This window comes from Castanea sativa, chromosome 6 (assembly GCF_040712315.1).
Source record: "Castanea sativa cultivar Marrone di Chiusa Pesio chromosome 6, ASM4071231v1".
Lineage (NCBI taxonomy): Eukaryota > Viridiplantae > Streptophyta > Magnoliopsida > Fagales > Fagaceae > Castanea > Castanea sativa.
In genome coordinates, this window is record NC_134018.1 from 10,628,037 (window position 1) to 10,767,233 (window position 139,197).

Consider the following 139,197-nt stretch of genomic DNA (forward strand, 5'->3'; position numbering starts at 1 on the left):
CCAATGAAGCCTGTAACCAGGGAGTACCTCTGCAACCACCAGTTGTGTCCCGATCAGTGCGCCCCAAACGTTTTTATAGTTTTGGGAAGCGTCGACGCTCTAAACGAGCAAATGGGTCTGAACCTCACCTGGCATGATGTTTTCTTTATGTACGAATGCCACAAACTCACTAGAGTAGGTTACTACATCAAATCCCGCTCCAGTGTAGTTAGGTTGATCTCCTGTTTGCCCAAATCCAATAAAGGCATGAAGGATGACTACCTCATCATCTTAAGCAACTGGCACGACGACCCCCACTGCCCAGTTGAGTGGGGAGATCCAGGTGCGACACCTTAGGATTTAACTTCCTATCCCATAACTCTCTAAATCATCTAGGAATGTGCATTTGCATTTACTTGAACGTTTACCTTTAATTTATTATATGTTTTGTGCCTCTGACCATGTTTGTTTATTTGGATGTTTTTCTTTGCAGATAAGCAAAACGTGCGCCCCCGCTTAAGCCACTGCAACGTTGCAGATTTGAATAGAGTGCTACGCTCTGAGGTGTTCGTTAGCGGAGACTTACAACTTAGGGCGGCCCACTTGATTTTTGGGTACGATCCCGCCTCCTCGGACTTCCAGGAGATCGAAAACGCAATAATCGCGGGTGACCGAAGGCGTAGGAGAATTAATGTAGCCAGACCCCACTTCTTGGCCGACCACGACATCCTTGACACCCCACACATAGTGTTGTACACACAGCCCATAACGGCAGTTCCCCTCGCTGTGCACCCTCAGGCAATTGATGTCCCAGAGGAGCGAGTGTCTTCTTCGAACACGTTGGACGAGGAGATAGAACAATTTCAGTTCGAGGACTCCCCACGACCTCGCGGAAACCCGTTCGTCGTTCTTTCCGACGAGGAAGAAGAAGCAGCCGAAGCCTCTGGGATAGAAGGTCTAGTGATAGCGCGTCCAGACGACAGCTCCATTGAAGAAGAGATGGACGAGCTGAAGGGCCTTAGGACCGCAAGAGGCGCACAAGTGGCGAAGAAGGGGACAAGGGGGTCCCAGGTTCCCTCGGCTTTACCACTACCTCCTCCTCCTCCAGCCAACCCTAAGCCTCCCGTAGAAGATCCCAAGAAGAAAAGGAAAGTGGAGGCCGAGGGGGCTGGAGGTGAAAAACAAAAGAAGATGAAACAGCCCGCGCTGGCCCAGCAGCAGAAATTGGACAAGGGCAAAGGGCGCGCCCGCTCAGTCGAAAGCGGGGAGATCAGAGACGTGGCCGAGGTGCGCCGAGCACCAGCTACCTGGTCTCCTGACTTGAGATTGGACGGCGCACCCATTCCCTGCCACTCCAGCATTAGGGCGGTCCAACAAGGCCACGCCCATCATTTGGCCGAGGTGTTGGAGCGCCCTCTTCTGCTGCCCAAGGACATGGAAACCTTGGAGAAGATGGGCCAGCTGTAGTTGTTCCTTTCCTTAAAAAGGGGTTTAGCTCTAGTAAGTTCCACCTCACACTCGTACTTTATATTTATTTGTAAATACTTTACCGTATTTAACCTCCTGGCATTTTTGCAGTCCATCCAAGAAGTTTTCGCGGCCGAGAAGTTCGTGGAGGATTCTCGGAAGCGTGCTGGGATGGAGCAAGAGCTGAGGCAAGAGGTAGAAACGTCTCTAGGCCAGGCCCTAGCAGAGAACGGGAAGATCACGTCACAGCTGGCCGACCTGAAAAGAGAGAGAGATGGTGACAAGGCCAGCTTGAAGACGATGGAGGGCCAAGTGGAGGGGCAGCATAAGCTTCTCCGCCAAAAGGATGACGAGCTTGCCCAAGTCCAACGGGCACGCTCTGACTTGAAAAGGGAGCTTACGCGGGCGAAGAAGGAGTCTCGCACCCACAAGCACACACTGGAGGCCGCGAAGAAGGCCAGCTATCAGGAGGGGGTGACCAGAACGCAAGAACAGCTGACAGAGGCTTTTGCGGCCTTGTGCCGAGAGTACTGTCAGCAGGTCTGGGGAGAGGCTATGAATGCAGCAGGGGTTCCTCAAGCTTCCGAGATGAGGAAGCTCGAGAACATTTGGCTTCCCTTAGACATACAGGAAATTGAAGACCCTCTTGTTGCTGCCTCTCCTGCCCTTCCTCCTGTGGTGCAAGAACTTGTTCCTGATCCTACAGAACCTGAAGGTTCCTATAAAGAGAAGGACAAGTGTGATGGCGTCGAGAAGGAGCAAGTTCAAGACATGGAGCCCCTCGTCCCTTCAACAGACAAAGGGAAGCAAGTTTTGTCCACCTTTGAACTGGAGTTGAAGAGTACTGAGGCTGGCAGCAGCTCCCTCCAAGACCCCCCTGCACAAGCTTAAGGCCTAAGATAGAACCTTTTGTACTCCTCCCCCTTTTTTGTATATAATTAATGAAGAAAATTTTTATTCAACTTTCGTTCATGTTGTCTTTGTTTTACCTTATTCTTTTTGTGCTTGCCATGAAAGTTTTCAATAACAAATAGTTAAAGGGAAAACAAAATAAATAAATCTAACTCCACCATGCAAGCAACTATGACTTCAAGACAGCCACATAACTTAATTTAGATATTAAATAATGTCACAGTTAGACAACTCACATGATGGTTAAACCTTTGTAATCTGATGTATTACTTTCAGTAAGATGTAAGGTCCGAAGGCCATTCCTTACAAAAATTTGTTTAACACTTAAAAATGTGGAACTTGAGATCCAAATTAATGAATGGTGAGATACTAATTTCCATAAAACGTGTGGTAAGAATAAGAACAGTGACAAGATATTAAGAACAGTGACAAGGTTTGTGGTCCGAGGACTACACTTAACCAAGTTTCTGTTTGATTTTTAAGAACGGTAACTCCACATGTTAATTTCCCCAAAGTAGGAGGTCCGAGGACCCGGCATAACTAAGGTTCTGTTTAACAAATGATAAGATATTAATTTCCACAAGGTTTGTGGTCCGAGGACTACACTTAACCAAGTTTCTGTTTGATTCTTAAGAACGGTAACTTCAAATGTTAATTTTCCCAAAGTAGGAGGGCCGAGGACCCGACATAACTAAGGTTCTGTTTAACAAATGACAAGATATCAATTTCCACAAGGTTTGTGGTCCGAGGACTACACTTAACCAAGTTTCTGTTTGATTCTTAAGAACGGTAACTTCAAATGTTAATTTTCCCAAAGTAGGAGGTCCGAGGACCCGGCATAACTAAGGTTCTGTTTAACAAATGACAAGATATCAATTTTCACAAGGTTTGTGGTCCGAGGACTACACTTAACCAAGTTTCTGTTTGATTCTTAAGAACGGTAACTTCAAATGTTAATTTTCCCAAAGTCGGAGGTCCGAGGACCCGGCATAACTAAGGTTCTATTTAACAAATGACAAGATATCAATTTCCACAAGGTTTGTGGTCCGAGGACTACACTTAACCAAGTTTCTGTTTGATTCTTAAGAACGGTAACTTCAAATGTTAATTTTCCCAAAGTAGGAGGTCCGAGGACCCGGCATAACTAAGGTTCTGTTTAACAAATGACAAGATATCAATTTCCACAAGGTTTGTGGTCCGAGGACTACACTTAACCAAGTTTCTGTTTGATTCTTAAGAACGGTAACTTCAAATGTTAATTTTCCCAAAGTAGGAGGTCCGAGGACCCGACATAACTAAGGTTCTGTTTAACAAATGACAAGATATCAATTTCCACAAGGTTTGTGGTCCGAGGACTACACTTAACCAAGTTTCTGTTTGATTCTTAAGAACGGTAACTTCAAATGTTAATTTTCCCAAAGTCGGAGGTCCGAGGACCCGGCATAACTAAGGTTCTATTTAACAAATGACAAGATATCAATTTCCACAAGGTTTGTGGTCCGAGGACTACACTTAACTAAGTTTCTGTTTGATTCTTAAGAACGGTAACTTCAAATGTTAATTTTCCCAAAGTAGGAGGTCCGAGGACTCGGCATAACTAAGGTTCTGTTTAACAAATGACAAGATATCAATTTCCACAAGGTTTGTGGTCCGAGGACTACACTTAACCAAGTTTCTGTTTGATTCTTAAGAACGGTAACTTCAAATGTTAATTTTCCCAAAGTAGGAGGTCCGAGGACCCGACATAACTAAGGTTCTATTTAACAAATGACAAGATATCAATTTCCACAAGGTTTGTGGTCCGAGGACTACACTTAACCAATTTTCTGTTTGATTCTTAAGAACGGTAACTTCAAATGTTAATTTTTCCAAAGTAGGAGGTCCGAGGACCCGGCATAACTAAGGTTCTGTTTAACAAATGACAAGATATCAATTTCCACAAGGTTTGTGGTCCGAGGACTACACTTAACCAAGTTTCTGTTTGATTCTTAAGAACGGTAACTTCAAATGTTAATTTTCCCAAAGTAGGAGGTCCGAGGACCCGGCATAACTAAGGTTCTGTTTAACAAATGACAAGATATCAATTTTCACAAGGTTTGTGGTCCGAGGACGACACTTAACCAAGTTTCTGTTTGATTCTTAAGAACGGTAACTTCAAATGTTAATTTTCCCAAAGTAGGAGGTCCGAGGACCCGGCATAACTAAGGTTCTGTTTAACAAATGACAAGATATCAATTTTCACAAGGTTTGTGGTCCGAGGACTACACTTAACCAAGTTTCTGTTTGATTCTTAAGAACGGTAACTTCAAATGTTAATTTTCCCAAAGTAGGAGGTCCGAGGACCCGGCATAACTAAGGTTCTGTTTAACAAATGACAAGATATCAATTTCCACAAGGTTTGTGGTCCGAGGACTACACTTAACCAAGTTTCTGTTTGATTCTTAAGGATGGTAGCTGTAAACGCCAGAGGTACTTATAACTTTGAAATGTTAACCAACAAAAGCACGTTTTATTAATAATAATACATTCTAAGGTTATTTACATTCCATGGGCGTGGTACAATTCTTTCATCTAGGTCTGCTAGCCGATACGACCCTATGCCTGCTACTGAAACAATGCAATAGGGGCCTTCCCAGTTTGGTCCTAGCTTACCCCAAGCTGGGTTCTTAGAAGTGTCCATAACTTTTCTTAGTACAAGATCACCAGGCGCGAGCGGCCTTAGCTTCACGTGAGCATCATATCCCCGTTTTAGCTTCTGTTGGTAATATGCCATTTGGACCATAGCTGCCTCGCGTCGTTCCTCAATTAAATCAGGACCTTTCTCTAGGAGTCCATCGTTATTCTTCGGGCTAAAAGAACTCGTCTGGAGAGTGGGAAAACTAGATTCTAGAGGTATCACTGCCTCGGCTCCATAAGTCATAGAGAATGGCGTTTCTCCCGTGGACCTGCGCGGTGTAGTCCGATACGTCCACAGAACATGTGGGAGCTCTTCTACCCATCTGCCTTTCGCATCGTCCAACCTTTTCTTGAGCCCACTGACTATGACCTTGTTAACGGCCTCGGCTTGCCCATTTCCCTGAGGATAAGCTGGGGTGGAGTATCTATTTATGATGCCCATATCACCACAATATTTCCTAAAAGCTTTGCTGTCGAACTGAACGCCATTGTCTGAGATGAGTGTGTGTGGTATACCGAATCTAGTGACGATGTTTTTCCAGACAAACTTCTTGGAGTCAACGTCTCTGATATTTGCTAAGGGCTCGGCCTTAACCCATTTAGTGAAATAGTCTGTCCCCACGAGAAGCCATCTTTTGTTTCCTGCTGCTCTCGGAAATGGCCCCACTATGTCCAATCCCCACTGCGCAAAGGGCCAAGGACTGGAGAGAGGGTTAAGAACCCCTCCAGGTTGATGAATATTAGGGGCGAACCTTTGGCATTGATCACACTTTCTGGCATAATCCTGGGCCTCTCTCTGCATATTGGGCCACCAATAACCCTGAGTCAGGGCTCTATGGGCTAAGGACCTTCCCCCAGTGTGGCTTCCACAAATCCCTTCATGCAGTTCCTCCAGAAGTGCTTCCGTTGATTCAGGATGCACACACAACAAGTACGGTCCTAAGAAGGATCGTTTGTACAGTTTCTGGTCCTCGGACAACCAAAAACGTGGCGCCTTTCGACGTATCTTATTTGCTTCAGACTTGTCTTCAGGAAGGATATCATTCCTACGAAAAGATATGATCGGGTCAATCCAACTAGGTCCAGGCCTTACTAGATGGATGCGAGCCGCATTGACGGGGGTAAGAGTTGGCTCTAGCAAATCCTCCACAAGGATAATCCTGGGTAAACCCTGAGCCGAGGACGTTGCTAACGTAGCCAAAGAATCGGCATGGGTGTTTCCACTTCTAGAGATGTGAGCTAAGACGAAAGAGTCAAATTCTGCTTGCTGACGCTTGACCTGGGCGAAGTATTCTTGCATTCTTGGGTCCTTAGCCTCCATGGTCTCCGTGACCTGGCTGACCACTAACTGAGAGTCCGAGAACGCATGGACTTCCTTTCCACCCATCTTATGTAACATGTTCATGCCCACCAAGACTGCTTCATACTCGGTTTCATTATTAGTAGCCGAGAATGACAGCCTTAGAGATTTTTCGAAGATAATTCCCTCAGGGGATATCAAAACAAGTCCGACACCAGACCTTCTCTGATTAGCTGCCCCATCCACATACATTTTTTAAAGTCGAAGGCACTGCGGCTGTGATCACACCAACTGATTTTCCATCCATGTGTGCTTCTTTTAGAGTTTCTTCTAGCAATGGTTCAGTAAACTCTGCCACCAAGTCAGCGAGGACCTGGCCCTTCACTGAGGTGTGGGGCTTGTACTTAACGTCAAAGGCTCCTAGAATGGTTCCCCACTTTGCCACCCTGCCAGAGTAATCAGCACTGCGTAACACCGCCTTAAGAGGCAATTGGGTCAGAACCACCACAGTGTGAGATTGAAAATAGTGAGGAAGCTTGCGCATGGCATGAACTATGGCCAGAAGCGCTTTCTCCAAGAGCAGATAGCGCACCTCGGCCTCATTCAAAGACTTACTAACGTAGTCGACCGGTCTTTGCACCCCGCTTTCATTCCTTATAAGGACCAGGCTGACCGCGTGGACGGCCACTGCCAGATAAGCAAACAAGACCTCGTCTGCCTCGGGGCGAGACAAAATGGGTGGCCAAGAAAGATATTGCTTAAGCTTTTGGAAAGCTAACACGCAGTCCTTGGTCCATTGAAACCCTTTCCACTTATTCAACAATTGGAAGAAAGGACGACACCGGTCGGCTGACCGAGATATAAATCTGTTCAATGCGGCAATCATCCCAGTCAATTTCTAGATTTCTTTTGGGTTCCGAGGTGGTTGCAAACCCTGAATAGCCTTAACCTGCGCTGGGTTTACCTCTATGCCTCTATGAGTAATCATATATCCCAAGAACTTTTCAGACCCTATGCCAAAAGAGCACTTTGAGGCGTTAAGGCGCAGCTTGTACTTTCTTAGCATCTGGAAGGTATCGGCCAGATCTTTCACGTGTGAAGGTATTGTTTTACTCTTCACCACCATATCATCCACATATACTTCAATAGTCTTCCCCAGTTACTGTTCGAACATCCTGGTCATCATTCTTTGGTAAGTAGCCCCAGCATTTTTCAACCCAAATGGCATGACCTTATAGTGGTAGTTCCCCGTTGGAGTAATGAAAGCAGTCTTCTCTTGATCCTCCAACGCCAAGGGAATCTGATGGTAACCCTGGAAGGCATCCAAAAAACTCATCCGAGGATGTCCAACAGCGGCATCCACCAGTTGATCAATATGCGGCATTGGGAACAAATCCTTGGGGCAAGCCTTGTTCAAATCTGTGAAGTCCACACATACTCTCCACGTTCCATTCTTCTTTTTAACTACAACCGTATGCGCCAACCATTCGGGGTAGAAAACTTCTTTAATAACCCCTGCCCTCTTGAGCTTGAGCACCTCTTCCTTCACAGCCTGGGAATGTTCTTTAGAAGAACGCCGAGGTGGCTGTCTTCTCGAAACAAAGGCAAGGTTGACGTTTAAACGATGACAAATGAAGCTCGGATCTACACCTGGAGCCTCATAAGGATCCCATGCAAAAACATCGATATTGTCCTTCAGAAATTCCAACAACTCTATCTTCTCCTGGTGCGGCAAGCGTATACCAACTTGGAAGAACCTCTCTGGATCATCGGCTATCAAAAACTTCTCTAACTCCTCAAAATGAGCCTCCTCTCCTGTCACCATTCCAGGGGCATCAAGAGCTGTTAACTGCTATAAGTCTTTGGTGATCAGAGCCGAAGACTCGGCTTCCGTCTGGTGCAGCACTGCAGCCGATATGCATTGTTTGGCCACCGATTGGCTGCCGAGGACCTCTTCAACACATTCCCCCGAGGGGAACTTAACCTTAACATGCAAGGTAGAGGAGACAGCTCCAAGAGCGTACAGCCACGACCTGGCGAGGATGGTTGTATATGGGGAGTACGCGTCGATCACAATGAAATCCACCTCAACTGTTTCTGCACCAGATTGAACGGGCAAGTGAATCTGTCCCTTCGGCACAACGACCCTTCCTTCGAAGCTTATGAGTGGCGAGTCATAAGGAGTAAGATCTTCCAGCTTCAACCTTAGCCCCTTAAATAAATCAGGGTACATGATATCTGCACCGCTATCCTGATCTATCATCACCCTTCTCACATCATAATTCCCTATCCTAAGTGTAACTACAAGAGCATCATCATGGGGTTGGATAGTCCCTACCTTATCCTCCTCGAAAAATCCCAAGACGGGCAAATTTAGCTTCAACCTCTTCGGCCTGCATCCCGACTCCTCGGCCTGAGGATGTGAAACTGCCATCACCCTGGTGGGACCCGAGCCGGTCCTGCCAGGTGCAGCAAAAATAACATTAATTGTTCCTAACGCCGGCTGAGATGATTTATTCCTCTGATTGTTTAAGCCAGATTGACTGCCCTGCCCGCTAGGTTGGCACATGTGTTGCTTCAGTTTTCCTTCACTGACAAGCTACTCCAAGTGGTTCTAAAGGGTCCGACAATTCTCGGTAGTGTGGCCCACATCCTGATGGTATTGGCAGAAGAGGTTCTGATTCCTCTTTGTGGGGTCTCCTGCCATCTTGCTAGGCCACCTGAAGAAGGGCTCCTTACGAACTTTCTCCAGCAACTGATGTACTAGTTCTCGGAACACAGTGTTCACGGCCTGAGGTGCTGCTGAGCCGGACTGCCCAACGTAATCTCTCCTCGGCTTGTTGTTGTGGTACCTGTCCGACCTGAAATCCCTTCTCTCCTGCGGGATAACCTTCTCCTTACCCTTTCCTTACTGCTGGTCTTCCTCCACTCTCTTGTATTCGTCAATACGGTCCATGAGGCGACGTACGCTGCGGACGGGCTTTTTAGTCAAAGACTTTCTCAGGTCGTGATCAGTAGGAAGACCTACCTTAAAGATATTGAGCGCCACCTCATCAAAGTCACCATCCATTTCATTAAACATCTCCCAGTAACGGTCGAAGTATGCTTTCAACGTCTCCCCTTCCCTCATGGTCATGGATAACATCGAGTCCAATGGCCGAGGTACTCTGCTACACGTAATGAACCGCGAAGCGAATGCTCTAGTAAGCTCCCCAAACAAACCTATAGACCCCGATTTAAGGCCGTTGAACCATCTCATAGCAACAGGTCCCAAGCTAGAGGGGAAAACTTTACACATCAGGGTCTCGTTGTGAGAGTGCACCGCCATCCTCTGGTTAAAGTGACTCACGTGCTCCACCGGATCAGTCCGGCCATTGTAGATGGTAAAGGTGGGTTGAGTGAATCTCCTGGGAAGCCTCCCCTTCTCAATCCTCCGTGAAAACGGAGATTTGGAGAGTTGGTGCAACGCCCGACTCATAGCATCGTTCCCTAAGCCCCTAGAAGGAAGCTTTTTGCGTCTGCGAGCTGGCTGGTCGTCCTCCTCACCAGAGGACATTGCACTGGGGGGTGAGCATGACCTTGAGCTGTAGCTACCTCCCCGTACCTCCTCTGAGGAAGGATTAGATGAGGACGGTGAAGACCTGCGTCTGGCGCGGCGTAACTTTCTCTTCAAACGATTAATCTCCTTCTGCATGGCTTTAGCACCATCCTCATGGGTGGTACTACCCCCACCATGAGTATGGCTAGCCCCGGGGTATTCTGTATGGACACTTCCCTCACGATCCCTTCGACGCTCAAGACGCTCGAAAAGATCCTCCGGTTGTGATCCCTGTGACTCTGCATGGTGAGAACCCAGGCCTGCCATAGTATCCCAACTCCTTCTAGACTAGACTTCCCACAGACGGCGCCAATTGTAAGTGCCCAATCGCACCTGGACCCAAAGACAACTACGGGCTCAGGCCCAATGAGCCTTAGACAATAAAATTTGTAGAGCGTGGGCTTGAAACCTAGGTTAGAAGTACTGAGAACTTGACAACGGGCTAAGAGTTACAAACACATGTAAATAACAAAAGATAATTGTAAATAGGCCTCCTCAGACGTAATCTAAGGACTACTTATGTATTATTTCTATTTCTTACTTAAAAGTTACAATTCTTAGTTTCTTTCTTTGTTGCCGATCCCCTCTCTCTTTGGCCTTCACCCCCCTTAAATACTTCCTTCCCTGATACCTTTTAGACAGTGACTAGAAGTTTCAGCCCTACTGTTCAGGGGTCACTTCCCCATCAATGCGGCCAGGGAGGTAGGTGCAGAGCCTTTAATGTGGAGGTGGCAGCCTTTGCTCTTGATATTTTCTTTAACACTGGTGCATCTAGAAGGTTCAGGGTGTCCCTCTTTAACCATTAGTCTTTCCAGAGTTGTGCCTTGACCTTCATAATGAAGTTTTGAATTCTCTTGGATCTGTCCGAGGAGAAGCCCGCCCTCGGCTGTATCCTCGGATCCTGGGCGTATGGGCCAATTCGTAGAGTTTAATTCTGGAGCAGGTCGGCCCTCCATGCTACAGTCCAAAGGCCCATATGCCCATTTGAGTCCTTTTACTCCCCACAATAATTTTATTTAAAAAAATGATAATGATTTATTTTTTATTTTTAAAATATTGTGGTGATATGGAAAATTGTGAGAGTTTAAGAGGTTTCGGTTATATATATAATTATTAAAAAAAAAAACTTGTCTCTTTAAGTGATGAGTTTCACTTCATATTGCTGACGTGGTTAACTTGATGAGGGAAAAAAAAATGTAGTCCATCTAGATCTTTTTTTTTTTTAATGAACGCAGTCCATCTGGATCTTGTTTCTTGAATAGACAAGTTCCACATGAAACAAAAATACGAAACTATGGAAGTTGTTTATAGAAAATATGAGTTCCGGCCATAAAATATCGTTTCAATTACATCAAATCCACTCTCAAGTATATTCCCCTCCAAAAAAATTTAAAAAAAAAAAAAAAAAAGCAAATGGAGGCAAGGTCGTGCAATTTTGAGAGTGAGTTTGGCGAGGATATGGGCAGAGGAAGGAGACCTTCATGGCCTAAGAGGTGTGCAGAGGATATAATGTTGGTGTTGTTAGTAGGGTATGGGAGTACAATATGAGATGAGAGTTTCAAGAAAGTGAGGGAGCAAGGCGACTCCATATGTTGTTCGAGAGTTTAAATGTACTTCTGACTTGACTTGAAAGGGAAAAAAAAAAAAAATATATATATATATATATATATATATATATATATATATATATATATATATATATATTTAACAATAGGAACATCGAGAACACGAGAGTTACATGGTTCAGCTTTGCCGACCTACATCTATGGAGGAATCCCTTAAGGGCTACATTTTTTTTTTGGGTGAAAACTGAGATTCATATTAACTAAACATCAACAATAGGTCTCGAACATAACCTATTAAATTACATACCATTGAAATCATTCTCAAAAATAGAAAAAATGTCCAAAATAAGTTAAATCTAAGTTGTTGCTAATCCCCATCCTTGCAAGGCTGTCTGCGCATCGGTTGGCCTCCCTATAGCAGTGATTGACTTGAATCTGGCTGAAACGAGTCATCAAAAGTCTACAATCATCCAAGATCGGAGAAATGACATTGTTTATATAGTCAGCATTAAGTAAGATGTCCACAATTGCTTTAGCGTCTAGTTCTACTACTAAAGATGAGATGTTCAAATTACTGCATAAAATCAAGCCATCTCTAAGCCCCCACAGTTCCGCCTCAAAGCTGGTTGTGGCCCCAATCTTCCTTGTGAACCCTGCTATCCAATTGCCTTCTTCGTCTCTTACAACACCCCCACAGCCTGCCATACCTGAGCTATCAATGACTGATCCATTTGTGTTCAGTTTTTTCCAACCACCCGGTGGTCTTCCCCACCTAATCCTATGAATTGATTTTTGAACAAGAGCTCTAGGAGAGGCAGCACAGTGAACATACTCCGTGATATGCTTAAGGACTTCTGTAGCAAAATTTGGGCTCATATTCTTCCCCTTAATCACTGAATGATTCCTACTCTTCCAAATAAGCCAAGCCGCAAAAGGAAACACAACCCACCATGGCATTTTAGCCAAAATGATCTCCTTGCTCTGACAACCATTAAAGTTAATCCAGGACTGAAAATTACTCTCCCAGAAAACTCGATCCATTGCCTTAATTCCCAACTTCCTCCAAACAAGTCTGACCCAAGAACAATCCCGAAGCGCATGCAACACAGTTTCCGCTTCCTCATGGCAAATGGGGCAATTTTCCTCCTCTACAACTCCTCTCCTTACGAGGCAAGCCTTCACTCCAATACTGTTATGAGCACACTGCCATAAAAAGGATTTTATTCGTGGCAGCGTATCAGCTTTCCATATCCACTTCCCTTTGAATTTGGACTCAGCTTCAAAGCCCTCAGCTAGCTTATAAGCACTCTTCAACTCGAATTTGCCTTGAGGAGAATCAGACGAGGCCAAAACATTTTTACCTCTCCCTGTGAGAGAGATCGGGGTAGCTTGAATGACTTGTTTTTATGTCTAAAGGGAGCTCAAAGGGAATATTACTCCAATCCCAGCCCGTGTCCACTAAGAAGTCTCTAATTTCTAACTGGTTGGCTTCCCAAGTCAGAGGGCCTTGAATCATATTCCTAAGAGGCCCTGTGCTAGTCCAATTACAATGCCACACCTTTTGATTGCTCTCCCTACCCACCATCCATCTACTTCCTTTGCTAAACGTCTCCATTCCTTTTTTAATTGCTTTCCATGTTGCTGAGCAAGGGAGTTTATTGGCATTAATGTTATTCAGTCTTCTTGGAGAGCAATATTTCTTCCATAACACTTGAGCCCAAGGCGCCTTCTTCTCCGTATGCAACCTCCAGTTTAACTTAGCTAATATAGTTGTATTTCTTCCTCTTGCTGACTGAAGTCCTAGCCCCCCATCTTCTTTAGGCTTGGTGACTTTCTACCAGCCAACCCAGTAGATTTTTTTCCCTGCTTCAGAAGACCCCCATAAGAAGTTACGATTAACCCTATCAATGCCATCCAACACTTTGCAAGGCAATTGTGAGCATTGCATCACATAGGCTGGAATTGCTGTAGAAGAGGCTTGAATGAGCACAATGCGACCAGCCAAGGACAGCAAATTTGCCTTCCCCCCCGCTAGTTTTTGTTTTACTCTATCCAAAATAAAGTTATAATCCCGAGAAGAAGACCCTGGCTACTTTAGGGGAATTCCTAAATACTTTCCTAGGTACGTAGTGGTTGCAAACCCTAGAATATCACTCAAGGACTCCTTAGTGTCCCTATCCACATTAGGAGAAAAATACACCCTAGACTTAGCATCACTTACTATCTTCCCGGAAACCCTGCAAAACTGATCAAGAACCTCCCTAATAGCCAAACAGTTCATGTAATCCGCTTTGGCAAAGAAAACGAGGTCATTCGCAAATAGGAGATGTGAGAAGGCTGGCCCACTTTGAGATGCCTTCACTAGCTTCCATAGCTTCGCACTGCACTTTTCTTCTATGAGTTGACCAAGGTAATCTATACACAAAATAAACAAGTACGGAGACAATGGATCACCTTATCTAATTCCTCTAAAAGGAAAAATTGGATCAAAGGCCTCCCCATTAAACAATATGGAAGTGGACAACGAGGAAATACAACTCATTATTATATCAATCAGCTCCTCAGGCAGGTTCACTCTAATGAGCATCTCCCTTATAAAGCTCCATTCAAGCTTGTCATAAGCCTTCTTCAAATCTATCTTCAAGGCCATGTACCCCAATCTTCCTTTTTTCCTCCCAAGAGTATGGATGATCTCCTGTACTATAATGGCATTGTCTATCCCTTTCCTCCCTAGGACAAACGTCGTTTGAAGAGGTGAGATTAATTCTTCATAAGATGATGGTATAGCATGAAACATAGTGGGGCCCACATGTAGTGATATTTTTTTTTTTTGAACAAGAATTTTCCCTCTAATAAGCTGTCCAAAATAAAAAATTTCCCCCAAATTCAAAACTGCTCTTCTTCCTGTTTCTTTGATGGCGGGATACGAACCTCCCTCGTTCTCCCTGGGACTCGATCTGGGTCTCGATTCGGAGCCCCAAATAGCTCCGGACAAACACCCGACCCAAACACCGGCTCCCCATGACGAAGATTTCGGACCTGAGGTCATGGATTCGGATCCTGAATCCCGGCCTGAACCGCCCCGGATCCTCAAGCGCCTCAGGCGAGGTCCTACCGCCACCCCGACCACCAAAACGCCGTCGTCTCATGCCGTTGACGATGACATTGAAGATTTCTCCTCAGAAGACGATTTTCTTAAAGGTAAAAATCAAGTGCCATTTTTCTTTGTGTGTTCTTTTGTTAGGGTTTATTTTGATTTTGATTTTGATTACCCAGTAAAGTAATTTTTTTTAGCTTAATTGTTCTGTTATATTATATAAATATGATTTGTGATTTGTTGGTTCACATTTCAGTGCTATGAAATGTGGAGACCGATTTAGTTAAAGAAAAAAAGACTTTCAATTTGGCTTAGAACTAAAATCAACTTCTCTTGGGAGTGATACTTGAGAATTTGTGATGGTGAGACTGTAAAATATACTATTGGGTCCCTAAAATTTGAGTCGGATTATATTTTATTCAATGAGATTTGGAAAGTTCATTTTTAGTCCTCAAAAAATTGTGAGATTTATAGAGTTTTAATAATGGAGCTCATGTGGGTTTGCTGAATTTTTTCTACGTAAGCAAGAAAGACTAACTTGATATGTTTGCAATCTTTAGAGGACTAGAATGTTTTGAATTTTGGGGACTACAATAGAACCTAACCTAAATTTTAGGGTCCAAACATTATACATTCGCCAAAAAAATGTCATACCTTGGACCTTTAATTGTTGCTTAGGTACTTCCTTTGACGACGTTTTATGCACTTTGAATGCTGTCGTCTGTTCACAAGATTATCAATGTGTTCACCAGTCATTGCTAAGACATCTTTTCTGATCGGCTTTCTATGATGGGATATTCTTTCCTAGAAAGTAGCAGCTTCCTTATATCCCAAACTAAGTCATTGATTTATAATAGGAGGTTTGCGTTTAACAGATAGCTGATTAACAATGCTGGATTTACTCTAGGACTGGTTTTCTAATTCTATTCAGGCTTTTCTTTCAAGATGGTCAAATGAAGCCAGACCATCTGCTTTTGGAGCTCCTGAGTCTCTTCTCAATCCTAATCTGTATTTTTATAGGAATAATCATTGCATAGTCACTGAAGTTAATCTGAAGTTATAATTATTGAAAAACAGAAATGAATCTTAAAGTTATATTTTTCACTCTCCATTTTTGGTTGACCTTTTTTATTATCAAGAAATGATAACTTGAGTTTGAATGTTTTTTTAGTTCTGCTGCTAGTCTAATCTTACTAAATTTGTGGCAGATGCACATCCACCGTCACAGTACCAATCTATGTATAGCAGTTCAAAGATCCCATTGCATGGAAGTGGGGTCTTAACCACTAAATCATCTAGCCAGTTAAACACAAGGAAAAGGAAACAGGTTTCTGATACCTCAGCTTCTACAAGTTTGGAGACGAGCCGCAGTGAGTTAATATTCCCAAGATTAACTCAAAGTCCTCTTCAAATGTTCCAGTTAATTGATTCTGACTCTGATGATCCGCCTAGTTGTGACAATGTAAGCGGAGAAGTTCGTAAAATTGGTCCGTTCTCAACAGGACGACAATCTAACTCTGACCATTCTGCAACTTTGAGTGAACAAAAGAGAAAAGAGTCAGCTAACATAAATCAAACTGAGGATTTATGGAAAGATTTCTGTCCAACAAAGAGTTTTGGCATTCCAACACCTGCTTTTGACGAGGTTTTTGAAGAATACTTCCAATCTCTGAAGGATCAGAATGTACCCCAGAGACCGAGTTATGCAGGCACTAGTAACAATGGCAGCCATCATGGAAATACAACTAACAGCCAAAATGATGAACAAATATGGGATTCAGATGACCCCCTTCCTCCTGCTCATCACTATTTTTTCCATCATGATCCAAGGATTCAGAACTTAGTCCGCAATCGCTTGCCCAACTTTTCTCCACTTGGTGTCGTTAACAACAGAAAATATCAGCAGCCTAATGCATCAGCTATTGATTACATGTATATTGCTTTCCATTGCTTCTATTTCTATTGCTCTTGTATTTTATCAACTTTATTGTGTGTTATATCATAGTATGTCCTTATTGGTGCTTCAGGAGACAATTTAACAATGAAGAAGCTTCTAAACGGCAGGCAACTCAGAAACTAAATGTTGATAAAAGCCGCACAAGGGGAAGAAATAAATTGAAAAAATCAAATACTGAAGATGTCATGCTTGCTTCTGGAGGTTGGATGGACCCCAAGCAGAATGCAACTCAGAAAATCAATGTCAACAGGTCAACAAAGGGAAGAAGTAAATCAAGAAAATCACATACCAAAGAAGTTTCACAAGCTCCTGGAAGTTGGGTGGAACCAAAAAGCCATGCTAGCACACCAAAGGACGCTGGCAAAAGACGGGTTCAAGCAAATGGCGAGTCTGCAGGTCATTGGTTTACAAACTCAGATGGAAGGAAGGTGTGTTAAATTACTATTGGCTTGTTGATTTGAATGAATTTTATTAAGGTTATGGTTAGTTGCAGACTGGTTTCATATATTTGCTCAGTCACTTGATGTTTGTCCACATAACCAATATGAAAGTTCTGCGAGTTGATTGAGTATAGGCGGGTTGTTAATGATGCTGTTATTATAATTGAAATCTTGTAGGTAACGATGTTTGCCTGTCAACAATAGAGATTCTGCACTTTCTTATTATTACATCTAACAAAGAACACAATATTAGTTTTTTGTGCAATTGTTATGGCTGACTTCATTTTACTTGGTGGTTGTATATTTTTTTTTTCCTTTTACATTTGTATAGGAAATAATTGCACATATTGCTGCAGGAAACCAATTTCTTGGCTGTGAACTTGTGAAAATCCATTCTAGTTGGGTAAATATCAAACCACACTTGGACCTGTTAAACTGTGTTACTATGGTTCACATACCCCACAGAAACGTGTTCTTAAACAATTAGTAATTGCTTGGCTACCCCTGTATGATCTAATATTCAAACATGTTCTTAAACATCTGTCTCCCGGACTTTGATAATTTACAGGCTTATGCTAACCTTTAAATTCCACTGCAGGTTTATGTCACTAGAGGTGGGCAGGAATTGACAGGTCAAAGTGCTTATAGGCAATACCGGAAGGTACATCTAAATACCCCTACATTCATGGTTTTGGTTTTCACCTAATGTCAGTTAAATATACATTGAATATACTTGGTTACAGGAGAGTGGAGCGGGGGCGTTTAGGAAGTCAAGAAAGAGAGCTAGTACCAAGAAGAGAAAAGGCTGAAGCACAATGCAAGGATTTTATCCATTTATTACTTGTAACTTGTAGAATGTACTTGGAGGACTTGTATTGTAAGTGGTTCTATTCATGAAATTCCTACTTCACCGTAGAAAATCTTTAAATGTAATACTGCCTTTTACTGGAAAATTGCTTCACAATGTAAATATGTTTGAGATGTGTGCCAAAAAACCACATTTTTAGAGCATTCTCATCAAGAATGTTATATAATACAGCATTTAGTATTTCAAAAAGTTACTTTATTCATTTTAACAACTTACTTTACAATAAAGGCGAAAATACACTTTTGGTCCCTACATTTTGGGTCAATTCTCATTTTGGTCCCAAAATTGATTTTGTTACTAAAGTCATCCCTAAAAAAAGAAAATCGTTTTTAAAATGGTCCTTGCCGTCAGTCAACCAACGGAAAAATCCTACGTGGCTAACGGAATGCCCATTGCTGACCTGGCGCTGACGTGGCCATTAAAATATTATTAAAAAAATTTATTTGGCATTTTTTAAATGCCACGTCAGCATTTTAATTTTTTTTTAAATCCATGTCAGAAAATTTAAACTAAAATAATTTTTTTTTTAAAAAGCCTTAAATCTAATTTAATTTAATTTAATTTAATTTTTTTAACTTTAAATTATCATTTCATAAGATTTAAAAAATGGGTCTTTTATTTCCGACGAGGATGATTTCCCTTAGGCTTTTCATGGCAATCTTTCTTAAAGTCTTCGTCGTCTTCTTCATCATCATCATCTTGATCATCATCATCATCATCATCATCATCAGATGGAGGAGAAGGGTCGAGACGAGCTGCATCCTTGGCCCACCGAATCAACTTCTCCACTTCGTCATCTTCATCTTCTTCTTCTTCTTCATATAATATATTACTGCTGGGACCCACACCAATACCAACAGCTGCGGAAGAAGAAGATGATGATGATGAAGATGAAGAAGAGCCCTTAGTTTTAAGAGCGGCGAATCTGGCAGAGAGATCTGAGTTGTTGCTGTTGTCGTCGGTCGATTTGTGCGATTGAGATTGAGATTGAGATTGAGGAACAACGGATGAGGATGAGGAGGAAGGTCGAGATTTTTTGAGTGCTTGGAAGCGACGGTCGAGATCGGAGTCGATGTAGTTGGGAGAGACGCGGGACATGGTTTGTTGGATTTATTTCTTGTTTTCCTAGATTGGATTTGGTTGCTGGAGATGGGATTTGGTAGCTGGGCTTGTTTCTTGGATTTGGGAAGAACCTGAAGAACAAATTGTTAGGTTCTTATGAAATGATAATTTAAAGTAAAAAAAAATTAAATTAAATTAGATTTAAGGCTTTTTTTTTTTTAATTTATTTTAGTTTAAATTTTCTGACATGGATTTAAAAAAAAATTAAAATGCTGATGTGGCATTTAAAAAATGCCAAATAATTTTTTTTAATAATATTTTAATGGTCACGTCAGCCCCAGGTCAGCAAGCTGGGCATTCCGTTAGCCACGTAAGATTTTTCCGTTGGTTGACTGACGGCAAGGACCATTTTAAAAACGATTTTCTTTTTTTAGGGATGACTTTAGTAACAAAATCAATTTTGGAACCAAAATGGGAATTGACCCAAAATGTAGGGACCAAAAGTGTATTTTCACCTACAATAAACTCAATATTAATTATTCTATTATTTTACTACTCTATTTAAATATTCTTTTTTTATTACACGTAGACTGACTTGCAGTGAAATGGCTGCCCACAAAACTTGCATGACTGAAGAATATTGACTAGACTCACCTTATCTGCCTCATGTGTTTTATTAAACAAATATATATATATATATATATATATATATATATTTATATATATTTTAACATCTTGTTACAGTGGGCTGGATAGCAGCCCACTATAGCTAGCTGTCAAAATTTATAGCATCTATCACTTTGATGTAGTTTGCTTTTTTAAAATTAGACCTTAAAAAATAGCATTTATAGCATTAAACACTTTTAATGAGAATGCTTAGATTCTTACTGAATTACATTCAATTTACTCTACACCAAACCATAGAGTGAGAAATCCATCTTATGACAATTAGGGTTGTTCAACTCTACAAACAAATAAATATAAATATATATATATATATATATATATATATATATATATATATATTTTAACATCTTGTTACAGTGGGCTGGATAGCAGCCCACTATAGCTAGCTGTCAAAATTTATAGCATCTATCACTTTGATGTAGTGTGCTTTTTTTTAAATTAGACGTTAAAAAATAGCATTTATAGCATTAAACACTTTTAATGAGAATGCTTAGATTCTTACTGAATAACATTCATTTACTCTACACCAAACCATAGAGTGAGAAATCCATCTTATGACAATTAGGGTTGTTCAACTCTACAAACAAACTGTTTGGCACTAGTGAAACCACACCGAGTTGATCGGAAACGGCAGATTATTATGTTAGTTGTGGTGATCAGCCATTGATTATTACACTGACTACCTTCCCCTGCCCTCTATCCTTTCTCAAAAAAAAAAATAAAAAAAAATAAAATAGTGCCATTTTTGCAAAATTCATGTACATCATCACGCATTTTAAAAATGCCATGTTACAACCAAAATACGTTGCCAAAATCAAACCCACAGGCAAAAAAAATCAAACACCAAACCAACACCACAGCTACCAAACCACCACCAACACAGCCACCAAACCATCATTTCAACCATAACCCATAGTCACAACCAAACTCACAAACAAAATCAAAAACCAAACCACTACCATAGCGACCAAACCCATAGAAAAAAAAAAACACCACTACAACCACCATAGCCATATCAAGAGGAGAGGGAAGAGATGGAGATTGACGGAAGGGATGGAGAAAGCGAGGGTGGTGAGGTGGGTTTGTGGTGGCTGGGCAGGTGAGATCAGCGAGATGGGTCGGTGCCGAGGGTGGGTTGGAGCTGGGCTGGCGGTTGGGCAGCGAGTGAGTCGGAGCTGGCAGCTAGGTTGGTAGTGGAGGAAGAAGAGAGAAAATGAGGAAGAGATGCCGAGTGAGTTTGAGGAGAGAGAGGGCAACAAGATAAATGAGAAAGAAGAGAAAAAAAAAACATAAAAAAAGAAAATAAATTATTTAAATATCACTCAAGTGTGAACACACAAAAAAATATATATATATATATATATATATATATATATTTTGCATTTGAGCTACAGTACACAGCCAAAAGTACAATTAGCTGCGTACTGTAAAGCCAAATTTTTTTTGCTCGTCTCCACCAATGCTATTACTATTAGAGGGCTTACGCTTAGAGGCATAGCTTTTATTTGGAAATGTAATTGGCATGTAGCATTTATTCTGATTGTTTTGGATCAAAAAAATAAAATAACAAAATCAACAGCTTGTTCGATTGCTACGACATCACCATTTATTCCAAGAAATTACTATTATTTTGTTTTTCATTTATTGTAGTTATTTCATGCCACTGATAATTTCACACTTCTAAGTAATTGGCTAAATGTTAGAACATTAATCTCTCAAATTCTCAATAAACCGCACAAGAAGAAATTCACTTTTTAATGGGATCGATCAATATTTGGTACAAATAATTTCAATAGTTCTATAATAAAAAAAACAAATTCAGAAGAAAATTAAGCATCATATTTTAAGTAATAGGTAACTCTTCAACATTCAGCTAAAAATATAGAAAGCAACTCTTGAACATTACCATGAACAATAGTTTACGTTAAATTTTTTTTTTTTTTTTAATTTGTAAAATATTTATAGAAAGAAAAACCAGCAACTATGAACTAGCTACAATCAAAGCAAAAACTAGGTCTTGCTGCATAGAAGCTACAAAAGAAGCCAGACCCATTGACTCAATGCAACATCATAAACGTGTACTTAACTATAGAACAAAACATTTCAATTTCACGCCAAAATAATCTCTTTAGAATTCTCTAGCACCACCTAGGTTCGATCCAGCCACATCGCAACTTTTCCCTTGAGCTATAAAAGTCAACATCCTTACCCTCAAAGGAATGAAACTTCTTTGTCTCTAGTGAGAAGAAGACCATGCTTTGTCCACAGAATATAGGAAAGTAAATTTTGTTTTCCATTCCAGGAGTTTTTGCCTTTACAGAAAAGGATGATGAACAACTCAAATAAAACATATGATTTCCCAAATTTTCAACTCTAATCCAGGTCATTTTAGATTCATTCAATTTGAAAACTTGAACCCATTTTCTCATATTACCCACAAATACCGAAAAGAGCTCGCCATCACATTCCACTAAATAATTCTGGTCATAACCACTCATGCATGGTGGTTTAGGTTTAGTAAGAACTTCCCAAGTATTCCCACCATCGTCGTTTAACTTCAAAATTCCTAGGTTTCCTTTTTGACCCAAACAATAAAATGCTCCTCTGTAGAAAATCGGGCTATTGTTATTAAAGGACAAGTCTGCATCACTAAACTCATCTTTATGCCAATGGTCTAGGTCCAGGTCCAGGTCCTGCCCCAAGCTAGAAGAGTACTCTACAGCAAACTTCGCATCAAATTCACACTTACTCAACTTAACAACCACGCATTCTGAAGAGGGTGGGGAGGAAGAGAAGCCAATGCAAGAGAAATCCAGAGTTCTATCTATATTCTTTGCTAATGGTAGAATGGCTTGTGTAAATGGATTGAAAAAGAAAGTTAACTTTTCACCTAAAAAGAAAGCTGATTTTTCAGCTACAGCTACTAGCAACCAACCATCCTTTGAGCCGCAAATTATACCTCCTTTTAGTACTTGTGGCAAGTTGATGATATACTTGTCACCATGTTTTGGGTCAATGAAAGCACAAACACTTTCGTTCTCAAAAAATACCAGCCATGGAGATGATAAAGAAGGGTTTTCCACCTTTTCCATGGCAGTCCTCCATTGGATCGGAGGTGCTGCAGAATGAAAGATTTTACAAGTAGCACGAAAATGCAAATAATCAACTAAGATGAGACGCTCGGCAATCCCTTTAACCATGTCGAAATGAAGGGCAGATATATCATTTGTGGACTCCATGTCCTTTAAATCATTCTCTCTTCCATAAACCTTCCCACTCTCTTGTTCTTCTGTATTACTTTTGTGCTCGTCTTCTTTTAGTGTATTTGTTAACCTAAATAAGCACAACTTATATCAGCAGGGAATAGAAGAGAAATAAATAGATAAAATCAACAAAATCTATATAGCAAATAAATCATTCAAAGTGTTCAAACATTCAATAGATATAAATACCTTACAAAATTGCTATTAGTAATAAAAGCATGTGCAGTTTTTTTTTATTATAGTACTACTTATCTGTTCCCTTTTGGATGTTTGTTAACTTTATGTAGTAAATTTTAAGTTCTTCAATTATAAAACTAGTTTGTACGGTACTTCCCATATATGAATTTCCATTAGTAACCAAAGATTATTGACAAACAAGTATAAATTTTGATATATATAATTTTTTTTCCAATTATGATTATCAATGTGCAAAAATATAGATGTTGACAAACAATTAGAAGTTTCGCAGGTGAACAATTACCTAAGATGAGGCATAATCCAAACCAGACAAGATCGCTGTAGTCTTGGTAGATTTAGAAAAGTTGAGGAAATCGAAATTGTTCCATCTTCTATGTTGTACGAGTACAAGTTTTTGTAAGTGTCATCACCATGTAAAGTAAAATATACACGATTTGCCACATCTGGGTCAATTACAGGAATGGAAAACGCTTGCTGATCAAGCCTGTCCAAAGGCAAAAAAAATGCCCGGTCCTTAGCAGTTTCTACCTGTACCCACTCTTTGTTAGAAAAATTTAATCTATGGATCCCAATTGCTAAAACGCCTGTCAAACTTTCATCCTTATACTGTATTTCAACTGTGAGTAGATCGCCACAAGATTCCATCAAGTGTACTTGTTTGGTAATCGGAAGAGCAGACCGTAGAAAGACATTTAAGGGCTCGATTTTAAGGCCGTCCCGATGAATGTCATGGATTTTTACAAGCTTCCTGCAGCAATCATGATCACTTCCTCCTGGTGTCCATACTGCATACAAATCACCATCGCAGCAAACAGGGCTAATCAATAGATGACGCATTGGCAGCTTTAATTCTTCCGTCAATCCTACCTCCTTTATAGTTCGTTTCAGCTCATCATAATAACATAACTCGGTCCATTCTTCATCGCCAAGTTCACAGTATAAGATATTGTTCATGTAGTGATAAAATAAGATGACCTTGCAACTTGGTTCGCTCGGAGGAGACGTCAAGATGCAATCTTTGATATCTAGCCCCCAAGGCAAACACGGAAGTGTTATTTCCTCCCTAGTTACAGGATTCCACAGTATCATTTGGCCGAGATTTCTACAGAAATATAAACACCAACCGTGACAATTAGCCCATAAATACCTATTCCGCAACGCTGGGATTCTACGTATGCATGTTTCATTGGGATTTGATATGCTGCAAAATATTTGTCTTCTGTTGTGTTTATCAGTGGAATAAACAAGCCAAGGATAGGGTTCAGGCGGAGGCGGACGATGCTGTTCTTCCTTCTTTGCTGCCGATTTCTTCTTCATGATGAAAAGTAGACTTGCAAATTAAGGGTCAAGAATTTAAAGAGTTCAAACTGAGTGGTGTTTGAGTTTGAAAGACTCGAAGCCCTCGTTTATATAATATAGGCCGGGTCTAGGGTTCTAGAACTTGAAGGATTCGGATTCCCTTCTGTTCTAGGAAAACCAGGATCTCTCATGAACTAGGGCGTGTTACCCAAGTTGTTTTGTCCTTACTAGTTATTACATGAGATTACATAATCAAACTCCATGGGGGCGGCTTTTCTATAAATAAATTAAAAAAAAAAAAAAACTCTATAGTGGGCGGCTCAACCATGACTAGTATACTAAAATATATTAGGGTTTGTTTGGGAACTTTTATTTTTTGCCTAGTTTTTGTTTTTAAAAATGATTTTTTATTTTTTAGATTAAAACACTTATTTGATGATTTAAAATAGACAGAAAATAAAAACTGATTTCAAAACTCAATTTGCGAAGGAAACTGAAAACATGCAAAATGCTGTTTTCAGTTTCTAATTTTCAAAAGTCAATGAAAATATGCATTTTATTTAATGACTCTGTATCATTTAATAAGATAGTCTTAAAGTTCAAATCCTAGTAATAACAAATTTCAGTATTTTTTTTTTTCAAAAAACATTTTTTTTTTTGAATTTCAACTAATGAAACAAGTTTTTTATTTCAAAAATACAAGAAAATTATTTTTTATTTATAATATTGCAAAAAATGTTTTAGAAAAAGTATTGCAAAAAAAAAAAAAAAAGTAAGACCTCTCACCTAGCTAAAAGAAAAATATTTTTTCTATTGGCCAATAAAATATTTTGTTTATTTTGATACTAATTGTTTAGATGTACTTTTAAAAATAAAATTTTTGAAATACATTTTATATAAGTAGATGAAAATAGCCAAATTAACGTACTAAATTATATAAAAATGTTAGATTCTTTTTCTATTGCATGTATTACTTATAAAATATTAACTAACAATACATTTTTGTGAAAGTAAAAAAAAATGTTATCCAAAAAAATTAATTAAATCCTATTTAAGATTGATTATGTCCCAAGAAAGATTAAGTAAATTAGCAATGGTACCATTTGAAGGGTTTGGCTTACCTCCAATACTTTTTATATAAAATCTCATTTTGTTTTAATACGAAATTATCATATCACCCACTAATTACTAAGTAAAAAATAAAGATTAAAATTCACTACCACTTCCCATTTTATAATTAAAATAAAAAGAGATGTCCAGTTGAAAAAAAGTACTAGAAATATAAGCCAAACCCCCAATTGAAAATAAAATTTTAGTGAAATTATGTGGAAAGAAAATAATATTTTATTTTGACCGTTATCTACGTTAGCTTTTTCCATCCATTATTTAAAATTAGGGATTATTTGATACAATACTAAAAGGTTAGGACTAAACTAACACATGTGGCTGGTTGGGGACCAAATTGACATATATTCTAAAAATTATGGACCACATATGTAATTTAACCCAAAAAAAATATCATATAAAGAGTTAGTTATTAAGACTATTAAATGATTTGCTTCTATAACCCATATAAAATATTATGTTACTTTTCATGAATATCTAGATAAATTAAATATATGTAAATTAAAAGGAGGACAAGAAGAAAAAAAAAGGGGGAAAGTAGAGCTCTCATTCTCACCCCAAAACATCTCGATCTCATTTTCACATCTCATTCATCTATATATATATATATATATATATATATATAAAAGCTGAAGTATAACATTTATTGTTGCTATATTTCTATTAAGACACATTAGCAGTCACATCATCCACTTACTCCCAACTCTCTCTCTCTCTCTCTCTCTCTCTCTCTCTCTCTTTTAACTCTTTTTCTTTTTATTAATTTTCTTAGCTTATTATTACACACTCTCAAACATTTTCCCCTCCCTTTTACCCTTTCATCTTCCCACTACTATCTTAATATCTCTCTTCTTCTATCCCTTTATCTTCCTTTATTTTTGGCTCCTCTTATTCTCATCTACTTATTATAAATTTTCAATCCGGCATAGTTTTCTTACACACAAAATGTTGTTTCTCTCTCTCTTTCTCTCAATTATTTTTTTTCATTTTTTTGTGGTCTTGATTTTGTATTATGTGACTCCTATGGATTTGTTATGCAAGAGAAATCATGATCCACTCCCAATCCTTTGTGATCATAATTTAGTGTATAAGAAGTTTTTTTTTTTTTTTTTTTTTTTGTATTTATCATTAATATTTGTTTGCAGCTTATTTGCATCAAGTCATATCATAGAATTCATGTTTGTGATTTCAGCCAATTCGATGTAGATATGGGAGTAAGGAATAAGTATACCACTAATGCTTGGGAAGCCTGAGTATACTACTGTTAATTGTCAATTACAATTGTTGTATATGTTATAATTGTTATGTGTTGAACTGAAGTAATGAACCTATATAGTTGGCCTAAATTGAATATGACTGTGCCAAATTTTGAGATGCATATCCTTTTGAGTTATCAAATATGCCTAGACCATATGAATTTCTAAGTTTTCATTTTTTTTTTCTTTGGTTGAGATTATGAGTTCCTTTCCAAAGTATTATTGATAATTGTGAATTGAAAAGTTTCATAATTGTTTTCCTTCATTTTTATATATATATTTAATTTTTTACATCCTATAATGTGGTTGATGTGGTATGGCTAGCCTCATATTACACTATAAAAAAGTGCAAGTATATTTTCAATTATTGAATAATTAACTTTCTATTGTAGGTTATTGAATTATTTTAGTCAAATATTATCAACGTAAGCTATTTTCAAAACTTTCTTTAAGTTGATGAATTTTTATGTTTTTTAGAACTTTACTTTAGATTGATGTGATTTAGTTTTGTATTTTTATGATGATATTTTTTTTTCTTTGATTTAATAGATGTCATCTTATTACATTATATAGATAGTATATAAAAATATATCATTATTATATTATATAGCATGACTTGAATAATTTGATGTTTATTACTATATATTATATTTTCTCTCTTTGTTCTTATCTTTTTTTTTTTTCTTTTTTTTTTATTTTATAAATTTGTTTCTCTTTCACTCTCTTGATTTTTTATTCTTTCTTGCAACTCTACTTTAGGTTGACGAATCATTGTATTTTTTATATTGGGTTAATACGTTTTAGTGTTATATTTTCAAGTTTTCCATCACAATTAATCTCTCTCCCTGTTATAGTTTTGGTTTAATTTTTGTTTGAGTTACTTAGTTATTTTGTAAATGAGAATTTGAATTTATATAAAAATAAATAAAAAGTCTTGGCTATGCATTTGAATGTGTCTATCAAATTTTTTTTTTTTGAGAAAGTCTATTAATTATTTAAGTAACATTAAGTGCAATTCTGTTATGATTTTTTATTATCATAATAATCTTCTTTAAGAGAATGAGAAATTTGAATGATTTATTCAAAACTTAAAAAGTTTAATTACAGGAGAAAAAAAAAAAAACATAGTGCACTATAACATTATTTCGAATAATATGGACCACCTCATAAATGAATAATGTCAATTAAACACAACCCAAAATAATAGAATGATATATCGGTAAAGTTAGAAAGATGGTATGATTTTAGAAATTGTTTAATTTTTAGGGAGAACAAAATTATCTTCAACAAAATTTAGAAAAAAAATTATAATTTATACTATGATTATAAAATAATTATCTATTCTCACGCATCGCGTGGGTCTACGACTAGTTCTTATAATTAAGGCACCTATAATTGACATGCCTCCCTTCATATAGCTTTATAAAAAATTTTTAAAAAATCGTCTACTATTTTGCATACATAAACATACAAATAGTAATGGCCTTCTTTGAACTAAAACCAATTTTAGATTAATCTTGGTTTGTTAATTACCATTTTAGGTTACTCAAAATGATATTGAAGCTACCTTAATATGGTACTCAAGATATTTCTACTAGCTCAAAGTATTATCTACAGGGGCGGCCCAACAAATTTGGAGGCCTAAGAAAATATATTTAAATAAAGCATTTTTGTTATCACTTAAATAATATTTAACTAGTATTTAATATCATAATTTTTTTATAACAAAAATCTATTCCTTTTATTTTGTAATATGCTTTTTTTTTGGGAAATAACAAATTTTACTATAAAAAAAACTTTCAAATGATGTAGAAATAAATGTAATTAGTAACACTTCAAGAAAATAATAAACAAGTATTTGAATGAGGCTTACAAAGATGTATCATTAATCACAAAAATAATTTAAAAATGCATTTAATAGTTTATTGATGTCCACATATCATATTAATTGTCACATCAATTTGTAAAATTTTCAAGTAAAATTAATTATATTTCTAGCATTTTTCTATCTGAGTTATTTCTTGCTATTAGTGATACATATATTTGTAAGGGAAAATGCTAGACATACAAATTCTTTTATAAAAACTTTTACAAACTGATAATGTGGTGAATGATTATAGATAAATAAAAAAATGATGTTATCGGTGGACCCTAACGAGAACCAATAAGAATTTGGCCACAACAACAGTTTGTAAACATATTGTAAAATAATTTGTAAAACTATAGCGTTACTATGTTTGTAAGACCCATGCATTTACAGTTGTATTATCTATAGTATTACTCAATATTTTGGGACTTCTTAAAAGTAGAAGAAAATTATAAAACTAATTTTTTTTCCTATATCTCCAATTTTTTTTTTTTTTAAATATATCAATTTTTACCCCAAAATTTAGAACCTTCCTCTAGTAGGGGCCCCTAAGCGGTGGCCTAAGTGGCTTAGGCCTAGGGCCGGTCCTGATTATCTAACCTCGAAGACTAGGGTCTAAGGTTTAGAAATGCCTAACTTAATAGGACTTTTGAATTATACACAAGTTAACAACTAAAGTGAATGAGAATATTAAATGACTAAGTTGTTGCTTGATTGACTAAAGTAGTTTGCATCATCTTTTTTCTTTTTCTTTTTCTTTTTTCTTCTTATTATTATTATTTTCTTTTTCTTTTTTTGGGGGGGGGGGGGGGTGTTGGGGGGGGGAGAAGTTTGCTTCATCTTGGAATCATAGAGCTCCAAGTAAAGCATCTCGAGTGACTTTAAACTAAGCAGATCTTCTTAAATAAAGTCATATCACAAGAATTCAATTGATTCATTAATCCTAATAACACTATATTGGATCAAAATGGAAGTTCATATAGACCAAATTGTCACAAACATGTACAAATCACATTAAACTTAAAAATATTCGCAATACAAGTATTTGAGACGTACATAAACTTACAAGCATATGATGAAGATCTCCTTAGATGCCTAAAAGTCTAAGTCTAATTCCTATTCTATGGTCACTATTATGTACTCTCTGCTCTAAATAAGTTCTCTAGTTTATTCGTCCGGTTTGTGGTGTCCCTAATTGTTGATTAAGGCCTCTATTTATACTTCATGACTTGACAATTATTCCCAGCCTCTACCACCACGTGTTCTTTTTTTTTTCTTTTTTCTTTTTTTTCTTTTTTTGTCTTCGTCATCTTGTATTGTGTCCAACGTTCAAGATTGTGTTGTAACCTCTTATGACTTTTGAGGCAACTCTACTATCATGTTACTTTGTTGACTTGCATTGCGAGTGGTGCTAGCCATGAATCCCTAAATTTTTTTTTGTAGAAAGTCCTAAAGTGTAGTATTTCTATTTCCCTTCACAAATTAAATCCTTCACTCGCATGTAAGCTAGATTGACCTAATAAACACTAAATGGAACTCAGAACATGCTCTTGTAACACCTTTAAATCCAAGGTTGGCTTTGATAAAGCAATAGCTACATTTGTCTTATATCTTAAAAGAATTAGTCAAGTTATAATTAAAATTACTTGTAATCTTTTATAGATGTCAAATCAACATAGTAAATACCTGATATGGGACTCAGTACACCCTTATGCAGCACACCTTCAAATCCAAATCCACCCATAATCTTTTTTTTTTTCCTTTTAAAAATAAAGGATTTTACAGTACAACAATACTTAATTAAGAGTTAAAGACCTTTTAATAAGATCATGTTTCTTTGTCTTCATGGGCTAAGACGTAATGTAGATATTTGATTATGCCTTATCGGGCAAAAATGAGGATATACTCCTTTCGGCAAAAAGTTCCAGCAAAATGCCTAATTTCTAAAACTATATAGGGATATGCCCCTGTTTTGAAACTCAATTTTCTTAAAATCAAGTTCCAATGTAAAACTCGATTTTTAGAAAATCAAGTTATAGCCAAATCAAACTTAAAAGAAATATTTATATATATATATATATATATATTGTGGAACTCGAGTTCCTCTTAAAAATTTTCAAGGAACTCGAGTCTATGGAACTTGAGTTTCAAAACAGGGGTATATCCCTAAATAATTTCAAAAATGGGGTATTTTGCTGGAATTTTTGGCCGAAAGGGATATATCCCCATTTTGGCCTACCTAAACGTATGCTTTAAAAAACATCCATCTTGTGACAATAAATTTAAAATTTATATTGTAGACATCTTATTTTGCAACCGAAAGCCGCACTTTTGCCCAAAAAAGTGTTCAAATTGTCTACCAGCGAAATTACTTAAGTCTCAGAGCCTAAAATGAAGAGTTCTTTTTTCTTTTCTTTTTTAGAAGGATGTTACATGAAGAGTTACAAAAATACTTAATTAAGGGTCCGTTTGGATATAGCTTATTGCTGAAAACTGAAAACTGAAAACACTGTACCAAAATAATTTTTAAATGTGTGAATAGTGCCGTGGGTCCCATTTTTAATTTTAAAAAATCTGAAAAGTGAAGTTTGTGGGTCCCGTGAACAGTACACGGGATCCACAAATGTGCTGAAAGTCAACAAAATCGGCTACTGTTCATGCACAGTAGCATGAACAGTAGCCTTGTCCCCTGTGAAAAGCGTGCAGCAGAAGGAAGAAGGAAGAAATAAATAAATAAAAAACGCTGAAATTTCTCAGCAAAACGCAAACGCAGGTTATCCAAACACACGCTAAGAGTTAAAGACCTTTTAATAAGATCATGTTTGTTTGTCTTCATGGGCTAAGACGTAATGTAGATATTTGATTATGCCTTATCGAGCAAATAATGGGGATATACTCCTTTCGGCAAAAAGTTCCAGCAAAATGCCCCATTTCTAAAATTATATAAGGATATGCCCCTGTTTTGAAACTCAATTTTCTCAAAATCGAGTTTCAATGTAAAACTCGATTTTTAGAAAATCAAGTTATAGCCAAATCAAACTTAAAATATATATATATATATATTTTTTTTTTTTTTTGTTGTTGTAGAACTCGAGTTCCACTTAAAAATTTTCAAGGAACTCGAGTTCATGGAACTCAAGTTCTACATTGAAGTTTATGGAACTCGAGTTTCAAAACAGAAGTATACCCCTAAATAATTTCAAAAATTGGGCATTTTGCTGGAATTTTTGGCCGAAAGGGATATATTTCCATTTTGGCCTGCCTAATCGTATGGTTTAAAAAAACATCCATCTTATGACAATAAATTTAAAATTTATATTGTAGACATCTTATTTTGCAACTGAAAGCCACACTTCTGCCCAAAAAAGTGTTCAAACTGTCTACCAGCGATGTTACTTAGGTCTCAAAGCCTAACATGAAGACTTCTTTTTTCTTTTCTTTTTTAGAAGGATGTTACATGAAGATCAATCTTCCTTTAATCGTAAAATCTACTACCCCGAGTGGGAAGATCAATCTTCCTTTGAAGTGAAAAAATATTTGCACTTGGCTTGGAATTCCAATGGTAATTTCTCAACCAAATCAGCATTTAGAGCACTGGCGGAGTTAGAGGGGGGCGAGGGGGGGCACCTGCCCCCCCTGACTCCTTTTTTTTTTTTTTTTTTGTATTAGTAGTCACATGGAGGGAAAAAAAAAAAGACTTCTACTTGTTGAAACTTGAAAGTAACCAAACCACCTATTTCACTATTTTTTATTTTTATTTTATATAATTATTTACACCATTTTTACTATTTATGATACTTTTCACATCATTTTATCTTTGAATGATGCTAGAGATATTACAAATTTTATTACTTATGTCTTATAAATTGGCATGTCACCAATCACAAAAAATAATTTCAAACATTTATTCATTATATTTTTTAAGTAACACTAATCATATTTTTACTCCATTATGAATTGGTTGTTTTTGTTTATTTATTTTAATAATATGAAATATATTCATATTTGCTTACAATTGTTTATTTATTTTGTTATTATTGTTGATTAATGTTTTTTAGATAAATTTCACTTTTAATATCGTCTTTTAATTTTGCATCCTCAAGACTAAAATCCTAACTCTGCCACTTATTTAGAGCAGATAAATTTCTCTTAAAATTACGTTAGCCCGCTTGAGAGAGTAGAACGAATCGAAATTGGTTGTGAAACTTAATTATCAAAAAAAATTCTGGAAAATTACATTGAATTCACAACCTAAATATCAAAAAAATTTGTGGAAAATTACATTGAATGCTATTCCAACTCGTCAGAATATAAAGAGTAGGTCTGAGATTGAAGATGATATGTGCTTGCTACGTAATGGGGTATGGAGTCTAAAGACTAATGTGCATTTGATTATCTAATGTCCGGTGGCTCAAATTGTGTAGTCTGTCTGGGTCGCCAATCAAAATCCATGAGCTAGGTGTTCAATCTATCAATGATTGGGTTAGTTTAATTCTAAATACTAGAAAAAATCTAAAGATACCTAGGGAAAAAAAAAAAATTTCTACTTCGTGGGGTTGTTTTGTGCGATTGGTGAGCACTAGCATAAAGTGTACCAAATGCCAAAATTTTGGCATTTGACATACCAAACACCAAAAAACCTTTCACATTAGATGTTCTAAATGCTAAAAAAAAACCTTTCACATCAGATGTTCTAAATGCTAAATATCAATGGTACAATGTCATGTTTGTTTGAAATTGTACGGGCAGAAAATGTTATATGTGCTAAACATATTTTGGTGTTTTTTATTAGGGTTTAGCAAACTTTTCAAATAGACATCTGTCTGGCCAATGGCCACCAAAGTTTTAACCCGATAGGTCAGAAATTTGGACAAAGACACATTGGTTTGATTAGAGCTGAATATTGGGCATGATTTAAGAGCAAAAGGAAACAACATTTTAGATGCAGCAGGTGTACGGCATGTTTCATTTTTCAGCTCTAAATTCTTTTTAAAACAAGTAAACGACTAAATTAAACTTTAAAACAAAATTTGTAAGTATTGTACTAAGAATTATTGTCCACAATGACAGGTCCAATTTAACAGGAATTGCAAATAATTGAAAACTATTTTCATTATTGTTGTTCAAAGCCTAGGCAAACAAGCCAAAACTGGAGCCTATATTAACTACAATTCTCTTGGATTTCTCCCTCGTATCAAAATTCACAAAAGAGAAAAGGAGTTGAAAAAGAAAGAAAAAAAAAAAGGATAATCTACTAGAAAGTAGACGAGATTCAAATCTCAAACCTATGGAGTATGGAGGCATCACCACAGCGTAGTATTCATGTGTGATTGTCAGTATTGTGCTAGTCTGGCCCCTGGTCCTCTGGATTTGGAGGAGAAGCCTTTGATCTCAGTATATGCTTACATGACCTGAAAGGACATTTATAAATGTTAAACTCTTGAAAGAAATTAAAGATTAACAGTGATAAGAATATTAATATAGCAAATAATGTAAATTAAGCAAATTTTTTAGGGCAAAACTTAAGGAATAGTTGCTTCCAAAAAAACAAAACTAAGGAATAGTTCCTGAGGTGCTATGCCTTAGGTTCCATAATTGTATTCAATCACGTGGTTGCAACAATCAATACAACAGAAAAGGGATCATGTTCCCCTAATGACAATTGAATTCAACTATGTGGCTCTTTGGCCAATACAGCCACACAGTTGAGTTGAATTGGAGAACCTAAGGTACAACATCTAAAGAATTGCATTTTAACTTTTGTTCCATTTTCAGTATAAAATATAAGATAGCCAATTGAATGATCATTGCATTCCCTATATTACATTATTTTCCTATCTACTCCATATATATAAGTATAACACATGATGAGATTGCCAATTTGGAAATTCATATTTTGGTAAAAGATATAGGATTGGATAGTGATAAAATTGATCCTCTATTCCTACATTCAACAGGTTCTGTGTCTTCTGACCTACACAAGTGGAACAATATAAGGTAAAAATTCGCAACATGCAAATAAAGAAGGCATAAGAGTAATACATGTCCAAATCCTCTTTCCTGCTCTTGATATCGGCTGACCATAATACTGGGTCAGTGTTCTTGGGCATGGAATCTTGTAGTTGGGATTTCTCTCTTAGCCACTGCTCTGCTTTATTGCACTCATTAATGATCTGAAAACATGGAAAGTCAAAGACATTGAAATGATTATAAAAACAGCATCAGAAATATGGGTAAATCTTAGGTACACTTCCTTAAGTGTTGTATCTGTTGAGGTTCCCTGAATTTAATTCAACCATGGGGCTAAATTAAACAATGTAACACATCTTTTCATAAAGCAACGAAATTCATGTATGTAATTTACTGGTCAATGCAATCACATGATTGGATTTAATTGAGGAATCTAAGGTACAACACCCAAGGAATTGTATTTGTACCTAAGTTTTGTCCCAGATTTATAACAAAACAGCATCAGAAATATGGGTAAATCTTAGTTACACTTCATTAAGTGTTGTATAGGTTCCCCTAATTTAATTCAACCATGTGGCTAAATTAAACAATGTAACACATCTTTTCATAAAGCAACTAAATTCATGCATGTAATTTACTGAGCAATGCAACCACATGAGTGGATTTAATTGAGGAACCTAAGGTACAACACCCAAGGAATTGTATTTGTACCTAATTTTTGTCCCAAATTTATAATAGTCATCATTGCCAATTCCATAGCATACCATTTCTCGATCTTCAGGTGGGATCGAATTTACAGACATCCTATAATCCACAACGGACTTCAGCAGATCTCTTGTAGCTTGTGCTCTTGCTTCTTCATCTTTATAACGATTATCAATTGGATCCACCAACTATTAGGGGGGGGGGGGGGAGAGAAAGAGAGGAAGGGAGGGGGGGTTGGGGAGAGAGAGAGTCAAGCAAGGAGTAGAAAAATATGAAGGTAAACCAATATATTTATAGTAGTAAAAGTAACCTTCTTTAGACCCTCTAATTTTGAAGTATAAGCATTTTCAGTTTCGTCATCCCCATCATCATAAAGCCACTCCTCTGTCTGCTGTAGGCTTCTAGATATGCCCTCTCTCTCCTGATCACTTGCAAAGCTCCGATATGTGTTGAACAGCTAGTCACATACAAGTGATAATTTAAAAATCCAGCGTATTGAAAAAGATGGAAGTATGAACCGAAACACCCATCTTAATTGTTGTTGTTAGTGATGCCATGAGATTGATAATGCATGAACAGAGATATTAAGGTAATTTATTAATCTTCACTACCTGGGATCTAGAATGGGGTATTATTATAACACAACATATTAGGAAAACTTAAGTTATTGGTTTTGCTGCTTTAGATAATAACAAGTATTACTCTGGATGACAATGCTGGTCTTACAAGACAAAATCTTGAAATAAAACAAAAGCAAGAAGATTCTTCAACAAATGCAGTTAGATAGTTCATGTAAACATAATGAATGTTAAAATTGATGGGTTAATGGGATAATCTGCATTACATAAAATTACCGTCTAACAATGTAATTATACCAGTCACCAGTTATAAAAATCTGTTCACCGTAGCAGAGAATTTGCATTAAGTCATAACACTTCCTCAGCAAACCTAGATGGTACTGTAGCCAAGACAGGTACACAAGAACCAAACTTATGTTGACTAATTGTTTGACCAGGTTGAGTCATAAAACAAAGGCATATATTTAAGTCTAAGGAAAATTACACAGGTTATACCTTATTCCGCATCTCATACACATAAGATTCTAAGGCATTCTTCCTTTCTTTTGTTAGTTCCACAGCTCTGTCCTGTTGGGTCAGCTGAATTTCTTTTTGTTGGGCTTCATAGAGCTCAGCCTCAGTCATTCCACCATATATATTTACACTTACTGGTATCTCAAGCCTCCTGATCACTTTATCTTCTCTCAATCCATCAGCCTGCAGTAGGAGGCTTCTATGTGTTAGCTTCGCATTTCCTCCATGGCTTTTAACATTTAAAATGGTCAGGAAAAGATATTAATTTTTCTGGAGTAGAAAAACCTATTCTGCAGGTACCTCCTCCATGCCAAAACCAATTTTTACATTGAAAGGGTAATGTTCTAAGAAAGTGCATTAAAGCATCCACAACTATATTTTATAATTTAATACTCTATATTGATTCTTAACTTCTATTCTCATTAAAATAGTATAATTTCTCTAATCTGTATTAGTACTATGGTCAAGGGTGTTATAGGAAGATTTCAACTACAAACTTACAGAAGCATGTGAAGATTTTAGCTGTGTAATGCTACTATCTTCAACACCATTTGCAACCGTATCAGAAGAACCAGAAATATTTGAATGAGTATTGCCCCTTGTGATTGAATCATCTACATGATCTTCTATCAACTGAAATAAAAAGATTTACACCATGTGGTAAAAATTTTATGAAAATAACAAGCTCAAAAGAGGTGACAAGAAAATGAGACTTCTTACTAACCATAGCTGACTCAACACTGACAATTCCATGCAGGTTTAATATAACTTTAACTTTAACCCTTGCCTTTTCACCATGGGAGATGTTGAAAGGGCCAATCTGTTACCAAAAAGAAGAAGGTTCATAAGACAGAAATATATCTGGTGCAAACTTAAACGTTTACTTAAAATTTCAAAATACTTGTTTGAAAAAGATACAATTTAAGGGTACATTATAAATTAACGCAAACGTTTGAAAAATACAGAGTTCCATTGTCTCAGTTGAAACTGAAGTGCTCTTCTCACATATAAATAGTCATGAACTCAAAGATATTTACATATTTGTGATGGTGCAAGCTGTCCATGAGCCTAAGCAAAGCTCAAGCATGTCCAGGCTTGGCTTGTTTGTAGGACCAGCTTGAAATGTGTGCTTGAGCTAGCTTAGTTCTTAAATAAATGAACACAAACAAGTTAGGTTGAGCTTGAGCTGTTCATAAATGGCTTTGTTAATTGCAGCCTACTAAAAGGTGGTATATAGATAATTGAATCAATCAACAGCTTATCTTCAAGACATCACTTTAAGAAAGTTTATGTGGAAAACACAAAATCCCATGTCACTATCCAGTAACAAAGACACTATCATCCTTTGGCAATCAATTTATCATCCATCACAAAGGAACCATGAGAATAAAGCCTATTCATAGCAATCATTATGCACCCAAAGTCAAATGAAGCCTCAAATAAAATAATGCAAAACGCTTCAAACAGCTCTATAATGCTTTTACTTAAGGAGAGGAAAAAAAGGGGGAATAGAACTCAAAAAGCCGTGTATGTAAGCAAAACACTTCAAAGTACGCATACCGTGAAACAACTGATTTTTGATGACACCCCAGGGGGAAATTCTTGTTGATTCGCATAGAATGCTTCCAAATGGAATGTACTACTTCGTTGAAATGTCAGAACTTTAATACTTGGAATGGGCTGGCCTCTCTGGAAAAGTATGCCATTTGATCCTGTGCCAATTGGGCCTTCTTCTGATGAGAATCCTATGGAGAAAGGAATCATATCTTGAACCTACAGAATAACATACAGTAAAAATCACTTGCAAGATATGCAAGAATAGACCAAACAATATATGTATATACACACACACACACACACACAAACACTTCTGCCTTAGTTAAATCATACAGCAGGTGATATAAAATTTTTGGACTTTGGGAATGATGCCCTAAGAGAATGAAGAGAAGAAAAAGAAAGTATTTGTAGATGATACAAACAAGATTAGTTGTTTACAATTAGTCCAAGAGGAAAGTTGCATAAATACATTGGACAACATAGTACATCAGTGGTTAAAGACACAAATAAATATCAAACATCAGAAGACTCCTATTAACATAACTTTCTAGGAGGCCTAATGATTGAAAGTTTTTGTTTCATGAACTTTTCACTGAGTCCAAGTCAACATTACTATGTTAAATGACAATCTAAACTTGCTTGTAAGTGTCCCTTCCACAACCCCCCCCCCCCCCCCCAAGCCCCCACACGAAACATGCAGGGCAACCAAGTGTCTAATGTCCACCAAAACTAGATATGTATGCGGAGTAACACACATTATTTCCATTGCTATCTTTGTAAATATATAGTGAATTTAGATGTTATCATATTAAAGAACTGAGCCAAAGACTATAAAAAGCATCTTTGATGGACTATTTTGCTGCTGCTTTTTTTCCTGCTGGGAAGTTACTTGGTTAGGAAATTGGACTAGACATATATTTTCAGTTTTTCAATGATCTCTGAGCTTTATGAGAGGCACTCATGCATTCCATTAATTTTATTTGCCAAAAGGGACATATGGGGGAAGTTTTTTGGGGTGAAGAGGAGAGGGGGGAGGATTGTTCTAACTCTTTTTTTTTTTCAGTATTATTCTAACTCATTTAAATATAATGTTAAGCATTATCACTAAACATGTTCATTGATGTGCTCAAAAAACATATCTATTATATGTATACCACAGATAACACCAAAATATGTCTTGCATATTATTTAAATACAAACTTCAGCCTAATTGATAAATTAATCTTTTTTTTCTTTCAAACTAAAATTAAAAAATAAACTTGAGTCATTTAGAGACTAAATAGTCACTTCAAATAGCCAAAGGCATATTGCATTCTAATAGATATATAATGACGATACACAACACATATCAGTAGCCAAGAACTGATAAGTCATTTATACAAACCTCATATTCTCTGACCCGAAAAACTGGACTAAGCATTGCACACTGAAGAGCACATCCACGTGCCACACATTCACTTGTATTCAGTGTCCGTCTGGGTTCTCTCCTGAATAGAGAAGCTATCAGTCTAGTAATTGCTGGAATCCTAGATCCTGAGCCAACAAGCTCAACAGAATGGATCTTTTCAGGCAACCCTACATCAGCCAAGGCTTTTTTACAAGGAATGCTAAGCCTCTCCAACAATCCTGAAGATAGCTTCTCAAATTCTTCTCTCTTAATAAAGCCCTTAACATCTTTCTCCTCCATCAAACACTCAATGGTCAGAGGTGCCTCTGGATTTGCACTCAAAACTTTCTTCAGCTTCTCGCATGCTGCCCGCAGCCTGATGCATGCTTTGACATTAGAGTACACATCAATATGGTACTGCTCCTTGAATTGTGCAGCAAAATGACTAAACAAAACCTCATCAAAATCTCTCCCTCCCAAGCTTCCATCAAAAGTATGTGATAAAATCCTCATATGCCCAGCCTCAAATGATGCAATAGAGACCTGGGTATCACAATGACCAATGTCAATAAACGCAACACAGTTTGGGCCCGAAGTAGGAAAATCCGTTTTGTAAATCCCATAACTAAGAGCAGTTGCAGTGCAGTCATGCATCAATCTCAAAGGCTTCAACCCAGCAATTGTTGCAGCATTCAAATATGCATGTCTCTGCAAATCTGTGAAGTATGATGGGACCCCAATTACACAATCCGAAATGGGAATTTCTAAACTTTTCTCTGTTATCTCTTTCAAATGAGAAAAGAGCATTGCCATAATCTGAACTGGGGTAAATTTATGGGTTGCACCCAAGTACTTCATATGAACCAAAATCCCACCATCTGGGCCTTCTGAAGTTTCAACTGGGAACATTTTTAGCTCATTTTGAACACCTGGCTCCTTAAATTTTCTACCAATCAATCTCTTCACCTGAGATACTGTGGACTTCAGGTTCATCATAGCAGAAGCAGCACCAGCAGACCCCAGAAACCTTTGCTTCTCCCCGAAAGATACCACTGCCGGGGTTTCACGATTCGATTCATCATTCAATAAAACATCAATACCCCGCTGCTTCACCACAGCTATAACACAGTTCTCATTTCCGACGTCAAACCCCACCACACTCATTTCAACTGACTCAGAATCAGACTAAACCTCAAATTTAGCAAGAACAAAAAGTAGCAACTAAATTAACAAGTCCAAATTCCCACTTTCCTCAACCAACCAAAAACTCATTCCTCCTCACACTTGTTCCACACCCTAAATTTCAACAGCGACAGCAATTCAAGAAAAAAAAAAACCATAAATTGTAAAAATTAAAGCTCAAGCTCATAAAAACAATAACCAAAGAAATTTAAACTCTCTCTACTCATATCAGAGCTATGTTTCATTTCTCATTAAAATTAAAGGCAGGTTTAAAAAGAAAAATATTCATATGAATTAAATACTATCAATGACCCACTAAATCAAAATACTCCACAATCCATACTTATACCTTAACAAATCAATTAGCATATATGTATTGACCTTTTCAACATTAGGAAACCAAAATAACAAGACCCCAAAAGACTCAAACTTTTAATTCTGGGTGTTCTTTTCTTTTGCACCATTTTCTCAGCAACCAATTACAAGGCAAATGTTCTACTATATCACAAGCTAATCCACAAAATTTTCCCAACAAAACAGGAAAAAACAAAAATTTCACAGGCTAAGAAGATTGGAAGTACCTTATTGCATGTTGAGGAACAGGTTTCCTTTTGGACGAGAAAGACGTAGAAACCAAAATGGAAAGCACCACAGAATTTGAAGAAAGATTTTAAGAAGTGGTGGCAGAGAGAGAAAGCATGCGAAATGTTCGCCAAAACAAAAGTGCACTCTAGAGTATGAGACATGTGACACGACCATATCTTCTCGTACATTGTAATGGTCCTTTTTGGTAATTTCATGTTCCACGTGTCGTAATTAATGATCATAATGAGCCACTTCAATTTTTTTTTTTTTTTTTTTACATAACATTTAAGAGCCACTGGGCTTTTGTTTCCCATCACCCGGATCAAATGGGATCTTTGCAAGAATAGGATTCAGATTAGGCTTATAAAACTCAGCCCACCTCTTTTTTTTGTTCGAGATAATATAACTCAACCCCTCTACAACAACACACATAGCTCAATTAATGTCTAGGCCTTTTTTTAGGCATCAAATCCTCAACCCTCCATAAATTTATGAGTTTATAGAGGGGTTGGCGATTGTAATAAGTATTTGACATACTAAATATCAAAAATACTTTTTTTTTTCACTTGTCATATGTCAAATCATTTTAATACATCATTTTAATACATATTACAGTGTACTTCTACTGGTAGAAGTGCACTATAGCTATATGCCAAAAATTTTAAATAATTTTTCTCCCAGCTATACTAACTTTCTTTTTTCTTTCTCATATTTCTCTCTCCTCTCTCTCTCCTTATTACTTTTTTGTGTTATATAAATGGTGGGTCTTATTTTAAGTTATTTTAATGGATAACGTATTAAAATAAAATATGAGATATATAGTATAATGTTAAATGTTATGATAGATTAAATAAAATAATTTTTTGATGTGTTAAAATAAATTTTCTTTAGAACATTTGATGTTAATGCTCTAAAATCACAACCAAATTAGGTTGCACACTTGCATAATTGCTCCTCTTGGTTTTTTGTAATTTTTGGTTTTTGAAGGGTCCTATTGGCTTGTTAATGAGTGGGGGAAAAAAGCTCTAAGATCACAACTAAATAAGGTTGCACACTTGCACAATTAGTCTTGTTGGTTGTTTGTATTTTTTTTTTTTTATGGGTCCTATTGGTTCTTTTTTTTTTTTTTTTTTTTTTGAGAACCAAGTTTGAACGATCTTATTAAGCAAATGGAAAATCAAAAATTACAAATGGACTAATGTTTGGTGGAACATGCTCCATCCAGACTAATAAATGAAAAGAAACAATTGCTCTCTTGGCCAAAGCATGGGCTGCACAATTGCCCTATCACCTAGTGTGAGAGAAAGAGAAGGTTTTAAGCGAACATATTGGCTTGTTAATGAGTGGCAATCCTTTTTTTATTTATTTATAAAGTTTCAACCTATGACATCTACTTTAGATAATTGTATTATTTATCATCAAATTAATATACCAATCAAAATTTTTTTTTTGTAGGCGGAGATCGAACCCTATATTTCTTATTTAACTATCAGAAACTTTGTCAATTGAGTTAATTGGAACCCACAACATTCACAACCCCTTTAATTTGTCACTTTATCTATTCATGGGAATTAGGATTTCGGGAGGTTTAATTTGTTATAGAATAAACAATTAAAAACGTATTCTTGTTGAGAGCCACTAAACCATTACGAGGGAAATGATCATACGGTAAGTGCTCTCTCATTTCACAAAGAAAAAAGTATTATGTCTACAATATTTTCACAACAAATTATAATCAATAAATTATTATTGGTTATAATTTTAATTCACAATTTAGATTATTTTTTTACTCATTCATAACCATCTATAAATTAAAATTTATTATAAAAATATTATATACATAATATTTTTCCTTCACAAAAGGTGTGAACGCTTTCACGTGTCCCACATTCTTTACGCGAGCGAATGGAGCAATCCTATAATAAAAGTGAGTAATTTCTCGATAGAGACTTCTAAAATCTTTGAATTGCATGGTATGTGGACCGCTTTGCATTAGAGGACGGCCGAAGATGTGTTACAAACAATGATTTTGTTTGTCATACGTATGTACCAGAGACCGTTTCATTGCTGATTGATGCTTGATAGGTATATCATATATGTAACCTAGAATATTCTTTATGATATCGCATTTAATTATATGAGACACCAATAGTAGAAAAAAGATCGGCACGTATAAATATGCATTGCATCTAATATCATCAATGGCCTCGAAATCTGACCACTACTGGCTCACTACATCATTGGCAGAAATATTTGAGAATTATAATAAATAACACTAAAATTTATTATCACAAAAAAAAAAAAAGATAAAAAAATTTTATTATCAATCAATAGACAAATGGGTCACTGAGATGGAAAGGCTGCTTTCTTTCAGATGCGAATAAATTAACAGCAGATTCGTTTCTTTTACAAAAGGCAGCCAAGAATCGGAGACTCTTTGAAGAGATAGCGTTGGACCACTTTTGTAATCGCCACGTGCGTGGATCCTATCTCTCAAAGTCTCTATCCATAGCCATTGGCAGCAATTAGTGGAATTTTCATTTATTATGATAATCGTATCCACCATAAAATTTAGGTAGAATAATAACTGAATTCTAGTTAAAACAATTTAAAGTATGTGTTGTGTATTTAAAAGATGGACCATTTTAGATATGAAAAATATTATGTTTATAATATTTTTACAACAAATCACATGTGATTAGTTGTTATTAGTTCAAATTTAAATTTAGGACTAAGATTACTTTTTTAATCCAACAATAATCAGTAACAATTTGCCACTTAGAATTTGTTGTAAAAATGTTATTGACATATTATTTCTCTTTAGATATACACCAATATAAATTTCTTTAAAAAAAATTTCTTCTCTTTCCATGTGTGTGTTACAAGTACTTAATATTCTAAAAAAAAAAAAGTTGTATTAATCAATGCAGGGCATGATTAAATTTAATTATAATAAGAGAGACTATTTTTTTTTGGGTGCTGTATACGTTAATACTATTACATATTTTAATTTAATAAGAAACCTAAGATAACTAAATTTAAAATTGGTGTTGTATTTATTTAAGTAGTCAGGAAGAGCGTGTGTCTAATGCGATCGACAAACTCTCTTGTCCAGACGACCTCATCAAGAACATTTGTCCACCTTGCCACAACATGGACGAAGGCAGGCGAATCATTAATAAGAAGTTGCAATGCCTTGGACAATTACCAATTAGTTGTCAAGCCATTGGAAGTTCATCAACACCCGCATTAATAAACCCTGAAGCGTTACAGAAAGAGTAATAAAGCCACAATTAAAGCCCCAATGGCTAGAAACTGTGAAGCTATATATACAAGTCCATCAGAACCAAACTAGGTACATACACACAACTGAAAATACACTCTAGCTCATGTAATTCCGATATTCTGAGCTCTCTTACTTCTTGAAAAGCTTTAATTTACTGACTTTATCATCAGAGGTTCTGTGGCAGACACCACACCGGTGGCCACTTGAGGAGAGTTTTATATCACATTTGCAGGTACAGTGATGAGGATTCAACTCTGTCCGGACGAAACTACATTGCTAACGATTTTCGCATCATTAGACACGTTAAGATGCGGACACAAATCTAGTTTTAGACAGAGGCTCGTATTCTAATGTGTTTAGTACATATTGGACACAAGCTCTATTAGTAGTGCTAGCAAACACCTCCCCCGACCCAAGGTGTTCAGCGTGGACAATGCAGGAATATACAAGCAAGGTTTTTGGACCAACCTGAGCAAAGTACAGACTGCTTTCAGAGTTATATTTTTGAATCGTCCTAAAAGAGTTATTGAAGAAATACGTGAAAAAGAAAGAAGGAAAAAAAAAAATAATGGGGAGGGAAATCGTATTAAGTGGTCCATCGGATCCTTGAAGGATTCCTCAATTTGAAAGAAGTATCACTCATCAGTCACTTTGTGGCTAGGTGATCCATATATTGATCTCTTACAAATAATTCTTTTTTAGCTACTATCTCTTACAAGTAATTCTTGTGTAAATTTAGAAGTAAATTTGTATTATGCTAGTAATTCTAAATTTATTTGGTACCCATATTTAATTCAGCAGTTATAATCTTATATTGCGCGTAACATATTCATGTAAGTTGTCAATATTCTTCCCTTGAAAAATAAAAAATAAAAAAATTATTCAGTATTCAGCAAAAAAAAGAGAGGGAAAAAAGTAAGTTGTCAATATAGTAAGTTGTCAATAATTACTAATTTACTTCGGCTTTGATTTTCATCAACAAACAAAAATAAATAAATGAAATAAAACCTTCAACTTTGAGACTTTAAATCTGAACGTATCAATGAGATATATTTAACCTGAACGCCCTTTCACAACAGGAAGGTCACACTTACATTCCTTGAGATGTAACTTATAAAGAAGTGATGGTTATTCTCAAAAGTTTACAAAAGTGATGATCCCCCTCCCTAAGGTTTGTGATAAAAAAAATAAATAAATAAATAAATAAAAAGAAAAAGAAAAAGAAAAAAGAAGTATTCATTTTATTCTTGAGTTACTCTATAAGCATTCCTAGTTTTTGTCTTTTTAATTAATCGGTTGAAACTTGAAACCGATAGCACAAAGGCTGAGTTTGGATACAGCGTTTGCATCTGCGGGAGCGTCTGCGTCTGAGTTTTCTGTTTTTTTTTTTTTTTTTCCTTCTTCTTCTGTTGCTGCAGCACGGGTCAGGGGGGACAAGGCTACTGTTCATGTTCCTGTGCATGAACAGTAGCCGCATTTTGCTGACTTTCAGCACATTTGTGGGTCTCGTGTACTGTTTATGGGACCCACAAACTTCACTTTACAAAAATTTTTTTATTAAAAATGGGTCTCACAGTACTATTCACACATTTAAAAATTATTTTGCTACAGTGTTTTCAGTTTTCAGTTTTCAGCAATAAGCTCTATCCAAACGGACCCAAAGGATAAAAAGGATTTCATTGATAAGCTAAGGACAAATTATGAACATTATTGCTTCTTCTTTTTTATTTGAAAAGGAACATTATTGCTTAGCGAAGGACAAGTTAGTCCATAAAAATAAGATAATTCAAGGACAAAATAGGAACTTCATTAAATTTCTTATATTTATCCCAAAAAAGGGAGGTTGGTGTAATTTTCTCTGCTCTCTAATTTCAATTCCTATGATGGAGCAAAAGATAAAAACTAAGGAAAATTATTAAGGTATTACAAATGTAAGGTCACAATTTGCACCAAAACCCACAGTGAGAAGGGGATAGGCCCAAAAAGCCCAATACAATGAAATTTATAGAGAGTGGGCTTGAAATCTAGGTTTTAGTGATGTTGGATAACTAAGATGATAGGCTCGATCACAACATTACACACAAGGAACTGTTTATATAAAAGAATTTTATCCTCAAACACAAGCTAAGAATGATTTGTATTAACTCTTTCAAAGATAGATTACAACTAAGGATGGTGATGTATACAATGTTTTCTCTCTGTTTTTCTCCCTTCCCCTTTCTGAGCATCTTCCTCTTCCTTTTATATCATTTCTCATACATGGATCAGGTTGCTGATTTAGATATTTATCCCATCAACCTCTCCTGAAGTCTTTGGAGGCAACTGTAAGGCTCAACTCTGATGCTCAGGCATCACTTCCCCATTAATACAATCAGAGAAGCAGTTGCAGAGCATTCAATATGGGGGCAGTGGTAACAACTTTATCTTAAATACTCCACCGCCCCTCTTCTTATCTTCCACATATACCATGCTTACCCTTACCTATAGGATCTTCTAGAATATTGTGTGTGGACTTTAACTAGCCCTTCTCCTACCTCGGCTTTACATAGCCGAGGACATAACCTTCCTCGGACCACCTTCTTAGATATCCTTGATCGGATATCACTTCTTCACCTATTAGTATTGCTTCGTGGGTTGAAATTCTCATATCATCGGACCATTCAGTGTCCTCGGATTGGGTTTTTAGCCCAACAAATACTCTTGAGCCAACCCAATATGTGTTCCTGAGCCCATTAACCCTACAATAGCCCATCGAGATTCTTATTTCTGCTACCTCGGGAGAAAAAGGGATCTCGACATCTGTCCCTGTTAATCTATTCTCGTCACACCTCTTCCCTGACAATGATGACGTCCTTTGAACAGCCCACTGCATGATCCTGATGTTTCAGTATGCGGAGCATCCCCTAATTAAATTCTGGCGGCTTCTTGTCTCCCACGTTCAACCACACGATGCCCATCCAATGGTTGAGGATTACATAGGAACATAGGCGGGAAGTTTCCCACTTTGTAATTCTTGCTGATATAAATATCAACAACTCAAACCATCCTCCTCACTTCAACAACCATACAACGAACCTGCGAATTTTTTCGGTCAACACGTTCCCTCACATTTCCCAAGATTTAGTCCGAGGTGATCGTTTCTTCTTAAAGTAAGTCTTCCCAAACTTCCTCACTCATTACCTTTTTATATATTCTTCTCTTTTCTGTATGTCTTTCACCTTAGCTCACCTTCCTTTTATCTATTCGTCACTTTTAACCATCTTCTAAAAATGGGTAGATTAGCCTCTTTAGTAGATTCTAATGAGGAGATAGAACAATTTAAGGCTAAGTATAGGATTCCACCGGGGGTATCTATAACATACTATAAAGAAGGGGAGTGGCATGAAAAAAGGCGAACGAGAGAGGTAGTAATCCCGATGATTGCTTTCATAGAAGAAGCGATGAAAATCCCAATGGGGACGGTTACTAAGGACTATCTTAGGGCCTTTAGATTATTTCCTACCCAATGTGCCCCAAATATGTTTAGGATTTTAGGTTCCATAGATGCATTAAACGAAAAGATGGGTGTAGGGCTTACCTATCACGACGTGAACTGGGTTTACAACCTCCACCACTTAAAAGGGCAGAGCTATTACTTAAAATCTAGGCACCCCGGGATTAGGTTAATCCAATGTCTCCTTAAATATAACAAGGGAATGAAAAAAGACTTCCTGATTATATTGGGATATTGGCACGATGGCGTCCCCTGTCTGACCAGGGAAGGGGAACCAGGTGAGGCCCTAGTTTTAGATGAACTATGCACAATCACCCTTTCTCCTTCTTTCCTAATTAGAGTTTATATAAGAATATTGACTTGATTTAATTTTGTTTTTCTTAACAATTTTGCAGACCCACACGCAGCTACTCGCCACTCCCATCTTGCCAACTTTGAAATATTGGATCAAATATTGAAGGCCGAGGTGTTCGTGCACACAGATAACCAACTCCGAGCAGCACATTTGATCATCGGTTACGATCCCATCTCCAAAGCTTTCCAAGCGCCGAAGTGCGTGATTAGAGCGACAGACCTACGCCTACACCGGATAAGTGTTACTGCCGAGGGTTTTCTTTTACCTGAGGGTGCCCCCATTCCTCAAGACACCCTCGTTACACAACCTATACAACTCATACCAGATGATATTCCCCTTATCCCAATTCCAACTCAACACATAGCCAGTGAAGCAACCTCCTCTCAACCCAACATAAAGGAAGAAGAAGAGATTGTTGAAGTTTCAAATTCCAAGGACGAATTTGAAGTCTACAACCAACCTCCTTCTCCTGAGGGTCAAACTGGTGACCTCGGCACATCCTTCTCAGCCCATCCACAGGGAGAAACTCATAACCCTGACACAATGGGAATCCAACGCAAGCCCAAATAGAGCCTAAAAGCCATAATGGAATCTCAAGTGGGAGGCCAAGAGATCCAGAAGACGGCTCAGACCAAACGGCCTCAGACGAAGGATAAAGGCCCAGAGAAGTCTTCTTAGCCCAAAATCCCTCCTCCCCCACCTACCCAGTCCTAACGCATTGATCAAGTTGATCTCAAGCAAAAAAGGGATCAGCACAAGGGGAAGGATATGATTAAGGGAGGAAAAGACCTCCTTCCTAAAGTTGTGGAGCTCGAAAAGGGAGTCAAACATGCTTGCACGATGTAGACGAGGTCAGAAAAATGGGCCAAGACTCGCACACCTGTACTTGCCCCAATTTGGGCCCCTTCAATGACCATGGATGATCACGCGGTAACCACCAATGCATCCATTAGGAACTCTGATGCAGGAATAGCTACCTGCGTAGCAGATGTGCTGAAGCAAGCTCTCCTATTGCCCGAGGACATGTTTGAGCTCAGGTAGATGAGGGATCAAAATGTCTATGACATTAAAGAAGGAGCTTGCTATGGTAAAAATTCCCTTTAACTGTTGTTTATTTCTTTTTCTGTTACACTAAAAAAAAATTTGTTTTAACCATACTTTTTTGCATTGTTGTACTACTGTGTATAGGCTGTTCAATCTGCCCATTAGGGTGAAGAGATAGTCATTAACACTTACAAAGCCTTCAAGGATGAGGAAACAAAGCGTAGCAACACCCAGAAGATCCTTAATATAAGAAAGGAAAAACTACAAGAGGTCACTGCCCAATTGAACAAGGCAGAAACTGAGTGGAAGAGTGTTGATGCGACATTAAAGACGACCGAGAAACAGGCCAAGACCCAACGTTTGCAACTTCGCCAGGCCGACGAGGAAAACACAGCGGCAAAGAAACAAATAGAGGCGTTAAAGAAAAGCCTGAAGGAATCTGAGCATGCTAGGAAAGAGGCCAACAAAGCTAAAGAATAAGCTATAAGGGCCAAAGAAGAGGCTAAGAAGGCAGTGGACAAAGCTGAGCAAGATGGATACGAGGTCGGTGTGGCTGAGACAACGGAAGACCTCAAATCACAGTTCTCGAAGGTATGTAGGCATTACTGCCTCCAAGTGTGGAATGAGGCACTTACCTGAGCTGGGGTTGATGCCCTTTTTTCCCACTGGAGGACAAAAAACGTCTACCATCCCCCAGCCATCCAAGTCTCTACTCCACCTAGTGTCAAGGATGACATTATTACTCAAGGGCCAGATGTCGAACAAGTTAACCTAGCCAAAGACCTTATCTCCACTGAAGGTCAGTCCAAGGAAGTTAAGCAATCTGCGGCCACCAAAGAACATACTGAACCAGAAGAAGGAGTGGCATATGATGATACCCAGCCTCCTGACGCTCCTAAGGAATCTTCCAAGGAAAAGGGGTCTGACAAGGCATTGGAACTTGTCTTGGCAACAATTCCAATAACCATAAAGGAAGATCCGAAAGGAAAAGGAATTGCTTCTGACTCCTCGGCTCCAATCCAGCTTCCAAAAGACACTAAGGGCAACCTGAAGTTAAAATTGAAGCCATGATTGATCCTCTTCCCTTCAGCTCTTTCTTTTCTCTTTATTTTGTGCATCTGCAAGCAAGTTGTACTTAAGAACTTTAAATCAATGAAGAGATCAACTTGTTCCTTTCATGCGTTTAAGACATATTTATTTTTATTTTATATTTGTTTTTATTACCTCTGATGCTTATTGAATAAGACAATGACATACGTCTAGATTTATCCTCTGCATAAATGATAATTCTTTTTTGATGAATTCCAGTCAACCAAATCTAGAAAAAACATCTTGTTATAGAAAAGTCTATACGTCACAATAGAGCAATAACCTATTTCATTTTCCATATCAGTTAATAATTCTAATGAATTAATCAAGTGTGATCCAGACAACGAATATGTTTAATATACTTGCAAATACTTTAAGTGATGCTCATGAACTTCTACCTATTCACCACTATTTTAGAAGTCTTCAAGATATGTGATTTAGAATGGCAAAATTGTGCCTAAATCCACGTTAGATACAAGTTAATCCAAGAATAGATTGTCCGAGGACTAGACATATTCAAGATTCTAAACAATATTTAATAAAATATCAATTTATACAAGGCATGTGGTCTGAGGATCCGGGCATGACCAAGTTTCAGTTTGATACTTAGAAAAATGAACTAAAGTGTTCATTTCACCAAAGTAGATGATTCGAGGACCAGACATAACTAAGGTTCTGTTCAACACTTAATAAAATATCAATTTATACAAGGCATGTGGTCCGAGGAGCCAAGCATGACTAAGTTTCAGTTTGATACTTAGAAAAATGAACTGAAGTGTTAATTTCCCCAAATTAGATGATCCGAGGACCAAACATAACTAAGGTTCTATTCAACACTTAATAAAATATCAATTTATACAAGGCATGTGGTTCGAGGAGTCAGGCATGACCAAGTTTCAGTTTGATACTTAGAAAAATGAACTGAAGTGTTAATTTCTCCAAAGTAGATGATCCGAGGACCAGACATAACTAAAGTTCTGTTCAACACTTAATAAAATATCAATCTATACAAGTCATGTGGTCCGAGGGGCTAGGCATGACCAAATTTAAGTAGGATACTTAGAAAAATGAACTGAAGTGTTAATTTCCCCAAAGTAGATGATTCGAGGACCAGACATAACTAAGGTTCGGTTCAACACTTAATAAAATATCAATTTATACAAGGCATGTGGTCTGAGGAGCCAGGCATGACCAAGTTTCAGTTTGATATTTAGAAGCACTATAACCAATGCAATAGAATGTCAACTGAAATAAAATGACAGAAATGCCTTTCATTAATAATAATACCTTCGTAGGTTGTTTACATTCCAGGGACATGGTACAACCCTTTCATCTAAATCTTCAAGATAATATGCCATTATACCAGCTACTGAAGTAATACGATAAGGTCCTTCCTAGTTAGGTCTCAATTTTTCCCATGCTGGGTTTTTAGCAGTACCCAAAACTTTTCTCAATACCAAGTCTCCAAGTGCTAGTGGCCTTAGTTTCATATGGGAATCATATCCCTACTTGAGTTTATGCTGACAATAAGCTAGCTATACCGGCATTTTCTCGTCGTTCCTCAACCAGGTCTAAGCTTTTTTCCAATAAATTGTCGTTACTGCTTGGGATGAAAGAGCTTGTCCTTAATGTTGGAAACCCAGTTTCTAGAGGAATCACAGCCTCCGCTCCATAGGTCATAGAGAAGGGTGTTTCCTTAGTGGATCTTCGAGGCGTAGTTCGATACGTCCACAAAACATGTGGCAATTCCTCCACCCATCTTCCCTTAGCATCATCTAATCTCTTCTTAAGCCCATTAACTATAACTTTATTGACCGCCTCGGCTTGCCCATTCACTTGTGTATATGCTGGAGTGGAATATCTATTCGTGATGCCTAGATCACAACAATATCTTCTGAAGGTCTTACTATCAAATTATAAGCCGTTATCTGAAAAGAGAGTATGAGGGATTCCAAACCTGGTGACATTGTTTTTCCAGACAAACTTCTTTGCATCCACATCCCTAATGTTTGACAATGACTCAGCTTTAACCCATTTAGTGAAATAATCTGTTCCAACGAGCAACCATCTCCTATTCCCTGCTGCCTTTGGGAAAGACCCTACAATGTCCAAGCCCCATTGAGCAAAAGGCCAAGGACTAGACAGAAGATTAAGGACACCCCTTGGTTGATGGATGTTGGGTGCAAATCTCTGACATTGGTCACACTTCTTTGCATAATCCTGTGTCTCTCTTTGCATATTGGGCCACCAATACCCTTGTGTAAGAGCTCCATGAGATAAAGACCTTCCTCTTATGTGACTTCCACAAATCCCTTCATGTAACTCTTTCAAAAGTAACTCCGTTGCTTCAGGGTGCATACATAACAAATATGGTCCTGAAAAAGAGCGTTTGTACAACTTCTGGTCCTCGGACAGCTAGAACCGAGGTGCATTTCTGCGTATTTTATTTGCTTCAGATTTCTCCTCGGGCAAGATATTATTTTTAAGGAATGACACTATAGGATCCATCCAACTGGGTCCCACCCTAATTTGATGAATCCGAATGGTGTCACTATTCGTTCCAACGAGTTTACACAGATCTTCAATAAGGATGACCCGAGGTAGGCCTTATGCTGAGGACATTGCAAGGGTAGCAAGGGAGTCAACATGGGTATTCATACTCCTGGAGATATGTAATAAGGTAAAAGATTCAAATTTTGATCGTAAATACCTGACCCAGGTTAAATAGCCTTGCATTCTCGGATCTCTAGCCTTTAACTTTGCTTCCACTTGGCCCACCACTAATTGTGAATCTGAGAATATTTGCACTGTTTTTCCACCCATTTTCTGAACCATATCCATTCCGACCAGTAAAGCTTCATATTCTGCCTCATTATTAGTAGCTGAGAACCCCAATCTCAAGAATTTCTCAAAAGTAATTCCCTTAGGGGACACCAAAACTAGCCCCATACCAGATCCTCTTTGATTCGCTACCCCATCAACATACACTTTCCATATCAAAGGTTCCTTACACAAAACTATGCCAACTGGTTTTTCATCCATGTCCAACCTCTTTGCGTTCTCTTCTAGTGAAGGCTCAGCAAACTCTGCCACCAGATCAACAAGGACTTGGCCCTTTATGGAGGTGCGAGGCATGTATTTGACATCAAAAGCTCCCAAGATGGTACCCCATTTGGCAATCCTTTTTGTATAGTCAGCACTCCGAAGTATAGACTTAAAGGGAAGTTGAGTTAAAACAACAACTGTATGAGATTGGAAGTAATGGGGAAGCTTACGTGTAGCATGCACCACTGCTAGAATCGCTTTTTCCAAAGGTAAATAATGCACCTCAGCTTCATGTAAAGATTTTCTCATGTAATAAACTGGTATCTGCACCACATTATCAACCCGTACCAGAGCCAAGCTAACGGCATCACTAGCCACAGAAATATATGCGAACAAAACATCATCAACCTCTGGCCGAGACATAATGGATGGTTGCGAAAGATACTCTTTAAGTTGTTGAAAAGCTAAAACACACTCCTCAGTCTATTCAAATCCCTTCCACTTATTCAGCAACTGGAAGAAAGGCCTACACATATCTGTGGACCGAGAAATAAACCAGTTGAGGGCAGTAGTCATCCCTATCAACCTCTAAACTTCTTTAGGATTCCCAGGTGGCTGTAAGCCATTAATCGCCTTGACTTGCGTAGGGTTAACTTCAATTCCCTAATGAGTTACCATATAACCCAGAATTTACCAGATCCCATGCCAAAAGAGCACTTGGAAGTGTTAAGGCGCAACTTGTACCTCCTTAGCTTCTGAAAAGTATCATTTAGGTCTTCCACATGCACAGAAACCATTTTACTTTTCACCATCATGTCATCCACATACACTTCAATAGTCTTTCCCAGCTGTGGCTCAAACATTCTGGTCATCATCCTCTGATAGGTAGCTCATGCGTTCTTCAAACCAAAAGGCATCACCTTATAATGATAATTCCCTGTAGGAGTGACAAAGGCTATCTTCTCTTGATCATCCAAAGCCAAAGGTATTTAGTGATAACCTTGGAAAGAATTCAAAAAACTCATCCGATGATGCCCAATAGTAGCAACCACCAGCTAATCTATACGAGGCATTGGGAAAGAATCTTTAGGACAAGCCTTGTTCAAGTCTGTGAGGTCTACACATACTCTCTACTTTCAATTCTTCTTCTTCACTACCACTGTGTGAGCCAACCATTCAGGATAGAACACCTCTTTGATAGCACCAGCCTTTTTGAGCTTGAATACCTCTTCTTTGACGGCCTCAGAATGTTTTTTAGATGAACGCCGAGGTGGTTGCCTCCTCGGCACCACAGGCGAATTGATATTCAAATGGTGATAAATGAAACTTGGATCAACCCTGGGGGCCTCATAAGCATTCCATGCAAATACATCCACATTCTTTTTCAAAAACACAACTAGCTCCGCTTTCTCCTAAAGTGGCAACTGAAATCCCACCTAAAAGAATTTCTCAGGGTCGTCACCTATAAGAACCTTCTCTAATTCTTCACACGCAGGTTCTTCTACCGCTGATATCCTGGGTGTGGCCAGACACATTGATTGCTATGGACCCCCCTCAGTTGAGACCGAGGACTTTGGCCTAGGTTAATGCAAAATTGCAGCCGCCATGCACTGTCTAGCCACAAATTGACTCCCAATTAGCCCCTCAATCTAATCTCCAGATGGAAACTTGACTTTGACATGTAGAGTTAAGGATACGACACCCAGAGCATGCAACCAAGGTCTTGCCACAGTGGCCGTGTAGGGAGAATAGGCATCTACCACAATGAAATCCACGTTTAGCACTTCTGGGCCTGATTGCACAGGCAACCTAATTTGCTCCTTTGGTATGATGGTCTTCCCCTCAAAGCTTATCAATGGTGAATCATAAGACGTAAGATCCTCAAGTTTTAAGCTTAGCCCTTGAACAAGTCAGGGTACATGATATATGCACCACCACCCTGATCAACCATCACCATCTTCACGTCATAGCCCCCTATCCTCAGCGTAACCACCAAAGCATCATCATGCAGTTGGATAGTCCTAATCTTGTCCTCTTCTGAGAAACCTAAAATTGGTAGGATATTCCCTTTAATCCTCTTTGGCTTATACCTAGAATCCTCGGCCAAGGTTCGTGCTACAAACATCACCTTGGAAAGATGAGAACCAGTCCTCTTAGAAGCAACAAAAATGACATTGATCATACCTAGAGGAGGCCTTGATGAAGTGCTGCCTTGGTTCACTGCCCCTAAATGGTTTCCCTACCCATTAGGCCGATGCAAGAATTGCTTTAACCTTCCTTCCTTAACTAACTACTCCAAATGATTTCACAGAGTCCGACAATCCTCAGTGGTATGACCCATTTCCCGATGATACTGGCAAAGAAGGTTTTGATTATGCCTCATGGGGTCCCCTGCCATCTTGTTGGGCCATTTGAAATATGGTTCATTTTGGATTTTTTCCAACAGCTAGTGCACCGGTTCCCAAAATATAGTATTAACCACCTGAAGAGTGGTAAGACTAGTTTGCCCGAAAAAATCTCTTCTAGGCCTGTTGTTGTTGTATCTGTCCAACCTGAAATCCCTCCTCTCTTGAGGGATAACCTGCGCCTTTCCCTTACCTTGCTGTTGATTTTCCTCAACCATTTTATATTCATCAATGTGATCCATCAGCCGACATACATTCTTTACAGGCTTTTTGGTCAAAGATTTCTTTAAGTCGTGCTCGGCAGGTTAGCTGACCTTGAAGGTCCTTATCGCTACATCATCAAAGTCCTCATCGATCTTATTGAACATTTCCCAGTATCTGTCTGAGTATGTTTTCAGGGTTTCCCTTTCTCTCATGGCCATGGATAATAATGAATCTAAGGGCCGAGGAACTCTGCTGCATGTAATGAAGCGAGACCCAAATGCCCTGGTAAGGTCCATGAAAGAATTAATAAATCCTGCCCTCAAGCTATCAAACCACCTCATCGTTACAGGTCCTAGGCTGGAGGGGAAGACTTTGCACGCTAAAGTCTCATTCTTAGGATGCACAGCCATCCTCTAATTGAAATGACTCACATGTTTCACAGGATCTATTTAGCCATCATAAATGGTGAATGCTGGTTGTGTGAAGCGCCGAGGGAGCTTCCCTTCTTCCACTCTGTGTGTTAAAGGTGACTTAGAGATTTAATGTAATACCCTACTCTTAGCATCATTTCCCAAGCCCCTGGAAAAAGAATTTTTACCCTCACATTCACGCAAATTGTCTTCCTTATAGGAGAAAACTCATCCAGGGGAGTTCTTGACCTGGGCCTGTAACTGTCATCCCCAGAGCCTTCAAAAGAAAGATTAGAAAAGGAAGGAGTTTGCCTTCGCCTTTCTTGACGTAACTTCTTCTTCAAGTGGTCAATTTCCTTTTGCATGGCTTTAGCATTTTCCTCATGAGGAATTCTACTTCCACCTCGTGAATGACTCCTACTAATGTGCGTTGTATGCACACTACCTTCTTGGTCCCTATCCTGCTTAAGATGCAAGGAGTGATCCTCACGCTGGGACCCCACTGACTCCACACGGTGTGGACCTGAGCCTACCATAATGCTAAACCTCCTAAAACACAAGATTTTCCACAGGTGGCGCTAATTGTAAGGTCACAATTTGCACCAAAACCCACAGTGAGAATGGGATAGGCCCAAAAAGCCCAATACAATGAAATTTATAGAGATTGAGCTTGAAATCTAGGTTTTAGTGATGTTAGATAACTAAGATGATGGGCCCGATCATAATATTACACACAATGAACTGTTTATATGAAAGAATTTTATCCTCAGGCACAAGCCGATGATGATTTGTATTAACTCTTTCAAAGATAGATTACAACTAAAGATGGTGATGTATACAATGTTTTCTCTCTGTTTTTCTCCCTTCCCTTTCTGAGCGTCTTCCTCTTCCTTTTATATCATTTCTCACCCATGGATCAGGTTACTGATTTAGATACTTGTCCATCCACCTCCTCTGAAGTTTTTGGAGGCAGCTGTAAGGCTCAACTTTGATGCTCAGGCATCACTTCCTCATTAATGCGGCTAGAGAAGCAGTTGCAGAGCATTCAATGCGGGGGCGGTGGTAACATCTTTATCTTAAAAATTCCACCACCCCTCTTCTTACCCTCTACATATACCATGCTTACCCTTACCTATAAGATCTTCTAAAATATTGTTTGTGGACATTAACCAGCCCTTCTCCTACCTTGGCTTTACATAGTCGGGGACATATTCTTCCTAGGACCACCTTCTTAGATATCCTTGATCAGATATCACTTCTTCACCTATTAGTATTGCTTCGTGGGTTGACATTCTCATATCCTCGGACCATTCAGTGTCCTCGGATTGGGCTTTTAGCCCAACAAATACTCTTGGGCCAACCCAATATGTGTTCCTGGGCCTATTGACCCTACAACAAATATTATTGCAAAATATTTAGAAAAAGAAGTAGTTGTTCATTAAAAAAAAAAGTGATGTAGTAATGAATGTGATAAATGGACTTCAATAATATAATAAATGAATGTTTAAATTACCTTTTCGAAATTAGTGACACATTACTTTGTAAGGTTTATGTAGTGAAATTCGTAGTATCTGAGAAATCTTTAAAGGTAACAAATTTTTTTTTTCATTAAAGGTACTTTTTTTATTATTAAAGGTAATGAGGTTGATGTGCAATTAGTCTATTTCCTATTGGAAAAAGTTAAGAGAGACAGAAAATTTGACATTTATTATTGTGGCAGATTGTAAATATCAAGTTAAAAAGTTATATAAAGTGATATTAGTAATAATTTTAAATAAAAATTAATAAAAATATATTAATTTAGTTTTTTTTTTTTGGTTAAGCAAATAGTATTCAAAAACTAAAAACTAGAAGAAAAAGAGCGGATGCGCTCATACAGAGTTCCCACTGCATCCAGACTAGCCAACATAGCAACATTTATTGGAGAGGATTGATAAATAACAAAATCTTGAGGACTAACAGCGCCTCTTCTAGCAAGGGCGTCGGCACATTTATTTACTTCCCTAAAGCAATGTTGAACTTGAACTCTTGGGATTCTTTGCAAGCCTTCTTTGCAATCAGTAATAAGGACATCATTACCATTCACATTTCCCTCTTCTTTCAACAGTAAATCAACCACAATCTTCGCATCAAGCTCAACTACAACATTTGTCAAATTTAAATCGATGCATAAGTTGATACCATCGCGGATTTCCCATAACTCAGCAGCCACACTGGTGGTGTGGCCGATTGCTCTGGCATACCTGCTCACCCAGGTCCCATTAGAGTCACGGATAAGACCACCACCACCAGCCCTACCTGGGTTGCCCAAAGAAGAGCTGTTTGAGTTCAGCTTATACTAATTCTCTAGAGGAGGGTGCCACCAAACTTGAACGGAAACAGCAAGGCGTCTCACCTTACCATTAACACCAAGGAAAGCAAACGCAACTGCTCTAGCAAGAGTTTCTGCCTTGAGGGGTCTTCGTGAGGAGGTGTCTCTAAAGACCACCTTATTACGCCAAAGCCATAAGCTCCAAATTCCAAAGGGAAAGACAATACCCCAGTTAATACCCGAGAAAGATTTCTGCTGCAAAGCACAGTTGATCCGGAGCCAAGCTTCAAAATATAAACCATAGAATAAATCATGTTGAATAGGAATTCCATAGGAATCCCAAAACAGATGGGCTTATGGGCAATCTCTCAACATGTGAACAATTGATTCCGAGGCATTATTACATAGAGGGCAAAGGGTGGGAGTGATTACTCCTCTAGCAGCAAGCACACCCCTGACTGGTATGCTTTTGTGGAGACATTGCCATAAGAAGCATCTGATTTTTGGATAGCTGTTTGCTTTCCAAACCCATCCCTTTGTAAACAGCCTAGAATGGAGATTCTCATCAGTCATGCATGCCAATCTATAGGCCTTCTTAAGTTCAAAATCTCCACTAGGAGATGAGATCTAAGAAATCTGATCCACACTTGTCGCAGCCAAAGGAAGAGGGGTGGCCTTGAGTTTTTGGACTAAGGGAGAGGGGAAAGTGAATGACAGCCTTGCCAAATTCTAAAAATTATGCTGAAAAACATCTTTCAAGAGAATGGAGTCTTCCCCTCTTTGGAAAGGGCCTATAATACAGCTTCTCAATGGACCATCACTCAGCCATTTATCATACCAAAAGGAGAGCCCACTATTCATACCAGCTATCCATTTCAGTCCTTTTGCAAAGACTGTTTCACCTTTCTTAAGCACTGCCCAAGTAGGTGAACAAGATCCGAGTTTAACACGGTGATTTCTTCTTCGACCATTATACTTGTGAGCAAGGACTCGGGGCCATAGAGAATTTCTCTCCTGATGAAAACGCCAATTAAGTTTGGCAAGTAGAGCCACATTTTTCTCTTTGGCAGATTGAAGACCCAAACCTTTATCCTTCTTAGCTATTCTAATTTTTTTCCAACTAATTAAATGCATTTTCTTTCTATTCTCCGTAGACCCCAAATAAAGTTACGAGACAATCTATCAATGGACTGTGTTATCTTGGTGGGCAGGATCACACATTGCATGGCATAATTCGGGATAGTGGAAAGGGTGGCTTGTGTCAACACTACCCGCCCAGCAAAGGATAAAAGATGCGTTTTCCAGCCTGCTAAGCGGTTCTGAACACGCTCAACTATAGCCCCAAAATCTTGAGGAAGCAATGTATACTTGATTGGGAATCCAAGGTATTTTCCTAAAGAAGGGGTTGGCCGAAACTAAAGAATATCACATAGCTCCTCTCTAGTGTGAGGGGCTAGGTTAGGGGAGAAGAAGACACAAGATTTCTCAACACTAACCTTTTTACTCGAAAGCCCACAAAAGGTGTCTAGCACATTCCTGACTGCTCTACAATTCTTCACATTAGCCTTTGCGAAGAGAACAAGGTCATCTGCAAGAAACAAATGAGAAAAGGCTGCATCACCTCTCGAAGCTGAGATAGGGTCCCAGAGCTTTGCCTTGCACTTTTCTATGATAAATGCCGCTAACACCTCCATACAAAGAATGAACAGATATGGAGAGTGGGGGTCTCCCTGCCTAATACCCTTCAACGGATGAAAAGGATCTAAAGCTCCTCCATTATAAAGCACCGAGATGAAGGAGGTAGAGACACAACTCATAATAAGCGAACTCAGATGATTTGGAAAATTGAAGAGAGCAAGCGTATCTCGAATGAAACTCCATCCAAGGCGGTCATATGCTTTTTCTAAATCAATCTTAATTGCCATGAACCCATCTTTACCTTTCTTTTTGGACATAGAGTGTATTAACTCTTGCACAATGATAGCATTATCCACACCCTTTCTCTTTGGAACAAAAGCTGTCTGGAGAGACGAAACTAAATAATCCAAGGCAGGTCGAATGCGAGCCACTAGGAGCTTAATGATGACTTTGTACACGTTATTACAAAGACCAATGGGACTATAATTGCTGAGAGACTCCGGGCTATTGCATTTCGAAATGAGGGTGATCAAAGTTTTGTTGAGGTATTCCGAAATTTTACCAGAGTTGAAAATCTGTTTAACTTCAGCTTTAACAGAGTTACCCACAATAAGCCAAAACCGTTGAAAAAATCCTGCTTGAAGTCCATCAGGTCCTGGAGCTTTATAAGGCTTGAGAGACCGAAGAGCCGCAAAGACTTCTTCATCAGTGACTAGAAGTTCAAGGAGGGCAATATCTTCCATCTTTAATCTACTCCTCCAAAATGGCAAATTCCACTCCTTTAAGTCAGCACTACAGTGGGAGGTAGTGAAGAACTCCAGGAAACCTTGACGGATGAACGAAGCAATATCATGCTCCCCACTCAATCAATTTCCCATACGATCTTTCACACTAGTGATACGGTTTCTTCTCCTCCGAATCAAAGTCAAATTATGAAAAAACGCAGTATTTCTATCACCATCAACCACCCAAGAAATCCTAGATTTCATACTCCAAAATTTAGCCTCCAAATTATCAATGTATGCTAACTCACAAAGTAGCGATTTCTCAAGATTAATAAGGAAGCTGTTAGGATTGTTCCCCCAATGCAGTTTGAATCCCATTAAGTCTTACATAGATGTGCCTCTTTTTTTGGAAAATATTCCCAAAGTGATCTCTATTCCAAATTCTTGCTTTTGTGGTGAAGTTCGAAATGGCATTAGAAAGGGGACCAGTCCAAACCTTACTAACAAGGCTAGGGAAGGTGGGGTGAGAGAGCCACATCGGCTGGAACCTAAAAGGACGAGGGCGTTGATTCCCATGATCGGGCCGAAGAGAGAGGAGAACAGGACTGTGGTCTGAATGAGACCGCTCCAAGTGTTTAACACAAGCTTTCGGATAAAGAACGTTCCAAGCAGCATTTACAAAGACCCTACCAATTCTTTCTTGCACAAGATAGGGCAAGGGTTGCCAATTAGTCCACGTATAACGGGGACCAGAGAACCCCAAATCAATCATTCCACAGAAATTGAGACACTCTTAGAAGTTGACCGCTCTAGAGATATTAATAGGTCTACCCCCAAATTTATCTTCTCCAAGAAGCACTTCTTTGAAATCACCCGCAATGATCCAAGGAAGCATGTGCACCTCAGCTACTTTGGACAGATTATCCCACAACAAATGCCTCTCAGCATATCTTGGGCTCGCATAAACCACGGACAAAAGCCAAGATGAATTTAAAGAGAGGTCCCTCACTATTGCATGAATCTCTTGTTCTGTGGATGAAAGAACAGAGACATCTACTTGGGTTGAATCCTAGAGAACCCACAGACCACTTGTATAACCGATATTATTGGCATGGAATGCCCCATCAAGGCGAAACCTGTCCGTAATATCTTTTGCTCTAGAACCACTTACTTTAGTCTTAGTGATAATCATAATAGTAGGACAGTGTGTTAGAGTCAAATTATTAACAAAGGATTGAAAGGAGGGGTTAAGGGCACCCGACAATATCAGACTAAAATATTCATAATAAACAAAACTAAACAATTTGGGGGAAACCCCATTCCAGTTGGTACTTTTTTTCATTTAGGAATAATTTAGTTGGTGCATAAAATGTTGTCAAATTTTGTATGTACATAGTGTAACTCTTTATATTGTTTTACATTGGTGCTTGAATGTATGACTGACATGATCCCTCTTTATTTCTTTGTGGGGTGAGTGGGGACTGAAACAAGTAATGAGATAACTAATTAATATAGCTCCATCATTCAATTTCAACAAAGAGGATCTCTGTTTCTACTCTTGAGTAGTTGGCCGTTGGCATATGCCAATGCTAATGTCAGCTGCAATTTAAAATAGTCCAGTTAATGAATACCCATTTCCTTCATAATTCAGCTAAAGTATCCTTTATGTTGACATATAGCCCTTTTTGACTATCCCAAAAAAAAAAAAAGACGTGTAGCCCTTTTTGTTTAACAAAAGATCCATTTGGTACGAAGTACACATTATTGATTAGGAGTACACTGTAACAAACAGAACCCTTTATCTAAACCGCGAGTTCCCACTTGAACACATACTTTAATGGCTCTTTTTTTTTTGGTAAACAGGAGAACTTCATTCACTATGAAACATAAAAAATAGAGCATTTTCAATCATACACAGTTCCAATAGCATCAAGACTAATCAAAAGAGAAACATTAGATGGGGGGATCTGGAAAATTACAAAATCTTGAGAAAGAAAGGCGCCTCTTATAGGAAGGACCTCGGCACACATATTCGCCATACTAAAGCACATGTTTCTACTAGACAGATGACTCCATTGACTTGTAGTAGCTTACTAATGAGTTCACCTACCAAAATAAAAGTATTGTAGGAGAGGATGATAAGTGATAGCGCTTGCACGCTCGAATAACACGAAAAGAGTTGAATACCAATACCATCACTAAGAGAGTTCATCTATACATTTCATATCATGTACATGTATATTTTGGAATCACTAAAATTACAAGTAAATTCTTCATATTGTTCAGATTTGATGATAAGTTATTGTTGTAAAATAAATTATATATTCTATCCACCTCGTTTATAATGATTATCATTTAGAGCATCTAATATTGGTGAAGTTATATTTTTTAGTTTTTAACAACTCAAAAAATTATTTTATCTATGTAAGTGCACAATTGCACTTGGACCCAAAGAAAATTATGAGCTCAGGCCCAATGAGCCTTAAACAATGAAATTTGTAGAGCGTGGGCTTGAAATTTAGATTAAAGGTACTGAGAACTTGATAACAGGCTTTGATGTGCAAACACTTGTAAAAAAAAATGAATGATAATTGCCGATGGACCTCCTCGGACGTGAGCCAAGGATTACTGTTATATTATTTCTCTTTCTTTCCTAAAGATTACAATTTTTTCCTTTTTTCTTTAGTTACAGACTGGCCCCCTTTAAATACTTCTTTTCCTGACACTTTATCCACGTGTTGTTCAATCCCCCTCCCCCTAGATATTTCTTCCCTTAGTGCCTTTGAATAGTGACCAAAAGTTTCAGCTCTACTGTTCAGGGGTCACTTCCCCATTAATGCGGCCAGGGAGGTAGGTGCAGAGTCTTTAATGTGGAGGTGGCAGCCTTGACTCATGATACTTTTCTAACATCGGTGTATCTAGAAGGTTCAGGGTTTCCCCCTCTTAACCAACAGTCTTTCCAGAGTTTTGCCTTGACCTTCATACTGAATCTGCGAGTTTTCTTGGGTCTGTCCGAGGAGAAACTCATCCTCGGATGTGTCCTCGGATCCTCGGCATATGGGCCGATCCGCAGTACTAACAAATTCTTAGCCCAAGAACAGATCGGCCCTTCTTGCTAGAGCCCAAGGGCCCAAATGCCCGCTTGGGTCCTTCTACTCCCCACAATCTATTTTAACATCTTATTTTACAATCCACTTAACATTAATGGTTCTATTTTAACAACTTTATTTAATTTTTTTTTTATTCTTTGTTTCCGACTGTTATATTTCAAATAATTTCATTTGTAATAAGAAATTTTTTTTAGTCTTGACTTTTATATATATATATTTGGGTGAAAAAAAATTCTTAATAGTCAAGAAGCAAGTAAACATTATTTAATGAAGTGGGAAAAGGAAGAAGAAGAGAGGATCAGTTAATGAAGTGAAAACAAAGGAAAAATGAATTGGAAAAAAAGAAAAAGACAAAAGTAAAGTAAACATTTTTTAATGGAGGAGTAAATAAAATAGGTAAAAATTCAAAATTGACTCTCTAACTTTCAGCATTTGTTATTTTAGTCCTCTAATTTTCAATTTTGTCATTTCAATCCCCTAACTTTCAATTTTTGTCAATATAGTATTCTGTTAAATCTCAGTTACTTGCTGCCATTAAGTGAGCCAAAACGATATCGTTTTGGCTTTTTTAAAAAAAAATTTCGGAATTAAAAGAAACTAAAAAAAAATAAAGCTGTAAGTGAAAAAAAAAAAAAAAAAAAAAAACATTGAAGTGGAACGACTTCATTCCCTTTCCCCTGAAACCAAAATCAGAACACAAGGTGAATTTCTGATTTTGAGGAAAACTGGGTCTGTTTGAGAGAGGGAGACTAAGTTTGAGAGAGAGACCGAGTCACCGAAGGTGAGGTCGGTACTACAAGTTCATTCACCCCAAAGATCGGTCCATAGTGAAGCTAATTGTGCAGAATCGTGAGGCCAAGGTGTCGGTGGTGCCATCGGCAGCGGCTCTGGTCATTAAGGCACTGAAGGAGCTGGAGCGTGACCGAAAGAAGACGAAGAATATCAACCACAACGGGAATATCTCCCTTGACGACGTCATTGAGACCGCCAAGGTTAGGTGCCCTAGATCCATGGCCAAAGACCTCAATGGGACCGTCAAGGAGATTCTCGACACGTGCGTCTCTGTGGGTTGCACGGTCAACGGGAAAGACCCTAAGGATTTGTAGCAGGAGATCTCCGATGGTGACGTGGAAGTCTATCTAGATTGAGTGAGAGAGATAGAGAGAGACAGAGTGACAGAGAGATAGAGTTTCTTCTATTTTAATTTTGAAAACAAAAAATTCAGATATTTTGGTGAATTTTGAGATACTTCAAGGTAATTAGATGATATGGATGGATAATTATTTATTTTTTCTTATTTTGAATTATGGTGATTGTGTTTGATTCAATGATTTTTGTAGTTAATTTTACTTTTGTGATTGTTTGTATTGTTTGGTTTGATGTGTGGTTGTTAGCTCTGTGTGGAAGACTGAGCTAAGAGTTTCTTGGCTTAATAGTATGATCTGATAATGTTCTTCGCATGTTGGTGAAGTGACCTTAAAGGATAGTTCCATCTGCAAACACCTTGGTCTTTCAAGGCCTCAATTGCACCAATACTTGATGCCACCATCCAAGAAGCTTTACTTGTTGCACCCATACTTCTTTCTTGCTCTAAACTGGAACTAAAATAAATGAGAATTTGGAAGATGAAAAATAGACTTTAGGTTTTGAATTTTGATTTCAGGGAAAGGGGAAAGACGTCATCCCCTTAAATTTTTTTTTTTACTGTTTTTTTTTTCTTTTAATTCTGAATATTAAAAAAAAAAGTCACTTTAACGGCAGCAGTAACTTAAGATTAACGGAATACTACATTGACAAAAATTAAAATTTAAAGAACTAAAATAACAAAATTGAAAGTTAGAGAACTGAAAGTTAAAGAGTCAATTTTACATTTTTGCCAATAAAATACTAATTTTTGTTTACCTATCAGCTGTAGTGCATTACCATAGATAGCAGTGCTCAAGTGCCAAAATTTTTAGCAAAAGCTCCATTGATGCAGTATTATTTTTTTTATATAGGAGGTTAAAAATAGTAATTTGACATCACCAATACTAATGTTCTTTATCAAATTTTATATAAATGTATTAGTATTTACTTGGAACAATCATATACAGTATAAACCATTATAACATCGAAAACCATAATACAAAAAAAAAAAAAAAAAAAAAAAAAGTAACTTATAATGGGGTCATAAGATTAAAGCAACTTAGCCCACTCTATAATTGACTTATCAAATAAAGCACGTTTGATATGAACCCACCCCCCCCCCCCCCCCCCCCACAAAAAAAAACAATAGAAGAGCAAAACGTTGTTGATATACCTATGCTAAAGTAATCATCATTTTTGTTGCTGGATTCTAAAATAATCATCAATTGATTATGCTATTTGTTTATTAATAAACATTTATATAAATAATAATTGGTCATTGAAAAGGTTCCATGCCAAGCGCAAGATCCAACATACATGAATTTAAAAAAAATAACAAAAAATAAAACGGAAAAAGAAGTACAAGAGTATGGTTTTTATAAGTTTTGAGTAGGAGTGTCAATTCAGGTTAGCATGTTAGATTCGTATTGTGTCAAAATAGGGGTATTTAACTAAATGGTTTAACCCTAACTTAACTCATTTAATAATCGTATTATGATCTTTGAACCCTAACCCGACCTGTTAATAAGGCGAGTTGACCCGACCTAACCCATTTGACACGCTTAATACATAAGTCGTGTTGGGTTGACACAAATGTAACACAACCTATTTCATTTTGCATAACATTAAATATAACATCCATCTAGAAATAATTTTTTTACATCCCAAAAGTAGTGCATACACTTCAAGTCTTCAACCCACATTTAAAATAATATAGTTTAACAAAAATATAACATTCATCTAAAATAAGTTCTTTACACTCCAAAAGAAGTGCATACACTTCAGAGAGAAAGAGAGAGAGAGAGAGAGCAATAAGCGGTTTGAGAGTTGATACTTTGAGTTTGAGAATTGGGCGTGAGAAGAGCAGTATGACTGAAATTTTAAAAAAAAAAAAAAAAGATATTTACAAGAAGGTTTAAAGATTTATGGTTTGTAGGGTTTAGAGATCTAGGGTTTGTAAAGTTTCAATTTCTAATTATATTCCTTGTAAATTTTTGTAATTACTCACTTTTCTTTTTAAATTTAAAATACATGTTGGATATAAAAGGTATTTGAAAAATCTAAAATTAAATGAGTATTTATTTGTTATACAAGTTAAATGGATTGTGTTAAGTGGGTCATTTTGGGTTGACAAAAATAAATTGGCGTGTCAAACGTGTCTATTGTAGGTTACATGGGTTGACTTGCTTATGACACATTTCTTATCATGTCGCTTTCAGGTCGACCCGTTTATGACCCAAACTCATTAAGGCCCAACCCTAACCCGAAAAAACCCGTGTGGGGTTCGTGTCGTGTTCGCGGGGTGGGTCGAACATTGACACCCCTAGTTTTGAGAGATTCATCTACATTTTTCTCCTTCTTTTCCCATGAATAATTATTATTCTAATTTTCTAAACATTTGCATCACCCTAAAAAAAAGACATTTGCATAATTTGTGTTTTTAAGAAGATTAGAAATACTATTTACTTATACGCTTATTGCTTAGGAAGGTACCACCCCATCTAAGGTGGTCTCCAATCAACAATCGAGTGCAACTCAAAACTTCAATAATTTCTTTTTTGCGACTCCAGAATTATAAGAATAAATTATTTTCTCAATTAAAAAAGAAAAGAAAAAAAAGAAAGAAAGACTTATAAGTATAAATTATGTTTTGTGTCATCATACGTTTTTGTACTTCTAGTTGTCATGGGAATTTATAATTATGACGGTGTGGGGTCTGAGGATCGAAGAATCTTAACCGAGGAACAATCATCATAACCCAAGTTAAGGAGGGTAGGTGAATTCTGAGAATTCCACCTACCTGAGGAGAGAAAGGGAATCAGGACAACTGATATTCCTCAAAAGCCTGAGAGGAGGAAAAGGTATGGCAACGAAAATAGGATTGGTAAGGAGGAAGGTTCATGAAAGATATACTCCACCTCTATATTCAATGCCTTTCACCAACCCTATCGACTGCATTAATTTGAAAATGACCCCTGAACAGTGCCTTCACAGCAGCTACCACCTTTAGCAGTGTCTTGATGAGACAAGTATCCTAAGGGATGCCCTGAGACATACAAATGGAAGGCTGGATACATGGAAAAATGATATAAAAGGAAGGGAAACACCCAAAAAAGAGAGTTAAAGAATCTGAAGTCCATGAGAATAGGAGAGAGAATAGTGAAAAGCTTGATGTAAAAGCTTGAACTACATTTGTGTACAAGAAGTTGATCCTCAGTCCCGCCCGAGGAGGTCATTATCTCCTATTGTTGTTTTAATCACATATATCCATTACTCTAGGCTCTTTGGCCTTAAACTAGGGCTTAATTTAAAATTACACTTGGATTACTTTTCCCATTTTCTTTACCAATTATATTGTTTGGGCTTGATTTGAAGAATAAGGCACCACTGATCTAAGTGGGTTTGAGCCTTTATTTTTTGAACACTTACAATGATTTATATGAGCAATGTTCATATTTCATAGTATATAGACGTTATTTTTGCACAAAAAACATGACTTGAAGCCACCACTCCAAAGTTTGAAAATTTGAGTGTGTTGTGCTTATGCGTGCGTTTGGATTGGGCGTTTTGCTCAATCCGTGCGTCTTGCGTTTTTTTAGTGGGTCCCGTGGCTATTGTTCACAAACCACCAAGAACTGAAAAATGCACATACTCATGCATTTTTGAGTTTCATGATATTATTTACATATTTAAAAATTATTTTACTACAATATTTTCAGTAATAAATTTTCAGCAAATAATTGGTTTCTATACAAATCCTAAGAGCAACCACATCAGCTCCTTTAAAAGATTCCGTCTATTTTACACAAAAAACTACTTTTAAGATTTTACACATTCATTTTTACAAAACACCCACATCAGTTCATCTATTCTACTCCCTCTATCAATTAAATAATCAATTTTCTCATCATTTTTTATTATTTATCTCAACTGCCTGGCGCGCACTCTCTCTCTTCTGTTCATTTCTGATTCATCTCTCTCTTCTTCTGTTCATTTTTATTCATCTCTCTCCCTCTCTCTCTCTCTCTCTCTCTCTCTCTCTACCCATTTCAGATCAACCCTCCGTCTTTGTTTCTCGATCCGATCCAGCTCCGATTAGATCCGAGCTCCGTCTCTGTTTCTCGATCCGATCCAGCTTCGATCCGATCCGAGCTTCGTCTCTGTTTCTCGATCCAATCCAGCTCCGATCTGATCCGAGCTCCGTCTCTGTTTCTCGATCCGATCCAGCTCCGTCCTTTGTTTCTCAATCTAACCGAGCTTCGATCCGATCCTTGAATTTGGTTTCTGTTTTTGTTTATTTTTGGTTGATTTTTTTGTTGATTTTAGTTTAATTTTCTGTTTATTTTGTTTATTTTGGGTTGATTTTTTTATTATTTTGGGTTTTTGTTTTTGAATTTGGTGGTGATGGTGGGTGTTGCTAGGTTGCGGAGGTGGGTGGTGCTGTTGTGGTGGTGGTTGAATAAATGGTCGATGCTCAGTGGTTGATGGGTTTTGTCCCGTTCAGTGGTTGAATAAATGGTCGATGCTCGGTGGTTGATGGGTTTTGTCCCGTTCAGAGGAAGAGGGAGAGGGAGAGAGACAGAGACAGAGAGAGAGAAGTCAGATGGAGAAAGAAGAAAGGTGAGAGAAAAAAATATAAAATAATAATTTACACAGCTACAGTAACCGTGTATATTTACACGGTACTGTAGTAATTTGAACAAGAATGTAAAATATCCACACTTATGCACTAACTGACGTGGGCTGTTTTTTATAAAAAATATGTAAATTTAAACATTTTTATTATTATACACACTTATACACCAACCGATGTAATTGCTCTAAATCAGTAAATGCAACCAAAATTTACCTCTGTATGCAAACCCGGTTCTCACTCACCAACATGGCAAAACCGCAAATACAACGCAACAGTCTGACCTTTAACCGAAAAAAGAAAAACGCAACAGTCTGACCCAATAACAATAGCCCCACGTTTTTATTGCTATATAAGAAAGAGCCAATAAATGAACTCCAACAATTTTGTGACACAAATTTTGGTTCTCTCTCTCTCTTCACTCTTACTAGAGCCACAACTACAGTTTCTTTGTTTGGTCTTGGTCTTAACTAGTTTGTTCTTTTCACTATTTCCCACAAACACTGCTACTTACTACCATATCCCATCTAATAAGATTGCCTAGTACGCTACTACGCTTTTCCCATTAGGCTTCTCTGTCTCTCTCTTTTTATCTATCTTATTCTTCCCCTCGGTCTCTGGGATTCAGTGGACAAATCCAAAGACTTCCTCGAGAGTTTTATGAGATATAGGTCGAAGCCAAAGTCATATTTGCTAAGAATGTTTGGTGGGTTTTCTTGTCTGTCATAAAAAGCTTGAACTTTCGGGTCTGTTTGGCTGCCGAGAAAACATTATTAAAAAAAAAAAAACTTATATGGCGTTGGCGTGTGTAAACTATAAACTCAACCCAACCCAACTCAGCTAAAGCCATGCGTGTTGTAGAAAAACCTTACGTCATTTTGAAAGTTGTATTTTTTTTTTTCCTGTCTTCTCGGAAACTGAAGTATAACTTTTCATTTTTTCCTTCACTTCCTTGGCAACTAAGCGGAATCTTAATAAGGTTCTTCTTTTCTCAATCAGTTTTCTCATTGACCCAGTTTCTATTAGAGTTTAAAAACATATAGTTATCGTATAGTTTAAGGCTTTGGTACTTGCTAGCTATGTTTCCTGAACTCTCTCTTTCTATATAGAATAAGCAATGTTTGTTTGACTAGGATACGGCTTTTGGAAGCTTTTTGGTTACCTACATAACTTTGAAAATCTTTGATTTATTGGGTATATAGTTTTAAAACGAAGTCTTCAGCTTTATTGGATCAATTAATTTTTCAAAACTTGGTTTTAGTTTTCTGGGAAACGAAAGGAAAATACAAGGTTCAAATTTTCTCCACTTTCTTAGCAGCCAAATGGTTTGTTCTCTATTATAGTTCACATTTTGTTGTTTTTACAATCTGTTCTGTTGTTGTCCTGTTCAGGTACTCTCTGTATCATTTGTAATCAGACCCTGCAAGGAATTTAATTGTTGATACATGGAGAACGGTGGAACTAGTTCTTTTATGAGGACTAGAAGATTGGAGAGCTACTTCAATGCAAGCTCTGGTCTTAGTGTGAAGGAAACAGTGAAAAGTTCGGTGAAGGAAGAATTGGAGTTGAAGCCAAGGACAGATTTGTATGCGGATAATGATGGATGGGTTTCAGTGTTGATATCTTGGATTAAAATTTTCATATGTTTCGTAACGATGATGTTTACGACATTCGTTTGGGCGTTGATCATGCTGGTGCTTCTACCATGGCCTTATGAGAGGATTAGGCAGGGGAATATATGGGGACATGTGACTGGTAGATTGATGGTAAGGTACCTTTTGATTTTATGGTTTATGCTAAGTTTGCTTGTGCTGAAATTTTGAAGTAAATAGCCATGGAGTTGAAGTTTTTCTGTGTTTCTTAATGGTTGAGTAGAGCATATTAAAGAATAGGGAGTATAGAAGAACAATATTGGGTATTTTTATTATTTGTTTGGTTGCTGAGAAACTTGAGGCAAAGGATAGGAGATTTTGTATAATGCTTTTCTTTGTTTTGTTTCCATAAGACCCAAAAATCGAGCCATAGGGTTGTATTAGGCTAATATGATTGCTCTCTCTCTCTCTCTCTCTCTCTCTCTCTCTCTCTCTCCCCTTTTTTAATTCCCACTGCAATATCACCAGCCCCAGAAGACTAGAAGAGTTGTTGGCATTGACTTTGTGGTCATGATTTGGTTGCTGTTTTATCCACATTAGCTTTCGGTCTCCCAATTTCATTTGCTAAAATAATGCTCCTTTCATGTACAAATGTAGAATTTATTAGCAACCATGTAAAGATTTATAAACTGTTCTCCTCAAGGTGAATGACCTATGGATTGCATACAATAAGTTAATGATTCCATTTAATTCATAGTCGTACAGATTTTGCGAGAAAAGTTTATCCATATATTTCATGATAAATGAGTGGCTAGATGCCCAAGGAGAGACTATTTTTCTAAACTGTTGAATGCTGAAAAGTCGAAACATTAATTATAGTGATCATGGAATGGACCACAGCATGGCATTGATTTTAGGCTGTAGCAGTTTGAAAAACAGAAAATGCTCAGGCGGGTGGCAAGATAGTGACTTCAAACCAAAAATGAAAAGAGAGTTAACAAATTGTTTTCTTCAACATTTATTACTGAAAAATATATATACCTCCCGTTTCACATGCTAGACACAAAGACAACTTGTCTAAGGAGCAGCTTACAGTGGATGTGTTCTTAAGTAATAAGTACTCTATATTTTTTTAACCTAACTCAAAACTCTATATCATACATTGCATTGAGGAAAGATATGTTCAATGAAATAGAACTGTACACAGAACAATACCATGTAGAACTAGTGAAGTAGGGCGGCGTACTGCATTCTTGAAGATATGACAATGCAGTATGAATATGACCAGAAAACATGTGACCATAACGTCCTAGGTTTCAATTCTGATACTACTCCAGAAGCATTTACTGATACTTGAATAGTACTCATCAATAGTGATTTTGCTGTTCAACATATCCTATATTAGTTTCTGCAGTTTATTTAGTTGGAGAATTTGAGGGGTTTTGTAGTAGATAATTAATGCTTCAGAACATTGATCGCAGATATGGATCCTTGGGAATCCTATAAAGATAGAGGGTGCTGAATTTTCTAATAAGAGAGCCATTTATATCAGTAATCATGCATCTCCTCTGGATGTTTTCCTTATAATGTGGTTGACTCCCACAGGCACTGTTGGCATTGCCAAGAAGGAGGTATGTTCCATTTTTTTAGAATAAACATGGCAGATCTTTTTTCTGTATTTAAAATTTTTTTTTTTAATTCCTTCAAAATAAAATTTTTATGTATCACCGTTAAGATTAGCTGTGCCTTTTCATGGAGCTGCTCATGTGAAATTGTGAACAAGCAAGGTTCCTCTTAGTAAACATCTACATCCCACTCAAGATACTCATTTCTTGCTGTCATGTTTGATTGATCAAGGCCTGGTTGTCGTCAATTATGGTTCCTTCCCATCCCAACACAAACTGGAAATAGTTCTGTTTTGTATCATATAAAATATGAGTTTGAATTATCAGGTTGAAGATTATTCTTTGCAAGTTAAGCAATTGTACTGTTTTGTTTTTCTTAATTGCTATTGGTGACAGTTAAGATTGGATGTAGGAGACATGGCCTAAGGAAACTTGGTTACACCAAAGTCTACCAAAATCCTAAAATTAGCCTATGTAGTTGCAGTTAGTTATACAGCAGCATGTTGCTTCTCCCCCCCCCCCCCCCCCCCAACCTTTTTTTTTTTTTTACTTTCTAAATCCATTCCCAGTGACAGTACATTGTGAAAAATGGATTTGTGCCAGTAAAAGCTGTGGAAAGTATTTTGATTTGATAGTGTAATCTCCAAGTGCCTCTGGCTTGATTAACTATATATTTATGCAAAGGTGATTTTACTTGCTAGTTGCCTTATGGTACGTTTATCTTTATTTTGCATATAGTCATTGTGCCTATACCACATTTGCATACTTTCTGGGAGGGATTGATGAACTTCAGTAACTTAATAGTTATTTGATGCAGATAATATGGTATCCCCTATTTGGACAGCTTTATGTCTTGGCAAATCATCTTCGCATAGATCGCTCCAACCCTACTGCAGCCATTGAATCCATGAAAGAGGTGTCCCTTTTTCCCCCACATTGTCTGTCATGCTTTTTTTTTCCCTGTATATCTAACTTGTGATCCTCATCATGCCCAGGCAGCCCGAGCAGTGGTGAAAAACAACCTGTCTTTGATCATTTTTCCTGAGGGTACCAGGTCCAAAAATGGACGATTACTCCCCTTCAAGAAGGCATTAATTCATCCCTTGTTTGATCACATTATTTTCCTCACATTTATTATATAATTCACATTATTTTCCTCACATTTATTATATAATTCACATAGTGGAATTGGTGGTAACATTGTGCATGACATTAAGTGGCAGACGTCACGTAGGGGTATCCAAGCCAATGTACTAAGCACTGGACTTGGGCCTTTTCTTTGAGTATTGAGCAAATACTTAAGTAATAAATAAAGTTGTAAGGCTACTAGGACCTCCCGTTTTATTAAATTTAGTGCATTTATATAATGGAATGCAACACATGATGACATACGACCTTCGTGTCAAATTTGGCTTACCTTTATTTGGATGATAAATGTTGTGTTGATCTTGCTGATATAACCATAGGCAAAAATAAAGGAGCGAATTCCATATAATATGATGGTTATAACTAAATGATAAAAGAATGATCTGTTGACCATTTACATGTATTATTTCTTCATTTATGTGTATTCTTAGGCTATGTAATTGATGTGCCCACTTTCCTGCTTGTGCTCTATATTAAAGCATATTGCTAACATATCACTTTGCCCTCGCAGGGCTTTTTTCATTTGGCATTGCAAACAGGGCTCCCAATAGTTCCGATGGTCCTGACTGGTACTCATCTAGCATGGAGGAAGGGCAGCTTACATATTCGACCTGAACCTCTAAACGTAAAGTTTCTTCCTCCAATAAGTACCAAGGATTGGACAGCTGACAAGATTGATGGCTACATTAGGATGGTACATGATTTGTATGCCAAACACCTTCCTGAGTCTCAGAGGCCTCTTCCATTAGAAAGCTCCAGAAATAGTTGAGCTGCTGAGGTACCTCATCTTTGTGATCGTTCAAGTCTTAGAAGGAAATCTCATGTTGATTGCTGCAATAAGCATAATTTAATCAATTTTGAGAGTGGCATGAATGTTAGTGTAGTATACCGCTCATACTATTGCAATAAGCTCAGCTTGCTTGTACAAGAACCATTATTGACTAGATTTTCTTAGTCTTGTAAAACTAGGTACGATCAGTTTCAGTGTTGAAGTGAATAGTATCACCATCCCATTGCTCTTGTATATTGGTTTGTATAATTTTTTTTTTTCTGTCATTTCAACTAATAGCAAAATCCATTTTCCACTCGAAGTTCACAGCTTTCATTAATGGTTATTCTTTTATGGTGAAAGAAAATGGCACAAATTAACATCCCATTATCCCACCAGATTAGCCTTGCTATTGTTTCAGTTCAAACACTACTTGATGATGAGAACTGGTATTTAGAATCATATGCTATACAAGCATTATTAGTTTTTCCATAATTTGTTACTTCCATCCATCAAACGGTGTCATGGACTCATGGCGGACCTTGAAGTTCGCATTTGTCATACATGATATTGCAACATGGAATATTCTTAAGGATAAAAGAATGAACTGCTCTGAGCTTACAGTTTGGAATATTCTCCAAGGATTTTTTAGTGGCACCATTCAGAGTAAAAGTACAAAACTGAAGTGAAAGACAAAAAAACCTTAGAACTACTCTTTATATCTTATCATAATGAAAATGAACTCTAGAGTACCATTCTTGTGATAAAGCTCAATACCCCGCATTTACCTAGCAAAAAAAAAAAATTGTGATAAAGCTCAATATTGAAAGAGATTGCCCGAGGCCCTAAAAGTTAAAATCCGCAATACAAGGTAATGTTGGTCAATTCCTCTCCAAAAAAGAAAAAGAAAAAGGTAAGGTTGGTCAAGAAAATTACTCTTTATTCTTTCATATTTTTATCTTTTCTGTTTACATCAAAAATTCCAAACTTACTGCTAAATTTAACCTATTCATTGCAAATAAGTAGAAGAATGTCTACATTCAAGTCTCAACAAAAAAAGGGGTGGGGTAGAAGAAAATGAAAAAAAAAAAGGGGTGGGGTAGTACATTGTAACAAAAATAAATGTTTTTTTTTTCTTTCACATTTCATAAATCCATCAAAGTGTTCGGTTATCTTATTTTCATCTTAGAAAGAAAATGTACATCATTTTAAAAGATCATATTTTTCAAGGGACAATTATAAATTTGTCCAACTTATTTTTAAGGAAAATAAACCAATCCAAATAACTATACCAAACAAACTTGCCAAAAAATCAAGAGGGTCTACTTCCAAGTAATGCATATATGAGACAACAAAAGGTACATGTTTTAGTAAGTGTGAATTTAATTTCTATCTACGTATCTCACAATTTGATTCGTATATTCCAGTTTCTATATGCTGCTCTTCTTTTGGGGTTAAGGTTAAGTGATCAATTATTATATAGTGTGTGTATATATGTATAATGTTTAAATTTGATCATGACTGTGTTAAAGTCAGCAGGTAATCCGCAACAAGCCACGTGCTAAAAGCATATTATCATGTGGATCCAATACTAAGGGTCACAATCACAAATCACAAGCATGAAATTTTGACAACTAAAAAAATATATAAATTGATCATTTAATTAATAAGAGATTATTCATATTTCATAATAATCATAATCATGTGGCCCTATACAGAATTATAAAACATGAATGCTGTGGACCTCATTTATTGACAAAAAAATAAAGAAATTTGTGGAAGTGGTTGTTGTTGTCATTGCTTTAACTAGTTTATGATTTCGATGCTATACGCCTATACTTTTTTAGGAAGAAACATCCAAGGAAGTAGCTGAGGTATGTTTTATAATTGTGGGGAAAAAAAAACATACAATGTTTCCAATTTCACTTGATAACAGCATTTCGAAAATTCATCCAGCTACTAGGTCCAACATAGTCTCAAGACCAGCTAATATGGACCCTCTGTTGTTATGGTAGATTAAAGTGTAAAATTCAAAGAGACCCTCCTGAATAACTTAATATAGAAAACACCCTTTGTGTTATAAAATCAATTTTTAAATTTTGCTATTTAGAATAACACAATGACTCTTTGTTTAAAATTTCGTCATCATTTCATCATACAAAAAATATCACGTAAAAATATTTATTAAATAGAAAGTTTAGTTATTGTACACTTGTTTTTAGCTCACGTGATGACAAAAAGTCAGAAATATAATAGAACCGTCGATTATACTATTATAAATGCTATGAAGGTTTGGAAAATCAAAAGAGGCCTCTTTGATAAGGACCCATAAAACAAGGGGTCTCTTTGTTTTAACCCTAAATTTTATGTCGAAGTCAGTCCATATTTTGAATCAAAATACTTGGATTTGCTAAGATAGGTTCTCAAGGCAAGTATAAATTAAAATACCTATGCAAATTAAAAAGTCTTAAGTGCATCCACATCAGTAAGTGGAAACTCTTCTAAAATACAAAAACTCTCTCATTTTACACATTTTGGCCAAAAAAACACCCACATCAGTAGGTGTAAACCAGTGTAAAGTTGTGCAAACATTTTTATGAGCTACAATAACTGTGTATATATACACGGTTACTGTAGCTGTTCTATACATTATTATAATAATTTCTAATTTCGCTCCTTTTTTCTCTCTCCTCTCCAACTGCAAAACGATCTTCCTCATGATTTGCTTCTCCCTTTGATACACACACTCCCACAGACAAAATCAAAAATCAACCACAAAATCAACAACAAAATCAACCAGAGACACTACAAAACCAAACACACCCACAGACGGACACACCAACAGAGACAGAGAGAGTGGATCGGCGCTGTGGCGGATCGGCGTTCTTCTCGCCGTGCTTGGATCGGAGTTTCAGATTGGAGTGCTTGGATCGGCGTTCTTCTCGCTGTGCTTGGATCGGCGTTCTTCTCGCTGTGCTTGGATCGGAGTGCTTGGATCGGCATGCTTCTTGCCGTGCTTGGATCGGTGTTCTTCTCGCTGTGCTTCTCGCTGTGCTTGGATCGACGTTCTTCTCGCCGTGCTCCTGCTTGGATCGAAATTTCAGAGGAGGGTTTGGATAGAGATGAGTTTCAGAGAGGAGTGAAAATGAAGACTAGAATAGTCTGAGTGGAGTGAGTGGGATAGGGGAAAGTGAGGAAGATATTAAGTGGGGTAGGTGGGAAATAATAAAAAAATGAGAAAAAATATTATTTTAATAAAAAAGTGTGTATAATAGATAAACTGATGTGAGTGTTTTGTAAAAGTGATGGTGTAAAATAGAAAAAGAAGGGTTTTAGTGTAAAATAGACAGAAAATTTTAACGAGCTGGTGTGGATGCTCTAAGAGGTTTAAACGTTTCTTGTGCAAAATTGTTTAGAACATTCTACCAAATATAGCTGTTATAAAAAGTCTTAAGTCATAAGTAACTTTCTGTGTCATTTTTGTAACTAGCAATAAAAATCAGCAATTCATCTAATTTTCCATAAATTCTTTGTATTAATATTATGGTCTCTCTCTCTCTCTCTCTCTCTCTCTCTTAAATTTCTAAACTATATAAAGTAAGTATAAGATCCATTGTTGAATGAATCGGAATTGTACTTTATTTTACAAAACTCCTGGGAATAGAGATGAAGTGTTGCACTTGACCCATTTTGTTGTTGTACCTTTGATATGATTTGTTTCTTTGGAAAATAGAAATTGGTTGGCTCATGAAAGCTCTAATTGTTACGTACCCTACCCCAATGAAGTAAGAAGAATAGTCAACTCTCTCAAGGCCTCTAGTACTATGTAGTTCTTGAAGGAAATGGGCCAAATGGCTATAAGCTGATAGAGTCCTTAATCGGTGACATCAAAGCCCATATAACTGTTTTTTATGATGATCCAAGCCTTGCTTGTGTTGGGTAATTGTTTCCCTCTATATGTGGACCCAAGCCCTGCCTATATTGTGTAATTATTTCCCATTTATATGTTCGGTAACCATTTTTGTTCATAGAAAAAAAATTATATTATATGAATAAAACGTAAGATGATAAGATTAGGCCCACAACAATTTCACAACACTCAATTTGTCTGTCACCTCACATATAGGTCATTAGAACAAATTAAATTGCAAGTTGTGATCGGCATATACAGTGGTTGGCAAATTGGGAGATTGTGAACTGATATGAATTTTGTTTTTAATTTTGTAAATTGGAATGCATTCATAGATGTGAATTTTTATTGTGACAGTAGCTTTATTGATGAAAAAAATTTAAAGTGTGACATTACTTAATTTCTTTTTATCATTATTTATTTTGTCTCTACGGAACTTTTTTTCATGGAAGGAACTTATATTTTAAATGACAATAATGCTGGCACAATACACTTTCTCAGAATTCTTGGAAATTTTTTGAAAAAACAAAATTCAATTTCAAACTAGTTTAAAAAAATATCCTCAAACCAACAACGTAATGATTTATAAGACTATTCATGATATGATTAAAATTATACATGAATGGTTTCTTCAATTGTCATATAATCAATTAATAGAAAATAACTTTAAACCTATTTGAAGTTAAACTTTTTCTTTTGTTTTTCTGAAAATATATGTACTTCTTTTGTTTTAAATAGAAAGACTATTGCCTCTTAAATTATTTTATTTTATGTTTTTTTGAACTTATTAGAAATATTATCATATAAATACCAAACCCCTCCTCTTTGGGACTTGTACTGAGGTATAAGGAGTGATACCATTCAGCTCAACTCACCCAATGATATTGTCTCTTTAAGATTTAAACAGGTGTAATTGAGGACAACATATGCTGCTATACGTACATGCCACACGAGATTGTGAGTCGTGATCACTGACAAGAAAGAAAATTTCACACTATATAGTAATATCACTTACCTTAATAAAGTTATTATGTTTTTTTGTTTTGTTTTTTTTTTTTTTTTTTAAGGAAGTCATTCTATTTTTGTTATGAGAAAAAAAAATCATTTTGTTTAAGCTAAATCAAAAATTGCACTCTTTAACTTTTTATTTAAAATTCAATCTAGTCCTATAATTTTACTTTTAATTAATTTAGTTCTCTAATTTTTTTTTCAGGGGTTACTAACAGCACAATTTTAATGGAGAATAATGGGAGGACTGCACTAAATAAAATTAATTAATTAAAAAAGAAAAAAAATTGTAAACTTTTTCAATGACATTCTGCAGGCACCCCCCTCAAAAAAGAGAAAAAGTCCAAAGAAGAAGAAAAAGAGTAAAAAAATATGAAAGGTCCCGTCACTTTAGCTGAAAATTTTTGGGTGACTCGAAGTTTGTTGTCATTGGTTACTGTCTCACTGGTCAACTTCATGCAGTATTGCACTTCACTTTACTTTACTTTCTCATTTACTAATTAATTACTGCTACAGTTGGTGTGTTAACAGAGAAAAGAGAAGATTGGTTTAACATAATAATAATAAGTGTACCTTCTTTTGACACAAAGACAGGTACAACCTTTTTATTGGCAAGTTAAAGAAAGGTACTTTTACTACCTTCTTTTGTCATACTTTTCATTGTTTTCCTTTTTGTAATTGTTTTTATAGCTTTCAATTTCGATGCCTTCCTCCTCAAATGTATAGTGTGATACTAATGTTGTCCAATCTTTGGTAGAAACTAGAAAGGAGAATTTTCATTCAAATTCTCTTTCTTCTGTTATAATTAGGAAAGAAAAAAGAAAAAAGAAAAAAGAAAATGTTTACCAAAAGAAAAAAAAAAAAAAAACTATAAAGTGTAGCACTGCTTATATTTAGAATTTGATGTAATTACCAACCATGTATGTAAGTAATGCTTGGTCATCATCAATGAAAAGATTACTTTTTTTCTCTTTTATAAATATAATACAGTAATTATAATGAAAATAGAAGATTTAAATCTTAGATATTTTTGTTAAAAATGTCATAAATTACCAATTAAAAAAGTTGTAACTTATAAGACTCTTGGTGACCGGTGTTTTCTCTTTAAAAAAAATGTTGTGATTATGAATTTGAGTTGTTACTTATTTAGTATTAGCTTACCATAAATAAATAAATAAAAGAGAAAGAAAAAACCATTCATAATAGTATTGAAATTCTTGCCATAATTATTGCATTCAATATCTAGAGTTTTTTTTTAGTGCATTTTGAACAACAATTTTATCCCTAATATCATAAATGCATTAAGAACTTTCAGCCATCATAATGCATTGCAAAACTTCTTCTTCTTTTTTTTTTTTTGAGAAGGATAATGCATTGCAAAACTTGGTCATTATTTTACTTTAGAAAGTTTATAAACAAAAAAATAAAATAATAAATAAAAATTTGACACTTGACTATTAGTTGTTGGTAATAATTTATAAAGTGATATCAATAATAGATCCAATTGTAAAAACTTGCCAACTTAGCTATCATGAAAAATAAATTGCCAACTTAAGTATCATGAAAAATAAATTGCCAACTTAACTATCATGAAAAATAAATGTTGTGAAATATATATATTTTTTCCATAATATTGCTCTTAACTCATTTTCAATTTGTCGTTGCCTCCTAAACAATTTGCACGACCTGCCACACGATTTATGATATTGCACTGCACAGCCAATCGGCTTTGCTCAAATCAGGCCACTGGGACCCAGCCACAAAAATCTCATCCTAACTCTCTCTCTCTCACCTATCTTCCAAAACTAACCCTCATGACAGTCAAATCATCTCCCACCACCTGGATATTACCAATATATTCTCAAATTTAAATTAGTGGGACCCTTCTATTCCACACACCTGGCACCCTCCCACTGGCCAATTCCCAACTCTCCCTAACAGACCCGTCACTTTACATACACTTCAATGTGCCCCCCTCTCCCCACCACCCACAGTCCCACACACATACAACACAAGTGCACAACACAGCACAACACAACACAACAACCGACATCGCTCACTCCGTCTTCAGACAACAAAAACAAAAACACAAAACACAGTTTTCGGCAACAAAATCTGGGGCTTCTTAAACTGTTTCCCCGGAAACAGTTTTCTCTAAGCTAAAAAAAAAAGCACTTTCCAAAGGTACCAGTCTCACACAATTCCTAGCTCTTCTTTGCACTTGTGAAGAAGCACACTATATTTTTCTTTTGCTTGTTTCTTTATCTTTGATCAAACCCTATATTTTGCTAAATTTTTGGATTTTTTCTTAGGTAGTGTTGCTATCTAAAAACAAAAAGCAATTTTTTCTTTTTAAATTTTCTCAGCAACCAAGCAGAGTCACCGTTTTTGGAAGAAGTTTAATTCTTGCATGAAATTTGAGTCTTTAAAAAAAGTTCTTTCTCATTCTCCAAAAAAAAAAAAAAGTTCTTTGTAACTTCTAGTACTTTATTTAATGTATTTTTTAAATTAAAATTTGGGGTTATTTGTGTTGTTACTTGTTACACTTACACATAATAAATTTATTTTCTTTTTTAAGTGTAATTTATATGTTTGCTTCAATCTCTAATGGCTGTAGTTTATACCTTTTTTTTTTTTGGGTTAAAACCACACTGTTCTTATTTTTCTCAATGATTGTGCATATTTATGTCTGTGCATAGTTTGTATTTATTTATTGATTTTGTGGTTTTATTGTGCTAGTACTTCTACTTGAGGCACTATTTTAAAATTATTAGAAATTGGGTTTGCTTGCAAATTAGTACTCCTATGTGAGTTGTAGTTTAGTTTAGCTCAAGTGGTCAAATAGTTGCATTCTTAATAGTTGGCTGCTCAAACTATGATTATGTTGTGCTAGAAGGTTGCCTTATTAGCCTATATGGGTGACAATAAATTTGGTCATTTGTCCCTTTCTCTATGAAATAGTCACAAAATGGGAGGAATTAAATAATGCACGCTACTTAGTAATTTATAACATCTACTGGGTAAAAGAGACACATCTTGAATGCGTATTTATTCTTAACTTCCATTGAATGGATGTTTTGAAAAAAATTAGACCTATCAAAGAGGAAAAGAAAGTTATAAAGGAGATTTGTTTTAGTGTTTTTTAGGCCAATGAATACCCATTTGTGTATGTGCGGCTGGTGCTATGATTTCTAAGTCTACTTAATATGCGTTTTTGAATGTGTTATATTTGAAATGTACTCTATGAGGAGCATACTACTTATCATTGATTATATGAGAATCTTCACAAAATAGAGCACAATATTGGAAAGCTACTTCCTAGATGTCATTGACATGGCGCTTAATGTTAACTATTTCAATTGAGGAGTAGAAATTTCAATTCTCGCATTCATATTTTATGGTGGCCTCTTAGGTTTCCAGAAATATGGAAATGCAAAAATTTAGGGCTTCTTTCCTTTTCCAACTTCAACCAATGGTTTCACCAAATGCAGAATTTTGGTTCTGTTGATCTTCTTTGATGGCACTCAATTTTCCCCTTTGGGATTAAAAACAATAAATACTTGAACCTGGTGATAATTGCTGCAGTGATTATTCTTCTTCTGTATTCCTTGCATTGCCGGTATTGAACATTAAGTATTCTACCATGAAACTAGTTGCTACACGACTGGGACCTGATCCATTCAATTTGTCCACATGCTGCATTCTGGTTATAGTGCATTATCCCCATCTGCTATTTTATAACTTGCAAACTTTGATGTGTTACATTGGTCTGTCATCATTGCCAGATTTGACAATGAATGTTTGAACATGACGCGGTGGTAGATATAGGAGGGTCAGGAGTTTCCTAAAGTGGGACTAATGTGTTGATATTCTAATTGGTAAAAACAATTAAAGTTAGTCAATTTTAAAATTCACAGTGAACCTCTATAAATTTATTATTGAAAATTGAGGAAATGTTCTTACCATGGTTGTAGGACAAAATTCAAACTTGTGGTCCAGTCTTGTCTTAGTTCAGCGTATTGTTAACCTTACTTTATAATTTTCCTGATGAGCTTGAAGAGATTTCCTGCCTCATAAAAAATTCTTTAGGCCATTGGCACTTATGAAATATGAACGATCTTACTTTCTGGTTTATCAATCACAATATTGACACTAGACTTGAGTTTATGGAAGCAGGGTAAACAGCAATAGGTACTTTGTTGTTTGGTTCACACACAATCGCATTAGTACCCAGATTCTTTGAACAGAAGCAATTGATCAAATTCAAGCACATTCTTAATCTGTAAGTTTATAATCTATGAAGCATGGAGTACATAGAATTAAGAAATTGTTAGGTTGCCCAAAGAGTTTTACTGCAAAAAATCCATGACACCACAGTATAACCAATGTTAAAAATTGCCTGCAGGGAGGGGAAACTACAAAAAGATTTTGTGGAAGAAGAAATAAAATTTTGCAAGTAGAAATACTGAAGATGAACCAAGCCTACCAAGGGAGCAACCCTGATGGTTCGGCAGATGTCCCTATGAAGCGCAAACGTGGTCGCCCGCGGAAGTATCCAAAGCTTGATCATGAGGAGAAAGTTCATGTCCCAAGGGATCCAAGTCTAAACCGTGTGGAGAGTAATCGTGCCCCTCCTGGATTTGAAGGGACAAATGGAAATCAGCCCCGACAAGTTGATCCAGTTGATGACGGAAATGATGTCATGCTGGGCCAGGCAGTTTCTGGTGTCATCGAGGCAGCATTTGACGCGGGATATTTGCTGAGTGTTAGGGTTGGCAACTCTAGTACCACTTTGAGGGGTGTTGTCTTTAAGCCTGGGCATTATGTGCCTGTTTCAGCTGAGAATGATGTGGCCCCAGACATTAATATGATTGGGCGAAATGAGATTCCCCTCCCAGCAGAAGTTTACACTCAGGTCCATGCCAATAACCCTCGGTCCAGAGAAAGGGAGCAGAATTCCAATTCTCATAGAAATGGAACTCATTCATTCAATGAAGTACCAATCATCAACCAGGTGCCTAGAGTTGTACCCCAGTCTGCTAATGTAGTGGCCAAAGTCAAACAGGCGCCTTTAGTTGCAGCCCAAACTGCTCACCCTGTAATCCCAAGGGGTCACGTAGTGCCTGTTGTACTCCAACCTGCTACTTTATCAAATGGGATAGCACTTGCCAACATACCATCTCCAGTTGCTACCCAAGCTGCTCATTCGACAGTCTCGAAGAGCAAACAGGTTGTGAGAGCTCATACATCAGATGGTACCGCACTCAATAACCAGTTGCCAGCCGTTGGAAACCAAGCACCTTCTTCTCAACCTAGCAAACAGTTCACACGAAAAAACTTGCAAAGTGAAAATGTTCCTTCTAATCAACCACCAGCTGAGTCCCTGACAGTCAAAGGTTCTGACCACAGCCAGGTAGATGAAGTTAATGATATGGATCAGCCCCTCTTCATCGAACCCCTGCAATCTGTACAGCCTGATCTTCATAACCATCCTAAGCCTGCAAAGAAACCTTCTGAGAATCATGTAACTGGCAAAATGACTGAACTGTTGCAGGTAAGAATGGAGCTTCTACTGGAATGTATTTATTCTTAAGTAGGTCTCTTTTTACAGAAATATTTAAGACGTATATACTGATGCCCAGCACTTTAACAAGGCTTTGCAGGAAAATGCAATGGAGAAGAACCGGGTACCTCAGGCTGAAGAGCCAGTAGCAGCTTCTGGACTGAAATCAGATGAGCAGAGTAGCCCAGAAAATGGTAATCCAAACAAAAAATCAAGATCATCAAGTGTCTGATTTGGTAGAACCTGCCTTGACCTGGTATCTTATCCCTGCAATTTTCATAATACCTCACATGAAGTGCCAGAATGACTGACTGGAATCAAGTCAATTAGATGACCATGTAGAAGGTTGTGATCTTAGTATAGGGCTGTAGATGATCCATATATGGTTAAACCTTCAGGATCCAACCTTGTTACTTTATGCCTTTTCAGGTTACTGTTCTAAAGTCCTTTTAGGGTAGTGTTTGTACTTTAGTCACAGTAGAGTAGTTTGTTGTTGAATACCTGTACTGCTTATATTCACAAATTACTTCCATTGATGTTGTACTGCTATCAGGCTATGTTCATAATCAAAGTTCCCAGGCATTTGGAATATTTCTTAGAAGAGTACTGATATAGCCATCAAAGGGAGCACATGTTGAGGATTAAACAAATTAGAGCATTGACATTATATCATAGTTCAAATCTAAAGAAGGAAAATTTCCAAAAATCAATATTGAATGCTATTGTAGTATTGTGATCCAGTACATCTGGCTATAGCCATGATAACTCTAAATGCACTTTGAAAAGGGGATTGCTTGAAAATTTGTACAAAAATAAATAAAGAGGTCAAGTTAAAAAAATATGTACTTCGAAAAAGTGCTACGGGCACGGAGTTGTATACTAGTCATTAGCACCTTAGCACAGAACTCATTGGGGTTTAGCTGTGATAGTTCAGATTGTATTTAACATTCATCTTGGCAATAGCCAAAAGTAGTGTACTTCTATATGCTTTTATGGCCTGTTTGGATTGAGGGGAAATGAAAGGAGGGAAAATGGAAGGAAGTAGAGTAAAGTTGATAGGATAAAATGAAATTTCATGATATCGTAACATATCGAAGTATATAATGAGGTTCATATTAAAGCCATTTATTTCATAATGTTATTTGAAACTTCAAACTAGTAGCCAATCTGGTGCAAACTTTTAGCTCAATGTACAAATCACTAGTTGTTTGACTGATGGGAACATATCACCTATTCAAGAATGTTTGGGATACATTTCTCCCATGTTCTCTTCTATTCTCCCTCAATCCAAACGCTCTCGCTCCTCTCCTTCCATCCCAAGATGGGATAAAGGTCTGAATCTCAAGATACTGAGGGCCGCTGTGCATGAGATTGCCTCTTTTATTAGGGTGGCATGTGCATGTGTTACCTCTTGGGTAAGAAAATTAAATTAAAATTTCTATTTGAAGAAGTATATAACTATATACTTAAAAAATGTATGTCATACAAAGTTAATCTTATTCGTATTAAAATTTTGATAGTTAATTACACACAAAGTTATAGTAGTCATTTAACATATGAATATCTATTTTGCTATAATAATTTCTTAGTACTTATTTGCTAAAAGTAATATCCACTCACTAAAAACTTCTAAGAATGATAACGAATATCATCATCTTCCAACAATAAGCGACTGATTTTTACTAAGACATTGTCACAATATTTAAATTTTCGTAATGAATGATGTTATATGCTACAATTGAAGCTCCTCATCAAATACCTTCACCATACACAATGAAAATTTTGTCATTCAAACTTTTTTATTTATCATTCTACATGAGTCTAGGTGCAATGTTTAGCTTAGTTTTTAATGAACACCCATTTTAGGCAAGAAAAAAAAAAAAGATAACAAAAGATATGTGTCATCGAATTTTCCATTAAATAAATTATAAGTTTCGAAGATTTAAACCTAAAAAATCAATATTCTCTAAGTAATAAATAAAAAACCTTATATCACAATTCGAACTTTATAAGAATTATTATCATCTAAAACTCAAAATACGTGAAGAAATTTTTTTTGGAATGTTAAAATTTAGTGGGAGTATTTTAGATATTATACAATGGATATATTTTAAAAATATAAGCTATTATTAGGGTTTAATTGATCTAAAATATTAATGAAAAAATTGCTTGATTTTAAAGTTTAAAGAGGAATTGTGAATTACCTCAAACATAAAGGATGAAAAGTGTTTTTATCCCAATTTTTTGATTTTTTTTTTGTGTGCATAAAAGTACAATAATAAATACAAAAAGTCAACCCAAGAAAATTGTAGGTAAAACAGTAAATTTTAGCTCAACAAAATTAATTAAACCAAAAAAAAAAAAATTTCTAGAAATACAATAGAATGATACAACATTTTTATAGTACCTTTATAATTTTGTTATATTTTATTTTAACTTGTAAAAACTTGACACTTCAGCAATTGTGAATATATTATGATGACAACAAGAAGATGTCTTAACATTTTCATAAGAAAATTGCTATATCTACAACATTTTCACAACAAATTATAAGTAATAGGTTGTTAATAGTTGTTATTGGTGGGAAAAAAAATAATTTCATTGGTGAGTTTAAATTAGAACCAATTATAATTTACTACGAATGATTTGTTATGAAAGTGTTGTGAGAAATGTTGTGGATGTAGCGTTTCTTTTTTTCACAACATCTTTATTTTTAGTTGTGATTGGTAATATGATATTTTATTTTTACCTATAAGAAATTAAAACTTCAACAATTATGAAAATGTTGACAATTATGAAAACTAAGTTAGACTCTCTGGCTCCTTCTTTGCCAGGCCGAAAGCCTTGGAGCATGGTGCATGCGTTTCCTTCATAATGTACCAAAGAAAATGCTAAAATTTGTGACCATCATCAAGAGATCATTATGATTTTTTACTCCTATTAGATGAATTACGTTGACAAGTTTTACTATGATATTATCCATGTGCAGCATAAAATATTAAAATTATCAAACGGTCTCCGATCCTACAAGGGCTAGTCTAGGCCGTTAGATTCTGTCAAATGGGCAAAACTTTGAATATAGTACTTTAGGTACAGTATATAAGGATACTAAGTAAATCTTCACTGACCAATACAACACAAACAATATCATCTTTTCCAATAGGAACTCAACGCAATCCAGTCGTGTTTGAATTTAATCGAAATCTTAACGTACTACACGTAAAGTAAGTCTTGTCCCTACGTTTATTTTATATCCCCGTCAAATTGAAGTGAATTGTTCAACACTATCAGTATAAAACCAGAAATCAAGAAACTATGCATTTGTCAATAGAACACGAGGGGTTGAGGTAACACTGTAGCAATCAATGGAGAAAGAGTCAAGTGAGCGAGCACTGAGCAGATGTAGTAGAACAGGTTTTATCTACTACACTTGTTTCCCACAACACACCCTAATTTATGGCTCAAGCCGTCAAGCGTAAAACCACTTTCTTCTGAGCGGAAAATATGGAAAAGCAGAGGTAAACATGCATACTGAGATTGATACAAGTAAGTGATTAACACAGCTTTCTTTTTGGAGTATAGAGCAGAATCAAATTGATAATAATTTTTTTTAATCAAAAGAATCTTGAAACATCAGGAATACTTTTGTTAGTTTGTATACATAATTCATAGGCAATAAAGCCTCATCAATAAAAAGAGGTCTCACAGAATGAACACCTTTGATAAAAGTATTTGTTCTCTTTTACACGTATAATCAGTAACATTTTTTGGTTGTAAACTGGATAATGCTAAAGTGGAATTCTTCTCAACCCAAATATTTGGGACAAAATTTTGGTAAAATGCTATAACAAAATGAAAGAAAAAATGGAAAAATCTTGTTGAGGTGATTAATTAAAAATGTGAACAATATTCATGAAAGCTTAGCGGTATAGAGACTATTAGGTCCTGGGACTGGAATCGGGCGATTAGCAGGGAAGGGGGGTTGAAAAGTTGGAATGTGGCTTGGCACTGCAAAAGGTTGGTGTCCAGTAGCTATGAAAGGTGGAGGCACACAGAGCGGCAATGCTTGGCTTGCTGGACTTCCTGCGTTACCAAAAAAAGAAATACACAAAAGCCTCAATCAGTTGATTTTACAATGCTTAACCCATACGTCTTTGGACTAAGAAATAGAAAATTTTGACTATCATGTAAGCAATTTCACTTGATTTTACAATCAATTTCTATATACAGACTGAAAGGGGGGCTATTAAATGGACGGGTTTGGATGATATATATATAAAGAGGTTTGCACAAAATTCATCATTTTCTTTCCCTGGTTAATATGGGTTACTTGACCAACTTCAAGAAATTGGAACTACATCCTAGTTCATGTGAGTTTAAACGATATATTACATTAGTTATTAGAACTGTCTTAATGTCATTATGACATACTCTCTTTACATCCTTCAATTAAAACACAGGACATGAGGAATCTTGTATGAGCTGGGCGTATAAGATACTTTTCTGGACTTTCAATAACCACATTAAAACTGCTAACCTGATTACTACAAATTCTCAACATTAATGTAATTGTTTTACATCCAGACTGAGGCTTCCAGGTCATTTATACCCAAAAGTCTGATGTAAAGTCAGCCAAAAGCAGTGCTCCCTCCACCGCCCCCCCAACCTTCTCTACCTTTTCATTTCATAAACTCTGATTGGTTCCATTTACCATTTTATATCAACAATGTGATTGCAATTTCTTTCCACAGTGACTAAGCTATCAGCTTTTTATGCACTTTATAACATTATCAGAACTACATCACATTTCATTTGCAAATGCAACCATATACAAGTTCAAATTTAGGATAACAATAATTAATTACAATAATGATGATGATGATGATACCCACAAAAATACCATAAAAAGATAAAGATATTCATCATGGATACAATAGCCTTCTATTTACCTTGGTGCTTAGGAAATTGGACCTGATGCGGAGCCAATAGAGGACGTGAAGATACTGGTGAGATAGCTGCTGCACCCTGAACCAAATCCTTCAATATGAAACCATAGGTGATCAAGCAATCAGTGTCAATCATGGTAAGAAATTTATATATAGAGTCCTGATTGAAAGACAACCAAGCATTAAAATGAAAAGATTGAAACAGAAAAGCGACAAATGAGTAATAAGAGGAGAAAAGATTGTAACTTAAAGAAGAGAAATTAAGAAAAAAAAAATTGACTATTCCAAAGACCACGACTAATTTTGTCCAGTTAAAGAACAACAGTGTTAATCATTAACAATGCCATCAAGGTACATTGCAGGCACTATATCTTACATGAGGAACTGGATGGACATAGACAAGCTGACCAAATCGTCCAAGCACAACCTGCAGAGAGAGAGAGAGAGAGAGAGAGAGATTAGCAACTTATAAATGTCCAAGTAATCATCAAAAGAGTTAAAATATCTCCAATCCAATTACACCAGAATGCTTTCTAAAAATCACTGCAAGGATAACGCAAGAAATCTTTCTACTACTTACAGCTTGAGAATTTGGATGCATATATGCAGGTCCAGCCTGAACGGGATTATACTGACCAGTATGTCGAAGTGGTTGTGCCCTGCTTCCCAAATGTCCAACAATCTATAGAAAGAAGATAAAAGTCTCAGAGAGATGCAGTAAAAGAGAAAGAAGCCAGCATTCAATAATGCAACACTTCACTATAAACAAAAGTAGCTTATTACTGTCTTCCTCTATGCTACAGGTTGTATTTAGATGCAGTAAAAGAGAAAGAAACCAGCCTTCAATAAAGCAACACTTCATTATAAACAACAGTAGCTTATAACTGCTTCCTCTATGCTACAGGTTGTATAGTGTATTTGTAAATAGGATTTCAACTTGTGCTAAACATGTGACATACTTGTAGGGCGGTCAAAGTCTAATTAGTTGTTAGCTGTTAAGTTAGTTTCTTTCACTAACTAATTATGTTGCCCTGTTATTAGGATATGAAACAGAGTTGTAATTGATCTTGCTAATTAATGAGAATTACTTGATTTCATTATCACTTTGATAATAAGCAGAGCCTAGTTTTGGCTGTACACCCAATGCTTACATACAACAGTGTCAAAACACTCTTCAGTAACAAAAAACATCCCCGATTATAAAAAGAATGATCCTCTGATTATAAACAGAACAGTCATTCTGATAACTTTTAAGCATTAGATATGATTACACATATTAAGCATTAGAAATGATTACATTCAAAACAAGTAATTAGTTTGCTGGTTGTTAGATTAAGAGAGAAAAGTGATGGGCATGGCATAAAAAGTCTAGAAGCAGAGCCTGCATATATAGCATGAATTTACAACTTAATAACATGTAAGATCAAGCACTCAACACCTAATAATACATACATGTTGGGAAAACTGTGAACCGCTGACACCATTTCCAGCTGTCAAATTACTATAGGGAACATACTTAACCGGCACAGTTGAACGAGCTGCATAAGCGTTAAATTCAATCTCTTGTTGAGCAGCAGCAGCAACAGGCACCACATGAGAGTTGTTCGGTATGTAAGTCATGCTTGCAACAGTTGGCACTGCAGGAGTTGCTGATATAGGATTCACAAGGGATGGAGAAAAGATTTTTGCTCCCGGGTTCAGCTTGAATTCCTAGAAGAATATAAAGTTTAAAAATATCAACTTTATTTCAAAAATTATGCTTCAAAATGTTTTACTTACAAATTTGTTATACCACCAGGTTACTTTTACTAATACCAGTCATTAATATACTCAGTTGTTAATGAAGGCGTTGCTGCTACAAATAGAAAATAATAACTAATCATTGTACTTGGTATTCAATGGTTCTCAAATTGGGCTGGTAATTCCAAGATGCTTTAAAAAATACTACTTGAATGGTGCTTTGATAATGAAGTGACAAGGTTATTGGTGACCTAATTGATGATTCAGAAATTACAGAGTCAAGACAGACATCAGGTAAACTTATGACCAGATTTCTTTTTTTATTGGTAAGAATCACACACATACTCAATGGCTTTTGAACCCACAAGTTCTCCCTGCACCCCTTCTTCAGGGAGAAGAATGTGCCATTTCAGCTAAAGTTCATTGGCTTCAGACTAGATAACTAAAACTAAAAACTTCAGTTACTTGACAATTCAAGTTACATTGAACATGACTGTTCTAGATTTAAAAATACCTTAGAACTTTTATTAGACTCCGGATTTTGTGGAGGGACCATTTCAGTTGATGATGTTAATGAACTAAGACCTGACTCTGAGGAGACATCCACCATTGGATTGGAAGGAGTTGAAAGTCCCGAAGAAACAACATCAGAAGAAGAAGTGTCTGCTGAAGAGGGCCTTTCAGAGCATGACTTGTCTGGTTTGACAGGTGGAGTAGCAGGATCACCAGATGCTTCATTTGGCAAGAGCTGGGATGTCATCTTTGCACACCTATCCTCAACAGGTTTTACTTGGGTAAGACCGGTATCAGCTGCATTGAAAGTATTACAATATACTCAGGCACAAAGAACTAGAACAAAATAAAAGCATATTAAAACTAGTATAAGCATAAGGCGATATAAAAATAATAATCTACAGAGACTGCCACTTGCAAGGGAAACCATCATCAAGATGCATCCCATCATAAAAGATGAACAAATAGCAAGCACCAAGCATCAGTGAGTGACTAAACTGTGCAAAAATGGGTATTATAGTTAAAAGGTCGATATATAGGAATGAGCTTAAAGGTGCCAATTCCATAATATTGGCTAACATAATAGCAGGCCTCCAACCAAAATGTTCACCATTAAAACTAGACACCATCTAGCATAATATTATCCACATTAACTGATTACTGATGTTAACTGCTAATATTGAGAAGCATCTCCTACTACAACAATGCACGTGATTTCCAATCAGAGGTGACTCAGATACTTTTACTTTAGTCCTAGCAAAAAGTACAATGGATAACTCACAGCATGAAGTAGACCCCCGAACTTCATTGGCCTGCACGAAACAATTGGACTGGTGAATATAACGGAAAACATAGTGGGTAGACATTCCTACTTCCCAAAAATTCATTATCATATACAAAGGAATTGGCTACGCTCATCTTAACATACACTTTCTTCCCTGTCAAAATGAATCCTCTCTTTGTAAATATCCTGTTCCCCTTGTGATTGGCCATCTCCAGCCTGTCTGTCAGAAAATCAATTCACAGGAATCAGAGAATGAGAAAAGAAATATAACGATGGGAGGAAGTAAGGTATAGCACCATAACAGTGTTTTTCTGTTTCATAAGTTTATAGTACCATAACAGGGATGGAGAAGCAACCTAATACAATGGCCACTAATGTGTAAACATCCAAAAAATTTATGAGAGGCATTTCTTATCCTCCTTGGAGGATTTCTGGATGTACATAACTTTTGCTAGCATTACAGATTTTCTGGTACACAACCTGTGTACAGAGGATTCTATTTTGTTTTTTTGATGCAATAAAATTTCTTATTTCACTGATCATAAAAGTAATATGAGAGGAATTTCTCACTGAAGGAGTTACCGTTAGATCAGACTGCCAGTAGAAGATTATCAAACATATGTGCACTCCTTGTGCCAGTTCCAAGGGACAGTAACAAGAACCCAATTTTTGGGGTGGTGACTGAGATATGAGATATCACTCTCAAGTATTTTAAATAAACTTAAAAAGAAGATGAATAGGAATACCTCCCCTCAGATGCCCCATAATTTTCTTCAACCTGCATTAATAAGGAAAAAAGTGAGAAAGGAAGAGAAAGAAAAACTGACAGATGCATCACAAATTTTTAATTGCAAGATTAATCTTACAAAGTTACAAAAAATACACACAGGGACCCATGTGTTAGGGCCGTGTTCCATACCCTACCAAAGGCATTCTATCAGCTAATAGCTCTGAAATTTTTTAAACCATAAATCAGTTCAGCATGTCATTCTAGCCATCTGACTTGATCTCTCCTTAGGACATAAAATGCATAACAGTTTTTTCTTTTGGTTACAGATTTTAAAACAAAAGGTACTCCTCTCAAGATTAGAAGATAACCCCATAATCATATTGTATATAAACATGAAATGTGTGTGTGTCTGTGGGTGTGTTGTTAAATGTATCTGAAATTTAGCTTTGTTTGCACATTGATAAATACGGGCAAAAACTTTAAAGACACATAAATGTCTGGGTGTCTACATATATAGAATACACACATGCACACACAGAAAGAATACCTTGGTTGAACTTATCCCATCTCTTTTCCCATTTTTAACTTCCAAGGCATCCCCTGTCAGATTCATTGGTGATTTTCTCTCTTCATGCTTCCTCCCAGATAATTTGGGCATAAAACCATGAGAAAAGCCATTCTCTGCTTGGACTGAACCCCTGTTTATTATGTGATCATTAGTACATAATTTAACTCATACTACAAACTGAAGAAATATAGTCTTCAAATAGAAAAATCAGTAACTAGTTATCTATATTAAAATAAAAAATATATATTATTCTTCTTTTTATATAAGTAAATTAAAATGAGAAATTTTAGAAGAACTGGTGATAAAGAAAAATTATGCAACTTTTCATGCCTTCAATTATAAGAAAAATATAAGTGATTAGCATCCATGAGAAGACATATTCCTCTCTTTACAATTACAAACATTACCTAATCAAGCTATGCAAGTGAATAAAAAACTAGCTATTATTCTTCACTTATGAAAACACTGAAAAATAAGCCCAAGGTTAAATCACGACAACATCACTAATGTACAATTAAAGAAGCAGTTATGATATCTGTATAACCTCTTTGACGTTGCCCAAGCAACCAAGAATATTTGCAAAACTTTTTTTTTTTTCTTTTAATAATTCATAGTTGGGGGTGTCACTAGTTGAGCTACAAGCTCTTGCCTACTATTTGCAAAACTCTACAGACCAAATGTACAGAACACAAAATCCTGCTTATTTTGAGATTTGAACCTTTGGTCCCAATGGAAAGAATGATCAGTGTACAAAGTGTAAGAATCCCAGGGTAACTCCACCACCCCCCACCCCAAGAAAATAAATAAAGGGGTAAAGGAACACTGTATGTACTATGAATTTGACATTAAAATAAAAACATAAGGAGAATGCTAAAGTGAAAAAGGAGAGTTTCAAACCTATCCCACGGTCAACCAAGAATTAAAATGAGAAAAATAAATAATATTTTGCACGTATTTTCCCTGGAAACACAGAAGAGAAATGTCATAATATTTTGGCTTGTTGGCAAGGAAAGTTTGGGCAACATCGGAATGGTACTATTTGGATGGTTGTCCATCAGCGTTTGATGTGGTGCATTTGGTGGGAGAGAAATAACCAGCACTTTGAGAATTCAGGAAAAGCAATTCCAGATCTTAAACTTTTCTTCTTTAAGACTCTTTTGGACTAGGTTGCAGTGTTAGGTTTTTGTTTTTGTTTTTTTTTTTTTTTTTTTAAGTCCATGGTTTAATGGACTCTCTTTTTTTTTTTTTTTGATAGGTAACGTGAAATTTTTTTAAATAAAAGAAAATAGCCAGCCTGAGTACATTGGGAATGTACTATGGGGGCACAAATCAGAAACCAAAATTACAACAATCAAGTAAAACAGTAAAGGGAGAACAAGAAAGATGACAAAAAACCACACTCCATTCAAGGAGAGTGTGCAAAAAAAAAAAAAAAAGACTTATTCTCTAGCATAAAACGTTCACATCTCTCAAAACTTCTAACATTTCTTTCATGCCAGATACACCATATCAAGCAATGAGACACAAGTCTCCAAAAATCTATATTGCGATGTCGTCCAAACTTTCCCTGCCAAGACTCAAACAACTCAATAACTTTGAGAGGCATAACCCAGTGGATTCCAAACAATTAGAACACCAACGACCACAACTCACAAGCTATGGGGCAATGAAGCAGAAGATGATTCACTGACTCCCCACAACTCTTACACACATAACACCAATCAAGAACTAGCACACATCTTTTGCGAAGGTTATCTGTTGTTAAATTCTTACCTAAGGAAGCAAACCATGAAAAGAAAGCTACCCTTGGAGGAACCTTCGATTGCCATGTCATTCTCCAAGGGAATGATAAGAGAGTTGGAAGGTAGAAAGAAAGACTGAATCCTCTAACCTCAAAATCTCTACTCGATACTGGCTTCCAACAAACCCTATTAGGACCAAACCCCTACACAGTCGAAGAGCAGACCATATCCATAATCAGATCAAAAGATTCTTGTTCCCAATTTTGTGGTGGACGATGAAATTTAGCATCTCAATGAATCCTCCCACCAGACCAACACATAACCTCCGCTATTGAAGAATCCTTTGTCCCTAATGTAACGGACTCTTGTACTTTATGCATCCCAATGGTTTAATGGACTCTTGTACTTTATGCACTTGATTGTACTTTGTCCCTGATGTATACTTCCTGTATACTTCGGTGACATCTCTTTTTTAAAATTTTAATATATTTTTCATTACTTATAAAAATAAAAATAAAAATTCATGCAAAGCTCCTTCTCCATCTCACTGCCTGACTGCTAACAAGCAATCCTCTGAGAATGAGCTATCAGCTCTAAGAGCACCACCAAGAGCCTTGTAGGAAAAAAGGCACCTCCTAGTGTTTCCAATGGAGTCCACACCTTGGACTTTTTTTTTTAATTTGATAGTTGGAGGAGGGGGATTTGAACCCTAAATGCCTCCGTTGGAAACACTAGGAGGTGTCAATTGAGCTACAAGGCACTTGGCGTCCACACCTTGGAAAGTAAAAAAATGACTAGCAAAAGTCTTAGACATACTGGCTTTAAAATGTTGACTACCAAATTCCATATTGAAATCTAGCTCTCAACTTAATCCTAAATTCAGCAGCATATATCTTCTTGGTGAATTCAATTTAGCCTTTCAGATTAACTTTATGTGCAAAAAATGTAAGGTTACTAATTGCATGCTGAAAAACAAAAGTACTTTTAATAACCTAACATAAAAGGACGTGATAAAACTTGCTGTTGTTCTTTTTTGTGTGACCTCGTAAGTTAATGTCCAATGCAGTTATCCCTAATCAATATTTCTGTCCAATGATTCCAAAGTGAGAATACCTTGTTTGATTGATTTTCTTTTTATGGATGACAGACTTTGTAGATTTCTTTGCTTCACTCACTAGATGCTCAGAAGGTACAATCCCCAATACAGATTCTGTATCATCACCGGCTATATTTCCAGCAACACCATCAGCTGGAAGACGAATTCCCTGTATAATAGACCACATTTGAATCAAACAAATTGTTCTACATGGCATCAAATAATTTAGGCGTGAAACAAAACAATAGAAACTTAAATAGTGACATACCTTTGCAATAACTTGAACAAAATCACTTGAGAGGATTACTAGTGTATCTATCACCACACCGTTTGCCACATTCGAATAAGCTTTGCCCTTCTTAGTCATCCTTGCGTTCTTCAAGACTATACCTAAACAAAGCAAAAGAGAAATTCAGTAATTATATTAAATTGCTAATTATTCTAACAGACACTTTATGCTCTTTTGGTTGTGTCTGTAGATTATGCTTCACAAAACATAAACCAAATCCTATTCTCTTTACTGTTGTAGATTTTGGATCCAACAAATAAACAAGTCACCTAGCCACATATTTCTCACTTGTAACAGGCTCAATTGAGTAAAAGAAATCATCTTTCTAAAACCTGATGTAATAATAGCATCTCTTTTTTCCATTTTTAACACATATTCTAAAATATGAGGAAATGTTATTTGGGATGAATTCTAAAAGAGGGAAAATAGTTTCCCTTTGCAAACAGGAAGTGGAAACAAATATAATCAGTTCCTCGAGTTCTTTTCCACTCTTAAGAAAAAAAGTGAACTAATATATAATCAGCAATCCCAGATCAAATTCAATCCAAGCTAGGCCCACTACAACTCATAAAAATAAAAACCCAGATGCAATTTTCTCCAATAAAATAAAACCCAGATGCAATTTCGGCAGAAGAATCAAAACCCAGAAAAGGATTCGAGACAATGGAAAGGAAAGCAGAGTTTAAACGACATACCGTATTCCTCTTCGACACAGGCAGTGTGGAAAATTCCGGTATAGACAGAACCGTCCCTGACGTGCACGTCAACTGGGAGGCCAATGATACAAAGGGTGGCAAAGATCAAAGCTTCATTCAACGAAGAAGATGAAGACGAGGTGTCGTCGTTTATGTACTCTCTGTTTCTGCGACCCATTTTTGTTCTCTGTTTCTTTTGCTGATTCAACTTGCTCTGTTTTTTTTTTTTTTTCCTGTGTGACTTTGAAAGGAGACCTGAAGCAATGGTGGGCTTCTTTGTAGGGCTTGATGATATGAGAATGAAGAGTGAAAAGCAAAACTAAATTAGTGTGCCTGTCTCGCTGCCTGTTTTCTATGTCGTGATCCCTGTATTTTTTAAATCAAAATTTGATTTTTTATATATATCTTTAAGATTTTATATGCATATATTACTTTTTCAGTTTTTGAAAATCTATAATTGAGCGTCCCTTAGCTAAATGCTTTTTTGTGTTTTTCTTTTCCCTTATTAAGCTTATTTTTATCTTTTTGTCACATATTTAACATAAAAATTACCAAAATATTATATATATTTTTTTTTTCATATTTAAGCAAATAAGCTACCATATTCATATTACATTGTTTTTTTTTTTTGGTAAGAATAACTATAACATTGTTTGTATATTGTAACATATTGTTGTCTTGTGATAGACACAATTTTAAAAATGTTCCTTTACTTAGTAAATATTCTTTTTAACCAATAAAATGGACCCTTTAGTTTTGATAGTGTTCTCTTTTAAGAAAATGATAATTAGGTATGGGAATTGAATCTTGGATGTTTTCTTTGAAAATACATAGAAATGCAAAAATATTTGGTATAATTCGATAGTTAATTTTTTTTTTCTAGATACAATAGAATTTTAACTTATAACGTCCATTTTATGATGATTGCTCTTATAATCAATTAAGTCAATAATCAATTTTTGGTATAAACGGAATTCAAAATTATATATTTTGTCTCGTATTTAAGCAAATAAGCTACCATATACATAGTCAATACCTATAACATACCATTTGGATTTGTAACATATTGTTCCTTATTATTGACACCATTTTAAAAAATGTTTTTTCCCTTACTTTGTAAATATTCTTCTTAATCAATAAAATTAACCCTTTTGATAGCCTTTTTTTAAAAATAAATATATATAATCAAAGCTAAGATACTAATCAATTTTGGTGTAAACGGAGTTTGAATCTCAAATCTCTTATTCAACGACAATATAATCTACCAATTAAACTAACTTGAACCCACGATAGTTAAAAGTTAAAACCTACAACTTAGAAAATGAGATATTCAAACCCTAATTCTCCTTATAAAAAAGAGACACATAATGCAATTGAGGTACAAAACTCTTTTGTAATAAATTCAAACTAATATCTTATTGCCTCTCGAGTCTTAACATATCTTCAAATAGGAATAGCAACAATTTGGGTTAGGTACCAAAAAAAAAATATATATATATATATATTAATTCCAAACACTCTAACCAGAGCCTTATCCAACTCTTATATTTTTGTCGTATATAAAAAAAAAATAAAAAAAAAACTCTTATATTTTTGAGAATTTCATCACAAACTCGTCTTATTTATATTTTATAAAGTCAAACTCATCTCAATTCCATCTATTTATAAAAACAATGAATATAAGGTCAATATAACCTAAGTTGGATGTGAGTTCCAGTTAGTTCAATTGTTATAACCTTTAATGGTTGAATAAGAAATCTGGAGTTCAATTTTCGTCTACACAAAAAACCGATTGGTATCTTAATTTGATGATGATGAGTTATCATTAGAAGCGGACGCTTGCGGACATTGGCAAGGAACTTAATACTGGTTGAAATGGTAAGGAACTTGATATTGGTTGAAATAGCATGTTAAACATGTGAAATAGAGAGGGAAATAGACAGAAAGACATCCATCTAAATAAACATAGCCAACACCTCTAAGCTCCTCAAACTCCAAAAACACACCCCAATGTCTTACTAAATTATCTCTATTATAAATCCTTGCATGAAACTGTGTGTACTCATGGGATTTATCCTTCAGTTCCATCATCTTTACCAACTTAATTAGCTGAATTGGCACAGGCAAAGAGTCCACCCTCCTAAAAACGATTACCATGATTTGAATCGAGAAACCATCATTGTAAACACATCCCGGACTCCATCAATGTCTTACTAAATTATCTCTGTTATAAATCCTTGCATGAAACTGTGTGTACTCATGGGACTTATCCTTCCGTTCCATCATCTTTACCAACTTAATTAGCTGAATTGGCACAGGCAAAGAGTTCACCCTCCTAAAAACGATTACCATGATTTGAATCAAGAAACCATCATTGTTGTCTAGTTCAATCCGTTCTTTCTAAATTATCTTTTTTATTTATTTGTGAATGATAAAGGGATTTGAAGGAGATCAAAAGTAATGATAAGCTTGTTTTTAAGGCCGTAAGTTTGATTTAAAATTGAAAAGCTTATTATTATTATTATTATTATTATTATTTTGCATTCTTGTGTTTGCCTCATCATTACTTGTTTTCTTTGCGGTGATGCCCTTTTATATATATATATGATTTTATATTTTTTTTGGTTGTTGTCCTATTCTATTACATATTGTTGCCTTAGAGATGGTTTTAGACTTGTTTCTTCTTTGACCTTTACTCTTGTCATGTGCTTGTGGAGCTTGATGCTCTGTTGGTTGTCTTTATTTTGAAAGGTTTTGTAAAAATTCATCCTAAATGCCAGTGGAATGCAGGGGTCTCTCCCAAAAGAATCGCTATTTTTTCAATTTAGAGAAGCTAATAGGAGTGCTAATGCAATTCTAGTATGGGAAGACCTCAATTCTTGGATTCAATTTGGGATTTTGTCGTATTGGATAATTCGATGATGTCTAATACTTGACTTGTTCCGTACTCTTTTTAATATAATGCATCATTCTCTTACCAATATATATATACACTAATTTGGGAATAACACAATTCTGGGATTTAGTTTGGGAGTGTTGTATTGGATAATTCAACTATGTCTAGTATTTAACTTGTTCGTAGTTTATTGCAACCTTAAAAATGTTTTTTTTTTAACATTCAAACAATAAAATGAATCGTTGATTATAAATAGTGGAGAATGAGAGATTTGAACTCTAATATATATTGATGGGGACTAAGTTAAGAATATTTGTCCATGCTGGTCATCCACAGTCACCACATCCATAACCTAATCACATCCAAAAAACCTTAGGAAGAGGAGAACAAGGACATTGTGCGTAGGAACAATACACGTCCCTTTTATAACAAGACCAGGTTAATTGTCCATAGCACAAAAGCAAGGATGACCGAATAACACTTAGTGAATTCTCATAAAGTTCCTTATGATCTAACTATGAACAAAGTTTCTCTCCAAACTAGTCTGGAGAAAAACTCTTCAAACTTTTCATGTATATCTTTTTTTGGTATGAATTTTGAAAATTTAACCATTGAATTTCATGTTTCTTATGTTCTTAACATACATATCAAATTTCATTCAACTTAGATATTATTTACTATTTGATCAATCAACTTATTTTTATATACAACTTTAGATTAAAAAAACTTGAAATTATAACATTTATTTGATGACATAGTAATTAATCTTTGATTTTCTTGAAATTTTGTAAGTATTAAGGATGTAATAAGAACATGCAATCTGACAGTTAGATTTTCAAAATTCACACTCAATATAAATATATATGATGAGCTTGGAGGGTTTCCCTCCAAATTAGATTGGAATGAAACTTTGTTCTTTGACTATAATGTGCTACTCTCAAAACGTGGAAGGAGTTTCTCGTAATTCGCCCCACATACTCCATTTATCCATTTTCTCCATTAACTACTCACATCACCCATGATGGTGGTAGATCCGAATAAGTAGACCCACTCTAGACTCTCTATAAATGGAGCAAGTCTCATTCACTCGAGGTAAGTTCTACCATTCACTATTTCTCATCCTTGTGTTCTAAAGAGAAAACTAACTTCACCGTCCGAAAATCCTTGACCGAGTTATACCGATCACCCTTGATAATTCTTTCTTTCTTTTCAGGACTAACAGTCATTATTGTAACCCGAAGTATTTCAGCCTATTGGATTTCGTGCATCACCATATCTATATATATATATATATATATATATTAATAGGTAAAGCTGAGATCTAATTAGATTTCAAATTGGATTCTAATTATTATCTAATTTTGCGCCACATGTCCTATCTATATATATATATTTTTAAATTTCTAGGTAAGTTAATGTAAATTATTTATTTTTAGAGAGAGTTTTATTTCCTGATTTTAGAATCAAATGTGGGACCGCATTATAAATATTCATCAAAATGAGTTATTGAGTACAAAAACCAAAGAGTCTAGAATAAATAAATTGTAAAAAAAAAAGAACTTCAAAATAACAAAAATTAAGAAGTAATAAAAATAAATAAATAAAAATAGACATGGATAGTTTACATTTTATACCTAATAATATTCTTACAAGACTTTTTAAAGAATTAACAAAATATAAGAATGACTATCAATAGTATTTAAATTATATATATAGGAATAATAATATGTATTTTATTGTATATCTTCAAATGTATCCATGTATACGTATGAGGTTACAAGCTAGTATATATTAATTGGTAAAACTTAAAGAAAGTTTAATTAAAATTTCAAATTAGAGCCTAATTTTGCGTCACAGGTCTATTGTGCAAATGAGTTATTAAATGTGAAAACCAAAGAGACCACATTAATTAAAATCACTTTGAATTGGCTGTTTTTAGACAAATGAAATGCAACGATTTCACAATTTATTTAAGAAAATATGTCATAGTGGACAAGAGAACAATGAAGAGAATAGTAGAGGGAAGGAAAGTCCATTTGGATCGTTTGGATTGAGGGGGATGTGTCTAGATTTATGTAGGGACCAAACTATAATTATTCTTCCAGTTGTTCAATTCAAATATGAAATTTGAGTCCAATTTTGCTCCATCTATCTAAATTTAAGTGGGATTACATTATAATTATTCATTCGTGCCTACTCTCATTAAAAAAAGAAGAAGAAGCTATGCTCTCTCTCTCTCTTTCTCTCTCTCTCTCTCTCCCTCCTGAATAAAATGTTAGGTTCACCTACCCTTCTAGAATTCTGCGTTTTACATTTAAACACTGTTCTGAATTTTTTTTTTTTTTTTTTGGGGGGTTGAATAAAACCTTATGCTCTTCTTTAAATATCAGACCCGCCTATTTTCAAGTTCACCTTCCATTCTACAATAATCAAACGCAAATAAAAAAAACCCAAATTCCTTCATCTCCTACTCAGCTAACGGTGCATCTTGCTAGTTACCACACCATTTCAGGAAGATTTGAAGCTAATTCTCTTCATAAAGAAAAGCATTCAATATTACTAAATTACAAAACTCTTGACTTGATTCTAAATTTGAAATAGTTTCAAACCCATAACTTCTCACTTCTTAAGTCTTAACATCTTTTCAAATAGGAGTGAAAAGATTTGGGTTTGGGATGAAAAAAAAAAAATCTAATTCCTCATGCAACCAAAGCCAACTCATCTTATTTATATTTAAAAAGGTTAAACTCATCCCAATTCCATCCATTTATCCATACAAGGGACGAGATTTAACCTATGAGGTCGATTTAACCTAAGCCGGAAGGACATGATTTCCACCATGCAAATTACGTATAAGACAAAGGAAGATATGAGATTTACATGAGATTGTTACTTTCTTTTTCTTTTCCCCTTGATACATCCAAAGAAAATATGTAAGGAAATATTTTTCTAGCATGTTTCCTTTCCTTTTCTCTTTAGTTTTACGACCCTTTTTCCTTTAAACACCATTCTCTTGAATCAAACCCTTGCAAATTTCCCTCCTTCATCTTCTTCTATTTATTTATTTATTTATATACACTAGTGTTGGCTGCACGTGCAAGGCACGTGCTGCCCCAGTAGTGAGAAAATTAATATAGATTTTGTGTGTGAAACCGTGAATTTTGGCTCACCCAATTTGACTATATTAAAAAAGAAGTCTAAGAATATAACAAAATATCACAATATTTTCACAATATCTTCATTTTTAGAATCCGAATAGATATTTTTTTATTTTATTTGAGAGAAATGCTACATTCATAACATTTTTAGAACAAATTCTAAATGACAAGTTATTATTGGTTTTAAACTGATAACATTATATTGTTATTCTCAAAACATTTATTTCCAGTTGTAGTTAGTCATAGTCTCATATTTTATTATTTTATTTCGACTTGTAAGAAATTGATACTTCAATATTTGTAAAAATATTGTGAAATATGTTGCGTCGGTATAACAATATATGTGGCAGCTTACATAAATATTTAAAGGAAAGAAAAAAAAAACACAAACCGATTACTGGGGAAAAAAAAAATTTAGGCACGGTAGAAATTAATGTTAAAATGTTGTGGATTTCACATTTTTTTATTTGATCTAAAAGAAACTGAGATCTCAACAATTGTGAAAATATTGTGATAATAATAAGTGTTGTAATATTTTCTCAAAACATTTATTTTCAGTTGTGGTTAGTCACAGTCTCATATTTTATTATTTTATTTTGACTTGTAAGAAATTGACACGTCAATAATTGTGAAAATATTGTGAAATTTGTTGTGTTAGTATAGCAATATATATGTCAACTTACATACATATTTCAAAGAAAAAAAAAACACAAACCAATTACTGGAAAAAAAAAAAACTTTAGCTACAGTGCTAGTTGAATAAACCAAAAGCACTATAACTCCAATGCTATCCATCAATAATAGCTTACCTATGATTTATTGTGAAATTAATGTTAAAATGTTGTGGATTTAACAACTTTTTATTTGGTATATAAGAAACTGAGATCTCAACAATTGTGAAAATATTGTAATAACAATAAGTGTTGTAACATTTTCTCAAAACATTTATTTTCAATTGTGGTTGGTCATAGTCTCATATTTTATTTTTTTATTTCGACTAGTAAAAAATTGATACCTTAATAATTGTAAAAATATTGTGGAATTTGTTGTGTTAGTATAACAATATATATGCCAATTTATATAAATATTTAAAAGAAAAAAAAAACACAAACCGATTACTGGGAAAAAAAAACTTTAGGCACTGTAGAAATTAATGTTAAAATGTTGTGGACTTAGCATTTTTTTATTATTTGATTTATAAGAAACTGAGATCTCAACAATTGTGAAAATATTGTGATAACAATAAAGTGTTGTAACATTTTTTTTAAACATTTATTTTCAGTTGTGATTGGCTACAGTCTCATATTTTATTTTGACTGGTAAGAAATTGACACATCAATAATTATGAAAATATTGTGAAATTTGTTGTGTTAGTATAACAATATAAATGTCAGCTTACATCAATATTTAAAAGAAAAAAAAAACACAAACCGATTACTAAAAAAAAAAAACCAATCTCATATTTTATTTTATTATTTTATTTCAACTTGTAAGAAATTAACACGTCAATAATTATGAAAATATTGTAAAATTTGTTGTGTCAATATAACAATATAAATGTCAACTTACATCAATATTTAAAAGAAAAAAAAAAAACAAACAGATTAAAAAAAAAACAACTAGGCCCTGTAACTACAGTTCCAATTGAATAAACGAAAAAAATAAATAAATAAAAAAGACTCACTGAACCAAAGCAGCTGCGACACAATGCAAAAACACTGGATGTACAGTGTCTAGCATAACTGCTTTTTATATATATATATATATATATGTGTGTGTGTGTGGGTAAAAGTAAAATGGTAAAAACCATACTAAACCCTCTCAAATTGAAATTGTCTTTGCCCTCTAAAAAGTAAAAACCCAAAAAAGCACCAAACCCTTTTCTCGTCTCTCATTGCTCTCTCTTAAACCCCAAACCCCACAAACACAAACACAAACACACGCAGAGATTCACACAAAGAGACCGACAACCTCAAAACTCTCCAACAATGAAAAAACCCAAATCCAAACAATTCCGCAACAAACTCCGCGTCTCAGAAAGAGAAACAATCAAGCTCCTCGACTCATGGATCCAATCCCAGAAACCCGACTCCGGCTCCAACCCCATGTCTCTGCCTCCGCTGCCTTCCAACTCACCTATTGGCTGCCTCGGCGGCGACTCGTTCTCGCGGTACGCCGGTGCCACGCGGTTTGACCAGCTGCCCTTGTCGAAGAAAACCGTGGATGGTCTTCGTGATGCTGGGTATGTCGAGATGACCGATGTTCAGAGGGCCACTCTGCCCCACGCGCTCTGCGGAAGGGACATTCTCGGCGCCGCGAAAACCGGGTCTGGAAAGACTCTGGCTTTTGTTATTCCCGTGAGTTTTTGCTTTTTTGTTTTTGTTTGTTGGGTTGTTGAATTTTAATGAGAATTGTGTTTGTGTGGAAATAATGGAATTTGGTTGGGAGTGAGAGAAGTGTGAGTTTTGTAAGTTGTGGGAATTTTGGGTTTTGTTTGGTTGCTTAGAAAGTGTGGGAAAAATAGGGGAATTTAGTTGAGAGTGAGAAGTTTGAGTTTTGTGGGGTTTGTTTGATTGGTGAAAACGTGTGAGGAAATGATTGATGGAAGTGGACTAAAGGAAATTTTGCGTTTTGTTTGGTTGGTGAGGAAGTGTGAGAAAAGAGTGGAATTTAATGGGGGGTATCTTTTGTCTCGGGATGAATAGCATGAAAACAACTAGTGGGAAGAAGGCTTTCATTTTATTCTTCCTTATGATTTAGTTCTTATAATTTTCTTTAGCATGCTAGTTCTTTTGTATGTTTGAATTTTCATTTGTATGTTGTGTATATATATGTGTGTGTTCTTGTGCTCAATTGTTATGTTGATTTTAGGTTCTGGAGAAGTTATATAGAGAGACATGGGGACCTGAGGATGGTGTAGGGAGCATCATTATATCTCCCACACGGGAATTAGCAGGCCAACTTTTTGATGTGTTGAAAACTGTAGGGAAGCGCCATAATTTTAGTGCTGGCCTTCTAATTGGTGGTCGCAAAGATATTGACACAGAGAAGGAGCATGTAAATCGGCTCAATATTTTGGTTTGCACTCCTGGTAGGCTTCTTCAGCACATGGATGAGACTCCAAACTTTGAATGTTCCCTGCTTCAGGTCACCATTATATTTTCTTTCTCATTTTTCTTTTCCTGTTTTGGTGACAGTCTTCTTTGTTTTTTTTTTTTTTCCTGTTGTTTTTCGTCTATTATTTCCCATACCAAAGTCATTGCATTATAAGAAAGAAAGTTGCTAAAATTATGTTTTATAAATCCACGTGCCTTGTCCTTTCAAGTTGGTGATGTGTCTCTGCCATTCCTGCTTGTTTTATCCTCCCTCTGTATTCATTTTCTTTTGGCACTAAGTCACTCTTTTGGTTTGGAAGTTTGCCCTTTTTTCAATCATCCTAATTTACAGATCTTTTTTTGGGAACAAGGCTGCCTACTCAAGGTTGTTAAGTTGTTAAAATCGGGATCCTACGTAGAATCACAGGAGGTAGGTAGGATCGTAAATCATAGGATCGAATCGTGGATCGTAAGATCTTACCTATTTTTAGATTTGAAGCAAAAAACACAATTATAGTGACTTTGTATATTGAATAATCACGTAAATTATGAATCTTCCATAACAAAAATAAAATTTTTGATTATATGATGTAATTTGCATGTTCTATATCGTTACGTCTATACTAATGAAACAAATATATTTAAGTTTTAACGCAATGTATTTAAAAAGTTCAGTGAATGTTTAATTAGAAACCAACCAAGTACCAAAATACTAGCACACTTTTTCCTTCAGCAGCAACTCTTGAACCCTCATCATCACCTAACATTGATAACCAAATGATACAATAGTGACCACACATTCACACTATACACATGTAAATTTAAAAAAAAAAAAAAAATCTATAAAAGAAGGCATTAGAATTGTTACTTCATTATCTTCATCAAAATCTATATCATCTTCTAGTTGACACCCTTTGCTAACCACTCATTATCCAAAGACAAGTTCTTCAAACCAATTTCTTCTTTTGCACTTGATGGTTTAGGTATTTTCTCTTTTATCTTCAAGTTTTTCATAACAAATACCAACTCATTCATTTTTTTTTTTGCTTAAACAATTCTCTCCTTTTTGAGTGTACTTAAAATTGTACCAATTTTAGAAGAGAATTCTCAACTGGGGGATAATATACCAAAGTCATTTGGTCTTACTATTCCAAATGTACTCCAATTACTTTTACAACCTGAAGAGCTATATGTTAAGCTCAATATTCTTGTAGCAAAAATTTTCAATTCAAGAAAGTCATCTCCATATGAGTCCCACCATTTAGTTGATACATTTATGAAGTACAATGTCTTATACAAATTACAAATTACAACTTATATAGATGAACTAAAAAAAAAAAAAAAACTAATTTTTAGGTTTTGGTAGGATCGGTAGGATCCCATACAATCCTACACAATCCTACATGCGATCCTAGAATTTTTACGATCCTTGTGCGATTCTAAACATTTTGGTGAGGTGGGATCGTAAAGTTGTGCGATCCTACGATCCAAATCGCGATTTTGACAACCATGTGCCTACTCTTCCACTTCCTTGTTTCACCTCTCTCTCTCTCTCTCTCACACATGCACACACACATACATGCACATGCACATGCACACACACACTTACACTTGCAAGCATGTCTTTGCACTTGCATGTGCACACATGTTTCAAGTATTGGTTATTTAGCTTCTCATTTGGGTGGGAATTCCTGGCCAGGAAACAGGTTTTGGTTCTTGATGAGGCAGATCGTATTCTTGATGTCGGATTCAAGAAGGCTTTAAATGCTATCGTGTCGCAACTACCTAAGAATAGACAAACCTTGCTATTCTCAGCAACTCAAACAAAGTCAGTTCAAGATCTTGCAAGACTCAGTTTGAAGGACCCAGAGTATCTCAGCGTGCATGAGGAGTCTGTAACTTCCACTCCCAACCTCTTGCAGCAAACTGCAATGGTTGTTCCTCTTGACCAAAAGTTAGATATGTTGTGGAGTTTCATAAAGTCACATCTTAATTCAAAGATCCTAGTGTTTCTTTCAAGCTGTAAACAGGTAACTCAGCATCTTTTATTCCTTTATTAGAAATCATGTCTTGTTGAATAAAGCCAATCTAAAAGTGTGGAACTTAGGGTTTGTATAGTTGTTTGAGGCCAATACGAGCCCCCTTACCTGTTGGTTAACAGATAAGATGATTTGGCTTATTCATAGTTGCTGCCCAGTTTTGGGCAGTGGCAGTTTGATGTTTTATATGCGATTGATTTTGTCAATTCTTGTTCACATTTTTTTTTTCTTAACACCAAATTGTTAAATTGTTTCTCTCCACAAAAATCAAGTGTTCATGGCACAAAACATTACATTTATCTTGGCTGTATCTATAGGACATATACTCAAGTAGCTTATGAATGCGTTGGTTTGGGTACAGTTGTTGGAATGTTACCTAATTTAAAAATTATCATTTTTGTGCATTGAAGAACTATATGTATAGTTTCATAGATAAAATCTGATTATGGGAGATTAGATAGTAATACAATTAAAAGTCATTACATTGTAGGATTTGGCAATTATGATTGTTTTATTCATTTTTTATAAGTAATATATTTTATTAAAGAAGAGGAGCTGCCTCATGTACACAGGAAATATACACAAGCACTCCTAAGGAGTTGAATAGAAAGAGTTTCTCTTTTTTTGGATAATAGCCAAATAGGAAGAGGTTATACAAGGACCTTTGGGATGTTAACATTTAACTTGTCTATTACATGTAGGAGCATACGTTTACACTTTTTTGTCAATATCTGTGTAATTTAGGGGTCTTACATGCAAATGTTTATGTTAGAGTCCAAGTTGAGTTGGTATGTCTTTGATGGTTTTCCAGTCCACACCATGCTGGATCAATTGTCTAATTGGCTTAGTTCATTTAGCTTATATCCAGATAAGCACTTCACCACATCCTTGGTTTTCATGTTCTTCAATTAGTTCTCATATTGATGTTTCTCATTTATGGTGGCTGAAGTCTTAGTTTAACTAAGACCTTCCATAAAACAAATTGAGAATGGAGAATGCCGCTAGTTAATTTTTTTTTTAATTCTAGGAGGTGTTTTCTCTCCATGTGTCCATATCTAGAGGCAAGAAGATTTTTTTCCCTTATCTAGATGGCCTTGTATTAGTATTACCTTTTAATGCTTGGTCCATTTTTTGATTAATTTGTATACTCATTTTCATTATTGTTGCTAAGGATGAATGGCTGGTACTTTTAGGTCAAATTTGTCTATGAAGCATTCAAGAAACTGCGTCCTGGGATACCCTTAAAGTGTCTTCATGGGAGAATGAAGCAGGGGAGAAGGATGGGAATATATTCAGAATTCTGTGAGCAGCGTTCAGTTCTCTTCTCAACCGATGTGGCCTCAAGAGGCCTTGATTTTAACAAGGCAGTCGATTGGGTTGTCCAGGTAATTTAATTGGTTGTTCAGATAAGCTTGTGTGTGCATAAGACAAAACAATTCTTTTTCTTGTTACTAAGGTCTTAGAAATTTTTTATCGTATTTCTGTAGGTGGATTGTCCAGAAGATGTTAAAGCTTACATACACAGAGCTGGTCGCACTGCTCGCTATCATTCTGGAGGGAGGTCTGTTTTATTTCTGATGCCCTCAGAAATGAAAATGCTTGAAAAATTACAAGCACAAAAAGTACCCATACAATTTATTAAGGTAGACTGCCTTATTTGCAAAGTCTATTGTAGATAACCAATATCCTTTGGCTTCCTTTTGCTTATCTAGTTAATATATATATATATATATATATATATATTTACTTCTTCCTTTTTCTCTTTGGTGGCTCAACATATTTGATTGGGATTCTTAAGAGAATACTTGCTCATGTAATGATTGTTTAAATTCATTTGTTTGCTAACCTTGCTGTTATTTTTCAGGCAAACAAAAAAAGACTGCAACCTGTTTCTGGGCTGTTGTCAGCATTACTAGTTAAGTATCCAGATATGCAGTATCAGGCCCAAAGAGCCTTTGTGACATATTTGCGGTCTATTCATATTCAGAAGGAAAAAGAAATTTTTGATGTGACAAAACTGCCTATTGATGAATTTTCAGCGTCATTGGGTCTCCCAATGACTCCGAAAATCCGTTTCTTGAAGCAGAAAAACAAGTCAAAAACAGCATCAGAGACAATTTCTCTTCCTGCATCTGAAAACTCTGACAGGGAGAATCTGCTGGAGATTCCCAAAGAGATTCTAGATATCGGTGATATAGATGAAGAGGAAATGGACAAAGCTTTTCTTCTAAAGCAGGATACACCAAATGAGGAAGAGGAGAAAATGAGTGAAATCACAGATGCTAGGTACATTACTTTTCTGTAATTATTTATATAGAGTTTTTATACAGGTATATTAACACTAAGATCACCATACAATAATGATATTTGATAGGAATTAGTAATTACATGCAAATATGCAATTGTGTTGGATGTGTAGTTTTATTCTATCTAGCTGGTGTTCCGTACAGTAAGTGTCATCTAGTATTTTACCCAGATCTCTGTCTGGGTCACCAATGCTAGGCAAAAAGTTTAAGATTTACTGTTCAATCTATTGTGCTTTATATGGTTTTCATTAATCTGATTTGAGCTTTTCTATCCTTTCCTTTGTAGGCCTGCAACACGGATTTCAAAGAAGAAGAAGTTAAAAATAAATATCCACAGACCAATGGGTACTAGGTTAGTTTATGACGATGAAGGCAATGCACTACCCCCACTTGCGAGGGTGGCTGAAATAAAGAGTGGCAACCAATCATTTGTGGTTGACCAAGGTATATGGTCATTCTTGAGCTGCAATTAGTATAAATAATATTCCCGTGGCAGACTTCACAGCACAATAAGCTCTTGTATCTTTTTCCTTTTTCCTTCTCTAAATTAAATTTCATTGTTTGGCTGAAGCAAAGTAATGTGGTTCCCTATTCTTTCTCAGTTCTTACCACAGATGTTGTCTTGGTCAACAAATGTGGATGGCTTGGATTTTGAAGCCATCCACGTTTTTTTTGTTTTTTTTTTAAAAGCCATCCAAATTTCCAATCTTTCAAACTCCTAAAGTATGCATAACCTCATTGATCCATGACAATTCATTGAGCCATTGCTTTGTTTGAACACGGTGCCTTGCCGTGCATGTCAATAAAATACAAAGTTGAACTGAATAATTTTCTATCCCAAATGTTGACAATGTTTTGTGCATTTGCTGCTGTTCAAGTGCCGTAATAGATTTCACTGTTGTGCAGGCAAAAAGAATGAGTATTATAACCAGATGAGGGAAGAGATGAAGCAGGTAGACAAAGAAGACAAGCTACTAGATCGCCAACGTCGCAGAGAGAAACGGATCAAGCAGAAGATGAAGTTGAAAAGAGGAAGCTTGGAAGAAGAGGATGATGAAGAACATTCTGCATCAGAAGAGGAAGCTACTAGAGACAGACCCCGTAAAAAGTCGAAGAAATATTACAATAGTGACAGTGATGATGGTGAGAGAAAAGAAAATAAGGACTCCTCCTCCTTGGCAGAGCAAGAAGCACTAGCACTCAAGTTACTAAATGCCATGCACTCCTAACTTATAGGATATGACAGCATAAGGCTTTTTTCTTTTATCCCTTCATTTTTGGTTAGTATATGAGAGCTTAGGTAACGAGCCTGTTTGAGTATGTCTGTCAGCTTCAAGCCTGAAATGACTTTGGATGAAATAGAGTATTGTGTTTTTGTCTGTTTTCTGTATTATGTGCACGAATATTTTCTTATTTTAGTTGGATGAAGCATCGTACACAGTTTCTTTTAATGCCATTGCCTGCAGGCAGGCATGGATCAGGGATTCTCAGATCCACCTGTACCTCGGTTAAATTGTGAAAAATTGAAAAATGAAGTCAATGAAAATGCTGAAAAGATATAAAAATTTTATACAATATGTTGCTAGTTAGCAAGAATTGGAAAGAATTGAGGAGAATTACATCTCGAGCCTTTGAGGCAAGTTCAGCTAAGAAATCGAGCCTCAAGGACTCGAGTTCTGATTGTTGACATGGAGATGTTTTTGTCACATGGAACTCAAGTCTTCAAAGACTCAAGTTCCATAGAGGAAGAAGAACGAAGATGATGATGAAGATGAAGAACCAGAAATGAAGGAAGAAGTACCAAATCTGAAGACCTCTCTGGACAATGCAGATTTGAAGAAGTAGAATAGGGTAAGAAGAGGAAGAAGCATGGGATGGAGGAGAGAAGAATAGGGGAAGAAGAAGAAGCACGGGTTGGAGGAGAGAAGAGGAAGAAGAGAAGAAGAACAGGCGTTGGGAAAGTAAATGGTGGAACTTGAGTCTTAAAAACTTGAGTTCCATGTGGATTTTTCCACATCAGTTGCCACCACTTGCAACTCGAGTTTTAGACATTTGAGATGTTAGTTTGCTGAATGGTTTTGCAAACTAGACAACTAACTAAATATTATAAAAATGAAGCTAAATGCAAAAAAAATTCATCGGAGGGGCTTTATAGTGTTCTTGTACAGTCAAAATTGAAATGGATGAGTTTAAAATATTTAATTCTTAATCAATTCCTGAGCTTATACTAGATAATGCTTCAAAAAAAAGAAAAAGAAAAAAAGAAATGAATTTAGCATAGGTGTGGTGTATGCATGTAAAAAGATCTATCTTCATCAATTTTAGAGATATGCTGTTTCCTTAAAATATATGTTATTTACGAGTGTCAGGGGCTAGATTATAAGTTATTTTTTTAAATTAAAAAAAATTTATAGCTTTTATGTAATTTTTTTTTAAATCACATTTTTTTTTCTAAGTATAAGCATACTTTGTAACAAGTTTTTAACAAAAAGCAAAGTATATAGTTCATTAACGGAAATGTTTGTAGAAAACAGAATGACAAAAGGTACAAGATGGAAGCCAACGTTTATTAATGTGAATACGAAGCATACATTTCTTTGCTGTAAACCCCAAAATATAGTAGAATACCAATGGATATCACATAAATAATGTAGTTATACTTGTGGAATGACCACTGCACCTAGATTGCATGGTGGCATAACCTAGTTCCTTTGCTTGACCATTGATTGGAAATTGGAAGATGTAAACTCATCTAAGTTGTTCATTTGTTATTCCAGCCTCTGCCTATATTTAGCGATGACCTGGCCTTGCTCACAATTATTTACTTCCCATGTATCCATTAACCCATTATTAGACCAATTCAAACTGTTTGGTGTTCGACCGGCACTATTCTCACTGCTCTTAGAAATATATGTTCTTTCTTTATCTTAAAATTGCAGACTACAAGTATTAATCATATACTCGCGCAAAATTCACCGTATGTTAGAATTGTTTCAAATATTTAGTACATTGTTTTAACACACTTTTGCAGAAGGGTTAGTTCACCTGCATTCCTTTCAAGTGTCATCTCATAAAATTTATTTATTATAAAAAAAACTCATAATCAACCATTTTTTTTCTCGTTAATTTTAATGATTTATTTAGATAATATTGTAATAACGTCTGGTCGAACCAATCATCTACAGTGTAAGCCAAGCAACGTCCAGGATCAATGTCCAATTGGGTTTTGATAATTAATGCATGCTGATTGGATCAGATAAACATTCAACAAAATTCACCTCATACATATACTTGGACATCCTCAAGATGCACTCACTCCACACAGGAGTGTTTGAGAAAGTAGTTTGAGTTATGTCGTTTAAGCATTTATAATGTACAAATGGATGAAAAAATGTATGAAAAAGTGTATAACATTTAAAATGTGTAGAAATATGTTATAACTAACTTCACAAAATTTTATTTTGTCAAATTTCATCCTTACCTCATTAGAGGAATATGAGGAGCAATTTATAATTTTCAGATTGGATAAAGAGTTCCTAGAGCACGATCTGGCAGAGAATTGGGGGAATCCAACTTACAAACTCATAACAGGGAATATATAGTTACACGTTGCAAAGGAATACATCATTATAAAAGCACCATGGCACAAAAATATTGAAAGCAAATTAGAGCCATCATCATATAGTTAATACAGCAGAAAATCTGGCAAATCCATATTGTATACAAGACATTCATAGATAGAAGTAAGTGGAGCACCAACGCCACCACAATGGTAGTGCCTTCAACATACTCAATGTCACAAAAAACACAAGGAGAAGAACAGAGAGAGAGAGAGAGAGAGAGAGAGAGAGAGAGAGAGAATAAAGCTAAAATCAAATTTAGATGGGGCCCCACGCCATCTTTCTACAGCCAATGAGCAAAATCGCAAGCTAATGCACTTCGAACACGAGGCCAGTCTTCAGGCTTGAAACGGTTAAAGATCACTGCACATAGCAGAGACAAAATCAAATAAAAAACACCAAGAAGAATGTGAATTTCCTAATACACTGGCACTACCATCTGCCCTTAGCCTTTAATAATGGCCCTCAAATGAATGTCAAAAGGCCATGTACACCTAAACCCTGTTATTTAATAGGTCAATGTCAAGGCTCATCTACTAGCCAACAACCAGCAATAGTAAGACACAAAGGTTTACAAACCACTCCATGAAATAGCAACATATAAAACATTCCCAACAAACTGCAAATTTTCAGCAGCAACATCACATTTAATGACCACCTCCTCTTTCCCATTTAAAAACATTTCCATCAGAAGGAATTAGAGGCTAGCTACTTGGACACAATGTGAGTTACTTGATAACAAAGCTTTCCCAGCCTCACTAGCTAAAATAAGCCTCCAGACATATACTACTAATAATTTCACAAAAAAGAAAAATACAGAGAAAAAGAAACTGAAGCTCACAACATTAATTACCTGCTGTGGCTGTTGGTAAGCACCAGGCTGCTGGTAATTTCCGTATCCAGGATAGCCTCCATAGTAAATGTTAGGGTCTTGAGCAGGGGGTGCATATGTATATGCATCATATCCTTGTGGGTACCCATAATAAGCAGCACCATTCCACTGGGCCTGGTCCGGCTGAGTCTAAGCCAATCCAATAAATATATTCTTTTAATTATCCAGATACATGGAAAAAACCACTATTAACAAGGTTATTCAAAAAATAAAAACCTGTTTGTTTGAAGGACTCCGCCCCCATGAAAGTCGAATGCTTTGTCCTCCCAACTGAGTTCCATTCATTAATGCTAATGCTTGCTCTGCACAAGCTCTGAAGTACAACCATGGATAAAATAAAAAGAAGATTAGATTGGGAGAGAGGAAGAAAGAAAGTTAAAAACTAAAAATAGGAAACAAAGGGTGGCCACTTATAAGTAGACTTGTCTTGACTTGATACCTGTTAGCAAATTGAACAAAACCACAGCGCTTTCCTACAGGAATTTTCACATGAACAAGCTCACCAAACCGGCTAAAAACCTGTCTCAACAGGTCATCTGTGACAGTTGAATCCAAACCCCCTACAAATATCTGCAATCAAGAGTGTCAAGAGTCACTAGCATATAGCAGGAAATAAATGATACCAGAATTAAAACAAGCTACCCACTGTTGTATTATTTGGATCATTCTCCCCCTGGGTTCCTTGAGTATTCTGGTAAGTAGTAGCTGCAAATGACAAATACATGTGACTAACAAATAATAACACTAAAATAAAGGAGCTATCAGGGTATTTATGTATGTGAATGTGTGCGAGAGAGAGAGAGAGAGAGAGAGAGAGAGAGAGAGAGAGAGATAGCATGTGTGAGTGTACAGGTAATTCAAAGGTTGTGCCCAACAATCCAAGACATTCTGAACTTTTGACATTTTGAATTAATTTAACATGCATCAGGAATCAAAATGTGAATAGGCTAGTTTCCCCAAACACAATCAAATCAAATTAAATAACTTATAGTTCTATGATTCAAAAAAATGAAATCATGGATTTGTTTGGTTAGAATACAATCAGGAAATAGCACATGCCAATAAACAGAACAGAAATACCCCTAAAAAGAGTATCATGAATGTATCATCATAGCATTGTTGACGGTTCTAAAGCCTCCAATATAGTTTCTTCATCTATGAGCTATTGCTTTTAACACTTGCACAAACTCCTTGTGGTGAGCTTTCCCATCAAGTTTCCAAAACAGTTGATGCAGCAAATTCACATACAACCCCCTTGTACCCAATTATTTACAAACAAGCACTCCTGAACAATGTTACCTAGCACTCAGTAGATGGCTCAAGACCAACCCTTAACATAATATATGGTCAAATTGTTGACTCTCAGATTCCAACCCCCCCCCCCCAAAAAAAAAAACCCTCTCTTTCTAAATGAGGCCATCGACCCAAAGAACAAGGAAAGGCATGAACCATTTCAGCAACAAACATCATCATAATTAAGTTATTGAGAACATATAAATGAAAATACATCTCTCTCTCACACAAGATAAACACAATTAATAGAATTTTCCAAAACATTACAAAGGTGTGTGACAGTTCAAAGAATAATAAAAAGACTAAAGACTTGGACAGATATGAGAAAGTTTTAAAATATAAGCAGGTTTGTGCTTAGAAATTGAATAAGGTAAGTCAATCAACTTTTCAGAAGTAAATCTATGGATACATCTAAGATCTGACGGCCCCATCACAAACCCTGGAAGTGGAAATGTCAGAACTAAGAAGAGAATTTCCATCCAAAATTGGATATGCCCGCACAAGCAAAAGGAAAAATAACAAATGGCAACTACAGAAAAATTAAATATTTAGTGATGAACTCGTAAAAAGAAGTTATAGCATTTAAAATTATTATGCTAATAAAGGATGGTTTAATAAAATAGTGCATTGAAACAAACAAGGTACTTTGTCCTTGGCCACCATGTGCAGTTTTAGCATGAAATATTAAAATATTGAAGCTTCAAAATAAAATAATAACATTTCTTCTCTTACAATCACACATGGACCAAAAGATTTGGAAAGAATTTGCATCCAACCTGATGTAAGGAGCACAAGGGAATGGATTCATAGAAGGAGCAAAGAACAAAGGTTCTCCAAGATTCATGCAAGCTAAAGAACATTGGAAAGGAAATATACAGAACTTGGAAAAGGGCTGAATTTAAACTTGACTGGGAACTCTAAATATATAAGGAACTGGAAAAGTAATTTAAAATGTAGCATAACAAATGCCACAAGGGATAAAAAAGTATGAACTTCATGACATAAACAAAATAACTGACCTAAAATGAGGCCACGCATTAAAGTGGAATCATTTCAGCTGAAATCAGTTCCAGGCCCCCCAAAATGAGAGCCTCTCGGTGTCCTGCTTTAAGACAACATGAGTTTTATATAAGTTTTTGCATGTTTTAACAGAATTAAATGTGCCCAAGTTTACAAAGGTAAGTACTGGAACGAAATGACTGTAAGTTCCGCGAATCTTCAAATGAACTACGGAACATCTTCAAATTAAGGAAGACTGTTTTGACAATTGACATCAGGAAAAAAAAGAAAAAAGAAAAAGCCAACAGCATTTAACTTACCATTTTAACCAATAATAGCATATAAGTTAAGAGACAGATACCCCAAAAAAAAAAAAAAAAGATACAGAAACAAACAAGTAGAACAAGCAATAGCAAAAATCAACCAGAAACATTTAAAGTTACTTTTTAGTGCAGCCATACTAATTAGCAAGCAAAGCATTACCATCAATACTAATCACAACACATACCTTTCTGATATTGCTGTCCACCAACAACAGGCTTTTTGGTAGCAGCTGGGCCAATGCGCATGGGCCTCGAAGAACAATATTGGCCATTCATTTCAGTCATGGAACGCAACTGTTCACCTTCATCACCAAACCTGACAAACCCATATCCCTTAGAACGTCCAGTGGCCCTATCAGTGACAACTTTTGCACCCTTCACTGAGGTGTATACAGTTTTAAAGGTTTCTTGAAGCATGTAATCAGTAACATCAGCCGCCAAATCCCCCACAAAAATGGTATAATCAGGACCATCATCTTGACGCCTCTCCCCAGCACCAAGTGTAGCCCAGTTCAGCCGGAAATTCTGCTCAGTGTTTGGCATCACCTTTCCATTACAGGATTGCAATGCCCTGTCTGCTGCATTTCGGCTTACAAATTCAACGAAACCATAACCATCAGATATCTGAGTTTGCTTATTGCGGATAACCTTAGCAGATACAACCTGAGATAACACAATGAGACAGACAATAAGATATCATTGGAATACCACAATTACACAGGAACGATAAAACAGATAATGAAACAATTTCATTTGTATACTCCCCTATGTACTAGGGTTGTGACCCTCATGCATTTTTTTTCTCCCTTTTCATGGATTTTTATTACATATAAAAAAATAAAGATTATGGAACAATTCGATTGGATTAAAAGGAATAGAATACAAAAAAAGAAAATTTAGATTTCAATCTTTTCATGCCTAGTTTTCACAGTATCGAATTTAAACCAAAATTGAAATCACTACCAAACATACCCACATTCAGCTTTGCAATCAAAATTCAATCTTGATAGTTCTAACAAAAAGAATATCCAATCCAAACACCCATCAACCAAAAATCGCAAACCCAATATTCAAAAACCCTAATTTGACAATATTCCACATCAAATACAAAGAAAGACAATCTTTTTTTTCCAAAAATTTCAAAATCCCAAACCAAACAAAACCCTAAATCTCACACATACACAGAGAATTTAAAAGAGTTAAATACCTCTCCGGTATGAGAGAAGCAGCTGAGGAGGTAATTCTCTTCCATCCAGGGAAGCAAGTCTCCGATCCAGAGAGAGCGGATCTCTTCCGACCCGACAGTCTGTTGGGCCGAGTACTGGGCCTGGGCTTGGGCTTGTTGGGGCTGGGCCCACCCAGACTGTTGTGGGACCTGCTGCTGTTGCTGCTGTTGTTGCTGTTGCATCATCCATTGCTGCTGTTGTTGTTGTTGCTGCGCCGCCGCAGCGGCAGCGGCGTGCGCCTGCTGGTACTGCTGTTCCGACGGCATCTGCTGTGGGACCACCCCGGATGCTGGCTGTTGCATCATGATGGAACTTTGTTTTTTTATATGAATATTGAAAAAAAAAATAAGAATGAGTCGAATCTAACGGAATGGAGGTTTTGAACCCTAGGGAAGCAGAGGGATAGGGAATCTGTGTGAGAGAGAGAGAGAGTCGAGATATTTTTAGGGGTGAGGGGAGTTTATATAGAGGGGTTTGAGATAGAGAGACAAAGAGAGACACGTGGATTGCAAGTATTGGATGGGGTTGTGATAGGGCAGGGCTGCGTGGTGGTGGTTTTATTGGGGTTTTTTGGGCTTATATGATTGTGGATTTTGGGCCTTTCTTTTTTGGGTTTTGGTGTTAGTTTGCTATTTTTTTTAAGGGGTAAGTTGTGTCCCGTGCATTTGACACGTTGAGATTCAATTACATGTTTAAATCATAACATGTATTATTACACTAAATACCATTTTTATTAATACCGTTTCGGACCCCGTTTCAGTTTGTCTAGTGGAATAGAATATTTCGGTATCAGCCGATTTCGGCATACCGTTTTAAGGTGTTTCGGGTTCCTAAAAATTAAATTATATATATTCTTGTAAAACATAAAATTGTCAATTATAATAAATAAATAACTAAATTTCAAATAATACAAATCATTTAGTCTTAACTCTTAAGTCTTAAACATCAATATAACATCTATTTAACATCACACAATAAAAAGATTTAGAAGACAATAACTAAATATCAAATAATACAAAACATTTAGTCTTAACTCTTATGTCTTAAACTTCAATACAACATCAAATAATAAGAAGATTTATAACAAGTCATTACTCATTACATAAGCCCATAATAATTAATAACTAATAAGCCAACAAAATTTATAACATAATATTAGCCATCAAATAATAAATTTTTTTTTTTTTTTTTTTCATAGGCCAAATCAAGTACCGGCCGGAATTCACATCTCGGCCGGAATTGGCCGGAATGGCCGGAATAGACCGGAATGGCCCGAAATTTGGCCCGAGGTGGAACGTTAAGTATCTCGATACTGGTTTGCATACCGGAACGAAAAATTCCGGCCGTTCCGGCCGGAACGGAACGGAATCAATAACAATGCTAAATACAACTTTTGCCCTTTTTTTTTTAATTAGTCTGTTTTTTGATAAACTTTTTTTTAGTTAGTTGGCTGGGGTTGTTAGTTTGTTTGAATCCACTTGCTTACTGCCCTAGGTCTAAATTAAATTATTGGATTGTAGAGATCTTACAGTTTACATTCTTGTTAAATTGTTATTAGTGTAATGTTATTTTCATATAGAACTATTATTGACATTACTTTTATTGTACACTAATCACAGCCTACAATCTCAAGATTTGTGAAATTTTTTGTGTTGTTAGTTAGATTTATTATTTTTCATTAATTTTGAAATGAGTAAATTGAACTTTAACACATCATCAATATTGAAATATATATATATATATATATATAATAATTTTTAAATTATTGATGACACAGTCCGACATAATCTACACATTTCAAAATGAATTGATAATATTTTAAGAACTCTATGGTAGTGTTTCCCTAAAAACTCTAGATGATCACAATCCTAAAGCATTAGACTTGTTTCTTTAATTAGTTAAGATCTTACTCTCCCACAATGTGATTTGGCTTTTTCATAATTTTCCTTCAAGTGGAGGAAAGTTCTTTTATCTTATTAAGTGATGGCTCCAACAAGTATTTATATGTGCTTTTATTAACATTATTATTTATTTAATAGTTATAAAATTTGTTCAATGTTTATGGGTCAAAAGGTCATATATGCATTGAGGGTCTTATAAATGGTCACATCATGTATTAGAGGAGATTCATATAACACAATTTGGAATAAACTGTCTTTTATTTCTGGTTTAAGACTCAAAGGCTCAACATATGCGGAAGTATGAAGGATGAGTGAACTAGGTGGACACATGGGCCTTAGTTGATGGCCATTTTTTTTACCAAGGCCAGCTTGAAAGCCCAACCAACTAAACAGCCCTAGGCCACTTGAAGGAAATTATTTTGGGGGAACTTTTGAAGGTGTGGCTTGGAGGGCCCAAGAGAAATATTTTTTTAACCAAAAAAAAAAAAATCTTTTGAGCTCAATGGAAAAAGGAAGCAGTAGGCTTGGAAAACATACCCTTCTATGATATCCCAACGTGTGAGTCAAGAAGCGAAAGAATGGTTCATTGCTATTATTTCACTCCGTTTTTTAGGCTTAAATGTTGATTAGCATTTAGTGTCATCACCATTGCTCACTTACCTTCGAGAGAAATGTAAGCCCCACTACCAAATTACACAAAATCGACACTAGCCCAACCCAATTTCACTTCCGCATAAAACTAACAACTCAAAATTACTAACAAAAAAAAGAGACATCAGTCAAGACTCGAGCAAAACCTAAGAATTATTCCACAAATGCCTAGATCCTTTATAAAAGCCAAGTGGGTGGGAACATTAATGCGAGATTCACCAACCTTAACCTACTTCATTAATTACCATTATTCGACAAATGCAACATTTTTGTGCAAAATACAACAAAGGCTAAAAGTCATAAACAAATTTAATGGCTAACAGTGTAGCAGCTTTCCTTAGATATTTTTGAGTCCTTATCTCTCTTGTATGTTTATGATGCTCGTCCCTACAATTAGAACTTCTTGGAAGGTCACTTTGATCATTAGGATCTATATCTGATCTGTGTTTAGCTTATCCGAAGAGATATTCTTTCTTGGACTTGGACTACTCACGATCTCGGCCGAAGCCCAAGACCCCATAATAGCCCCTCAAAACTTTGGTTTTTTCTTCTCATCCGAGGAAAAAAGTTGGGTTTTGAAGCCTTAAGAGTTAATTATGCTTTGATCTTTTGATTTACACCTGGGGGAGTGCCGTTTCACGCGCCCCATATTTGTACTGTAAATTGCTCCTTTCAGAGCTACCAATCTAAGGATTTTGTTATAATCTTCGGTCTGTCTTGACACTTAGTGAGAAACAAATAGATATCATGGAATGTTAATTCCCCAAAGTATGTGGTCCGAAGAGCCATGCATAGCTAAGGAAAAAAACCTTAAGATATAGACATATGTGATTTAAATTCCAATGTCACGCCGCAATCTATGCACGTAATAGATAAATGTGACAAAAAACCTTTCTCGGACGTAAGTCGAGGATAATTTGTATAGTCTTTCTTTCTCTAAGCAAAAGATTACAAGTTTTTGTTTCCAAAAAAAACTGAGCCCCCTCTTCTTTCCTCTCTCGCCTTCTTATATCCTTCTTCTTCTTCCCTGTTTCATCCACGTGTAATACTGACTTTCTTTCTAGATACTTGTCTCATCCACTACCTTCTTAAAGTCTTCAAATAATAGCTGGAAAGCTGAATACTACTGTTCAGAGGTCATTTCCTCATTAATGCGGCCAGGGAGGTAGATGCAGGGCCTTTAATGCAGTGGTAGCAGCTTTTTCCTCAGATATTTCTCACTCGTTCCTGATTTTAACGGGGGCTTGGATCACACCTTTACCCAACAGATCTTTTAGAATTCTGTCTCTAAACCGTTTAGCAAGTCCCATGGCCTTTACTGGGCTTATCTAAGGAGATACTTCTCCTCGGACAACTCCTCGGACCATCATAGTGCGGACTGACCTGTGTGCCTAGAAGACTCTGACTGGACAAACTTATACCAACTAACCAGGTCCAAAGCCCAAACGTTTATTTAAGCATTTTTACTTCCCACATTATATACAAAAATATTTTTACGAGTAGACATTTATTTATTTTCCATTTTGTAAAATATAAATTTACGACTTACAAATTCAACGAAACCATAACCATCAGATATTTGAGTTTGCTTATTGCGGATAACCTTAGCAGATACAACCTGAGATAACGCAATGAGACAGACAATAAGATTTCATTAGAATACCACAATTACACAGGAACGATAAAACAGATAATGAAACAATTTCATTTGTATACTCCCTCCATGTACTAGGGTTGTGACCCTTATGCATTTTTTTAATGGATTTTTATAACATATAAAAACATAAAGATTATTGAACAATTCGATCGGATTAAAAGGAATATAATCCAAAAAAGAAAATCAATCTTTATGTTTATTTCGTATTAAGCACAAAATGAAACAAAACCATAATACTCAAAAATTTAGATTTCAATCCTTTTGAAATTGCTTTTCATGCCTAGTTTTCAGAGAATAAAAGTTAAACCAAAATTGAAATCACTACCAAACATACCCATATTTAGCTTTGCAATCAAAATTCAATCTTGATAGTTCTAACAAAAAGAAAACCCAAACCAAGCACCCATCAATCAAAGATCGCAAACCCAATATTCAAAAACCCTAATTTGACAATATTCCACATCAAATACAAAAAAAGACAATCTTTTTTTCCAAAAATTTCAAAAACCCAAACCAAACAAAACTCTAAATCTCACACATACACAGAAAATTTAAAAGAGTTATACCTCTTCGGTATGAGCGAAGCAGCTGAGGAGTTAATTCTCTTCCATCTAGGGAAGCAAGTCTACGATCTAGAGAGAGCGGATCTCTTCCGACCCGGCAGTATGTTGGGCCGAGTACTAGGCCTGGGCTTGTGCCTATTGAGGTTAGGCCCACCCAGACTGTTGTTGTGGGACCTGCTGTTGTTGTTGCTATTGCATCATCCATTGTTGTTGCTGCTATTGTTGCGCCGCCGCAGCGGCAGTGGCGTGCGCCTGCTAGTACTGCTGTTCCGATGGCATCTGTTGTGGGACCATGCCGAATGCTGGCTGTTGCATCATGATGGAACTTGTTTTTTTATATGAATATTTAAAAAATAAAAAGAATGAGTCGAATTTAGAGCATCCACATCAGTATGTGGATTTTTTTTTTCATTTTGCACATCTAAAACTTACTTTTTATTTTTATTTTACACACTTATTTTTACAAAACACCCATATCAGTTTGTCTATTATACACATTTATTCAAATAAAATATTCATTTCTTTACACGGTGAATAGTGTAAAATATTCAAATAAAATATTATACACATTTTCTTACACGGTGAGGTGAGTCAGAGGTAGAGAGAGGAGAGAGAAAAAAGAATAAAAAAGTCATTTACACGGTGAACAGCAATCGTGCATATATGCATGATTATTGTTCATTTACATAGCCATGGTGTATATTTGCATATTTTTACAAAGACTGATGTGGATGCTTTTTGGGTTAGAATGTGTAAAATTGGTACTTTTTTCTATTTTAGAAGATTATAAATGAGCTGATGTGGTTGTTCTAACTCTAACGGAATGGAGGTTGAGAAAGTATCCTATGAGCCACTCTCTCCAGGTCAGCACTCTTGTTTGGTAGGACTAACCAATGGATGAATGACACATGTAAAAATAAGCCAACTCAACATTACAGTACCAATACAAGCTAAAATACTATCTTACCCCTCAAAATTTCAATTGCCCGCCAACTACTCAACATTTTTCCTCTTCCTCTGTAATCTGAAAACACATTATCACTTTTCATCTCTCTTTTTCCACTTTCACTCTTCCATTTCAGATTTTCAACCATTTTCTTCAGGGTGTTGACAACAAGCTTGCCCAGATTCGCTGGTTTCTGCCACAAATGCCCACATTGGATTTCTTGCGGTCGCTTTTGAGTCTCCGACCGTGCCATCTACGTTAGTTTTTGCCGTTAAGTCCACCACCGCCCTTACTGTAAACTATAAACAAGTAACTTCCTCTCATTTCATATTTCGTTTTGCTTCCTTTCATGACTCTTGTTGATTTATTGTGGAGCGTTTTGAGATTTTGATAATGGGTACAAAACCTAGTGAAGTGTGGGTGTGGGTGTGCTGATGGCTGAGGACCGGCGGGTGACCAGTGGCCTTACTTCCTTTATCTTCACTAGATTTGTGAGTTTGGACCGGTGGATGCTGACGGTGGTGGGTGTTGGCGTTATTAGGGTCACGGTATTATTTTTGTGTCTTGCTCTGTCATGGGTTTAAAGGGAAGGAAAACAAGGTGTTGTCTCTTTTCTTGCTAATGAGTAGTTGGCTGCTCTAAAATTAGACTATAGATTGTCTCTTTGGAGGTTTTTAGTGGACGACTTAAAATCTTAATCATGTGAAACAAAGATGTAATATAAGGGGTTAATTTCAGCGTGCTTGACATCCTTAGGTTTGTGGTTTAAAGATCTGAGCTTATTTATTTATTTTTTTGGAGAATAAAGATAAAAATCTGAGATTATTCTTAATAGTTCTAGTATAGAAGTTATTATCTATCATGGTTTCTTAAGTTCAGCTGTGAGGCTTGTTCTCTTAAGGAATTATTGCTATTATAATGCCTATGTTGTGGTAGAATATGAAGTTTTAGTAGGTTGGATTGGGAGAACTCTGCTTGTTGTGAAGAGGAGTACATGAATTCTTTAGTCCTGCAACTTAAAATTGGAGCAAGTAGCTTGAATTATTGAGACCCTAGATGTCAGGATTAAAATGTGTAAAAAACCAGAAGAAACTTTAGGGCGCAAGAGTCATTAGGGCACATTCCGACTAGACATATTGAAACTAAATTAAAAGAAGGCCATCAATGCTCTAGCAAAATTTAACCAAAATTTAGCAAAATTTGATCAATAACACATACAAGAAGCTAACCAAAATTTATACTAATGTTAAAGGGGCCTAACAATGATGTGCAAAAGGATTCTAGAAGAAAGTGCAAACCTATACAAAGCTATTAGTAAGGATCTCAACAAGTTTGCAAGATTGCTTATTAAAGAATACATGGTTGATGTTCAGAAGGAACTAGATAGTAAAGAAGTGAAGTGCCAAAAAGCCGCACTTTTGCTAATGGCTTCGATTGTTTAGAGTCATTCAAGATTGGCCTCTTAGGACGGAAAGAAATTTGATTTCAAATCTAAGGCATTCTTTAAGCTTACTGAATATACATAGAATCAAAAGGAGAAAAGGGTGAGCATTTGTTGAGGAATGCATTTGCTGGCTTTGCACTGTTATTTTTGAGGTGGCTGCTGCAGCAGAAGGAAATGTATTCTGGTGTCCTTCATGGTCTTGGGAATGATGATGATAATGATGAAACTTTTATTTATATTTTGTCCACATTAAAGGAGAGGGTTCTTGTGGAAGAGTCCTTGTTGCCCCTAGGTCTTTGAACTTTTGGTTTCCTTGTTTCTCAGTCTCATGATCCCGCTTTGTTTGATAGTGAGGATGTGCAGAGTATCATAGAATGCTTGTATCCTTGTCCTTTCATCTGGTCATTAATTAATAAGGGGCTGCTTCACTCTGATTTTCTTGTGAAGTATGGTACACTAAGGCTTCTTTCAGAGGCACTGAAGTTGCTGGACTCCTTCATTGGTGCTTTGAACCGTGGTTCTTATTCTAGCAATCAAATGATGCAGGGTTGGGCAGCTCTCAAGCATGAAATTCAGAATGACGTCCGAACTTTGATCCCAGATCCCCCAAGTTTTACTGATCCCTGTTTCTTCTTTGACTCACCACCCCAAAACTTGTGAATCGTGTTTGAAAAGAACAGCAGATTTGGAAACATTTCCTGAACATAGCAGAAATAATATAAAAATTTTGAAATTGAATAATAAGAACAATGACATGGATATCATTTTGAGTGGGATAATTTTTGATACAAACTTTGTTCCGCTTGAAGACAGAAAAAGAAATATTGGTTCACTTGCTGCAGATGAGATTGACAAATGACAATGGCAAGGATCTTATGAGTGTAATTGCAGAAATTTGGAGTTTAATTCTTTGACCAATTCTCTGAGCCTTTTAAAACACCAAAGGATGTAGACATGTTTTCAATTTAAGCTACTTGATGCACTAAAAATTCATATTCTAAGTTCAATTTTTCTGTATCTTGTTGCCCTGGTCAAACAAAAAATAAAACTTTCTGGTTGGTGTTTTTGATTTAGTGTAGTCATCACCTTTGGATGGTTGGCGTCATATTATCTTTACATAGTTTAGACATTGGAATGTTTTGCTAGCTTATTTTTGTTAGGAATTTTATTTTATTTTATTGTTTTCAATTCACTATCATCTCGGCCTTTATGTCTATAGCAGAAATTAAGCCTCACCCTGCGGCACCCAATGTATATGTTAGGGGGAATTCATCAAGGGCTGAAATTACTTTGTTTGAATTCTTTAGTTAATTAGAAAACTATATTCTCTAATTATCTCTGACAATGGTTTTTTTTTTTTTTAATTTATTTTTATTCAGTGGGCATTGCCTACCGTGTTGGTGGGATCATTTGAGTTTTTCATATATCTCCTCAGCAATCCGTTAGCCATACCAAACAATCTACAATGTTGTCTCTGTCTTTGGTAATTGAATACATTGGATTCCCTCCAAGCAGTGGTATTCCCATCAGAACCCCTCCACTGGTGTACAAGCATCTACAACCATTTATTAACTTGTTTGTTTTTTCACCAACTAATGATGTTAAGGATCTATCATATAGTTTGGCATGAGCAGCTATGTTTAGTACTGGTACATTCGACAGAAACCTAGATGAAGTTTGAGCATGGTTACTATTTTTTACCAGGGTAAGGAAAATAATCTCAAGGTCCTACAGTTGGAACTGTGTTAGAGCTTGTCTCCAGTAGTTATTAATGTTTATGAGATGTTTTTTCTACAATTGGAAAGAATTTATTCAAATATTGGGAATATTCATTCCATTTGGAAGGTGCTAAAGGTAATTGATGATTGTATGCTTCCTATATGTTTTATTACATTTCATAGTTTTTTCCTGTATGGCTTATTTTGTGAAACTAGGTAAAAATGTTATGTCGTGCTCACCCCATCTCTTGCATCATCTTCTTACCCTGTTCTTGATAAGATAATTTCTACTTAGTATAAGTTTGGACTTGATATTACAATTATTTGTTCATTTCAAGAATCTGCAACTTTTATAAGCCATGATGATAATTGTGTACAATTTTTACTATGTAGTAAAGGTTTGGCCTTGATATTTGTAAGAGCCTATAACTTTTATATGGTGTGATGATAATTTTCTACAGAAACCTTTGGTGGTAACTGGTAAGTGGTTCTAAGAGCAAATGTGCTTCTTCCTTGGTTAAATTTAATACTAATGTGACATAAGATTTCTCAATAGTTAAGTTGGAAATGTTCTGCAGCTTTTGCTTATGAGAAAAATTGTTGTGTGAACTTATTATTCTTCATACTTTTGCTGGCTTCTTCTTTAATCATCAAATTGCTGGGTTGTTCTATCCTTTCTCTATGCTTCGGAAAAAATAAGAAATGTATATTTTGGTCATCAATTCAAGTGCTTTATTGATATTTTCCTCTCTCTCTCTCTCTCTCTCTCCTTTCCTGGCAGATGTATCATCTACTTTCAGCCCTCTTGTCATAAGTGTTGCAGAAGCGGCTAAGACCCTAAAGTTGCTAACTTTTGAATCTGGAAGCTTTACATTGCCTGAGAAGTCATCGTATCACTATATGTATGCCGTACACAAAATTATATCATGCAAACTCAGGGAAACATCTCGTTTTTTTCAACTTCGTTTCTGCTTGCATTTTCTATACAATCTAATCCATGGACTGAATCTGATAGGTGGATGCAGGATTGCTATCTGCTTTGGTTGAATCGGTCTTGTTTGAGAGACTTGGTGATTGTTGTGCAGTAAATGGTTCTGGGAATTTCTTCTGTGAGTGGAGGTCATTAAAAAAACTATTACTTTTTTCATGGAGCATTTCACATCAACAAACTTGCATTTTTTTCTACTTATAGAAAAGCTAGGCCTATTGATAGTTCTTTTGCATGATGATGTTAAACGACTTTTAAGGATTGGGGATCGTAGCAATATTGCTGGCATAATCCATTGACTGAATCTGACAGGTGGATGCAGGATTGCTATCTGCTTTGGTTGAATTGGTCTTGTCTGAGAGACTTGGTGATTGTTGTGTGGTAAATGGTTCTGGGAATTTTCTCCTGTGAGTGGAGCTCATTATAAAAATTGTTACTTTTTTCACGGAGCATTTCACATCAACAAACTTGCATTTTTTTCTACTGATAGAAAAGCTAGGCCTATTGATAGTTCTTTTGCATGATGATGTTAAACGACTTTTAAGGACTGGGGATCATTGCAATATTGCTGGCATAACCAAGGCATTTTCTTCCTCAATTATTTGCATGTTGCCTGATGAGATACTGAAAATTTTCCATCAGTTATGACTATTTCCCACAACCTTCTTGGATTTTCTATCTCAATCTTATCATCAATATTCTTTCTTGAACAAAGCCTTCTTACCAGCGTTTCTAAGTTATGGCCTGACACGATCATCCCTGGTTGGGAAACGACTCTTCTGTTGTTCATTGTGAAGCCAGAAGAGATGATGCCAGTGCAGTTTCTGGTTGTTCTTTGGATTCTCAGGAAACTATTTACAGTGGAGATCTTGATGCAAGTGAGTGCTGGTGCTGCATTTAGTTTATTTTTGAAGCAGCCACCTTTCCATGTGCCATTTCCTGCAATTATGAACATTGGTGGTCCTTAATTGTTGGAGCCCTAGACCCAAGACATACTTCTGGCTGAACTATCTGTGTCAGTAACTGATTGCTACCTTACTCCTATTTTGGATCCATCGAATTCAATCATCTTATAGAATTAAACCATTATTTGAACTCATCTAATGACTCGCAGAGATTTTCTTTAATCTCGTAAATAAATTGTTAGTTCAACTATTGGTTTTGAAAAATGATTGTGCTTGTTCCAGAAATTTTGGGGTTCCTTTCTCAAGGCTGGATATTCAGGAAGTAGTTCAATACATCTTCTGTCACCTTGTACTGGTAGCATTATTATCCTGTCCTTCAGATTGTAAAGGAGTTAGCAAATGGAGATGTGCTGGGTACTTTGGATTAGTTGATTAGTTTATACAGGCAGAGAGTTCATAAATTGGATCATCACCTTTGAAGACATTAACTTCTGAGTACTTGTTGATGTTATGCAGTGTCCAACATTCTGTACCCAAAGAAAATAAAAGTGCTAACATGCAACTTGTGAGGGCTTTAAATGCCCTGGTACTGAGGCTATCTCTGGAAGCCAGGTAAAAGTTTGATCTGTGCATTTGTACTAAGTCAGGGAAAAGCCCTCACAAGTTTGCACTTGTGAGGGCTTTACATGCACTCCTATGGTTTATATTTTGAACTTCTTGAATTAGTGCAATGGATGTATAATAGGGTTGACATCGATGATTTGACAGTTTACAAAACATCAAAGATATCTACTCTCTCTCTCTTGGGTTTTGTATTGCTGCTAGTGCTTTCAAAACTCTGTCCGGTTATTTGGACCAGTTGATTACGAAGACAGTACCATCAATTTGTTATGGGAAATAGAAGAAGTGAATATCAACATCAACATAATTGAGGAGATCTATTTTAAAGTAGTTATGTTTGCCTTGCATTTTGAGTCAGATTTTGCAAATATATGCTCTCTGGAAGCTGTTAATGTTGGTTGCAGACCGAAGTACAGGCAACGACGAAGTATTCAACCAATAAGTTTACTATTGTCTAGGGTTATAATGTTATCTCCTTTGGAAGTGCTTTCTCATTGCATTTACAAGACATGCAAGACAACATCTAAATTATTTTTTCTTCTTACTGAGACAAGCTCCCTACATTTTCAAACTTTGGGCACTTATTTTTGGGTATTCTGAACAAAGATTTTCCTCACAAGGGCTACTTTATGGAAGAAAACCATGGCCTAGCTCTTTCTGATGCTTCTGCCTGCTACTTTGTCTTATCTGAACTCAATTCTGGAAAGCAGCACCATAGTCATTTTGAAAATACACCTTCTTTATATTCAAGGATTCTTTTGAATGGTTTCCTTCATTGGAGGAGCTTTGTCTCTAGGGATATATTTGAGGAAGAATCTTTCATCATCTACCAAGAATTTTTTAGTCTTGTCGATGGTATTCTCTTAGGAAATGTTGCAGAATCACTTTGCCTTCAGTGGAGTTCCAATGAAATTGAAGAAGTGATTGAAGCTGTTTGATAGTTAATCCCACAATCTATTCACAGAATGATCTGTTAGATTGTGATGTTGTATAGATAGATTTTCATTCACTTAACCAGTCATTAAACCCTATAAATAGAGTTGTTGCAAAGATGCCTTTCAGTAAGTTTTATTATTTTTGAAAAACAGTCGGATTCATTCTCTGCCAAATGAAGCAGATGGTGACGTGAAGGGAGTTCCTTTGGAAATGGGATCAAATTTAGACTCGTCAAGAGTGCGATTTATAAACAATATGCCAGTGTTTGGCAATTGGTGGTTAAGGATTTCCCTTTAGTTACCAATAATTCTGCAAAGGGAAAGAGCATAGACAGTTCTACCCAGTACAAATACTTGAAGTCTTCATATTGAACAGTATTTTTAAAATAACCACAGAGATGCATGATGGTCTAGTCTATTTGCAATTTGTCCCCTTCCTAGAGCAATTGATCAGATCAGCTCTTTTACATAGGTTTGAGGATCCCACAACTCCGCAGCACTCCGTGGTATCTTAATGTTGCTGTCTAATGGAATGTTTTCACATGCCCCATATCTTCAGCTGCTGCTTGCCCACCTTTAGTATGCCCATACTATTCATTAAGTCTCCAAGGCATAAGGTTGTTCTGCTATTGGTGAATCTTAAGGCCTATGTCCAGCATTCTGTGATCACTTTTTATCCCTTCCACTAAACAAGATGAATTTGGTGGCAAGCACAATTTGGAAATAACTGAACTGTACACAAAGCAGTTGGAAGGTATTAAATTATTCAGCATACTCTTTCCAGCCAATGCTCTTCAATGTGGTTTTGATTCTGGACAAGATTTGGGATTAAATTTAATAGTATTGCATTTACTTCTTTTGTATTCTTTAGTTAGTGTTAATTTTGTTCAGCCATCCTAGGGATCTTTCTGTTCCCATACATGATGCATACTTGAGCTTGTGCATAGCCAAAAGCCTTGTAGCTTAATTAATTGATACCTCTTGATATTTTTAATAGGGGACATCCAGGGTTCAAATCCCCTCATTGCCAACTATTAAATTGTCAAACACCTTGCTGACAGACTTGAGTGATATATTTTCACATTTAAGTTGTTTGAGTGATTCATGCTTATCAAAAGAAAATATTTGTTAGATTGATTCTTGTTTGTTTCCCCATACAGTTTAGTTTTTATTTTTTGGTGCCAAATCAGTTTTGGCCTTATGGTTTCAATATATATATATTGAAATTTTGTTTTTGTGTATTTTCACAGAATTGAGAAAAGTTTTCTGGTTTTCTTATATGGGAAATTTCACTGCTTTGAGATCAGACTCTGCACGAATGCTTCAGCTTCAAGAATCTTATTCCCATTTAGCCATTTTTTTGGAGGAAGAGATTCATGAGGATTCTTTGATATCTAGACTTTTATGATGGCTAACTATTGCTATTATTCTTGGGAAGGTTTCTAGTAAATCTAATGGTTTTGACCCCAAGATTTCAAACTGAATTAAATTTAGAACTCTGCAATCATTATTGGATCTTATTGAAAATGAATGTGATGAAAGCATCAAAAATAGATTTGGCTGTGAGGATTATTGACTATCAATAGCTTCATGGCATTACTTGTTGAGAACTCCTATTAGTTATATCTGCACTGTGTCTTCTTTCCTTTGCTTCTAGTTTTTCAGGTATGCTATTTTGTTTAGTTGATTGGCATATTGGGTTGAATGCTAGAGCTAGGGATTTTGGACTTGGATTTTGGAAAGATTCAATTTCTGTGTTAAACTTGTAATCTGGAGTTCAAATAAAACTCTATGGGAAATGTTCCCCTCCCATTCTTAGTTAGATGTGAGAAATGTGACAATTATTTGATTTTTAAATGCCACATGTCTTACATCTATATAAAATTTGGTTTCAATGGGAGAATCTTATCCCATATACATTATACTTTGCCAAGCAAGGAGTCTTAGTAATTGGTGGGGAATGTTGAACTGATCCTAGAACATAGTTTCAGCGACAATCAATGCAGGCATATGGTGTGGTTGATCTGGATAGGGAGGTCATCCTTGTAGACGTCTGATTGACATAACAAATTGTGGCAATCAATTTTGAAAGGTAGCCACTAGTTTTGGGGATTGGGATGGTGATTGAGGACTTGTAACAATTGAAGGAGAGATTACAGTAGGTTAACATCAAGGATTGGCATTTTGCTCTTATACTTAATTATAAGATTTTGTTAGGAATGAACGCATTTAGTCTGGTGTAAATTTTCATTTTGTTCTCTTAGAGGCCAGTTGGGCCAATGTGCTATTGAATTTTAAGTTGTGTGGTCTACTTTCGTATTTTTTATATTGACTTTGTTTTTGGTGGTGAGGGCATTGTTGGCAACTTTGGCATCAAGCTATTTTAGGATTTGTTGGCTATAGATAATATATAAATTTTGTTTGATATTGGTGTAGAAAATTTGAAATGTTGCCAATAAGCTCTATGCTCAAATGGTGCCTCTTCTCCTTGTAAGAGCAAGGTGGAGGGTGAGGTTGTGGGTTTAAGACTTACCGGCCCGGGTTCATGTCATACTCCTTTTCTTTGAAACAAAAAAAGAAAAAAAGAAAAATTGTGAAATGTTGACGATTGATAGTGAGGATATTTGTTTTGAACATCTTGAAGTTGTGATTTGATCTACCATAGAGACGGAAAGTTGAATAGAATGTTGCTTATTAATGTGGGATAGATGAAGTGAAGAAATACTTCTAGAGGATTTCTGTGACTAATGGTGTCGTTAAGGTCGAGTAATATATATGGTTCAAATTGCTTGGCTGTTGAGAAACAATGTTTTAATAGTATGGGCGTTTTGAGAACGCTACAAGGGATTCCTGACAAAACAAGACAGTTCTAGCACTATATGCCTGTTTGAGGACAAAGGGGAGAGAGTGATAGATAGTTTTGTTGTGTCAATTATGTGTTCTTGTTTTGCACTTCATAAATAGAATTTGAATCTGTGCTGTGAGTAAAGAATAGATGATACAGTTGTAATAGAGAATACCCTTCTAGAAACAGCCAATTTTTTTGAGCTTCGAAGTCTATCCAAACCCTTGTAGTTGGAATAAGAATAAGACGAGTTACGATAAAATGCCCTCTACACTAACAAATAATAAAATCCAGTATTACTTGTTAATCCGTTTAGAGTGGCTTAACAGATTTGATAATTTGATTTTGAAAATTATTTATTTGAATTTTTTTACAATTTAAGATAGATTGAAGAGTTCATTGTCACAACTTAGGCCAACATTCTATGTTCTCTCCCTTTTTTTTTTTGGGATGAAAAACATGCAATGTTGACATGTTGTAATTAGTAAGGTTTGCGTTCATGTCCGCTGAAGTTATAGGCTTTGACTTTCTCTTATGAAAGCAAATGTTAAAAAATTTGAATCCACTTTAATGTAATTAAATGTTATATACAAAAATATTTTTATGAGTAGACATTTTTTTATTTTCCACTTTGTAAAATATAAATTTACAGGCTTTTAATATTATATTTCTGTGGAATCCAGATCAGATATCTTCCAAGATCTTAAGACCCTGGGGGCATCACTGTGTTCGAAGATACATTGCCCTGCTGAAGCTAATCTTGCCTAGAGATGGTATTACATCTTGTCTTCTAGCTTCTTTCTTTTTCCCTTCTCAATTGTCTGTTCTGTAAACAATATGTGGAATGAAGGGTTTTTGATGATTATTTTGGAACTAAACATGGTATGTGCTACTGAAAGAAATCAACATGGTATTTAACTAATAATTGTTAACCTGTGACCCAAGGTGATTGTCCTGTTTAATTGTTTTCTTTCTAATTCAAGTTTCACAAATTGTTGCTGAGGAATGGGAGATTTTGTTTTTCTGGATAGATTAGTATAATTTCTTAAAGAAAGACCACTTCATAAGCAATGGGCATGAAGCAGCCTAAAGAATTGCAAAAAAATAACTATATACAAAAGAAAACTATATAAATGTCACAATGCAATCACAATTTGTAAAACCCTATGCACGAGACAAATTAAATAAGGAGCTAGAGAAAGTTGTTAGAAACTGACTACCATCCTCTCTGTTAGGGATATGCGAATCTAAACAATGGAGAAATGAGGCCACCATGTCTAACTCCCAATCATTAAGTCTTGAATAAATCTAACATCCCAATGCCTCCTCTTCCCTGTAACTTGCCTCACCAACATAGACTCCATTGAAGCCTATCGATTTATGGAGTTATCATAGAAGAGAAGATAAACCACCCTCAAAGGCTGTTCACCTCACCAATAGTCATGCAATTGGATCTGGTTACCAAGGCTTACATCAAACTGAATATTTAGTAGAAACTTATCCCATGTCATCTTAATACACTTCCATAAACTACATCCATGAGTACCTCAAACAGATTTTGTTTTTCAACCACCTCACTCCTCTCTGAACTTCAAAATTATCACATGCTTCCATAATTGTCTTACCTCTACCCCAAACCACTGAGGCCACTTCCCCAACAGAGCCTAATTAAAGGTTGTAAGCTTCTTAATCTCCAAACCTTCACTTCCTTAATTTCAATATGTAGTATCCTCTCTAGAGGTGGAGTTCCCTCTATTCAATAGATCATTTCCTGCCTGGACTGAAGGTCATTTGTCTAGTCTATATTAGATTTCGTTTTTATGGTTACATTGAATTAGCCAAAATAGGAGTGTATAACCTTTCTTTGGTCCAATATTTACCAATATGCCAAACCTTCCGACATTGAGTAGTGATTACCCCCGTCTATCTACTACCTTCAATATGGCTCAGCCATACCAACTGTTTCAGCCAAAAGCCATAACTTCTCACTAAACTAAACTAAGTAGTAGTGCCAATTTTTTGACTTTGAAAGTAGCATGCATTCCATAAAGAAAATCCCCAAGAATTCCATTCGTCGAAGGCCTCCATTTACAACTTCGCATTTTTGACATTTTGTATGGTTTCATTAGTGAGAAATAAAAAAAGCTTCATCTAACTAGCAAAAAGTTGAAGGCTAGTAATAAATAACTTAATATATCTGCTAAAGATTTTATGAATAACTTAAGGCCAGCAAAAAGTTGATTACCAGCATTGATTTTGTAATACTGCAACCTAATCTCTTGCATGTTGGCTGCTTTTACAGCAATGCTATTATATTTTATTTGAAGGCTGGATCTCTAATATGTATGCTCTATTCCATCTTCAAACTAGTCTGACCTAGCATGTTCTTTGTACAGGCCATGGAAGGACCTTTCATTGGAACTAACTGATTCTCAGAAGATGGATGAACTCCATGCTTGTCAAACTCTTTTAAGTCAGTTTTGCCAATGGAATTTCAAGAAAACCATTAAGTTTGTTGATATTATCACCTTTAAAGGTGGACAGATCTGGTGTGTATGAATGGGAAAAAAGCATTATAAGAGCTTGAAGTGTGATAAACTCCCAAGGTTGACTAGAAAAATTAGAGATTCTGGAATAACTTTATGCCCAGAAAGGTAGCATGCAGAGAGTGTAGTTGAACCCCATGATTTTTAAGAAAGATGAACATTATATTTAAACATTAAAATACATATGACTAGGACAATGACGGTTGTAAGTTAATGAAGGCGGGTTTGAAACATAATGTTACAGGCTTACAGCCATTATATGAGAATCAAAGAAATCTCAATGCAGCCAGCATTCAAAGATGTCATGGCAACAAAGTTGTACTCGAATGCCAATGTTATTTTAGACTTGGATTTGTTGTAATTCTTGTTATTGGCTAATTAATGGCTAAGTCTTCAAATCTCTCTGTATATACAATTTGTTTTTGTTCTGAATAGCAGAAGCTCTACTACCAAATTGTTGCAAGAAAATGCTCTTGGATAGCACTACACACAAGATTGATTATGAAAATATTATGGACCTTTGAAAAGTATCACCAAATAAATAATAGGAACGAAGAAAAATTGACAAGAAAATAGACAAACACACACACACACTAGAAAAAATACCAAGAATTTATGTGGTTTGGCTTTTAGCCTACATCCACGGCATCGACAGAAGATATTTTCACTAATAAAGGTAAAAAATACAAATTGGTGTAATAGCACCCTCACAAGTCACGACCAAATCCTAATACACCCAAATTGTAATCTCATACAAATACAAAGTTCTCTCTCAATACAAAGGTTGGGATTCAATACGAAGTTTGGGGCTGCACCTAATACAAGGCCAAAATGGCCAAATATCACTGTTTACTGAAATATATATATCAATCTATTATTGTTTCAGAAATATGTAGGGATCTACCACTTTTTGGGTACTCGAGTTTTCCTTGGTACTTGAGTACCATA

General features: G+C 36.1%; 9 protein-coding genes across 18 annotated transcripts; 4 read left to right on the forward strand and 5 right to left on the reverse strand.

Annotated features, from left to right (window-relative positions):
- Positions 1-14,322: 14,322 nt before the first annotated feature.
- LOC142638424 (uncharacterized) lies at positions 14,323-17,963 on the forward strand. Its single transcript, XM_075812464.1, has 5 exons — positions 14,323-14,698; positions 15,803-16,526; positions 16,622-16,979; positions 17,590-17,652; positions 17,735-17,963. Exons 1-5 carry the CDS (start codon positions 14,413-14,415, stop codon positions 17,798-17,800), a joined length of 1,497 nt encoding a protein of 498 aa, XP_075668579.1. The 5' UTR covers positions 14,323-14,412; the 3' UTR covers positions 17,801-17,963.
- A 3,783-nt stretch (positions 17,964-21,746) lies between these two features.
- LOC142639424 (uncharacterized) lies at positions 21,747-24,386 on the reverse strand. The gene is made up of 2 exons (XM_075813610.1): positions 23,353-24,386; positions 21,747-22,941 (listed from the first exon to the last, which is right to left on the reverse strand). The coding sequence occupies exons 1-2, from the start codon at positions 24,384-24,386 to the stop codon at positions 21,747-21,749; spliced, it is 2,229 nt and encodes a 742-aa protein (XP_075669725.1).
- A 9,247-nt stretch (positions 24,387-33,633) lies between these two features.
- Positions 33,634-41,233, reverse strand: LOC142638000 (heat shock 70 kDa protein 16-like). Of its 3 annotated transcripts, none has more exons than XR_012844952.1 (10): positions 41,090-41,233; positions 39,324-40,622; positions 37,943-38,155; positions 37,107-37,202; positions 36,884-37,015; positions 36,365-36,565; positions 35,602-35,748; positions 35,298-35,479; positions 34,659-34,789; positions 33,634-34,027 (listed from the first exon to the last, which is right to left on the reverse strand). XR_012844952.1 is itself a non-coding variant. In XM_075811990.1 (10 exons), the coding sequence occupies exons 2-10, from the start codon at positions 40,488-40,490 to the stop codon at positions 33,961-33,963; spliced, it is 2,283 nt and encodes a 760-aa protein (XP_075668105.1). In that variant the 5' UTR covers positions 40,491-40,622; positions 41,090-41,233; the 3' UTR covers positions 33,634-33,960. The 3 variants fall into 3 exon arrangements, 2 of the variants coding, with proteins under 2 accessions (XP_075668105.1, XP_075668106.1); XM_075811990.1 differs by having other exon boundaries at positions 35,351-35,479; XM_075811991.1 differs by lacking the exons at positions 33,634-34,027; positions 34,659-34,789; positions 35,298-35,479 and having other exon boundaries at positions 35,626-36,249.
- Positions 41,234-58,264: 17,031 nt separating this feature from the next.
- LOC142639425 (uncharacterized) lies at positions 58,265-61,116 on the reverse strand. Its single transcript, XM_075813611.1, has 4 exons — positions 60,232-61,116; positions 59,536-59,749; positions 58,825-59,019; positions 58,265-58,722 (listed from the first exon to the last, which is right to left on the reverse strand). Exons 1-4 carry the CDS (start codon positions 61,114-61,116, stop codon positions 58,265-58,267), a joined length of 1,752 nt encoding a protein of 583 aa, XP_075669726.1.
- A 9,232-nt stretch (positions 61,117-70,348) lies between these two features.
- Positions 70,349-75,413, forward strand: LOC142638786 (1-acyl-sn-glycerol-3-phosphate acyltransferase-like). Of its 4 annotated transcripts, none has more exons than XM_075812849.1 (6): positions 70,349-70,672; positions 71,358-71,732; positions 73,040-73,189; positions 74,001-74,099; positions 74,179-74,271; positions 74,841-75,413. In XM_075812849.1, the coding sequence occupies exons 2-6, from the start codon at positions 71,412-71,414 to the stop codon at positions 75,096-75,098; spliced, it is 921 nt and encodes a 306-aa protein (XP_075668964.1). In that variant the 5' UTR covers positions 70,349-70,672; positions 71,358-71,411; the 3' UTR covers positions 75,099-75,413. The 4 variants fall into 4 exon arrangements, with proteins under 4 accessions (XP_075668964.1, XP_075668967.1, XP_075668966.1 ...); XM_075812851.1 differs by lacking the exon at positions 70,349-70,672 and adding an exon at positions 70,822-70,945; XM_075812850.1 differs by lacking the exon at positions 70,349-70,672 and adding an exon at positions 71,099-71,256.
- A 6,639-nt stretch (positions 75,414-82,052) lies between these two features.
- Positions 82,053-86,170, forward strand: LOC142640940 (protein METABOLIC NETWORK MODULATOR 1). Of its 5 annotated transcripts, none has more exons than XM_075815267.1 (4): positions 82,061-82,200; positions 84,193-84,298; positions 84,422-85,570; positions 85,671-86,170. In XM_075815267.1, exons 3-4 carry the CDS (start codon positions 84,488-84,490, stop codon positions 85,809-85,811), a joined length of 1,224 nt encoding a protein of 407 aa, XP_075671382.1. In that variant the 5' UTR covers positions 82,061-82,200; positions 84,193-84,298; positions 84,422-84,487; the 3' UTR covers positions 85,812-86,170. The 5 variants fall into 5 exon arrangements, with proteins under 5 accessions (XP_075671383.1, XP_075671382.1, XP_075671385.1 ...); XM_075815270.1 differs by having other exon boundaries at positions 82,066-82,200; positions 85,680-86,170; XM_075815268.1 differs by lacking the exon at positions 84,193-84,298 and having other exon boundaries at positions 82,053-82,200.
- Positions 86,171-89,157: 2,987 nt separating this feature from the next.
- LOC142641151 (uncharacterized) lies at positions 89,158-99,008 on the reverse strand. Its single transcript, XM_075815546.1, has 13 exons — positions 98,683-99,008; positions 97,967-98,088; positions 97,716-97,867; positions 94,840-94,990; positions 94,309-94,340; positions 93,707-93,782; positions 93,560-93,590; positions 92,780-93,075; positions 91,978-92,235; positions 91,106-91,207; positions 90,902-90,952; positions 90,529-90,616; positions 89,158-89,662 (listed from the first exon to the last, which is right to left on the reverse strand). The coding sequence occupies exons 1-13, from the start codon at positions 98,858-98,860 to the stop codon at positions 89,490-89,492; spliced, it is 1,710 nt and encodes a 569-aa protein (XP_075671661.1). The 5' UTR covers positions 98,861-99,008; the 3' UTR covers positions 89,158-89,489.
- Positions 99,009-106,630: 7,622 nt separating this feature from the next.
- On the forward strand, positions 106,631-113,698 carry LOC142641409 (DEAD-box ATP-dependent RNA helicase 32). Its single transcript, XM_075815842.1, has 8 exons — positions 106,631-107,093; positions 107,608-107,883; positions 109,538-109,861; positions 111,064-111,255; positions 111,358-111,513; positions 111,735-112,156; positions 112,463-112,620; positions 113,083-113,698. The coding sequence occupies exons 1-8, from the start codon at positions 106,725-106,727 to the stop codon at positions 113,403-113,405; spliced, it is 2,220 nt and encodes a 739-aa protein (XP_075671957.1). The 5' UTR covers positions 106,631-106,724; the 3' UTR covers positions 113,406-113,698.
- A 2,132-nt stretch (positions 113,699-115,830) lies between these two features.
- Positions 115,831-120,961, reverse strand: LOC142638154 (polyadenylate-binding protein RBP45). Its single transcript, XM_075812158.1, has 7 exons — positions 120,511-120,961; positions 119,489-119,966; positions 117,335-117,393; positions 117,128-117,258; positions 116,905-117,001; positions 116,650-116,817; positions 115,831-116,159 (listed from the first exon to the last, which is right to left on the reverse strand). Exons 1-7 carry the CDS (start codon positions 120,832-120,834, stop codon positions 116,157-116,159), a joined length of 1,260 nt encoding a protein of 419 aa, XP_075668273.1. The 5' UTR covers positions 120,835-120,961; the 3' UTR covers positions 115,831-116,156.
- Between the last annotated feature and the right edge of the window lie 18,236 nt (positions 120,962-139,197).

Bases quoted from the DNA above. Each gene is read 5' to 3' on its own strand.
- LOC142638424 (XM_075812464.1), top strand. From the start codon at position 14,413: ATGGCGGGATACGAACCTCCCTCGTTCTCCCTGGGACTCGATCTGGGT. The intron at 14,699-15,802 runs GTAAAAATCAAG...AATTTGTGGCAG, and splicing joins AGAAGACGATTTTCTTAAAG to ATGCACATCCACCGTCACAG. The intron at 16,527-16,621 runs GTATATTGCTTT...TTGGTGCTTCAG, and splicing joins GCATCAGCTATTGATTACAT to GAGACAATTTAACAATGAAG.
- LOC142639424 (XM_075813610.1), bottom strand. From the start codon at position 24,386: ATGAAGAAGAAATCGGCAGCAAAGAAGGAAGAACAGCATCGTCCGCCT. The intron at 22,942-23,352 runs GTAATTGTTCAC...GTGCTTATTTAG, and splicing joins TGGATTATGCCTCATCTTAG to GTTAACAAATACACTAAAAG.
- LOC142638000 (XM_075811990.1), bottom strand. From the start codon at position 40,490: ATGAGTGTGGTGGGGTTTGACGTCGGAAATGAGAACTGTGTTATAGCT. The intron at 38,156-39,323 runs GTTTGTATAAAT...GTTATTCTGTAG, and splicing joins TTCGGGTCAGAGAATATGAG to GTTCAAGATATGATTCCTTT. The intron at 37,016-37,106 runs GTTAGTAAGAAG...TTTTTATTTCAG, and splicing joins TCAGTGTTGAGTCAGCTATG to TTGATAGAAGATCATGTAGA.
- LOC142639425 (XM_075813611.1), bottom strand. From the start codon at position 61,116: ATGGAAGATATTGCCCTCCTTGAACTTCTAGTCACTGATGAAGAAGTC. The intron at 59,750-60,231 runs GTTAGTGTTGAG...CGTTTTCATCAG, and splicing joins GTGGGCTTTCGAGTAAAAAG to GAGAGAAATTCTCTATGGCC. The intron at 59,020-59,535 runs GTATTATAGGCC...TATATTTTGAAG, and splicing joins TGATGGTCCATTGAGAAGCT to CTTGGCTCCGGATCAACTGT.
- LOC142638786 (XM_075812849.1), top strand. From the start codon at position 71,412: ATGGAGAACGGTGGAACTAGTTCTTTTATGAGGACTAGAAGATTGGAG. The intron at 71,733-73,039 runs GTAAGGTACCTT...CATTGATCGCAG, and splicing joins ATGTGACTGGTAGATTGATG to ATATGGATCCTTGGGAATCC. The intron at 74,272-74,840 runs GCATTAATTCAT...TTGCCCTCGCAG, and splicing joins GATTACTCCCCTTCAAGAAG to GGCTTTTTTCATTTGGCATT.
- LOC142640940 (XM_075815268.1), top strand. From the start codon at position 84,488: ATGAACCAAGCCTACCAAGGGAGCAACCCTGATGGTTCGGCAGATGTC. The intron at 85,571-85,670 runs GTAAGAATGGAG...CACTTTAACAAG, and splicing joins AAATGACTGAACTGTTGCAG to GCTTTGCAGGAAAATGCAAT.
- LOC142641151 (XM_075815546.1), bottom strand. From the start codon at position 98,860: ATGGGTCGCAGAAACAGAGAGTACATAAACGACGACACCTCGTCTTCA. The intron at 94,341-94,839 runs GTATTCTTTCTG...TTATTAATGCAG, and splicing joins ATGGGATAAGTTCAACCAAG to GTTGAAGAAAATTATGGGGC. The intron at 91,208-91,977 runs GTATGTATTATT...TTCTTTCTATAG, and splicing joins GTTCACAGTTTTCCCAACAT to ATTGTTGGACATTTGGGAAG.
- LOC142641409 (XM_075815842.1), top strand. From the start codon at position 106,725: ATGAAAAAACCCAAATCCAAACAATTCCGCAACAAACTCCGCGTCTCA. The intron at 109,862-111,063 runs GTAACTCAGCAT...TGGTACTTTTAG, and splicing joins TTCTTTCAAGCTGTAAACAG to GTCAAATTTGTCTATGAAGC. The intron at 112,621-113,082 runs GTATATGGTCAT...ACTGTTGTGCAG, and splicing joins ATCATTTGTGGTTGACCAAG to GCAAAAAGAATGAGTATTAT.
- LOC142638154 (XM_075812158.1), bottom strand. From the start codon at position 120,834: ATGATGCAACAGCCAGCATCCGGGGTGGTCCCACAGCAGATGCCGTCG. The intron at 119,967-120,510 runs GTATTTAACTCT...GTGTTATCTCAG, and splicing joins GCTTCTCTCATACCGGAGAG to GTTGTATCTGCTAAGGTTAT. The intron at 117,259-117,334 runs GTGGGTAGCTTG...TCTTGATTGCAG, and splicing joins ATGATCCAAATAATACAACA to ATATTTGTAGGGGGTTTGGA.